The following is a 141,268-nucleotide window of genomic DNA, read 5'->3' on the forward strand; positions in this document are numbered from 1 at the left end:
GAGTCAGAAGTCAGCATCACATGCCCAGCTGGTGCTCCGCTTGAGTCACAAGGCCAAGATCTGGGTGTGGGCACTGGGCGGTGAACCTGCATTTGCGCTCTGTGTTGGCAGGATGCAGTTCCATCGAGTTGTGGGACTGAGGTTCCTGTCTCCTTGCCCGCCATGGGCCTCGGGGTTCATTCTCAGCCCCCTGTATTTCCTGACCTGTGGCCTCCTTCAAACCCATCTTATGTCTGGAGTCTCTCTTCTGCCTTCCTTGCTTTAAGGGCTCCTGTGATTACTTTGGGTTACTCAGCTAACCCAGGATCATCTCTCTGTTTTAAGGTCAGCCTGTTAGTAACCATAATTCCATCTGCAAATTCCTTAGAATTCGCTCAGTATCAGCGGCCAGGCCCAGCTCGGCTCTTCCTGCCCCACAACGGCCACTGCTCAGCAAGAGCTGAGCTGGGTCTCCAGGGAGAGTGAACCCTTGCCCGGCACCCTCCATAGTAGACCAGGGTGACAGTGACACCTGGGCGTGGTCCCAGTCAGAGCAGCTGGAAGCTGGCAGGAGTTAGGTTTCCCATGTGGCCCTCTGGCTGCAGGACACGGGATGCCCTTGCCGCATGTCCTCTGAGGGGCTGGCTGGCTTGGGGCAGGGGGATGACCTGTGCAGAAGGCCCAGAGAAATTTTCCCTTACGGCCGGATTTGTGGATTTGCTCACATCAGCTTCTTCACAAGAAAGCCACAGCCCACCTGGCCCTCGTGCCAGCCTCATTGCCTGCCATTACCCCTTGGCCCCAGTCTCTAAATGAAGAGCACGCTGTCACCTCTACAATAGGCTCTTCTCATCTCCCTGCCCCCCCCACTGCCAGCACACACACACCAGTATGGTAATGTGCCTGTGGGCAAGGACTTGAGCCACCCCGGCCCAGGTGCGAGTCCAGGCTCTGTGACCTTGACAGATGACAGCTTCTGGCCCCAATCTATGAAATGGAGATAACTTCCCAAAACTGTGATGGCAAAAGGAAACAAGGTAGGAAACCTACAATGCCTCCACTGTTCCCCCCACTGGTGGCTGTTGACTGCCTCAGCAGCAGCTCGGGTGTCCCCTCCCTCAGGTCCCACAGGGTATCATCCTGTTTGCTCATCTGACTCTCTGGACTCCCTGTGACTTTCTCAAGGACAGGGACCCATCTGTTATCTCTGTTAGCACAGGCCCGTACATGGTAAGTGAACCTGGAAAGTGCATGCGGGCAGGAAGGCAGGAGCTGATGTGACGCCTCCTGTGGGCTGAGCAGCAGAGCACGGGAACCTTCCCGAAACAAAGCAGCTTGTCTGAAGCTCGCAGGTCCCAGTGTTACAGGGAGGTGCTGCTGGGCTGGCACGAGGACCTCCTAGAGCATGACAGCCCCTCACACTCGCACGTGGCTTGTTTATTCAAAGCACCGTATCATCTGGAGCTCACTTCAGAGGCTGAGGTAGCAAAGCACTAACCTCATTTGACAGATGGGGAAACAGGCCCAAGACCACAGCCGTGGTTCTCTGCTAACTCTGCAGCTGCAGACTTTCTACAGGGCCCTGCTGTTGGCCAGGCAGGTGTCCCTGCCCCGTTTATCGGCTCAGTCTGGTGAGAATGGCTCCCTGAAGAGCCAGCCTCTGGCTGGGGCCCCTTGAGAGTTAGGCTCCTGTTTTAGCAGCTTTTTCCTTCCTTAACCCGAGTATTAATTTAACAAATACATATCAGGCATCTTCCCTGTGCCCCAGACCCTTGTCCTGGATACACATGTAGCAGTGAACTCTTCAGGTGGCTTCTGCTATGCTGGTCCCTTCTCAGTTGAGGTGTCACCTCCTTCAGGGTCACCTCCCTGACCACCCCACCCAAAGTCATTCTCTCACTTGCGTCTCCTTGTTTTATTTCTCCTTTTCTTATATGGTCACTTTAGAAAAAGCTGGAAAATGTGGACTCGTTTAAAGAAAGAAAATGCTGTAGTCTTACCACCTACAGAAAATCACTGGGAACGTTTTACTGTGTTTTTCCTTCCAGTCATTGTACTCGTCAAAGAGATGTCATCCTCCACATACCCATTTGATTCTGCTTTTTTACTTACGGTTAATTCTAAGACTCACTTCACATTGTAACATCTCTGGATCCTGCACTGTACAGTGGCTGATGTTTTACAGGTACTGCCAGTGGTGTTCACATTTAGCTCTTTCTGGAGCTTGTATTCGTTTCTGCCAGTCACCTGGGGCACTGCCAACTTGACATAACCTTAAACGTAAATTCAGTTACAGCATTTGCTTGAGGTGTTTCCAGACCATATGTTAGTGCAAATTCAGACTCAAACCAGCGTGAGTACTGGCTTGTGCACGTCCTCAGGGGCGGTTTTGTTCCCTCCCTGCATCCGGCTCCATGGTTTGGACACTGGCGCTTTCTGCCTGACGAGGCTGCTTATCATTCTTCTCACACCAAAGAAATAGCCCTTTAGGATCCCAGCTTTACTTAGACCTCCCTTATTAGATAACCATTCTAGGTATTTTTTAATTCTTTAAAGGTATGTGAAATGGTGGTGTGTTTTCTAATCGACAGTGTCTTAAATGTGATAAAATGCCATAGGTAGAAACACTTCTCAGATTTCCATCAACATGTGAGCATCTTTTCAGTGGCCCCACAATATTACATTAAGGGTAGTACAATACTTTACTCACCCATTCCGTTGTGTATTTGAGTTAGATCTGTTCTTTTTTTTTTTTTTTTTTTGAGACGGAGTCTCGCTCTGTCGCCCAGGCTGGAGTACAGTGGCCCAATCTCGACTTACTGCAACCTCCACTTCCGAGTTCAAGCAATTCTCCTGCCTCAGCCTTCTGAGTAGCTGAGTGGTACTGGTGCACCACTATGCCCTGCTAATTTTTGTATTTTTAGTAGAGATGGGGTTTCACCATCTTGGCCAGGTTGGTCTCGAACTCCTGACCTCAGGTGATCTGCTGGCCTCGGCCTCCCAAAGTGCTGGAATTACAGGCATGAGCCACTGTGCCTGGCCTTTTACTCTGTTTTCTGTGTTATCTTTGAGGAAATGGAGTCAGTGCCCCCCCGAGCTGGTGTGTGAATCTGCCTGTATTGATAGCATCTGGCAGAGCTTATTTAGAAAACTCCGCAGGGTTGAAGAATTAAAGAGGCTGAAATCAAAGGTAGACTCAAGTATAGGACTGTATAATATTAAAAGTCAACTAAAAACAGGGCCAGTTTTGACATGTTTGTGAGTGTGCACATGCAGAGATAGGGGTTTTCCAGGCCAGATCACAGCCTTCAAATGTTATGAACAACACAGTAAGCATTGGGATCATTTAATTTGAGGCCTTCAAATATAATTAAATATAATTAATTCAAACTAATTTTTTTGTGGAGTGAGTGGGAAGCTTCCTGAATTATGGAATTAGGCAATCCAGGTATCAATGTACTTAAGTTGACATTACTAAAATATTTTCAGAAGTTTTCATGTACAGTTTAAGTTTTTTCTCCAGTCTCATTTGCGCTCTTAATTTACTCAGCAAAACATCATTTTCTCGGACAAAGGTCATTCCCAGCCTGGCTGTCACCTGGCTTTGTCATAAATTCCGAGAGATTGTGATGTGGACAAATGATGTGCTTCTTGCATCAGAAACAGACATTTGTAAAATTGTAATCCCAATTTCACCCTGGGTTGCCTTTCCTTCTTCCATTGTCTGGGTGCAAAGCAGCAAAAATAAATAAATAAATAAATCTCTCTGCACGCCACCGAGAGTCAGGCCCTGGAGTTACCCCATGAACAGTGTAGGGCTCCTGACTTGAAGGGGCATCTAGCAGTACGGGAGACAGCACAGCCTGGTGACTGGAGGCCGCAGGAGCATGGCCTTCCCCTGTCAAAGCTGACTTCTCATTTCTCAGGACAGAATCCGTGCGCTTTCCCGTGCCCTTCAAGACCCTGGCTGACCGGCCATGGTCCACCTCCCTGGCCTTACTTCACTGCCTACTGGACTCCTGTGGCTGCCTCAGTTTCTCTCTGCTCCTCAGACTCCCGGACTGGAGCTGTTGCTGCCTCAGGGTGTTGCTTTGTGTGCTTTCACAGATGCGTTTAGGGGAGATAGACCTAAAAGAGTCTGGGCAACATGCACAGCCTCCAAGCGGTTCAGTCATCACTCAGCTGCTATGACCAGACTGCCTGTCTGCTAGTGCCTGGTAGGTACCAAGCCCTGGGGAAGGAAGCAATGCCCTGTGGCCCTTGTTCCCAAGGTCTGAGCACTCTTCTGTGCAGTTAAGGTACACAAACATGAGACACTGAATAACCCTGAGACAAGGAGAGGACCAGAGGTCACTGGGCTGAATATGATGACAGGTCAACTAAAAACCAGGCAAAAAAATAAATAAAATAAAATAAAAATAATTTTAAAAACATTGGAAATAAGCTATAGGGCAGCGATTGGGGAGAAGCTTGTGCTCTTGGCTGCAGCAGAACCCAGAGGAGACCACTGCTGAGAGGGTGCCCTGGTGTAGTCAAGCATTTACCAAAGAAGGGACCACCTGGGATCAAACTTGGCCTCGTCATTTCAGCAGCTGTGTGTCCTTGAACAAATGGTTCAGCCTGAGTCTAGTTTTTCTCATCTGTAAAATGGGGATAATATCTACTTCACAGGATAGAGGTGAGATAATAGAGATACAGGCCTGGCACGTTCAGTAGATGCCCGCATGGGCACGTACTCCCCTCCCACGCCCCACCCTGTGCTGCTGTAGAGGAGAGTGCCGAGGAAGATCTGTGCTCACATCAGCTGAGCATAACTAAGGACACTTCAAATTATGTAACCAGGTGACAGACATTCATTCTCCACCCTGGGACTGGTTCTGCTTCATAAATTAAGGGACTCAGGGTGGCCCAGATGCAGGTCCAAGTGCAGCACTGCTGGCTATACACAGGCAGATTCTTGGGCCTCACCCCAGACTCACCAAGTCAGAATCCTTGGGGGTGAGGCTCAGAACCCATTTTTGTAAGTCTTCCCAGGTGATTCCACGTATAGCCTGGTCTTCGCACCCACACAGCCAGACGGTCCCTGAAAAGCTTTCTCAGCCTTTGCAGTTCGTGTTTCTGGTCCCATCAAATGTGCTGAGCAGCGTGGGTCTGGTTCAGTGTTCATCCCCCACTTTCATCAGAGATGGGGGGTTCTCTTACTCCTCACTCGTGGGAGGAAGCCGCAAGCGAGACAACTAAGTGGAGAAATCAATCTCTAGCAGCTGCTTGCCGCCCTGCCCTGGAGGTTGTCTGTGAGGAGGGGAAACAGCTAACTTCCAAGACCTGGGGTGCTTTCTCCCCACCTATCAGCTGAATCGAAACTGAAAATGCGCCTCCGAGGCTGGAGATCCATGACAAGATTGCAACCTTTGACAAGCAATCCCTGCTCATGTGGCTGCTTTCCACCTAAAAAAGAAAATGAAACTCCTCGGAGTTCCTGCTGGTCTTAGATTTTTCTCTCTCATAACATAAAAATTATTTACTGTCACTGAGGTTCTTTCCAGATTGCCCCAAACAGCCATAACTTTCCCAGCTTTATCTGGCCGGTATTTAGGGTGGTGAATTGCTGTTCACATAGTGCATTCCTATTGCAGACCCAGCGTTACTAGATTTTCCCCGTGAAGACAGTTCATCTCTTGAGCTCTGAGTGCTCTTAACAGAGCAGAGGCCGGGCGCGGTGGCTCACGCCTGTAATCCCAGCACTCTGGGAGGCCGAGACAGGCGGATCACGAGGTCAGGAGATCCAGACCATCCTGGCTAACATGGTGAAACCCCGTCTGTACTAAAAAATACAAAAAACTAGCCGGGCGAGGTGGCGGGCGCCTGTAGTCCCAGCTACTCGGGAGGCTGAGGCAGGAGAATGGCGTGAACCCGGGAGGCGGAGCTTGCAGTGAGCCGAGATCCGGCGACTGCACTCCAGCCTGGGTGACAGAGCGAGACTCTGTCTCAAAAAAAAAAAAAGAAAAAGAAAAGAAAAAAAGAAAAAAAACAGAGCAGGAGAGTTAAGGAAAGAGGTTCTCCCTGATTGTTTCTTTTCTTTTTTCTTTTTTTTTTTTTGAGACAGAGTCTCACTCTGCCGCCCAGGCTGGAGTGCAGCGGCGCGATCTCGGCTCACTGCAAGCTCCGCCTCCCGGGTTCACGCCATTCTCCTGCCTCAGCCTCTACGCTGAGAACTGGGACTACAGGTGCGCGACTACGCCCAGCTAATTTTTTTTTTTTTTTTTTTTTGTATTTTTAGTAGAGACGGGGTTTCACCGTGTTGGCCAGGATGGTCTCAATCTCCTGACCTCGTGATCCACCCGTCTCGGCCTCCCAAAGTGCTGGGATTACAGGCGTGAGCCACCGCGGCCGGCCTCCCTGATTGTTTCTAAGTGGGTGCTTTAAAAACCTCAGTAAGAGCCTGGCACAGTGGCTCATGCCTGTAATCCCAGTACTTTGGGAGACCAAGGTGGGTGGATCACCTGAGGTCAGGAGTTCGAGACCAGCCTGGCTAATATAGTGAAACCTCGTCTCTACTAAAAATACAAAAATTAGTTGGGCGTGGTGGCACACGTCTGTAATGCCTGCTACTTGGGAGGCTAAGGCCGGAGAATCACTTGAACCTGGGAGGCAGAGGTTGCAGTGAGCCAAGATTGCGCCATTGCACTCCAGCATGAGCAACAAGAGCGAAACTCTGTTTAAAAAAAAAAAAAAAAAAAAAACCTCAGTAAGAGTGGAAGTGGTTTACAACTATCGGTGCCATGACAACAGATAAATCAGCAAAAGGGAACTTCAGGAACAATATGGTCGGGATGGAGGTGTTGGAGGTTGTTTTTTCTTTTAATTAACAAAAAAAACGGGAACACATTTAGAAGTAAATAGAGGGCCCAATTTTCTCGTTTTGGTCTGAAAGGGGCTTCAAAAAATTGTTTTCAGTGTTAAACAGAATAGCAATGGCAATGAAGAAAGTGAGAAGCACAACCATCTGTTTAGCATGATGTCCCCTTGGGGGTTGGGGGAGAGATTTGCTCCAGTTACAGGGGAGACTGAGGCTCAGAAGGGTCAAGTGCCTGGCCCAGGCACCTCGTCCTGTTGGAGGAGGGCACAGCTGCCTGCCGACCCTCCTTCCCCATCTCTGCCTCTCTAATCTTCCTTGAGGAAGATTCCATCAGAGGTTTTAGTTACATATTCCTACACCATGCCTGGAATATAGTAGGTACTCAATACATTCAACTTTTCCTGAGTTAGTGGTGAGGAAAAGCTGGACTCAGGATCAGGCTGCCTGTGAAGCCTGGCCTGTAGTTTGCCAGCTGTCCCAGCCTCAGGGTCCTCACACCCAGATGTGCACGCAGTAACAGAACACTTCTTGCCTGCAACAGTGCTTGGTTCACAGTGCATGCCAGTTAAATGATCCATATTATTATTTTATCTTAAGAGGACTTCCAGCCGCCAGAACTGTTGATGAATAAATGTTTGCTGTTTAAGCCACCAGGGTGTGATACTTTGGTATGGCAGCTTGAACAAACCAGGATATTTAGAAAATAATTATTTAAAAAGAACTTCTAAGCAGACATTGCTAGAGCACCGGCGTGGGTGGACATTCACCCACTGATGCCCAGGGTGGGGTGCCCTCCTGTTTAGAGAGGGGTGCTATTACAGCAGTTTGGCTGTCTTTGATCTTGACCCACTGGTTCTGCAGACTCCCCGTGAACCCTGGCAATGCTTCGGCATCCGATCTGCCCTCTTTCTTTCTTGGATTAGAAAGAAGCCCTAGGCAATACCATTCAGGACCTAGGCATGGGCAAAGACTTCATGACTAAATCACCAAAAGCAATGGCAACAAAAGCCAAAATTGACAAATAGGATCTAAACTAAAGAACTTCTGCACAGCAAAATAAACTATCATCAGAGTGAACAGGCAACCTACAGAATGGGAGAAAACTTTTGCAATCTATCCATCTGACAAAGGGCTAATATCCAGAATCTATAAGGAACTTCAACAAGTTGACATGAAAAAAGCAACCCCACTCAAAAAATGGGCAAAGGATATGAATGGACACTTCTCAAAAGAAGACATTTGTGCAGCCAACAAACATATGAAAAAAAGCTCATCTTCACTGGTCATTAGAGAAATGCAAATCAAAACCACAATGAGATACCATCTCACACTAGTTAGAATGGTGAGCATTAAAAAGTCAGGAAACAACAGATGCTGGAGAGGATGTGGAAAAATAGGAATGCTTTTACACTGTTGGTGGGAGTGTAAATTAGTTCAGCCATTGTGGAAGACAGTGTGGCAATTCCTCAAGGATCTAGAACCAGAAATACCATTTGACCTAGCAATCCCATTACTGGGTATATACCAAAAGGATTATAAATTATTCTACTATAAAGACACATGTACATGTATGTTTATTGCAGCACTGTTCACAATAGCAAAGACTGGGAACCAACCCAAATGCCCATCAATGATAGACTGGCACATATACCCCATGTGGCACATATACCCCATGGAATACTATGCAGCCATAAAAAAGGATGAGCTCCTGTCCTTCTCAGGGACATGGATGAAGTTGGAAACCATCATTCTCAGCAAACTAACACAGGAACAGAAAAGCACACACTGCATGTTCTCACTCATAAGGGGGAGGTGAACGGTAAGAACCATGGACACAGGGAGGGGAACATCACACACTGGGGCCTATCAGGGGTTGGGGGGTTAGGGGAGGGATAGCATCAGGAGAAATACCTAATGTAGATGACGGGTTGATGGGTGCAGCAAACCACCATGACACGTGTATAGCTGTGTAACAAACCTGCACATTTTGCGCCTGTATCCCAGAACTATAATAATTATAATAATTTAAAAAAAAAGAGGTCTTCTGGAAGTTGTGTTCTAACCCCCGTCAAGATCAATGTTTTGCATGTAGCTTTGGATATGGGAGTGTGAAAAGTCACTTACTGTTTGGGTCTGTGCTAAGAGCCCACCCACTTCGTGCCAGTGGAGCACCTCCTGCAGCGTTCCACAAGGAGTGCCGTCTCTAGATAACATGTGAGAGGGTGGGTAGCAGGGGTCAGGGTGGAGACCCAGGTGCCATGTCCCCACCTGCAGGACTGGATTCTAGCTTTTATTTTGTCCCAACCCCTCATTTGGACACAGCTGGATTCCTCTCTTAAGATAAAATAATAATATGGATGACTTAACTGGCATGCGCTGTGAACCAGGCACTGTTGCAGGCAAGAAGTGCTCTGTTACTGCGTGCACGTCTGGGTGTGAGGACCCCGAGGCTGGGACAGCTGGTAGGCTACAGGCCAGGCTTCACAGGCAGCCTGATCCTGAGTCCAGCTTTTCCTCACCACTAACTCAGGAAAAGTTGGATTTATTGAGTACTTACTATATTCCAGGCATGGTGTAGGTATATGTAACTAAAACCTCTGATGGAATCTTCCTCAAGGAAGATTAGAGAGGCAGAGATGGGGGGAGGAGGGGTGGTAGGCAGCTGTGCCCTCCTCTAACAGGTCGAGGGGCTGTCGGGCCAGGCTGAGGAGGACAGAGGCTGCAGAACCCCAGGGAGTCTCAGCTCTCCAGCCCAGGTGCAGCTGCCCCTTGGGCAGACAGCCTGGAACACATCCGCTCATTAGTGGCCTACCCAGGCAGCTGGCTGAGCGCCTGTCCCGGAAGGCCTCCCTGAGCTCAGAGGCTCCCCAGCCCTGGCACTGAGGGTGCAATCCCAGAGCTGCTTTCCCAGGCTCGTTGCACAGGCAGGTGCAGCCCAGATGTCTGACAACTTTGGCTCCAGCGTCATGGGCTCCACATCTAAGACCTTGTGGGACACCCAGGAGTTTTGAGCTCAGCAGTGAGCTTGGAGCCTGAGCTTGGGTTGCAGAATCCAAAAATCAATTAATGTGGGGCTTCAGGGGAAATCTGTCTGACCGGTGGTTTGGTAAAATCTTCAATCACTGTGAGACAGAAGATGTGTGCTGCGTGCTATGGCTAGGGCATGCGTGGCTGCAGTTGCTGCCAAATAGGAAGGGCCCCCGCAGTGCCTCCATCCCACAGCCCTGCCTTTCTTCCCAAGTGCAGTGGGGGTGTCTTGGGTCAAGGGGCTCTCTAGGCAGCTCTGCTTCCTCCATAGTCCTCCAGGCCCCCTTTCCTTGAAGACTAAGCAACTAGCCCTATGGCAGTCAGTTCTAAGGGAGAGGGGCCTGAAGTGTCAGCAAGAGTCAGAGCCAGGCACCCGGCAGAGCCGTGAGGGGCAGAGGCAATGGTGATGGGAGCCAGTGAGACCAGAGCATGTGTCAAATCTCCCCTCTGATTATTTTGGAACAAGTGCAGTGAGCTGGAGTTGGAAGTGTTCCCAAATTGCAATCATCTGGGGTCTTCGTCTGTCTCTTCTCTTCGGATTAGTTTGGCAGTGGATGTGAGGGAGGTGCTCTTCATCAGTCACTGGGCTCATGAATGGTCCTCATTTCCCGAATCCTTCTGCATCATTCTCTGAATTCAGCAGGGGCATGTCTCCCTGGGCTGACGGGTGGGGGTCCAGGTGCATCTGGCTGCAGCAGTCCGGGAGGGGGCCCAAGCTGCATGCAGATCTCAAGTGGGTCTCAGAGAAAGACACACAGGCCCCACATACATGTGCACACACACACACGGGCATGGACATGGGTACGAAGCATGTGTGCTCCACACACTGACTTCACTGGGAACACTGACCCCAGCTGCAGAGAGACCAGAGCAAGGGCTAAGGGAGGCCGCGTGAAGGAGCGCTCAGCCCTGGGAGGGCGCCTGGGAGGAGAAGTGAGTCATTGACCAGTGGCCACGGGGGGTTCACTTTGCTGAGCTATCTCTGGAGCCTGAGGTCACAGGGTCTCTCACGCTGGCCCCTCAAGTTCCTGGGAAGGGTTTTGACAGGGAAGTTGTCCACGAGCGCTTTCCCTCCCTGGAACACTGCCTAGCCTGCTCAGAAATGTCCCATGTCCATGGCAGGCTTGGTGTTCCTCCTGCCATTCTAGGCTTTCTGCTGCCCCTCCCCTCCCCTCCCCTCCCCTCCCCTCCCCCCCTCCCCTCCCCTCCCCTCCCCTCCTCTTCTCTTTTTTTTCTTTCTTTTCTTTTCTTTTCTTTTTAAAAATAGAGATAGGATCTCTTTATATTTTCCAAACTGGTCTCAAACTTCTGGGCTCAAGCAATCCTCCTACCTTGGCCTCCCAAAGTGCTGGGATTACAGGTGTGAGTCACCGTGCCCAGTAATTTGTGTAAATATACCTCGACTCTCTACTAAACCGCCTAGTCTTGCCAGTCACTTCCTAGGCTTTCCTGCCTCCCGGCTTTCCTTTAACTCAGTACCCGCTGCCTGGAATGCTCTAGTTCTCTCTGTCCCTCTTTTGTGTTTGTCAGAATCCTCATTGTTTTTTAAGCCCACTCAAGCTCCACCTCTCCCAGGAAACATCGGGGGCCTACTTTAGTCAAAGAAGACTCTTAGCTCTGAAGTTCTGAAGTTCTCTTCCCCTGAGGCTTCAGTTTCCTTACCTGTAAAAATGAGATAATACCATGTCATGGTTTGTTGTGAACATTCCCTGTGATGACCTTCATAACAGTGGCCAGCACACAGTAGGTGCTCAGTGAAATCCTCATTCCTTTCCTGCTCTACGCCAGGCACAAAAATACAGATGTGAGATGCAGCCCCTGGCCTTTCGGGAGGGAGCAGGGCTGAGGTGGAGGAGGCCTGGGCAAGGGGTTCCATACCTACCCAGGGAAGGGAAGGGATGGCAGGAAGCTTTTGAGAGGACCTGCCACTGGGCTGGGTTTGAAGGACAGTTAGAGGCCTTCGGGAACACCTGAGGAGCAGGAGTATGGTGAGGCAGTGGGACAGGAGGAGGACAGGCTGGGAGGATGGGAGCTGGGTGGTGGGAGAAGCTGGGTGCTGGGCACTGTTGGGGGCAGCGGCAGAGAAGACGAGAGCCTGGACTTTATGAAGAGGTGAGGAAGTCACTGAAGGAGTTGAGGGTGGGGGCAACAAGTGGGAGAGGCTGAGCCAGGAGAGGCGGCTCAGTGGCCTGCAAGGGTGGGTGGGGACCAGTGGAAGGCAGCCCTGACTCAGGCTTAGTCAGAGATCCTGGTCCCAGGTCCCCTGCCCCCTCCCCGCCGCAGCATCACAGCGCCCTTCCTGGAATAAAAGGTGGAAAATGCGAGTTTGCTGTTTGGGGCTGCCCTTGAACTTGCCCGGGCAGGGAGGGTGACGGCCCTTCCTGAAGGCCGCCCATGTCCAGGCCCTGCTCAGTCTCCATCTCCTTGCACCCACGGTGGTAACCAAGCTCCCCACCCTGACACCTGGCTTGCCTTTCCTGGGGCGGTTTCTCCCTAAGGGACTTTGCTCCTCTGTTCAGCCTCTGCTATTTGCACAGCCCCTCAGCTGAGTCAGTTTCAAGTGAGCAGAGCGCACAGGGGCTTTGAACACCAGCCATGCCGGGCCGGGGAGGAGGGCAGGGAGGAGGAGGGCGGCAAAGGCAGCCACACTCTCCACATGTTTCTCTGGATGCCCCCACTCCTCCAGGCACCTCGTGAGGGTCTGTTTTGGTCCCTGTTGTGCCCTGATCCCCAGCACCATGCCTGGGGAACGGTTAAATGGATGCTTATCGAACACCAGGGTCACTGTCTCCAAGTCCCAGGTGTATAGCGGGTGCCCAATACCTGTCTCCACCTTGGATGCCCCTCCCTCACCACAGTAGTCTAATTGCCCAGGATGTGGGGCGGGGGCAGAGCGACAAGGGTCAGGGAGATGACTCTCTCCACCTTCCCCTCCGCAAGGCCTTCTGCCGGAGTCTCACTGTGTCCTCCTCCGTGCATTCTGAGAGGTAAGCGAGACTGGGAGTGTGGGCCCAGGTGACCTGTGACTATTGGTGGGGGATGGGGCAGTCAGGAGGGGCGTGGCCTCCACTCCATGCCTCTGAAATGTGCTGGCCTGGATCTGGAAATTGCTCATTTTTCTTACCACTGAGCTTGGCAGAGATTGGGGAATTTCTGGAGGGAGGGGGATCCTGGAAGGAAACCACCACCATGGGACCTGTTGTTCCCCCAGAAGCCCAAACACAAAGAGAGGATGCAGTGGAGGTGGTGCTGCAGAGGGGGCTGTTTTTTCCCTTAAGAACAAGTTGCCTCATGTCGGAAAAAGGAAGGCCGTTATCCTTTCATCTCGTTTTTTCCCTCCAACCCCGGGTCTGTGTGTGGGATTTCAGCAGCGGGAGAGCGGGTGGCAGGAGGAGGTCTCTGCACGAAACAGCGGAAGTCAGGTGGGTTCCCTCCCTCCGTGTGGATTGCCCTTCGAAGCCCCACAGTGACCTTGTGACTTGCCTGTTGTTATCCTCATTTGCCAAATGAAGCTCAGAGAGGTAAACAGACTTGCCTGGGGTCACACAGCATGTACTCATGGAGCTGCTATTTTTCCCCCTTTTTTTTTTAATGAGACAAGGTCTCCTTCTGTCACCCAGGCTGGAGTGCAGTGGCGTGATCTTGGTTCACTGCAACCTCCACCTCCCAGATTCAAGTGGTCCTCCCACCTCAGTCTCCTGAGCAGCTGGGACTACAGGTGCATGCCACCACATCTGGCTTTTTTTGTGTGTGTTTTGTAGAGACAGGGTTTCACCATGTTGCTCAGGCTGGCTGGTCTCCAACTCCTGGGCTCAAGGATCCCCCTGTCTTGGCCTCGCAAATTGCTGGGATCACAGGTGTGAGCCACTGCACCTGGCAGGAGCTGCTATTTGAATCCATGTCTCTGTGGCACCAAAGTCATGTTGAAGCTTCCCCCTGGATGGGAAGAATGGCAGGCCTACACAGACCTGCTATCCCCAGTCTTGTTCTAGATCATTCCAGGCCTTCCCTCCATCAGAGCTTACTGTTTCCATGACTTCCTGGGTATCTTCCCTGTCGTGTCTTCTCCTGCACGTGCTGCTGAGTCAGTGTGAGGTTGGCTTCTGGGCACCTGGGTGAGTGTGTGAGGACTTCGGGAGACAGCATCTTGTGGGATTTCAGGCTGCCACCCACTCAGCCTTTGGGTGGACAGAGAGAGCTGGGTTTGGGGGGACAGGAAGCCTATTGCTAGGAACTGGGAACAGGAGCAAAGTCAGTGCCTACAGCTGGAAAGGAGGCAGCAGTCACAAGGACCCCAGATCCACTGTCACGGGGTATGCGTTTGTCCTTAGTCCTGTGGGAGCTGATGGGCAGGTTAACTTGGAGGCACCAGCAGAAAGCCACAAGGCTGAGACTGCCCGGTGGCGAGAATCATGCAACATGTGTCTGGCCCCCTGCCTCCCACTCCCCAGAAGGGCTCATCTTTGAGCCTGCCCAAGGGGAGAACAGGAGTGGCCCTGGCTGTAAATAATCCCCAAGAGCCACAAGGCGCAAGGTCCCCTGCAGGAAGAGAAACAGCCTGTTTGCCTCCTAAGAGCCAGAAGACCAGGGGAGAAAGATCAGGAGAGAATCTAGTTCACAAGGTGAACATCCATGGAGTGCCTGCTATGAGCAGGGCTCAAAGGTGTGTGGATCCAAAGAGGAAGGAAACAGTCCCTCACACCCTTAGGATGGCTGCTATTAAAAGAGCAGAGAGGGCCAGGCACGGTGGCTCATGCTTGTAATCCCAGCACTTTGGGAGGTCAAGGTGGGTGGATCACCTGAGGTCAGGAGTTTGAGACCAGCCTGGCCAACACAGCAAAACCCCACTGCTACTAAAAATATAAAAATTAGCTGGGCTTGGTGGTGTGCACCTGTAATGCCAGCTACTTGAGAGTCTGAGGCAGGAGAATCACTTGAACCTAGGAGGCGGAGGTTGCAGTGACTGAGATCATGCCATTGTACTCCGGCCTGGGCAACAAGAGCAAAACTCCAACTGGAAAAAGAAAAAAAAAAAGCAGAGAAGGGCAACTGTTGGAGGACATGGAGAAATTGGAACCTTTGTGCATTGCGGGTGGGAATGTGTAATGGTGCAGTTGCTATGGAAAACAGTATGATGGTTCCTCAAAAAATGAAGCAGAATTAACATAAGATCTGGCAGTTCCACTTCTGAGTGTATACCCGACAGAATTGAAAACAGGGTCTCAGAGATATTTGCAAACCCACATTCACAGCAACATTCTCACGATAGGCCAGAGGCGGAAGCGACCCGTGTCCATGGGCAGGTGAGTGGATAAACAGAGTATGGTACACGCGATGGAATGATTCCTCAGCTTCAACAAGGAAGGAAGGACAGGCCATGACATAGGTGAACCTTGAGGACATTATGCTAAGTGGAATAAGCCAGTCACGAAAGGACAAATACTATATGATTCCACTGTTACCCGGTACCTGGAGTAGTTAAATTCACAGAGACAGAAAGTTAATTGGTGGTTGCCAGGGGCTGGGGGCACAGGAGGGAAGGGGAGTGAGTGTTTAATGGGTGTAGAGTTTAGAGTTCTAGGGGTGGATGGTGGTGATGGCTGCACGACACTGGGAATTTTCTTCATACCACTGAACTATACACTTGACAGCTAAGATAGTGACTTTTATGTCATGTATATTTTACCACAATTAAAAATAATTTTAGGCCGGGCGCAGTGGCTCACACCTGTAATCCCAGCACTTTGGGATGCTGAGGTGGGCAGATTACAAGGTCAGGAGATCGAGACCATCCTGGCTAACATGGTGAAATGCTGTCTCTACTAAAAATACAAAAACAAAATTAGCCGGGTGTGGTGGTGGGCACCTGTTGTCCCTGCTACTTAGGAGGCTGAGGTGGGAGAATAGCATGCATGCGGGAGGCAGAGCTTGCAGTGAGCCAAGATCCCACCATTGCACTCCAGCCTGGGCAACAGAGCAAGACTCTGTCTCAAATAATAATAATAATAATTTAAAAATTAAAACAAAACAAAAAATAAAGTGGCCTGGTGTAGTGGCTCATGCCTGTAATCCCAGCACTTTGGGAGGCCGAGGTGGGAGGATCACTTGAGGTCATGAGTTTGAGACTAGCCTGGGCAACACAGCAAGACCCCATCTGTTTTTTAAAAAAGTAGATAAAACAATAAAGAAAATAGACACGGACTAACTGGCTCTCAGGGGCCAAATTGGCATGGAGCCCTTGGCATTGTATTATGTAATCTTCCCATCAACCTCTGTGAGAGAGCTCCCTTCATTCTGATGCAGAAACCGAGGCTCAGAGGCATGACTTTTTTCCCCCAAGGCTTTCACTGGCCTTTATGTCTTAGGTGAGCACTGATTCGGTGCATTGTGCTGGGTTATAACATTGGCACTCCGCCTGCCAGGGCTTCTGATTTCAGCTGGGAGCCCTCATGCACTCAAAACAACAGAAGAGGAAAGGGCCATGTAAGTGGTTGTGAACATGTGTGGACAGATCAGGGAGACCTGAGTCATCAAGAAAGCTTCTAAGAGGAGGAAGTGGGAGAAGTCCAGAGGCTATGGCTGGGCCACCAGTCTTGCCCCAGCCCTTACCAGGACTCTGCTGGGTGGGAACAGGCTGTGTGGGATTCCTCAGGAGAAGGGCACATGCCTCTGGAGCCATGGGGAGGAGCAGGGCCTGGCGAGCACCTCCTTCCATCCTCCTGGTGCAGGAGAGCTGCCACACACTGCCTCATTGGAGTCCCCAGCTGTCCTCACCGGGGGACTTTTCGTACCTGGGAAGGGAGTCCCTCTGTCTGAGAGCTGTTTCTTGGGCCTGCCACTCTGGCCTCCCCTCTCAGCAGCTGGGGGATTTGACGCTGTTGGTGGGTGTGGGCCCCTGAGATTTGCCCACCTGGAGATTCCTGGGCTTGGGTAGGGTTGTCAGATTTTGCAAATAAAAATACATGCCCAGTTACATTTGAATTTCAGATAGAATTTCAGATTTCATTCTTCATATAAGTATGGCCCCTGTATTGGGTCAGTAATTCATGTGGCAACTCTAGTCTTAGGGTTGCGTCCACTAGAGAAGGGGTAGCAGATGATGCTCTGGGTGTTCCAGGACCTGCTGACCCTAGACAGGAACAGGGCCTGCCACAGACATTGGTTGTATTAGTCTGTTCTCACACTGCTATAAAGAACTACCCGAGACTGGGTAATTTATGAAGAAAAGAGGTTTAATTGACTCGCAGTTCCACAGGCTGTACAGGAACTATGGCTGGGGAGGCCTCGGAAAGCTTACAATCATGGCAGGAGATGAAGGGGAAGCAGGCACATCTTCACATGGCAACAGGAGAGAGAGAGAAAAGGAGGAAGAGCCACACACTTGCAAACAACCAGATCTTGTGAGAACTCATTATCATGAGAACAGCAAGGGGGAAATCTGCGCCCATGATTCAATCACCTCCTGCCAGATTCCAACCCCAAACTGGAGATTGCAATTCCACGTGAGATTTGGGTGGGGACACAGAGCCAAATCATATCACTGGACATCCCCAATGGAAAACGGGGAATCGCCCTTTGATCCCCAACGCAGAGATGTGCATTTTAATGCCTTGGTAGTCTTACCTCCTGGTGGAGCTGGGGTCTGGGGCCTTCTCAGGTATGTCCTTTTACCCCCCACACCACCCCCCATTCCTCGAACCTCTGACCCTTTGGCCTTGCCCTGTTCTCTGGAGCAGATGCAGGAAAGGAATGGGGCTGTCTATAACCAAAGCCACAATTTAAAAAATGCTGCTCATAAAAATTCACCAGGGTAGGGTTTGGCATTTGTGGGTGGGACAGGGTGACAGAGGCTGCATGGGGCTTTGCTGAGGGGCCAGTCCCAGTCCTGGGGTGGCCCATGGCGCTGCCCCTCCTGAAGGCTGGAGGAGGAAGGGGGATAGGCTTGGGAGACAGAGGGGCATCCAGTTTCCCTTTGAAGTGCACCCCACCCCCCCATCCTAGAATCAGCCTCCAGCAGTAAGCGGTAACTAAAGGGCCCCGAGGCTTCTGTAACCTCTTGACTCTCTGAGACCCGGGATCTCCTCTGTGAAGTGAGGATTGCTGTGAGGGGCCAGGAGAGCGCAGCTGAACGTCTAACAGAGCCAAGCCTGCCACCAACATCCTTTCCCTCCTCCTCCCCCTTCCTAACTCAGGTCTTCATGTCCTCTTTGTCTGTCTGTCCAGCCGTCCAGAGCTGGCTGGCTGCTAGCATCATGTGCATCTGCAGATCAGGGGCCAAGGACCTGGATCCACCTGGGTGCGGTCAGCATGTAGGATGGGTGGGCTGCAGGTGTGGCTGTGGTTCTCCAGGGTGCTCTGACGTTTAAAGGGCAGCAGAGGTCACGGGGAGTCTGAAGGAGAGCCTGTGGCTGAGTGCAGTCCCCGCTGGGTCTGTTGTTGAGGCGGCATCCAGGGAAGCCTTGTGAAGCTATCAAGAGGACAGCTTAGCTGGGGAGGGAGGGAGGGGGCCAAGCAGGGTCCTGTCATGTTCTTGGATGAGGTTGGCTTCCTGGTAGGCTGCAAATCATATTTCACTTTGGAAAGAGCTCAGTGCAGAATCTAGACACTTGAATCTCATTTTCTGTCACAATGGAGTGCTTTGCAGCTGTCACCCCGTGGCGGCTTTTATCTGGTTACCTGGAAGTCGGTACCAGATCTGCAGCGGTTGTTCCTGTGCAGGTTGTGGAAAGCACAGAGCATGCGTCTGCGGGAAGAGGGAAGGGGGAGGACACGAGCGGGCATGTAGTTGGGATGAGCAATAGTGAGGAAGGCGTATGTCTCAGTTACAAGACAGATTTGATTTCATTTTTGGGAGATAACTCTGTGTAAACTATGACGGCAGAAAGACAAGCCCAGCTAATTAAATAATTTAAAATTGAAATTGAAATGCATGGGTTTTTTTCCTAATGTGTTTCCCAAGTAGACTAGTTCCTGTTGGAAGATGAAAGCTTCTTCTTTAGTGAATGACTTGGGCCTCTGACTTTCTAAGAGAGCAATTCCCAGGAACATCTGGTGAGTGCCTGCTGGTTGGCTGGGATGTAGGGACCACCTTGAGAGATGGTGATGGGGAAAGAGAAGCCCTCAATACCACGCTTAGGGAAAAGTGGTTTTTAAAGTCCCTCGTAAGTCTGTTATAGTGGCAATGACTAAACAGAGAAACAGAGTCAAGTTTTTGAATATGTTTGGGGATCAGTAAAGGGCAAGAGCTTTTTTTGGTAGCTGCCTGCAAAAGGCTGCAAGGAAAGGAAGGCTCGGGGCTACTGCTCAGGCTCTCCACCGAGGGTTCACGTGACGCATTGTCCTTACCTGGTGCTTTGCGTGAGAACTCAGGAGTCTGAGCTTTTTTTGGATGCGGGGTAGATCCCTCCATCCTAGTGATGTGAATTAAAGGTCTTAGGTCCTCCCCTGAAGACCTCCCATGGCCTAGAACTTCAGGTTTTCATCAAGTGCCCAGGAAGGAGTGGGAATGGAGCTGTAACTAGCCATTTATTCCTGCACGTGAATCAGCCTGTGCAACCTGTGCCTGAGAACAGGACTAGACAGCAGGAAGTGAGGCGAGAACATCTGGGCACTGAGGGGTGGCGAAACACAGATGGGAAAGCTGAGAAAGGACTGAGGGCGAGCTCCTCTTGCTGTGGCTGCTCGGAATAGCTTCTGTCCAGAACCATCAGCAGGTGAGAATGGCTGTTCCCCCGTCTGTAGATTGGCAGCCTTTTTTCTTTTCTAATTGATGCGGTCAACAAAGATCAAATGCCCACAGGGATGCCCACAGAAGCTTGCCGGGCCTCTTTCTAATAATACTATCTCTGTACACACGCCTGCCAGCTCATGGAAGCAAGTTTCTACTGCTGGCTGATGTTCTGGGAAATTCATACCCTCCCCCATTTCCTTCCTGGCTTCTGAGTACCCATGTCCCTGGTGTCAAAGCGCCTCTGGGGATCTAAACTTCAAACCTTGCCTCTGGTTCCTCTGGGGTTTGGAGGAAGACTGTTCTGTTTGGTTTTCAGCTCTGTTCAGCTATCTTGCTCCCTTCCTCCTGCAATCTCTCCAAATCTGTGATCTGAGAGCTGATTACCCTCTCTAGCCCTCTGGACCCCACTGTGTGTGGACCCCCGGAACAGGGTCCTAACCTTGGTTCCACATCCACCCCTCACAGCCCAATCTCCCCACCACAGCCGGAGTAATTTTGTTTTCTTTTTTTCTGACAGCTTCTTGCTCTGTTGTCCAGGCTAGAGTGCAGTGGCATGATTTCAGCTCATTGCAACCTCTGCCTCCTGGGCTCAGCCTCCACCTCCTGGACTCACTCAACCTCCTACCTCAGCCTCCCTGGTAGCTGGCACCACAGGTGTGCACCACTGTCTGCCTAATTTTAAAATTTTTTATAGAAATGGGGTCTCGCCATGTTGCCCAGGCTGGTCTTGAACTCCTGACCCCGAGATTCGCCCTCCTTGGCCTCTCAGAGTGCTGGGATTATAGGCATAATCCATGCCTGACCCAGAGTGATCTTTTTAAAACCAAAATCAAAGGATGTCAGCCTCCTGGCTTGAACCTCATGTTAGTCCTTTTTTTTTTTTTTTTTTTGAGATGGAGTCTCGCTCTGTCGCCCAGGCTGGAGTGCAGTGGTATGATCTTGGCTCACTGCAACCTCTGCCTCCTGGGTTCAAGCAATTCTCTGTCTCAGCCTCACGAGTAGCTGGGATTACAGGCATCCGCCACCACGCTTGCCTAATTTTTTTGTATTTTTAGTGGAGATGGGGTTTCACCACGTTGGCCAGGCTGGTCTCGGACTCCTGACCTCATGATCCACCTACCTCGGCCTCCCAAAGTGCTGTGATTACAGGCCTGAGCCACCTCGCCCATCCGTGTTAGTCCATTTTGTGTCGCTATAAAGAAATACCTGAGACTGGGTAATTGATAAAAGAGGCTTAATTATTAACTAACTCATGTTTCTGCAGGCTGTACAGGAGGCATAGCACTGGCATCTGCTCCTGGGGAGGCTTCAGGAAGCTTCCAGTCATGGTGGAAGGCATAGTGGGAGCAGGTGCATCACATACTGTGAGCGGGGATAAGAATAGGCGGGGAGGTGCCACGCACTATTAAACAACAGCCCTCATGTGAGCTCAGAGCAAGAATTCACTCACTGCCAAGGGGCTAGCACTAAGCCGTTCATGAGGGATCTGCCCCCGTGATCAAAACACACCCCCACCAGGCCCTGCCTCCAACAGTGGGAATTACATTTCAACATGAGATTTGGAGGGGACACATGTCCAAACCATATCAAACCTCTTCAACAGTTTCCACCGCACTAGGAGTAAATTTCAAACTCCTCCATATAAGTGAGAAGCCCCTGCATCATCTGGCTCTTGCCCTGTGTGACTCACTTTCCCCTGCTCACGGTTCCAGGCCTCCTGGCCATTCTCAGCAGTACCAAGCTTTCTTCTGCCTCAGAACTTTGCACAGGCCTATGCCTCTGCCTGAAATACTCTCCTGACCTTCCTCCCACCCCCAACTTTTGCCAAGATTGATTTTTCTCATCCTTGAGGTCCTAGCTTAAATGTCACCTCCCAAGAGAGATCTTTTTTGACCACCCAGTCTAAAATAATTTGTAATGACGTAATTTGTAATTATCGGGGTGCTTGTCTGTTTACTGGCCTCTTCTCAGTCCTTTTGTCCGAGTTGTTCACCTTGCATCAGTCAGAGCAGGCTAAGCTACGTGCAGTAACAAACAATTCCCACATCGTAGTGTCTTCAAACCATAAGGGCTTATTTCTCAGTCATTCTAAATGTCCATCGCAGGTTGGCAGGGGGCCTGTGCTCATTGTAGAAACCCTGGCTGATGGAGCAGTCACGTTTCCTAACATTCTCAGTAGCCATACCAAGGACAAGAGCGCTCTGGAGGGTCTTATACTGGCAATTAACTTCTCCAGCCTATAAATGATTTATGTGTCATTTCTGCTCACAAGTGATCAGTTAGAGCTAGTCACATGGCTCCACCCAACTACAGGGTTAGGAAGTTCCCAGTGCTCAGAAGAGAGGAGTAGAAATGTTTGTCACACAGCACTAAAGACTCCCACAGTAATCAGTAAGTAGAAGGATGGAGTGTCTAGAATGCTTTTTCTATGGCTGCAGTTATTTAGAGCATCCTTAAGGAGTCCTGCTCGGGATCTTGTATTCCTGCTGCTCAAGCCCCTGGCTCTGCTGGGAGTCAGAGTTCTGGCAGGAAAACTCAGCCGACAAGAGGTCCCCTGAGACCTGGAATGAGCCATCTTAGAGGCAGCCGAGGCTGGTGGCCTCTTGGTGCCCCTCTCCTGTTGGGACACGTTTCCCCTATTGGTGTCCTGTATGATAGTGCCCCACCAAAAGGGTCCTGCCACTCCTGTCTGACTCTACCACACAGCTCAGGGTCTGGCATATCCAGGGTCTGAACAGATGATCCTGCTGGAGGAGTCCCAGTTGGACCCCTCCGAATTCTAGGCAGGCAGAGAATGAATGCAGCATTTCTCAGAAAGCCCCGTGCATCCTGTTACCAATGCAAAGGAATGGCACTTCAGCACCCCAGGAAAGGTGGGGAAACCTCCTGCAGCTGCTGTGGGTCCTGGGGGCTGGGGGCAGGTGGGAACAGGAGAATCCTGGCCTGTGACCTGATTTCTGACCCTGTTCCCTCAACTACAGTACCCTTTTCACTTGGGTAGGCCGCCGCAGCTGCTCTCCTCTCTATACTTGCGTTTGACAAAGGGTACCGCCACAGCAGGCCCTTTCCACCAGGCTGCACACGGTCACACTTGATACAGATGGGTTTTGGGAGATAAGGCTGTGCCAGGTTGGTGATCATGCACTTGACTGTACATCGTGGCCTCTGGTGGCAATCACTGTGTAAGCTCACATTCGTGAGTCACTCACCAAGTTCCTACCACTGTGCTGAGAGCTCTACGCGGACTTTCACGTACATCTTCATACCTATAGCGTGGAGGTGCTGCTATTGGGCAGTTGGTGAAACTAAAGCCCACAGAAGTAGTTTCCTAATTAAGTAACTGCTAGTCATAAGGTAGAGCCCTCCTTTAATCCTATGCTTCCAGACTCCAAACCTGTGCACTTAATTGTTACTCCGTAAGAAAAGGTTTGGGTCTGATTCCTCTTCTAGGCTATAAAAACTAGGGAGCTTCCTCTTTGAGAAGCCTCCTACCCCATCTCCTTACTGTACCTAGCAAAGTGTCTGTCATACAGTTAGCACTCAATAAAAGTTTTAAATGTGAATGAGAATGGTAAAAACAGAATACTTAAAATAGTAGGCTAACACTAGGATATTCTTCTGATTGCACTTTTTTTTGTTAAGTTGGTCGCTTAAGACTAAGGTAAAGCTTCTGTGCTTTTTGATATAGATGCTGATGGAGGGACTGGATCTGGTAGATACATAGCAATCTAATCATGGCCCAAAGTCTCCAGTATAGTACATACACATGCGTCCTAACTTATCATGATCAACAATGAAATAATTAATTACACTGTGCTAGCAGCCATGGATATCATATTGCATAAGACATAGTTCTCTTCCTTAGAGATAAGAGAGGCGGACATTTAAACTGTTAGTTGCGATGCCTTGTGACTCGCATGAGGTCGCAAAACCTGTGTAGGCGGAGGTGGTTAGGGAGGAAAAATCCACCAAGATGAAGCTGTATTGGATACGAAATCACACGTTCCCGGGTTTTGGCAGGAGAAAACCTGTTGGCCGGGAGCTTGACCACTGCATTTCCAGACTCGAGGCTGTGGCTGAGGGTGGGATTCTGGCCTTTGTAGGCGGCCTGGGTCCTGTCACCGCGATGCACTCAGTAACCCCATTACTGCTAATGGGATGTCATCAGCGAAGCGAGTGGTGGCGGCAGGTGGAGTCCCGCCCCAGGACCCTCTGGCGGCGTCCCCATCGCCGCGCTCAAGCACTCTTCGCCGCCTAGTAATTTTCTTCTGTTTCTGTATAATCAGGTCTGTCCTTCGCTTTTGCTTTCTATTACTTCGTCCTGCCCCTGGCCTGAATCCCACAACTGGCGCCCCCACCTTTCCCGCCCGCACCCGCCCTCAGTACCGGCGGGCAGCTCCTCCACTGCCGCAGGGTTACGAGCTCCGTGTCGGCGGGGGCAAAGAGGGAAACAGAGGGGGGCGGGGCAGGCGCGCCGGGTCCGCCCCCCCTGCCTGAGGCAGCTTCTCATTGGCGAAACCTCATCCCCGGCCGCCCGCTGCTTGGAAAACCCGCCTCGGATTGGCTGACAGCCCCTCGACGGGCGTGGCTTCCGAGGAGAGGGCAAGAACGGAAGCGAAGGAGCGCTCTCGAGAGGAGGGGTTGCCTAGGCGACGCCGGGGGCGCGCTCGGGGGGTGGGAAAGCGAGCCGGGTTACTCAATGACAAATCGGCGTAGGACCGCTGGGGTCCGGCCCCGGGAGGGGGCGGGGCGCGTTTAAGAGCGGCTGGCCGGGTGCGGACGGCGGAGGCGGCTGGACTGGTCCCTGGTAAGGGCGCGGCGCCCGCGGGCTTCGGGCGGGGTTGGGCGCGGGCTGGGGAGTGGGGTACGCCGCGCGCCCGCAGCGTCTTGCTCCCTCCGTGCCGGGCTGTGACCGGGCAGCGGCAGGACACGTCGCGTCCCGAGGCCGGCGGAGGGCGACGCCCCGGCAGCGGCCCCACTCCGCTCCAGGGGGCTCCCTGGGGGTGTCTCGGCCTCCCGGGCTGCCTGGGGCTGAGGAAGCGGGGGCGGCCTCCGCCTCTCCCTTGTCGCCGCGGTTCCTTCACTATCCCGCAGATGGCTCTGCTTACACTTCCTGCCGCGGGCCTCCAGCCCGAGACCGTCCACTTCCTCAGTCCTCCGGCTGCAGCTTGGGCAGGGTCAGGGCTGGGAAGTGTTGCAAAAACTTACTGCCCTCGGAACTTGCGCGCGCCGTGAACTGGGCGGTGTTCCTGAAGGGCTTGGGTTTGCTGGTTTTGTTTTGGTCCTGTCTAGCAAATGAGCATAAAGTTATTTCTCCCCCAGCCTCCTCCCCTTTCCTTTCTGATAGGGGCCAGCGGCGAAGGGGCTTCTAAGGAGAAGCGCCTGGACGGGGCATCGCCGCCCGGGTTTTCGCCACCTGTGGGGGTGTGAGGTTATCCGCGCTGGGTGCAGGGTTACGGGGCGCGGAGCTTGTTGCGTCCACACTGCTTGCGTGAGCAGTGTCCTCTCTGTGCTCGTTTCCAACGAGAAACGTTGGAACTTCGGTGGGTGTTCTTATCAGGTGAGTCTTCTGGAGAGAAGTGCTTGTGCCTGGTGGACTGAGTGAATTGGCCGTGGAAGAGACTTGGCTGATTGCTCATCTGGGTTAACTGTGACTCGTCTTCAGCTCTTGTAGAACAGTGCACTCTCTGCTCTGTCCTGGTTTTCTAACCTCATTTCTTCTGAAGTTTTGGGGATGGATGGTGGGCACGGAGTATCAGAGGGGATAGTGAATCTTTTAGAGGTGTCAGTGACTGATGTTCAAAGCAGAGCCATAAGATGGTTGGATGTCAAAGCTCAGAACAGGTCAAGGCTCAGAAATGGGGCGACCATGAAAGGTAGCACTGCATATTGGGAAAAACAGGAGGGGTGAGTTTGAAGACCTAGGTTTGATGCAGATTCTGAGAGTTTACCAGTGTTGTGATGTGGAGCACGGTCTTTCCGCCTGTGAGCTCCAGAGTCAACAACTGTAGAAGGGTGATGATAGTTATCCTAATTGTTAGGATTAAACGAAATGGGAACGGGGGAGAAGAAGGCCAGGGAGACATATTTTTGGTGCGTGGTTTTAGGTGTCAGCCGGTCTGCTTTATTCTGACCATATCTGGGGCTTTCCTTCCTTGCCCATTCACATTGCTTCCCGTTGGAAACAGCGCTCTTTTCGGAGATCTCAGCCAGATTTCCCTCTGCCCGAGGAGTAGAACATTTTCCCAGGATTGTCTGTGGAAAATAGTGTAAGTTATTAGCTATCTTTTGGGAACTTGGGACCTAGACCATAAGGATAGAGAAACATGATTTAGAGTCTTTCACGGCATATGAAAAGATTTTGGTAGAAAATGAGAGTAGGAAAGTTCTAAATTCTTGCCTTGGCTGAAGATGGCTCGAGATTCCATGAAAAATTTTAAGCCTGAGAATTGAGATAATTTTTTTTTTTTTTGGAGGGGGGTGGAGGCGGGATCTTGCGCTCTTTCCCAGGCTGGTGTGGAGTGGTGCGATCACTGCTCACTGCAGCCGGGACCTCCCAGGCTCAGGTGATTCTCCCACCTCAGCCTCCCGAGTAGCCGGTACTACAGGCTTGCGCCACCATACCAAGCTAATTTTTATAGTTTTTGTAGAAATGGGGTTTCACCGTGTTGCCCAGGCTGGTCTCGGACTCCTGGGCTCAAGCCATCCTCCCACCTTGGCCTCCCAAAGTGCTGGGGATCACAGGCGTGAGCCACCCCGTCTGGCAGGGATAATCCTTTGTTCCAAATCACATAACCTACTATACCTCTTTGCATTTAGTTACTAAATTCTTACCCCCCTCATGTAATTTATGGAAGTTAGAAACATCATTAGACACCTTTCTTGAAAGTTAAATTTGGAGACAACATAACAACTAGAGTGGGAAGAGATCTAGGTGAACTCTGTAGTTTTCCAGTGTAACTTGTCTCCAGATGGTATACCGGAGTCCCACTTTTCATTGGCTCTAGTTACTGCTAACCAGCCCCTGCTCTAGACATGCAAGACGCTTTTTTGTTTGTTTTTTTAAATGAATGCATGTTGTTCTGAATGTTAGCGCAAAGAGAGCCGAGCACAGAGGAAAAGGAACTCTTCCCTCATCACAGGGTGGAGTACATAAGGAGGAGAGAAACTTACACTTACTGAGTGTCAGCTGTCTGTTTGGCACAGATCCACTGATCCAAGCCATACCAGTTAAATATATGGTTTTGGAGATTTGACCATGGGCTGTCTTCTTTAGCTCTTCAGTTCTTTTGGTAGCTAGGAATATAAATATTGGTGTATGTGTACACATATTCTTAGATATTCCAAAAAGCAGAGGGGCCAGTAGGCAAGAGGGTTAATGAGCCTTGGATGGGTGACAGTGGAAAGAAAGATGAAGAAGATGTGGAAGTGAGTGTCAAAGAGGGACGGTATTGCTTACTACAGCAATTGAAAAATTCTAACCAGGTCTCAATTTCAAGTTTGTCACTTTAAAAAAAGTCACTGCTTATAATTTTCTTTAGTGTTCTCTTAGCTGTTTTTGTTTTTGTTGTTTTTGCTGGTGGTGGTGGCTAGCTGTTTTTTAGTCGAAATCTAAATGCGGAAAAAGGTGCCATTAATTGATAATTGCCAATATATTGTTTTCATTGTTGCTTTTGTCAGTGCTTTGTGGGCATTTTATATATAGCGTTGTTCCAAGCTATGTAATTTTACTGAGTATACGGCATGAGTTGAAGGAAATTTAGTAGTTTGGTCCTGTGCGCCTGGCTGCCTGTAGTTTGCCCACATTTTGAATGAGTTTTCTGGGCTGCATAACAAATTTCCCCCAACTTAGCAGCTTAAAACAACAGACATTTATGATCTCACACAGTTTCTCAAGTTCTGGAATCTGGGGACAGCTTGACTGGGTGCTTCTGGCTCCCTCCTGAGGTTGCAGTCATCTGAAGCTCGACCGGGACCAGAGGATCTGTTTCCAAAATGGCAGACTCACATGGCTGTTGGCTGGAGGTCTCAGTTCTACACCTTGTGGGCCTCTCCACAGGGCTTTTCACAACATGGCTTTTCTCCCCAGAGAAAGTGATCTGAGGGTGTTAGGGAGAGGGGGAGAGAGGGAGAGAGGGAGAGAATGAATATGATAATGATCAAGATGGAAGCAGCAGTATATCGGTGTCTGATGTGGTTTTGCTGTGTCCCCACCCAAATCTCACCTTGATTGTAATCCCCATAATCCCCTCATGTTGTGGGAGGGACTCAGTGGGAGGTAATTGAATCATGGGGGCAGTTTCCCCCATTCTCTTCTCCTGATAGTGAGCTCTCACATCATCTGATGGTTTTACAAGCATCTGGCATTTCCCCTGCTGGCACTCATTCTCTCCCCTGCTGCCCTGTGAAGTGGTGCCTTCTGCCATGGTTGTAAGTTTTCTGAGGCCTCCCCAGTCCTGTGGAACTGTGAGTCAATTGAACCCCTTTCCTTTATAAATTACCCAGTCTCGGATATTTCTTCATAGCAGCGTGAGAACAGACCAATCCAGTGTCTAATCTTGGAGATGGCATACTATCCCTTCTACCAGCATTCAGACCAGACCAGGTACAATGTGGGAAAGGACTACAAGAGGGGAGGTCAGGGCTCATCAGTATTCTTGGAGGCTAGCCACCACAGCTTTTTAAAGGTTTAGTCCAACATCATTGAGAAAATCTTTCTTTCAGATGTTTACTGAAGTATACTTTAGGAGATGGAAACACAGCTGGGGTCTTTACTATTCTAGAAGCTTTAATATTATATGTGAAACTTTTGTGTTCTTTCTTCTGGTTCTTTGTCAGATGCTGGAATTAGCCAAGTATGCAGTAGCTTTGGAAATTAGAAATTCAGATCTTGCTGGTTCCTAAACAAAAAGGAACGTCTGACGTTTTTTCTTTTACCCCAAAACAAGTTGGTAAAAAAATATTGACAGAGTGATCTCCTTTGATGAATGGCTTAAAGTTAGTCATTCATTATCTGTGCGTTCTTAAAAATAAAACTCATTGGCAAAGTAGCTGAAAAATTTTGGAGAAACTAAACCCTCTTACTCTTCCCCATTATTTGAAAACTTTGGATACTGCTTGTTTGCCTAGCAGTTCTTCAGCCCTCTTTTGAGACCCTCGTACATTTTCATTATCCATCTGGATAGAAGGGCGCTATTCTTTTAGCTCCCGATGAAATCTTCCTGAAGTGCCTACAGGTAGAGAGAAGAGTTTCTGAATCCTGAGCCTGAGCCTGGCTAAATGACCTCTAAGTCCCTTTCATCTCTAAAAATTTTATGATCCTGATATTTTTTATAATGAATATCCTTTGAGTTGTGCATATTTATAACAAAAGATTTCATTAATCATGTTAAATTTCAACCTCAGAAGACAAGCTTTTCTGAGAATGGCTTTTGTTCTTCCCAATCCAGTTGAAGGTTGTTAGAGTCACTGTTAGGCAGAGTTGAAAAGTCAGCACTATTTGCACTTCCTCTGCTTCCTATTTTTGGCCCCTTTCCCATCCTCTGCCCTAATTTATGAGCCAGTATCTTTCTTTTCTTTCATTCTACTTTCCTTGTAATCTTCCTCCTTCCTCCCACAGGAAGGATTGGTGGTCAGTCCTTTACTGCTGATAGCTGATCCTATTGTGAGGAATGAATTTTAGCAATGTGATACGTCTAGTAATACTTGCATGGCAAGCCTTTTAAACATCTCAAATTATATGTGTTCACTTAGTAAACACTGTCATTTTTTAACATCTTAAGTAGGTCTAAAATTTAGTCACTTTCCTCACGGGCATTATCATCTTCTTAGTCCCCACCATGTTGCCGGCCTGGCCTGGTGCATACCCACATCTGCTCTTGACCCCTCTGTTTTTCTACTCTGTAGCCACAATTACCTTTTCAACGTTCAAGCCTAATTATGTTACCCATTTACTTGAAATACTTCAGTGGCTTTCCAGTGCTTTCAAAGGTCCCAGATCCCAAAGCTTGGCCTACACTAGGGTCTTGAATGATCCCGCCCTTCCTTTCCTCCTCAGTGTCATCTTGTACTGGGCTCTGCTTTTCTCTCTGATGCAGATGGCTGTGAAGGTCTTTCTCCAGTTTCTTGACTAGACTTTGCTTCCTCTTGCTTCAGGCCTTCCTGAATACAGTGTGTGTGTGTGTACGTACGTATGTGTGCATCAGGGTGGGGGGGATATGGGAGGAGTCCTAGGTAGGAAAGCACTTGGCACGTTCACAGGGCTGGAAGAAGGCAAGGAAAAGGCCACGGAGGCCATGGCCAGTGGAGGGTTTAGCTGCTGCTCATGGTGAGCCTTTAAGGAGTGTTAAGCACAGTGTCATGTGCAGTGTTAGAAGCTTCATTGGAAGGGCTGTGTGGAGAACAGATTGAAGAGGGGCTGGAGTGGCGGTGAGGGGTCACTTAGGAAGCTGGGGCTGTTGAGTGGATGGTGGCAGAGAAGATGGAAGAAGTGCATGGATTTGAAATGTATGTTGGAGATGGAATCCGTAGAATTGGTGATGAATTGAGCTGGGGAGAGGCAATGGGAGTTAAGAATGACTTCCAGGTCATTGGTAACGATAGGGATACTAGTAGTGACTTTGGTAGCTACTAAACGGGGGATAGTGAAGGAGCAGATGTTAAGGGGGAAGAATGAAGAATTCTATTTTGGGAATAAGTTGAGAATCTTGTGGCAGCGCAGTGGGCAGGGGCAGCAGCAAGGCTGTGAGCATGGGGGCCAGGAGAGTGGGCAGGGCTGCATCCTCAGGTTTGTAAGTTGTCTGTATAGCCACTGGGCTGTATGTGGTCACCTGGGAAGAGAGTGCAGATGAGGAGGGAGCAAGACTGAACTCTGAGAAATGCTGCCATCTAGAGGGGGAGGAGGAATGCCTGGCAAGTGGCGCCGAGAAAGGGCCCAGAGAGCCACCTGGGAAGCGCTCAGCCTGTGGGAGAATGTGGGCTGTGGAAGCCAGGAGGGATGGCTTCGGGAGGGGGACGCTGGGAGGGGCCCTATACCGGCCTGCTGCGGGCCTTCCCTTTCCAGGCAGCATTTTATCACTCTTGCTACCTGCTCATTTTAAAGAGGAGGAGGGCATGGGAAGGAAGAAAGAAGAGTTTTTATTGGAGCTAGCTACGTGGAGTTTGTGGGTGATCTTGATCTCACAAGTTTCTGTGAGCTTATGTTGGAAGGAAGTTGGATTGGAATGGTTTCCATAAATAGTGAGGGAAGGAAACACAGACTTTTGCTACCCAGAGTGGCCTGTGGGTCGGGAGCATGATGAGAGACTAGGTTAGTGGTGCCGAATCTTGGGTTCCACTCCAGACCTACTGAATCAAAATATGCATTTTCACAAGATTCCCAGGTAAACTATGCGTTAAAGTTTGAGAAGTGTTAGCATAGATAATTCGGATAGAGGAATTGTGTCATTAGCTAGAAGGATATATGGGGGTCAAAGGCATGCACGCATGTGCGAGTCTTTAGGGTGAAGATTCAATAGAATGTGTCTACACGCTGTTGGGGATGATCCTGTAGCAAAGTAAAGACTGATGGATGCTGCCGAAAAAGGGTAGTGGTAGGAATTAAGTTCTTGGGTGTGGTGTTGGTGGAGGGCTTGGCCTTTGCTAAGAGCAGGATTGTGCACTCCATGAGGCTGGAGACAAGGAGAAGAAGGGCGTGGAAGGTTTGTAGATTTGGTGAAGGAGCTCTGAGGGAGTTTGGGCTTGATGGCTTGGTGTTCTCTGGGACAAATGAGGTTTGGTTATCTGTCAAGAGTGAGCAGAGGGAGGGCACAGAGGTGAGTCACAGCGAGATTACTAGGAATTGTGGGGGAGTGCCCATTCGTGGTTTGTGATCATAAGTGCATTGAAAGTGGAGTGCTGGGAGGCTGCTTTCTTGAGTTTCTTTCCCTCGACAGCAGCATTTGCATGCCGGGTGCAGGTGCTGAAAACAGTGAGTGAGATGGAGGGGAAGGGAGCAGGGAGATGAGGTATCTGCAAGAGGGCTTTTCTCATGTCAGGCTTTGGGATCTAAGCTGGTGAGGGAGGCAGTGCAGCCCAGAGGGGCTTGTTATGCAGAGAGAGAGTGCTGGAGGCCAATGCTTGCAGGTTTTAAGAGGGCAGAGAATTGTGTGCGGGGGTGGTATTTGAACAAGTGAGCAAGAAGGATGGAGGCTGAGGCTAGAGGATTAGAGGAGATAACTGTTTCTGGTGACGGTGAAGTTCAGGTTTTGACCATGACAATGTTAAATAGAATGAAGGAAAGGGTTTTCAGAGAAGAGAGGATCAAGGACTTGAGAGGGGCCAAGCTTGGCTGGGACATCCATATACACAGGTGTCGCTGGGGAGGACGACAGGACTTGGGGTAGAACAGAAGTCTGCAGACCAGAAGCAGATGTCCTCAATAAATGAGAGAAGTGACCAGAAGGTCCGTAGTGGATAGTAACGAGGTGAGGGACAGGCTATTATGGCTGGAAAGCCCAGGTCTCAAACGTGTGGGGACTTTTGTAAGAGGGAGGGGGCTAACGGAGGTACTGAAGTGCAGGCGACATTGGGGAGGGAGGAAGGACACATATCTGGTCTGTCTGGCCCTGAAGCGCATGGCATGGAGGAGAAATAGCATCTGCTTGATATGGTGTCCCCAGGGCACACCCAGGTCTCAGACAGAGCTAGAAGGTAGAGGAACATTCTTCGAAGAGGTGGAGGCTCTCGAAGGGTTTGCTGGGGTGCCTGAGGTTGCAGGGACTAGGTGGGTTAGCCATTTCAGGAAATGGATGCAGTTCTGTTGGGTTGAGAGCCCGAGTCATAGGGAAGGGTGGGGATGCCTGCACTTCTGGTGGTGACTGTTCAGGACAGATGTTCAGCAGGGTGCTTCCCCTAAGAGGAGGGTGGTCCTGTTCTAGCACCGTAGTTCCCAAACGTGGCTGGGGAGGTGGCAGCTTCCTTGTGTGATCCTCTCAGGCTTCACACACTGACACAGCAGGGAAGAGAAGGCAAGACTGTTTCTGTTAGAGCCGTTTCAGGAGTTGCTGGGGAGATTTAGGACAGGGACATCCTGAAATGCCCATTGGTTATACCTCTAAGGGAAATTACATTGTGTTCTGAGTAGTGAAGAAAGAAGGGGATGAAGGGCTTCCGTGGATGAGAATATGCCTGTGCTTGTTACCCGGTTGAGTATGCCTTTGGTACACGTTTTCCACGTGTCCCTCCCCACTGCCCTGAGACATAGGCAGGGCAGATATTGTCAGTGAGCGGGAATGACTTGCCTAATCCTCTAGTGAGTCAGTGGCTGAAGGAGGACTTGAAGCCAGGCCCCTTCTTTCCTCGGGACAAGGGGAACTGCATCTGAGTAACAAGTCTTTTGCCTTACCTCTTTCTTATGGACTGGCAGCTTTTCCTGCCTTAGCATATATTTGGCTCTGAGGCCAATTGCTTTTTCAAGACTTTCTAAAGTATTAGAGTGATACCTATTTATTTATTTTGAGATAAGTTCTCACTGTGGCCCAGGCTGGAGTGCAGTGGTGAGATCACAGCTCACTGGAGCCTGGACCTCCCTAGGGTCAGTGATCCTCCCGCCTCAGGCTCCTGAGTAGCTGGGACTACAGGTACATGCCACCACACCCAGCTAATTTTTGTATTTTTTTGTAGAGATGGGTTTCACCACGTTGCCCAGGCTGGTCTTAAACTCCTGGGCTCAAGCAATCTGCTTCTTTGGCCTCCCGAAATGTGGGGATTACAGGCATGAGCCACCATGCCCAGCTGAGAGTGATGTTTAAAAAGCAGCTAAGTGCTTACTGAGAACTTCTTTTAATAGGTATTCCTTTGTTTAATCTTCATAACAGTCCTGAGGATATAGCCCTCCTGTATTTCATTTTATTTTTGAGACAGAATCTCACTCTGTTACCCAGGCTGGAGTGCAGTGGCGCAATCTTGGCTCACTGCAGACTCTGCTTCCCAGGCTCAAGCGATCCTCCCACCTCAGCCTCCGAGCCCAGCTAACGTTTTGTATTTTTGGTAGAGATGGGTTTCACCATGTTGCTCAGGATGGCCTCAAACTACTGAGCTCAAGCAATCCACCTACCTCAGCCTCCTAAAGTGCTGGGATTATAGGCACGAGCCACTGCGCCTGTCCTGTACTGTGTTTTATTTATTTGTTTGTTTGTTTGTTTATTTGAGTCTTGCTCTGTCGCCCAGAGTGGAGTGCAGTGGTGTGATCTCAGCTCACTGCAACCTCTGCCTCCTGGGTTCAAACAATTCTCCTGCCTCAGCCTCCCTAGGAGCTGGGATTACAGGCGCCCGCCACCACGCCCGGCTACTTTTGTATTTTAGTGGAGGTGGGGTTTCACCATGTTGGCTAGGTTGGGCTCAGACTCCTGACCTCAGGTGATCTGCCTGCCTCAGCCTTCCAAAGTGCTGGGATTACAAGCATGAGCCACTGAGGCCAGCCTATCTATCTATCTATCTATCTATCTATCTATCTATCTATCTGTCTATCTATCTGTCTATCTATTTGAGATGGAGTCTCACTCTGTTGCTCAGGCTGGAGTGCAGTGGCGAGATCTCGGCTTACTGCAACCTCCGCCCCCTGGGTTCAAGCCATTCTTCCTGCCTCAGCTTCCCGAATAGCTTGGATTACAGGCGCCCACCATCATACCTGGCTAACTTTTCTGTTTTTAGTAGAAACGGGGTTTCACCATGTTGGCCAGGCTGGTCATGAACTCTCGCCTCAAGTGATCGGCCCACATCGGCCCCCCAGTGTTGGGATTACAGGTGTGAACCACCGCGCCTGGCTTTGTCCTGTGTTTTATAGATCAGACGGAGGACAAAAAATGTTAACCAAAACCGTTGGCTTCCTAACGGCAGACTTCAAGTCAAGGGTTTGTTTTCCTGTCCCACACTGTAGTTGGTATATAACTACTTTTTAAAAATTCTGGTAAAATGTACGTAACATAAAATTCAACATTTTACTTATTTTCGGGGGTACAGTTCAGTGACATTAAGCACATTTACTTTGTTGTGCAGGGATCACCACCATCCATCTCCAGAACTTCTTCATCCCAAACTGAACCTCTGCACCCATTAAACACCAACTCCCCACTCCGCTCTTCCCCCAGCCCCTGGCAGCCGCCATTCTGTCCTGCTTTCTGTCTCCCGGTGTAATTGTTTTGGGTACCTCATATCAGTGGAATCATAGTATTTGTCCTTTTGTGTCTTGCTGATTTCACTTAGTATAATGTCTTCAAGGGTGATCCATGTTGTAGCATGTGTCAGTTCCCTTCTTTTTTAAGGCTGAATATTCTATTGTACATTTATACCACATCTGATTTGTTTATCTACTGATGGACATTTGGGTTGTTTCAACCTCTTGGTTATTGTGTGCTGATGTGAACATGGGTGTATAAATATCTGTTGAAGTACTTGCTTTCAGTTCTTTTGTATATACAGCCACACATCACTTAATGACACATACGTTCTGAGAAATGCTTTTAAGCAATGTCATTGTTTTGCAAACGTCATGGTATACTTACACAAGCCTAGGTGGCGTAGCCTACTACACACCTAGCCCGTATGGTACAGCCTTTTGCTCAACATGCTACCTGCACGTCATGTTACTGTACTGAATACTGTGGGCAATTGTAACACAATGGGGAAGTATTTGTGTAAACATATCTAAACGTAGGAAAGGCCCAGTAACAGTACAGGACTGTAATCTTATGTGACCACTGTTGTATACGTGGTCTGTCATTGACTGAAACGTCTTTATTGGACGCATGACTGTATACTATTTTTTGTTGTATTTTCTCCCTCTTTAGTGAACTTTCTGAGCCATAGATCTGTGTCCTTGAAATAAGTTTCAACATTTCACGTCATACTTGAAGCTCTTCCCCACCCCACTCTAATCCACTCATAGAGCACAGACCATGTAGTGGCTCAGAGTGTGGACTGCTAGGGCTCCAGTCCTAGCCCTGCCATCCACTAGTTAAGTGACCCTGGACAAATCATACAAATTCTGAGAGTATGCAATATACTAGAGATGCTATAGCAGTAGAAGTAGTAGTAGAATCTGTTTAAGTCTCTAAATAGGATTTTATTTGAATAAGTAATTCAGAATAGGGACATGTATGCTAATTCCAAATTTGCCTTCAGCTGTTAGGAGTCCCGTAACTCTAATGTGTCCGCAGCTGCCTCTTCAGATAGCAGGAACTTCAGAGTGAATCTGTATAAATTGGTAACCATCTGTAAGGCTAGCAAAATCCCAGATTCCATGGGTGGGTAGAGGGGAACTTTATTTCAGAAATAATTATATTAAAATCAGCTTGCAAATTGCTCCCACTGTTTATCATTGCTTTATAGTTCAGGAAAGTCATGAGATAAATGAATTAATGTTTCAGAGGTGTACTAGGCCGCACAGTGGCTCATGCCTGTAATCCCAGCACTTTGGGAGGCTGAGGCAGGAGAGTCACTTGAGGCTAGGAGTTTGAGACCAGCCTGGGCAACATAGTCTCTACCACGTTTTTTTTTTTTTTTTTTTTTAAGACGGAGTCTCGCTCTATGTCACCCAGGCTGGAGTGCAGTGGTGCAATCTTGGCTCACTGCAAGCTCCGCCTCCTGGGTTCAAGAGATTATCCTGCCTCAGCCTCCCAAGTAGCTGGGACTACAGGTGTGTGCCACTACGCCTAGCTAATTTTTGTATTTTTAGTAGAGATGGGGTTTCACCATGTTGGTTGGCCGGGATGGTCTCAATCTCTTGACCTCATGATCCGCCCACCTTGGCCTCCCAAAGTGCTAGGATTACAGGCTTGAGCCACTGCGCCCGGCCAAAAATTTTTTAAAATTAGCCGGGCGTGGTGGCATGTGCCTGTAGTCCCAGTTACTCGGGAACTGAGGTGGAAGGATTGGTAGAGTCCCAAAAGTTGAGGCTGTAGTGAGTCATGATCATGCCACTGTACTCCAGCCTGGGCGACAGAGTGAGACCTTGTCTCAAAAAAGTAAATAAGTAAAAAGCTTACCAGCTACCACTTATCTTTTTGAGGCCTCACAACCCAGGTGGAGACCACCAGCTCTGGTGTTTTATCTACCAAATGTTGATCGTCCCCTAAGTACCAGGCACGCTGGGCACACAAAGATGAATGGGCTTGAAGTGTGGTGGGAGAAACAGACCTCATCTTGGGGGAAATCACCACTTTCCCTAAGTGAAATGGTAGACAGTATTGACAGGCATGGGGGCTCTCTGAGACTGGGAGGATGAGCTGGCTGGGGGATATCTAGGAAGGTGAGGAGAAAATATTCCAGGTGAGTCTGTAATTATAGGCGATCCTCCTCCATCAGGAGGAAGGGAAGTCCTGGCAGAAGGAATAGCATGTGCACAGAGGTACAGACCAGAAGCAGCCTCCTGCTTACAAGAAGGGACTCCAAAGTCTTCTAGTTTTTGTTTTAATTTCATTTGTTTTTGTTAATTTATTTTTTCTTTTTTTGGGGGTGGTGGGTAGGGAGGGACAGGTAAAAAGATATCTGTTAGGTAACAGAAATACCTAAAACAAATTTCCTTAGGCAAACAGGAGGGCTAATTAGAGTTGTTTTGCATATCTAATGTCAGAAAAAAACAGTCAAAAATTGAAAGATAATTTAGATCACTTAATTCAACTTTCTGATTTTTATAGACATGGAAAGTGAGTCGTAATGTGTATGAGCATATAAACATATTCCATTTCCTGGTGCTAATTAGAATAGCAGCTACACAAGGGAAGGGGAACTTGACCGAGGAGGTCACTTGACTCAGGCCAGGGTCTGGGTATGAGATTGGGAGGACTGGGTCCATCATGTCTGAAGCTGGGTCAGGGAGCCAGGCAAACGAGTGAGGCAGGTGGAAGTAAGAGTGTAGCAGGCTTTCGCTGGCTTTCAGATAGTGTATGACCCTTCCAAAAGCGGCAGCTGCTCCGCAGCACGAGCCGAGTCGTACTTAGGAATGTCAGACTTGTTGATTTTTTAAGAGATGCCAAAAATTTGGACTTTATGTGAAATCGTTCTTTAAAAAATGTAAGTAACTAAATGAATTTTTTTTTTTTTTTCAGACGGAGTCTTGCTTGGTTGCCAGGTTGGAGTGCAGTGGCACGATCTGGGGTCACTGCAACTTCTACCTCCTGGGTTCAGGCGATTCTCCTGCCTCAGCCTCCCGAGTAGCTGGGATTACAGGCACAAGCCACCATGCCCAGCTAATTTTTGTATTTTTAGTAGGGATGGGATTTCACCATGTGGGCCAGGATGGTCTTGATCTCCTGACCTCATGATCCACCCTCCTTAGCCTCCCAAAGTGCTGGGATTACAGGCATGAGCCACCGCACCCGGCCTAAATGAATTCTTAAAAGCACTGTATGAGCAAACAAAGCATGTCTGCAGGCCACCAAATTTTACAAATTGGCATCTCTGCTTTTGCCAAGTGGTGAAAGCTGATCCACAGCAAGGAAGAGAGACAGAGCCAGCACGTGGCGAGAATGACAGGGATGGTCTGGCAGCTCTCAGGGCCCTGTGTCCAGTTACTCCTGAGTTCCAGCCCTATCCTCGGCCTCCTTCCTGTAGCCTAGTTTTTCGTTTTGAGTCAGTGACATACACTAGTAGTCTGCTAGTAAATCCCCCTTTGTGGTATAAGTTAATTTACCTTATGTTTCTTTTTAGTGGAAATTTTCAAACATATACGAAAGTACAGAGAATAGTACATAATGCACTACCGTGTTACCAAACAGTCAGTGAATGACTAATCCGACCAGATGCCATGGCTTACGCCTGTAATCCCAGCTACTCTGGAGTTGGGGGCAGAGGGCCCAGGACGGGAGTGTGTGTGTGGGGTGTTGCTTGAGCCCAAGAGGTCAAGACTGTAGTGACTTATGATTGCACCACTGCACTGCAGCCTGGGTGACGCAGCAAGAACCTGTCCTAAAATAAATAAATGAAATCCAATCAGTGTTCAGATTTCCTCAGTTTACTTTGTTCAAATTAGGCAAAATAAGGAGTATGTGTTTTTTAAATTTTTTTATTTTTAAAGCAGAAGAAGAGACCAAGGCAAGCTTCAGATCAGGAGTGAAAGTCTATCAGAAAGCTTTAGAACAGGAAGGAAAGGAAAGAATAGAAGGAAAGTCCAACTTCATTGTTGCCAGTATTAACTGTGTATCCTACAATAATTCTTTGTTTATATATAAACAAACAATTTTTTTAAACAAATAACATTGTATTATATGTTTTCTGCACATTTCTGATAGAATTTGGATTTTGCCATTTTGTACCTCCTCCTAAATGGATACATCTGGACATTGTTCCCTGTCAGTACATATAGCACTTCCCCATTCTTTTCAATAGCTGTCTAATCTAAAATTTGGTTCTAATTTGATTTGTTCCTTCTGTGGGTTCATGGTCTTGCTGACTTCAAGAATGAAGCTGCGGACCTTTGTGGTGAGTGTTACAGCTCTTAAAGGTGGTGTGTCTGGAGTTTGTTCCCAAGATGTGTTCGGAGTTTGCTCCTTCTGGTGGGTTCGTGGTCTCACTGACTTCAAGAATGAAGCGGCTGGGCGCGGTGGCTCAAGCCTGTAATCCCAGCACTTTGGGAGGCCGAGACGGGCGGATCACGAGGTCAGGAGATTGAGACCATCCTGGCTAACACGGTGAAACCCTGTCTCTATTAAAAAATACAAAAAACGAGCCGGGCGAGGTGGCGGGCGCCTGTAGTCCCAGCTACTCGGGAGGCTGAGGCGGGAGAATGGCGTGAACCTGGGAGGCGGAGCTTGCAGTGAGCTGAGATCCGGCCACTGCACTCCAGCCTGGGCCACAGAGCGAGTCTCAAAAAAAAAAAAAAGAGAGAATGAAGCTGCGGACCTTCGCAGTGAGGGTTACAGCTCCAGAGGTGGGACGGACCCAGAGAGTGAATAGCAGCAAGATTTCTTATGAAGAGTGAAAGAACAAAGCTCCCACAGCATGGAAGGGGACCCAAGCAGGTTGCAGCTGCTGGTTGGGGTGGCCAGCTTTTAGCTTTTATTCCCTTATTTGGACCCACCCATGTCCTGCTGATTGGTCCATTTTACAGAGTGCTGATTGGTCCATTTTGCAGTGTGCTGATTGGCACATTTTACAAACCTCTAGCTAGCCACAGAGTGCTGATTGGTGCGTTTTATGATCCCCTTGTAAGACAGAAGAGGTCTCCAAGTCTCCACTTGACCCAGGAAGTCCAGCTGGCTTCACCTCTCACTATCATAATTTATGCAAGAATTCCCCATTGATGGAAATTTTAAAGATTATTGTAGCATTCTTTGTAGTAACAAAAAATAATTCTTGTAATGTTATCCTTATACTTTTATAGAATAAATTCCTAGAAGAGTTTTACAAACAATTCTTTTAGTTGTTGCTTATTTTTTCCCAAAAGGTTGTGACAGTTAATATTATTATCAGTAGTATTCATTTCCCCAGACTCTTGATGAACCCAGTCTAATGTTTTATTTACATTTCCTTGACTACTAGAGAAACTGGGTTTACCTTCATATGTTTGTTATCTGTGCCCACTTTTACTTCTTCATTTTTTGCCCATTAAAAATGTTAGGTTGTTTGACTTACTGCTTTGCAGGGGCTTTTTATATATTAGGGATATTACTTTGTTTTGTGTTGCAAATATTTTCTCCTAATCTGTTTGTCTTTCAGTTCTTCTTATAATTCTCTCTTGCTTTTCAAATTCTTTTCCCCCTTTTTAGCTGTTGAGTTAAATATTTCTTACCATATTTTGATTCCCTGCATTTTTCCATTACTGCTTCCTGTTGGGAACACTTGTTTGAAAAAAAAACAGGAAGTTGAATTTTAACTCTACTGTTGAGTTTGAGCTTTTGTAAAGTCAAAAGACAAAATTATCACAAATGTAGTTTAAAGATCTTAACTGGCTTTATTTGCAGTTCTGGTATCGGGTAGCACTTGATTCCATAAGATTGTATTTGAGCTGAGGAGAGGAGGTTGGCTTTGTGGACAGAAAAGGGCTGAAGAATGCAGAAACTAAGAACCCAAAATAGGCCATTTCAAAGTTACTTTCTTTGAAACAGGGATTCAGAACAGGGAGACAGAACAATGGAAAATAACTGGTTAAAATTGGGTTAGTTTTTGTTGTAAGGATTAAAACAAAGGAAAGGTCATTTCTGTGATTATAGGAAAATGAATTTTCTGACTCAGGTGTGCCCTCCACCTTGACCAGTCTCCCCTTGGTGTTCTACTGAAACGGAGCCCTCCCTTCTCTCTTGTTTATTTAATATTTGTTATAGGTATGGATTTCTGGATCCCTAATTTTTCAGGGGTCTATTTTTAATACCGTTCTTGTTTTTGTCCCTACATCGTCCCAGCTTTAGGATTGCCAGACTGAAATATTATTATGGCCAATATATTAGGTTACCTTCAGTTCATACTGTCTGAAGGAGTGCTGAATGCAGTTATTTGCAGGTATATAATGTTTGACTCTTTTGCTGAGTGCTTCTGTTGCCGTATTACTCAGGACACAGAATTTTAGGAGGGGGACTGAGAGTTTAGTTTTCCGTAGGTTTTCAGATTCTCATTTGTGATTTTCATGACAACCCTATGATACTGCAGGATGGTATTTGGACTCGACTTGCCAACGCATTTCCTCTTTGCTCAAGCTTAACGAAAGACTGACTATATTAGCCTATGGGACTAAGCTAGTAGAAACCACCTCTTCATCCTACCATGTATGGTTTTATATACTGTGATTTGCTTTCAAAATACATTTTACTTCTCAAGTAAATATATGTTCTGGTATTTGGTTTTATGCTAAGTGGTAGAGAGTCCTATCTAATATTAGTGTTTCATATAACATAACATAGAAAAACCATTTCCCAGCGCTCTTGCCTCCCCTCCCCAACAAGTCATCTAAGTGGACATCCTTAGTTTGGAGTGTCTTGTTATTCTGTATCCTTGTTGATTCGGTGCCTCACAAGCTAAGATGGGCTGGAGGACCTGCCTAGCAATGGCTCCCTGTTTTCTCTAGAATCAAAGTTTCTTAAGATGGCACTTTAGGCCCATTTGTAGACAGACAGAGCTATCTTTGGAGACTCATTACCCAGGCACTTCCCCATCCCATACCTTATGCTTCAATATTATGTGATGCCTAAACCCACTGTGATGTTTCATGCCTTTGTTGCTTTGCACGTGCTGTGTGTTAAGCTGAAACATGCTTTCACTCTCATCTGCTGAATGGACTGTTACTCACCTTTGGAGCCTTCCTGATTCCCTTCTCCTGGAGTTCATTATGCTTTCTATTATGTCTTGTACCATCTTTATGATTGCATGTGAGAAATTACGTTAAAATGCTTTACTTATAGAAGTCTTTCATTGGGAAGACTGAATTTTCTAAGGGGAGAAGCCCAAAACTTGGCATAAAGTAGAGCCCAAATATTTTTTGAACAAACTTGAGTCAAACAACAGAGCTTTTGTGCAAGTAGATAGAAACATGTTGAAGGGTGCCGTCTTAACTCAGGCTGCCATAACAAAATGCCGTAGACTGGGTGGCTTAAACAACAGGAGTTGATTTTCCCACAGTTCTGAGGCTGGAAGTCTGAGATAGGGCACCAGCATGGTGGGTTCTGGTGAGGGCTCTCTTCCTGCCTTAGAAGAAGAGGAAGAGATACCTGAGCTGCCTTCTCACTGTGTCCTCACATGGTGGGAAGCACCCAAGTATCGCTTCCTCTTCTTATAAGTGCACCCATCCAATAGGATCAGGGCCCTACTCGTATTACCTTATGGTTTGCAAGTGGTCCCCACCCCACAGATGTAGTTCTGAAATTGTTAGTGAATTCAGTGGGCGAAGTCTAATTGCTTTGGGGAAAATGAATGTCTGTGCTTCATGTTAGGGATGAAGTATATGGATACCTGCAACTTGTACTGAAATACATCAGAAAGTGAGATGCGTTGATGGGTAGAGAGAGAGATGACAGATGAATGGATTTATGATAAAGCAAATGGAGCAAAATGTTGATTGTGAAGTCCAGGCGGTGAGTGTATGGATTTACAGGACAGTTCTTTCAATTTTTCTTGGTGTTTGAAACTTTTTGGGATAAAATGTTGGGGAAGATACCTGTATTTTTTTCAGAACACATTTATTGGGTAGGTATTTCCATTCTAGCCATTAAATCATTACCATGAGCTTCTTAAACTTCGCTGATTTTTTTTTCCTTCCTGTTCTTTCTCCTCCTGTCTTTATCTAGTCAGTTCCCTCAGATCTCAGTTCATATGATGTCCCTCCAGGAAACTTCCTCGACCTTCCAGCCTGATATAGATGTGCCTTTCCATGTTCCCAGGGCACCACTTGCATACTTCTGCCATAGAATTTATCATCTTGTACTGTAATCATTTACTTACTAATCTGTCTGAACCACTAGTCTTTTGAGTTTTTTGAGGGCAAAGACTATGTTCTGGAATGTTTTTGGTATAAGAAAAAGCAAACACAACAATAGACTCTCTGTGGCTTAAACAGTTAGAAGTTTCTTACCTCTAATACCCTGTGTCATCGCCCGATGGGTCTTCCTGCCCACTGCAGAGACAAAACCAATTCACTGAGACCACGGTATTGCAGTAAAGAGAGTTCAGTGGACTTGAGGCTGGCCACATGGGAGAACTGGAATTATCAGTCAAGTCAGTCTCCCTAAAGGCTCAGAGGTTAGAGTTTTTCAAGGATATTTTGGTAGGCAGGGGGTTAGGGAAAGGGCGCTGCTGGTTGGTTGGGGATGCAATTATAGGGTTGTGGAAAATGGTGCTTGTGCACTGAGTCTACCTCTGGATAGTGGTGAGGAACCACAGGACTGGTTGAGTCATGAGTCCAGGTGGGGTCAGTCTGAAAAACCTCTCAAAAGACCAATGTTAGGCTTTACAATACTGATGTTGTCTATAGGAGCAACTGGGGTAGTCCGAATCTTGTGACCTCTGATCATATGACTCCTGAGCAATAAGGGATTATAGAAAGGAGGCCTATATTTTAGCAGAACTCGGGCCCCTCCAATAATCCTAATCTCATGGCCTTTTACTAGTTTTATAAAGGCAGTTTCAGTCCCTGAACAAGGAAAGGATCAATTTTAGGGAGGGACTATTATCCTTGTTAAACTAGAAATTCCTCTCATGGTGGGTGTGGTCTATGCCCAGGAATAAGAGAAGATGCCAGCCTGTGAGACCAGAGGCACGATGGAGTCAGCATGTTGGGCTTCTCTCACTGTCAGAATCTTTGCAAAGCAGTTTCACTCAAAGTCTGCAGGTTGCTGTTTCCAGGATTGGTTCAGTGAGGGGCATGTGGTCAGCACCTCTACCTTCCCTGTTCTTCCCTTAATCGTGCCAAGTTGACTGAAGCAGTGATATAGGCTGGAAATATCCACCATGGTTATTTCAGTTTTTGAACTTTAAGGACAGATATTTTGGGAAGTATCTGGGTGTGCTGAATAGTTTTCAATTCATTTATTATTTCTTCTACATAGATTGACTTTGTTTTGGAAAATAGCAGTTCAGAATTAGATAACTACACCTGTTTGAAAGTATCCCCCCACCCCCAAGCCTGGAAAAATATCCGTTTCAGACGGCCATAATAATTCATAGGACCACGACTGCTTCTGAGAAATTGTGTGACAGGTTGATGGTCTGGAGGTTCCAACCTCATTCAGAAACCTCAGCTCTGTAGGAAACGGTGTGGACCAGAAATGAGGCCAGAAGTAGTTTCACCTTCTAAACTCAAGCCTTTTGGGGAGGTCTGCTTCTTATCCCATTTATTCTATTTTAGCCACATTTCAGTGTGCATAATTATCTAGTTAATTGCTTAGCTCACTTATTTAAAAAAAAAAAAAAAGCACGTAATTCGCAAAGGGGAAGTGGAAAGAACGCCTGGTGTAGGCAGGTAAATGGTCAAGTGTAGCGGGGAGAACAGCAAATGTGATCTGGACTCCTGGCAGCCAAGGCCCTTCACTCACTGATGAGTGCCGTGAGGTCGTCAGGAGAAAGCTTGATTATATTCAGTCTTTGCTGTTTCAGAAGACAGAGAAATCTAATACATGAAAAGTAACTTGCAACACTATGTAAATATGGCCTCAAACAGGTTTTAAATATAGGAAGGTATAGATAAAATTCTGGTATACACAGGTAATAGTGAGTATCTCTGGGTGATAGAATCATAGGTGCTTTTTATGTGTATTCTGTAAATTTGCTATGAGCATCATTACTTTTCATTTAAAATACTTAAAAAGTATTTTAAGCATTCATAATGGTTGTTTTTCAACTCTATCTGGTCTTTCAATGATGTCATTTTTTTTTCTTCACATTTTGCTTTTGTCTTTGTTAAAATTGATCAACGAATACTTTTTATAACACTTGCCTGAAGAGTCCTGCTTGTTACTGCTATTGACTCTCATGAATTGCGATTTGCTTGTGTTTTGTGAGTTGGAATTGTAGGCTTTAGCTGTGAAACTCACGAACTCTCTTCATTGCTCCTTGTTCCTCCAGAGAGGTTTCGTTTAGCATTCTCTGGGGTTCCAGCACTATGGGCATCCTGGGACCACTTTTCATGTTACTTTATTGGCTTTGGAGGAGTGTTGTGGGTATAGGTTTTCAGGGGAGAATTCCCTACAGCCAGAGCCCAGGCAGACAAGCTTCCTTGTCATTTTCCTCTGTTGGCGCACAGATAGTATGCTCCTTCAAGGGTCTTGACTTCTCAGTTCTCAGTTGAAAAGGTGTCTCAATTCTAACTCCTACCTTGTGTGTGTGTCTGGTCTCCCAGCCATGTGAATGTGTGTGTGTGCATGCACACACATGCACTTGTACGTTAAATCCTAAATTACCAAGAACAGCAACCGTCCAGAACTGCAGGAACTGCTGCTCTTACTGCTCTGATTCTCTCCTGTTTGGGGATCCTTACTTTCTTTTGAGCTCAGCTGTGCATTTAAGAGCAATTCTAAGCCTTGGCTGCTCATGAGGATCACCTGGGAATCTTTTAGAATTTCCTGTGCCCAGGTCACATCTCAGACCAATTCTTTCAGAATCTAGGGTAGGACCCAGACATAAGGATGTTTCTGAAGCTCCCTGCATGATTCTGTTGTGTAGCTAAGAATGGGAACCACTAATTTAAAATGATGTTGTTTTATTTCACCCAATGATGTGTGTGTGTGTGTTGTGTGTGTTTATTTTTCTAGTGGGGATGTTTTCAGGCTATCTTGTCAACAGTAATGGAAATAGGAGTCCACCATGTTGTAGTTAGAATGAACACCGTCTTAAAGTGGCCTCATTGTCTGGGGTGACACCCAGAGTTCTTGGTCTCATGGCCAGGGAAATCAAGGATGCAGACACACCAAGGGTGAGATTTAGAGCAGAAATTGAATAGGAGAAAGAAAGAGAATGGTTTTCTGCTACAGAGAGGGGTCCTGGAAAAAGGGTTGCCATCCTGCAGTGAAATGCAGGGTTTTTTTTAATAGATGAGCTAGTGGGGAGGCAGTATCTGATCTACATAGGGTGTGGAAAACCGGTTAGGACCAAGTGTGCCATCTGCATAAGGCATGAATCTCTGGCAGCCCCCATCACAGTCTTTCATTATGCAGGTGGGTCCTCAGCCTGAGCTACTCCATGTTGCTTATTTCTTTCCTATTGTGCATGTGCTAAAAACGGGGGAGGTGGAACCCCCATGGTGGACGTGCCTGGCTCCAGGTAGCCCTTCTATTGGTGCATCTGCTGGCATGCAGCTGTGCAAGCTTCTGGCTTCCTTATCTATGTTTGCAGCCTGATCTTCCAGGCTGCTCTTTTTTAGAAAAGAAGTGATTTCTTGGGCTGCTTTTTGTTAGAAGGGAAGTTCTGGCCAGGTGCAGTGGCTCACACCTGTAGTTTCAGCATTTTGGGAGGCTGAGCCAGGGGGTGGATCACTTGAGGTCAGGAGTTTGAGACCAGCCTGGCCAACATGGTGAAACCCCATCTCTACTAAAAATACAAAAATTAGCCAGGCAGGGTGGTGCATGCCTGTAATCCCAGCTACTCAGGAGGCTGAGGCAGGAGAATTGCTTGAATTGGGAGGCAGAGGTTGCAGTGAGCCAAGATCGTGCCATTGCACTCCAGCCCGGGCAACAGAGTAAGACTCTGTCTCAAAAAAGAAAAAAAAAAAAAAGTTCTGCCGAGGACTCTTTGCCCTCACTACCTGCCTAAATGGTTTCTTTCTACCTCCTGTATCACTCTTACAATTAGATGGGATGGAAACCAACATTGATTCATTCCTACTGTGTGGTTGATGCTGTGCCTTGGTCTTTCCCATGTGTATCCCATTTAGTCCTCAGAACATTCCTGCAAGGTAGGTGGGTGGTTGGTTTTATGCACGTAAGAAAACTGTCTTAGAGAAACTGAACTAGTTCTAGGGTCACACAGCTCACGAATGGCAGAACCAAACTCAGGCCTGCCAGATGCCCAAGCCCTGCCCTTTCTCCTTGTGTTTTGGTGTATGTGAAATAGGTTTTTCCATCAAAATTGGTTAAAGATTGGCACTTCGGTTACAGTAGATTACAAGTCCCTGTTAAATATACTTACTTGGGATGCTTTGCCGTCTCACAGTACTGGAGTTGCTGTATTCATTTTATCTTCCTTCTGATGAGGGCAAACTGATTTTGAGATTTCTCCTTTTAATTCTCATGTGTCATGAAGGGATATTTATTCTTGAACTCACTTTAATCAACCAGAGGGATGTGTGAGGCTAAGAGTGTGAGAGCATATGTGTTTGTGAGAATATGTGTGTATGAGAGCATGAGAGTGCATGGGAGCATGTGTGAGTGTGTTGTGTGAACATGTGAACATGTATTTGTTAGAGCATGAGAGCATGCATGGCATGAGCATGTGAGCATGTATGTGTTAAAGCCTATGAGATCGTGTGTGAGCATGTGAACATGTATGTGTGAGAGCATGTGTGTGGTGCGAGCACAAACATGTATGTTAGCATGTGAGAGCATGTATGAACATGTGAACACGTATGTGTGTTTGAGCATGTGTGGTATGAGCATGTGAACATGTATGTGTTAGAGCATGGGAGTGTGATGTGAGCATGAACATGTATGTGTGTGTAGTATGAGCATGTGAACATGTATGTGTTAAAATATGTGAGATCATGTGTGTGAGCGTGTGAATGTGAGCATGTGTGTGGTGTGAGCATGAACATGTATGTGAGAGCATGTCTGAGCATGTGAACACGTGAGAGCCTGTGAGGTATGAACATGTGAACATGTATGTGTTAGGGCATGTGAGAGTGATGTGAGCATGAACGTGTGTGTGGTATGAGCATGTAAACATGTATGTGTGTTAGAGCATGTGTGAGTGTAGTGCATGTGTTGTGTGAGAGCATGAGTGTACCTGTGAAAGGATAAGTGTGTGCGTTAGTGTATGGAGAGTGTTGAGAGCATGTGAGCTTGTGAATGTACATATGAGAGCCCAAGTTTGAGAGTGTGTTGCGAGAGCATTGTGAACGTGTTATGAGTGAAAGTGTGTATATATGAGTGTGTGATAGTGCGTGTGTGATGAGTGTGAGAGCTTGTGTGTGAATGTGAGCATGAATGACAGCATGTGTGTGAGCATGTGATAGTGTGTGAGAGCAAGTGTGTGAATGTGTGTGAATGTGAGAACATGTGAGAGCGTGTGTGAATGTGAGAACGTGTGAGCCTGAGAATGAGTGATAGTGTGTGAGAATGTGTGTGTATGTGAATGTGTGAGTTAATGTGAGCCTGTGTGTGAATGTATGTGTGAACGTGTGTGAATGTGAGTGAATGTGAATGAGGGCATGCGTGAGTGAATGTGTGTGCGGGGATGTGTGTGAATGTGAGTTAATGTGAGCGTGTGTGAATGTGTGAGCGTGTGTGTGAATGTGAGTGCATGTGTGTGAATGAGAGCATGCGTGTGTGTGAGCGTGTGTGTGAATGTGAGTAATGTGTTAATGTGAGCATGTGTGTGAATGTGTGTGAGCGTGAGAGAATGTGAATGAGAGCATGTGTGAGTGAATGTGTGTGCGAGCATGTGTGAGTGAGCATGTGTGAATGTAAATGTGAGAGAGTGTGTGAATGTGAGCATGGTGTGTGTGGGTGTGAGCGGGTGTGTGTGAATGTGGGCATGTGTGAGCATGTTAGTGACCGTGTGTGAGTGTGAATGTGAGAGTGTGTGTGAGCGTGTTGTGAGTGTGTGCACATTATGGGGTAGAGGGCACGAGGGCAAAGCGAGGAGTGAAGCTAAAGAGCTGGGGATTGAGGTCCCGAGTTGTTCTCCGTGGCAGCCGAGGACCAGGCAGAGAGGTAGGAAACTGAGGCCAAGAGCAGTTTGGTCTCTGCCTCAGTGAGGCCCTGCTGAGGGTCTGATGATTTTTGGTGACTGGGTGTCCTCTCTATCCTGCCCCATGAGGCGGGTGCGGGGTGTGCGCTCCCGTTTCTCCCCTCTAGCCTTGGCTTCGCCCCAGCTCTGCTGGGGTAAGTGACTTCCAGAGTTGTTGGAGGGTCTGCGTCTTTGCCCTGAGCCTGGAAGGAGTACTTTCCTGTTGGAATGTCTGGGTTAGTTAGGCTTTAATGGAGGATGTGAATGACGTTTGGTTTCAGCTAGGTTGAAAGCAAATTGCCTCTAAGTTTTTGTCTTTGTCATCAGCAGCTCTTCACTGGGTCATCTGTCTGTGTGTCACAGCCTCAGAAGACCAGCGAGATGGCTGCCAACAAGAGTAAGGGCCAGAGCTCCTTGGCCCTCCACAAGGTGATCATGGTTGGCAGTGGAGGCGTTGGCAAGTCGGCCCTGACGCTTCAGTTCATGTATGACGAGGTAAGCCCTGCTAGGCACAGGCCACCTTCCGATGGCATTGGCTGTAGCAGTGTCCCTGCTCCCACTGTTTCTGTGCCAGTCCTCCTGTGCACAGGGGTTCACGGAGCAAGTCTGTGTTGAGGTGGCTTCTGAATAGCTTCCTAGGAAGGTCTAATCAGCATAAGATCTGGATTGCCGATTCTAGGTAAATAATTTCAACTCTGGTAGGGGTGTGAGAGATCTCCGCAGGCATCGTTTCTGTTGTTACACTGCGAGCTTTCTTTCTGACCGAAGCAAGGGAGGAGAGAGGAGCCTTTGTATAGATTTTCCAGACAACACAAGCATTTAGCCTTGTGTTTGTCAGTCATGGGAGAGAGTGAAAGGGGAGCTGAGTTGTCATACAACTTAATCCTTTCCCAAGTGATAGACATCAGATCCAGGTCTCCCGTGCGGCAAGGTAAAGCTTGCACTATCCTTGCCCAAAATTTCTGTCACCTACTTAATGTGGGTAACATGACTGGTGTTGAGTTTAGTATGACAACACAGCGTTGATCCCCAGAGCCACAAAAGTCCCTGCTTGAGCTGTTTCCTAGGATACTAGGCCTACTGTGGACTGTACGTCTGCAGATTCAAGCAATGTAGAATGAAACGTGCGGAATGAAAATATTCGGGGAAAAAAACCCCAATGAAAAATAACAATACGACAATAAAAACAATACAAATTGAAACATGCGGTGTAACAACTATTTGTGTAGCCTTTACATTGTATTATGTATTATAAGTAATCTAGAGGTGATGTAAAGTGTACGGGAGGATGTTATATGTAAATGCTGTACCATTTTAAGTGAGGGACTTGAGCATCTGTAGATTTTGGTATCTGATGGGGGTCCTGGAACCATTTCTCTAAGGATACCGAGGGATGACTGTAGTACAGGCAGGCAGAGCGTTCCCAGCAGAGCTTAAACCTCAGGGCCTCTCACTTGCATTGCAGCCGAATTGGCTTTGGGAGATTTGCAAAAGAAAGCTGTCGCAACCACGTCAGTTAAATCACTATCTCTTTTCACTAGACTTTCCCATTGTCCTGCTTCCTCTTATGCGGGGTGCCGTTGGTGTGGCCATGGGCATTTTCGGCCTCTAGCTGAGGGAAGTTGAATTGGGCTGGGTTAGGTGGGAATAGTGGTATGTGTTGGTGTGGTTTGGAGTCATGCGGCGATTATCGCTGTCTGCAGGAGTACTCCCACCGCCCACTGTGCTGACGTGAGAGCATCGTGATGTGAGGTGCAGGGCCAGGGGTGGATCCCGATGTGAACCTGTCCTGTGGCACCGTCTGACACAACAGTGTGAAAGCTAGAAGCTAGAAACTGGGCCAGAAAAGTCTTTCAGATCTTACAGCTTCTTATAGTGAAACTCAATAGAGATTTCCTAAATTTGGCAATAATCCCAAAACTTTCATTGCTAGAAATGCCATGTAGTCACATGCACATGTATGTTTATTGCAGCACTATTTACAATAGCAAAGACGTAGAACCAACCCAAATGCCCATCAAAGAGAGACTGGATAAAGAAAAGGTGGCACATATACACCATGGAATACCATGCAGCCATAAAAAAGAATGAGTTCATGTGCTTTGCAGGGACGTCGATTAAGCTGGAAGCCATCACCCTCAGCAAACACAGGAACAGAAAACCAAACACCACATGTTCTCATAAGTGGGAGTTGAACAGTGAGAACACATGGACACAGGGAGGGGAACATCACATACTGGGGCCTTTCAGGGGGCGGGGGGCAAGGGGAGGGAGAGCATTAGGACAAATACCTAATGCATGCAGGGCTTAAAACCTAGATGATGGGTTGATAGCTGCAGCAAACCACCAAGGCACATGTATACCTATGTAACCTGCACGTTCTGCACATGTATCCCAGAACTTAAAAAAAAAAAAAAGTCATGTAATTGTAAAGCTGAAAGAACCTCTTCTAAACTGTCAGTACAAAAGAAATTTTCATTAACCATGCTAAAGGAAAGACTAAATTATTTTTCTCTATAGGAATATTTCAAAATCATTGGCATATGACAAGAAAAAATATACAGCAAACAAAAAAGTAGAAGGTATTCTAGAGGTATGTCAGGCAGTTTAATTAATTAATAAAAATGCTGTTATTTTGCTGGATTTAGTGATGTCAGTGCTATTTGTATTAGTTTTTTTTTATTACTGTGTAATCACAAAGTTAGCAGGTTAAAACAACATACATTTATCATTCCATAGTTTCTGTGGGTCCAGAATTAGAGCCTCAGCTGGGTCCTCTGCTCAGGGTCCCACAAAGCTCCAGTCAAGGTGTCAGCTGGGGCTCTGACCTCTTCTGAGGCTTGAGGATCCTCTTCCAGGCTCCCTAATTGTTGGTAGAATTTAGTTCCTTGTGGGTGTAGGACACAGGTGCTCAGATTCTACAAGTCACCTGCAGGCCCCTGCCATGCGCCCTCTCCATAGGCAGCTCATACCATGGTGGCTTGCTTCTCCAAGGCCAGCAGGACAGTCTCCAGTCTCCAGCCAGCCAAGACGGTCTTATATCATAGGGGTATTCCCTTCACCTCACTGAGTGTCACCAGGGAGTGAGATTGCTGGAGTACTCATCTTTAAAACTTTATAATGGATTATGATTTCTCATTCTAGGTTAACATTTACTTTATGTCCAGTATTACATGTGTAATTTTGTATCTTAAGGAAGGGCTCCCATAATGAATAAGCTTCAAACCAAACCTGGATATCCTCCTGGATTGTGCTCCCCATGTCTTATAATGAGCCACTTTTGTGTTTGATACCTGCTTTTCCTTATCTTATTCTGGAGGTCAAACTGGATAAATCTAATGTAATCTGCTGAATTTCACCAAAACATTTTTGTACAAGAGAAGCAGGTTGGGAGATCTGCACCTGCTTTGGAGGTCTTTCGTTTGTTTTTGCTCAAAAACTTGTAATTTGCTTACTAAAGCTTTTTTTCCCTCTATAACAGAAGTTGGGGAAGAGGGGGGTGAGTAGGGGAATTAGGATTAGAGAGATAGGATTAGAGAAGTAGTTGTTAACAGAGGCGAGAGAGGGGGATTTTGCTTCCCCAGGGAATATTCGTAAGTGCTTGGAGACATTTTTGGTCGTCACAGCTTGGGGGAAAATGCTACCAGCGTCTAGTGCATGGAGGCCAAGGATGCACTCAACATCCTACATCACACAGGACAGCCCCCAGCAAAGAATTAACCAGCGCAAAATATCCACAGTGCCACTGTTGAAAAACCTGCATTAGAGGCAGAACCGAGGCAGATCCGAGGAGTGATTCCCCTATAGTGTTAGTGATTGAGACTCCCTGGTTGCCAGTTCCAAGAGCAAGTTCAGACACAGAGCTGGGACCGGGTGCCGTGGCTCATGCCAGTAATCCCAGCACTTTGGGAGGCCAAGGTGGGTGGATCACCTGAGGTCAGGAGTTCGAGACCAGCTTGACCAACATGGAGAAACCCCATCTCTACTAAAGATACAAAATTAGCCGAGTGTGGTGGCACATGCCTGTAAACTCAGCTACTCGGGAGGCTGAGGCAGGAGAATTGCTTGAACCTGGGTGACGGAGGTTATGGTGAGCCGAGATCGCACCATTGCATTCCAGCCTGGGGAACAAGAGCGAAACTCCATCTTGAAAAAAAAAATTAGAGTACAGAGCTAGCACTGCTGAGGGGAGACTAGGAGAGCCTGGTCTGGAGGTGTTGGGGGGTGTGTGTGTGTGTGTGGTAGCAGGTGGGGTAAGATGAGGGGGAAGATGCATGCAGAAGATTCAGGAGTTTTTTCTCTTCTTTCTGTTCTCTTCACAGAGACCAGAGAAATCTGTGCCTGGCCTTAGTCTGTTTTTCTCATGGGCTAACATACTTGAGAACTGGAAAGTGGCAGTTATTGAAGAAATTGTAAAATAAAATCGGGGCAAGGAAGGAATAGAAATGAAGTGGTGTATGTTTGGGGGAGGAGTTCTAACTGATTTTCTAAAATGGTGCTAATAGAACCTTCCATGATGATGAAAACGTTCTGTATCTATACCGTCTGATACATGTGGCTATTGTGCATTTGAAATGTGGTTGGTGGCTACTATATTGGACAGAATGATTCTAGAATCATAATTTTTTAGCTCGAAGAGACCTTAGCAGTAATTCTCAAACCTAGCTGATTATAGAATTTCCTGGGAGACTTAAAAAAAAGCCTCCTGAATAACGTTGGTGGAGCTGGAGAACTGGGACTCTGTTTCAGTGGTGCTCTCCTGGTGATTCTGACACGTGGCCAGGTGTGGCAGCTCCTGCCTGAGAGATCATCTAGTCAAGCCTGATTTCACCAAAGGAAATTGAGCTCTATGTTCAGGGAGGTCAGCTGTCTAAATCAAGCTTGTCCAACCTGTGGCCCAGGGTGACTTTGAATGCAGCCCGACAAAAATTTGTAAACTTTCTTAAAACATTCTGAGATTCTTCTCGCGATATATATATATATATATATATATATATTTAGCTCATCAGCTATTGTTAGTGTATTTTATCTGTGGCCCAAGACAATTCTTCTTCCAGTGTGGCCCAGGGAAGCCTAAAGATCGGATACTCCTGATCTAAAGTCTCCTGCACCATTCAGACTCTTTGTTCATAGTGCATGCTTAACTCTCATTTAAAGTTTTTTAGTTTATATGATGGAATTTTCATGAGGATTAGATTATGGAAGGAGCCATAGTCCCAGAGTCTTTATTCTTGTCTAAGTTCTGACTTTGAGAAAAATTGGAGGGAGATGCCAGGGTGGCAGCAGTCAGATTTTAACCTCCTTATGCTCGGCCTAACATACTCGTTTTCGCCTTTTTTGGGAGAGTAAGGTTGGGTGGGGATGGAGAGGCTTTGGCAGCAGCCGTTTCAGACTTTTCAGTCTCTGGAGAAGTCAGCTTAGAGGAAAGTCAGCTTAGAAAGAAGGGGTCTGCATGAAGTTTGTCTTAGACTCGTGTGTCTTGGTCATCTGAAACTGAGCCACGCAGAGCTCTGCAAGGCCAGTAGGGGATACGTATGGATCATGCTAATAGGATACAAAGACTTTGTGATTTTCTGTTTCCAGCTGAGCAGTGTAAACATCAGAGTTGTTTTGGAATGTTGGGGTAATCAACATACTTTTCATTGAGTACAGAGGTATGTAGGTACGTAAGGCAGGACATTCTGACTTCTGTGTCAAAGGAGCCAGTGGAACTCTGGCTGACTTTATTCTTGGAAACTCAGAAATGTACAGTTGAGATAATTTATGGTAGAATTCAGAGATCTTCAGGGGGCAGTGGTGTTTTGGATTTTTTGTCATATATTTTTCTTTTTGGAAAGGAGTTAAAAGAAGGACACTTGAAAGCATAGGCAAGTTTTCACATCTCTATTTGCAGATAATTTATTAGTACACATTGAAGAGAACCTAATTCTAAACATGTCTTAATATTTTTATTTTTGAATAGCTGTTAACTGACAATACTTTTTTTAACAGTCTTCTTCAAATAACCCTGAATTCACTTTGACATTTTCAGTTCCATTTTTAAGTAAAAAAAATTTTAAAATCACAGCCTCATTAAGATGTAATGCACATATGATGAAATTCACTCTTTTATTTTTTTTATTTATTTATTTTTTTTAGTAGAGACGGGGTTTCACCGTGTTAGCCAGGATGGTTTCGATCTCCTGACCTCGTGATCCGCCCGTCTCGGCCTCCCAAAGTGCTGGGATTACAGGCTTGAGCCACTGCGCCCGGCCTGAAATTCACTCTTTTAAAGTGTACTTATTTTATTTTATTTTTTTTTGAGATGGAGTTTTTCTCTTGTTGCCTAGGCTGGAGTGCAATGGCACGATCTTAGCTCCCTACAACCTCCACTTCCCAGGTTCAAGTGATTCTCTGCCTCAGCCTCCTGAGTAGCGGGGATGACAGGCGCCCACCACCATGCCCAGCTAATTTTTTGTAATTTTAATAGAGATGCGGTTTCACCATGTTAGCCAGGCTGGTCTCAAACTCCTGACCTCAGGTGATCCGCCCGCCCCGGCCTCAAGTGTACAATTTAATAGTTTTTTTTTTTTTTGTATATTCATACAGATGTGCAGCCATCACCACTGTCTAATTTTAGATCATTTTCATCACTCCAGAAAAAAACAACCTACTTATTAGTAGTCATTCCCCGTTACTGCTTCCCCGTCCCACCCCTGACCTCTGGCAACCACTTTCTGTTTCGATGGATTTGCCTGTTCTGGACATTTCATATAGATGGAATCATACAATATGTGGCCTTTATGTCTAAATTCTTTCACTCAGCATCATGTCTTGAAAATTCTTCCATGTTGCAGTGTGCGTTGGTACTTCATTCCTTTCTCAAAAACCCACACCACTAAAAAGCCTCTTGGTACACTGTGTTAGTTTGTTCTCTTGCTGCTGTGAAGAAATACCCAAGACTGGGTAGTTTATAAAGAAGAGAGGTTTATAGCCTCTTTTCTTCCACTGGCCTGGGAGGCCTCAGGAAACTTACAATCATGGCAAAAGGGGGAGCCAACATGTCCTTCTTCACAAGGCGCCAGGAAGAAGTGCCGAGCGAAGTGGGGGAAGAGTCCCTTATGGAACCATCAGGTCCTGTGAGAACTCACTCACTGTCACAAGAATAGAATAGGGGTACCGCCCCTGTGATCTCATTGTCTCCCGTAAGGTCACTCCCCCAACACACTGGGATTATAATTCGGATTACAACCTACATGATGAGAGTTGGGTGGGGATGCAGAACCAGACCATATCATACATCTTGCCAAATTACTTTTCTGATGAGTTTTATACTTCTGTTATGAATAAGAACTCCAGTTTCTCACCCTTGCAGGTATTTGCATTATAATTTTATATTGACAATAATATTACCAAGTGTTCTGCTTTGTGCCTGGTTTCCTCATCTGTAAACTGGGATATCTGTCCTTATTGTTTAAAAACAAAAAAATGGCAAAACAGATCTATAAAGAACAGAAGTGTTATGTGAAATGTTACTTCTATAGTGTCCTGTTCATAGTGTGTAGTGCCCATATGTGGAATTTTGTTTTTTGGCAAATTTTATTCCCCTTAAGACTTTGTTAATTACCGATAATGTTTATTTCCTCAGTTTGTAGAAGACTATGAGCCTACCAAAGCTGACAGTTATAGAAAGAAAGTGGTTCTTGATGGGGAAGAAGTTCAGATAGATATTCTGGACACCGCTGGGCAAGAGGACTACGCAGCCATTCGAGATAACTACTTTCGGAGTGGGGAAGGGTTTCTTCTTGTGTTCTCAATCACAGAACATGAATCCTTTACAGCAACTGCCGAATTCAGGTATGTCTGAAATGAAATAGCAGAAGCCCCCGGGAGGCTTTTTGCCTTTTTTTTTTTTTTATATGTCTTAGGCTTATAAGGAATTTGGGGCTGAGCATACTAGGAGAGGGCTGAGCTTGTTCTCAGGAATAATTCTGTCTAAAGGATCTTCTAGGGCCGGGCACAGTGGCTCATGCCTGTAATCCCAGCACTTTGGGAGGCCAAGGTGGGCGGATCACGAGGTCAGGAGATTGGGACCATCCTGGCTAACATGGTGAAACCCCGTCTCTACTAAAAATACAGAAAAAAATAGCTGGGTGTGGTGGCAGGTACCTGTAGTCCCAGCTACTCGGGAGGCTGAGACAGGAGAATGGTGTGAACCCGGGAGGCGGAGGTTGCTGTGAGCCCGTGAGCCGAGATGGCGTCACTGCACTCCAGCCTGGGCGACAGAGCCAGACTCCATCTCAAAAAAAAAAAAAAAAAAGGGAGAATCTTCTGGGGCTTTCTGAATCTAATCTTGGCACATTATAGACTATGACGATTATAATCTCTTTGGGCTTTCCTGATCTGTGATTTCTGAATGAAATAATTTTAAGAGTCTTATTGTCCCTGAAAAAGAATGAAGCTATTCCATATACTCAAGAACTTATAATTTTGTTCCTATAAATCCTGAGAGATTTTCATTGATAAATTAACCATCTATCTTTTTAATAATATTTTGCTTAAAAAAGTAGCAGATTCAGTTTGTTTTGAAGGTTATGAAATAATGACCGGAGAGTGAAAGATGTGAGTCAAAATGACCATTTGCTGCTACTTAAGGACTTCTAGCATAGTGGAGGGGTGAGAACATGGCTTTAGAGTCAGGTGACTGGGTTTGAATCCCTGCCTTGCCACTCACTGACCATGGGCAAGTTTACTTAGTGTCAGGATTTTGTTTCTTTCTCTGGAAATGCACTTGTGAGTTGAGAAATGAAATGAAAGGATGCATTAGACTGTGCATTTCATGGGCAGGAACCTGGCTACCCTCCATTGTCCCCAGGCCCTGTCACAGTGTAGACACGCGGCACTTCCATAGTGAGTAGAATATCCATTGTTATTTATTTTAAAATGTGGCAGTTATTCTCCATGAAGGTGTTAGAGAAGAAAGAAAAAAATATGGCAATGAAAAATACCTGAAGTTAATTTTGTTGTAAAGAAATAGCCTTTTGGGCATAATTATTACACTCTGTAAATGTCTCTTTACCCCATGCCCTTCCTGTTTCTTCTACATAATTGTATTTAAAAAGATCTGTTCTCATAAATATATCTATCTGGATGACTTTTTTTTTTTTTTTTTTTGAGGCAAAGTCTTGATCTGTCGCCCAGGCTGGAGTGCAGTGGCGCAATCTCGGCTCACTGCAAGCTCCGCCTCCAGGTTCACGCCATTCTCCTGCCTCAGCCTCCCGAGTAGCTGGGACTACAGGCGCCCGCCACCTCGCCCGGCTAGTTTTTTGTATTTTTAGTTTCACCGTGTTAGCCAGGATGGTCTCGATCTCCTGACCTCGTGATCCGCCTGTCTCGGCCTCCCAAAGTGCTGGGATTACAGGCTTGAGCCACCGCACCCGGCCCTGGATGACTTTTTAAGAAGGAGATCTAGAGTTTAGTAGGGAACTGAAGAGAAAAAACCCCAAATCAATCAGTTTTTAAAATTCTTGAGCAAGTTCTGGTCTGACAGTAAGGTGGTCAGGCAGAGGTGAAAAGGAGAAAGCTAACTATCCTTCCAGGACTTGGACGGAAGCATCGCTGAGCCAGGTGAGCACAGGTCACCCAGCAGGGCGAGTGGAAGATAATAGGGAGGTGCCTCAGTGATGCTTCATAGCTGCAGGCTTCAGAGTCGAAGACCTACTTTGCTGGAAGCAGAGTGCGTGTGTTGCAGTGACCAGTTAAATGACTGTGACTCATTATGAGAAGTCCTGTTACTTTTTAGACATTTCAGACCTTCCTAAGGTTTGAATGTAGCCCATGTATTTATAATTGTTTGCATCTACATAGTTGTGTTTTTAATGCCTCCTAGAAGGTAAAACAGGACAGATGCACACACTCTCTTCTTCTTCCCTGCCCCAAGCCTTTTGATTTCCTGTTGTTCTGTGACTTACCTAGAAGGGAAGTGGGCAGGAGAGTCCTTTGCAGAGGATATGAAGAAATACAGATATTTAAAGTGTCCCTTATCCTCTCCTCAGTCACCACACGCACAGATAGTACTCAGGTGTTCTCACAGAATGGGAGCAGGGCTCCCCTCATCATGGAAAAGGGTTTTGGTTGTTAGGTGGAAAGAGAGATCCTTAGAAGGAAAAGGATAGATGAATACCTAAAACCAGAAAGAAGGGGAAGTTAGTTCTTCTGACTTGAACTTTGCTTGGGTTTCTCACGTTGTTGCGAACGGAAGAATGCAGGTCGATTATCTGAGCCCTGTGGCTAAACTTAGTCACTTTACTTCATGCCTGTTAGCAGTTTTAAAACAGCATTTCTGTATTATCTTCCGAATAGAAAGGCCCCAATATAAAATGACATGTGAATATGCTGTCTTCCTTGAAACTTTTCCTGGAAAATATTTTATGAAGTAAGATAAATAGGCTTGTCGTTAAGAGACCAGAACTTGGTACTCCCATTTTTGGATTGATATGTTTATCAATGAGTTAATTTTGTGTTCCCCTGCAAGGCTAATGAGCCAGAAAGCTGTCAGTTTTTATTGTTCATAGTTTATATTGATCACATGACTTTTAAATGTATCTTGTTCTTTGACCGAGTTCAAATGTAGGGTATAACAAGGCTACACAAAGCCAGTTTCAAGCATCTTTTCATCTTTTTAGTTTGTCTTAAAATATTTGCTATCTGGCACTTAAATTGACTACATGGAAATTTTATTATTATTATTATTATTTTTGTAGATACAAGGTCTCCCTATGTTGCCCAGACTGGTCTTGAACTCCTGGGCTCAAGTGATCCTCCCTCCTCAGGCTCCTGAAGTGCTGGGATTACAGATGTGAGCCACCACGCCTGGCCTAGAAAATAATTTTATTATTGTGGAATGTTACCCTATACCATATAAAAATCAGTGCAGATCTCTAAAAAATACATTCTGAAGAGGACTCTTTTTAGAATGTATTGGAATATAAGAATAGAAATATTCTCACTGGACCAAAATAATGGGAATGGGATGTTTAATTTTTTAAAAAAATATTTGGTTTTGATTAGTACTTTCAGATAGCTGATACTTTTTAGTAGATGTAAAATTTAATGTGCTATGGGTAATGGTATTTTTATAGAAGACACTTTTGAAGAACTTTTCCATAGGGCTTGTAGTATTTCCTTTCGTTTTTTTCGCTTTGTAGTAGAAAAATGGTATGTATTAGAATGTGATTACTGCCTAACATATCTGTCCCAATTCTGTGGCCTCTAACATTACTGTGTCTGCATAGAAACTGGTGGTAGGATGACATACTTGTCATGTACACATGCAGATCTAATCAAAGCTGAAGTTTCAAAACAAAACAGTATTCACCTTTCCTACTTGAAATTCCCTTGGGCATTTCTGATCTGTTCAGTTCTGTTCTATAATCTATTTCATTGAGGGAGAGGGGGGAAACTGCTGGTTGTGACCCACTAGATTGGTTTTGTGATCCACTAACAAGCTGCCACCTTCCGTATAGAAAACACTGGATTTCACAGCTTTTATGTTACAAAGAAATATTTTCAGGGGAATTAGCATTTTATGGAGATAGTTCCTTTAGCTTGTTTTTATTGCAGAGATTGACCATTTTTCTTCTTTTTCTTTTTTTTTTTTTTGTGCGTAAGTTGGGGACCCTGTTGTGATGCAAAATCCTGGGCTCCTATCCAGACACCTACTTCTGTAAGACTGGGCCCAGAAATCTGCATTTGTAATGAGTGTCCTAGGAGATTCTGATGCAGGCACTGAGAACCAGACTTGGAAGACACTTGTCTCGCTCATGACTGCCTCTAGGGAGTGCTTTCTCAGAACATGCCCTAAATCTGATTATTTTTTTTCCCCTTCTGCCTTAGGAAAGGCTTTTATTTTAGATGGGTTCACAAAAGTGGGGTTGTTACTTTGGTTTTTTTAGCTGCTGTATTTTTGGTGTAACACCTTAGGGAGCAGATTCTCCGTGTGAAGGCTGAAGAAGATAAAATTCCATTGCTTGTCGTGGGAAACAAGTCTGACTTAGAGGAGCGGAGGCAGGTGCCTGTGGAGGAGGCCAGGAGTAAAGCCGAAGAGTGGGGCGTGCAGTACGTGGAGACCTCGGCGAAGACGCGGGCCAATGTGGACAAGGTAGGTGTGCGCTCTGTGTGTTTCTCAGGAACAGACCTGAGAAACAGCAGAATGGAGGCATCTCACTTGCTGGGTTTTATGGAACCATTTATGAAAACTAGGTGAAGGTTCTGATTTATATGAATGTCTAAGCCATTATTGTGATTATAATGAGAAACATTGAGAGGATGTCACCCTGTATTTCAAACAGCTCACAGAACCTTTCACTTTGTCAGAGGTTTCATTAGAGTGTGCTTAATGTGTTTTTTGGTTTTTTTTTTTTTTTTTTTTGAGACAAAGTCTCACTGTGACACCAGGCTGGAGTGGTGTGATCTCAGTTCACTGAAACCTCTGCCTTCAGAGCTCAAGCAATCCTCTTACCTCACCGTCCCAAGTAGCTGGGACCACAGATGTGCACCACCTGTAGCACCACCACACTGGCTGTTTTTTGTGGAGATGGGGTTTCACCATGTTGTCCGGGGTGGTCTCAAAGTCCTGGGCTCAAGTGATCTGCCTGCCTCATCCTCCCAAAGTGCTGGGATTACAGGTGTGAGCCACCACACCCGGCCAACTATGCTTACTGTTGGTGTGGTCCTGGGAAGGATGGTGGGACAAGGCCATTGGTTTGTGAAGGCTGGGCTGGAGGGATGGACGTCATTAGTTTGTGTGTGTGCTCTTACCTCCCACAGCCTTGCTCTTCAGGAGCAAGGTGGGCGGGCCTGGCTGCTTCTAGGAGGTTCCCCCGTAGGTGCCCTTAAAATATATGTGGAACTTCTTGATTTTGCTCTCATTGAGTTATTGGTTAGATTTGTTCTTTTCACCTTACTGTTCACTGACAGAGCCACAGTGTTCTGTCTTTATAGTGTAGTCTGTAAATAGTATTTGCTCTCAGAAATCAACTCTCTGGGATCTTTTTTTTTTTTCTCTTATCCCATCCCAGCATACTTTCTCAATCAAATCTCTGAAGCTAATAAAAGGGTGACCTTGAGTGACAATGATGAATGCTGACAATTTGAAAATCCACCTGTCAGGGGTTGCTATTGTCAGGCCTTTTTTCTTTTTAAAATTAAGGTTCACGGTGGGTGCCACACAGCTCAAATCTTAACGCTGTACCTTAAAGATGAGGCTTTCCTTCTGCCTTGAGCTCATTCACTAGCTCTCATTGCATCCGTGTGCTTGTACAATCTAAGCACATAGCACTTTGGCGGCCTCACAGTGGACACGTCTGCTTTTTGTTCTGCAGCATCAACATCTGAATTCCCCATATCCCACCTTCTGTTTCTCTTTCTTGTGCAGAAACATTACCATATGCTTCATTACCTGACAAGGGAGAGATTTTTTTTTTTTTTTTTTTGAGATGGAGTCTGACTCTGATGCCCAGGCTGGAGTGGTACAGTGGCCGGATCTCGGCTCACTGCAAGTTCCGCCTCCCGGGTTTACGCCATTCTCCTGCCTCAGCCTCCCGAGTAGCTGGGACTACAGGCGCCCGCCACCTCGCCCGGCTAGTTTTTTTGTATTTTTTTTTTTTTTTTTTTAGTAGAGATGGGGTTTCACCGTGTTAGCCAGGATGGTCTGGATCTCCTGACCTCGTGATCCGCCCGTCTCGGCCTCCCAAAGTGCTGGGATTACAGGCTTGAGCCACCGCGCCCGGCTGACAAGGGAGAGATTTTTATCCAAGCTTTATTTTCACTTGAAATGGTGCTAGAAGAACATTGGTATTTAGAATGTTGGTATGAGAAGGGATTTGCTTTAGACACACTTTGGCAAGATGCATCTATTTGTATGTATCGTACATAAAAATATATATCTTAGGAGACTTATACATGTAGGATAGATATACATATAGGATACGTATATCCTACAACCTAAGTCCATTTAGTTGTAATCTGCAATGGGAAGCGCATGTTCCTTCTTTATATTGTCATCTCTCAACTCTTACACTCTTATATTCTTGTGCTACTTAAAATATTTTTATTAAAATATTTTCCAGCTGTGGAAACTACACAGGAAATCCAGAAATATGCCTCATTTAAAAAAAATCAGGGAGACTCTCTCAGCTTGGAGCTGTGGATGTGTATTTCCTGGATGGGTTGTCGTGTAGGGGGTCTGCGTTGTCATCTCCCCTCATCTGCTGGACCAGCTTGACCTGCCAAACAGGAACCAGCAGAGATTTATGACTGGCAGCATTGTATTCACTTGTAAAGAATTTATATGAAAGATGTGATAAGATCAGCCCATGAACAACTTTGTCATCATTTTAAGTTGGATGCACTCCATTCCCCTCCTCTTGTCTTTTGCTGTTAGGACAAAAAGACAAACCTGTAGCATTCGAAGCTGTTCACTGTTGCTGTCTCGGGTAGTGCCTTCCTGAGAAGCTGGCAAGAAGGGGTGTTTGGGTTGGCCTGATCTAGCTGGGGGCTGGGGTTGGGGGTGCTTTTCTGTGCCTGGAGCTGGTGGTAAATGCATGTGGAGCCCCACACTCCAGAGGCTTGATCTTGCTTTTCACCAGGAAGAAGGTGTGGCCATGAAGGAGCTTGTGGTTTTGTGTGAATGTCCAAAGATAAGGACTATGCTCAGTCCCACACTTGTAGTCTCCGTCATTCTCTGTGAGAAATCTCAAATGTCTCTTCGTAGGATTCATATTTTGTCTGCTTGGGTATAATCAGTCCTCTGGCATGATTGCTGGTAGCAGAGGGCAAAACCCAAACTACTATGACAAAAGGATAATCCGTATCTAAATAACACCCTGACCTTCAAAGGACAAGTGTCATCAGTTCTTGATAAAGTTCCTCTCGGCTGACATCACAAAGGTCGGAGGAGTGGTTGTTCCTGAGATTGAGGGTGGGGGAGTGTGCGTGGGGAGGGATAGGGTGGCCAGAAGGACATCCCTCCTCCTCTGTCTTCTCAGTTCCCTAGTGCAGGAGCTTTAGTTGTTGATACTTTACGCCCTCCTCCTCCCACCCTACTGCCTCCCCAGGGCTGCTCTTGTGGAGTTAGCTGGGCAAACTGTCATGCATAATGATGTTCCAATCTCTGTGGGGTCCTTGTAAGGATTAAATCAGATGCAGGGGTATCAAGAGCACCTGGGAGCAGGGACTCATCATGGCGAGACCCTGGGGAGACCCTGTCTGAATTTAAAAAAAAAAAAAACAGCCGCTGTTGCATGGCAGTGACAGTACCATGATTCTGTCCTTGGCTTGAGCAGTTGTGTGATAATGAGCAGTTGCATGAGAGATGTTTGCTTTGTATAAATAGAATTTTTTAAGGTTAACTTTTCTTATTTGCCCCATATCTATTGTTTCTGTTGACATATGGTTTATAAAAATCAGTTTGACTGTATGCTTTAAAATATAACTACATATCCTGCTTAGTCAAATTATTTCATTGAATCCTTAAATGCTGTGTTCACAGTGTCAGGTTAATAAAAGAAAAAAATCATTAAATGGCTCTATCTTCACTATTCTTTTTACTCCTTCCTCCTCACCCCCCAGGTGTTCTTTGACCTAATGAGAGAAATCAGAACAAAGAAGATGTCAGAAAACAAAGACAAGAATGGCAAGAAAAGCGGCAAGAACAAGAAAAGTTTTAAAGAAAGATGTTGCTTACTATGAATGTCAAGGTGACGGATGAAGCCAGCTGCCCATAAGGACACAGGGCTGGGTTGGTAAAGAGAAGGCTGTGGTTGACTTCTCGCTTGTGCTTCCTGCTCTTCCCAACTTCATTCACTCAGACTTCTTTAAATGGGGAAAAATATTTTTGTGACTCAGTGGCTGGCAGAAGAAATAAGCCCATGCAAGTGGAAGGGCTGCTTTGTCAGGAGGTTGTGGAGTTTCTCTCTTCTCCCCTTCTTCTGTCCCAAAAGCTTAACTATGTATAAAGTGCCACAGATAGGAGACAGCTGTAAATTAGAGAATTGTCATAGCATCTTATTTTGTTCCTAGTTTTATAACATTACCATCCTTTGTTTTGAACTACAAATATTGTAGTGGGTTTTGGAGGAGGAAGTGGAGTAAGATGCCCTCCCACTTTTATCAGGTTAGTAGTAGTACTGAGAAAAATCCCTTCAGCTCTAAGCACACGGAAAAATCCACCGATTTTTGGGGTAAGTTTCTTGGCAATACCCTATGGATCTGAAACAGCTAAAAAAATAAATTTGAATTGCGCCAAATAGGTCAATACTAAGCTTCCGAATCCTCCTCACATATGAAAAGTGAAAGTTGTGAGTTGTTTTCCTCTTATTTAAATACTGGCCAATTATAGTCTGTGTTGGTTATTTTTCTCCTGTAAGCATCCTGATTTTTATGTAGGAAATTTTTCTTGGCAGACCAAGCGAAGACTCAAGAATGGTGTACATTATAAATGACACACGTTTCCACTCATGTAGATATTTTTAAGTTCTTTGGCTAAGTCCTCTCCTAACTGCTCGTCCTCTGGTTAGGCCCCTCCCTCTCCACTAGTGGCGAATGCATGTGTCTTTCTGATCAGCGTCACTGCACACAGAGGTCTATTGAGCCTCTTGCTAAGTGTCTCACACACACTCTTCCCAAAGACGCGATGAATTAAAGTTGTATTCTGAAATCGTGAAGCCAGAGCCTGTGCCAGACCTTCTGCTACCTCTCATAGAATTGCTCTGTAATTCTAAATTTAAAATTAGGAGTGGAAGAGATAAGCCATTGCCCCATTGCCTCTGAGAATTGGCTGCTGTTTCTAATCTAATTATTTTCTAAGATAGCCAGATAGTTAGAAAAAGATGTTCATTGATGAGATATTTTTAAACTTGCTTGCATCAGTATTTTAAATTGAGCAAACTGTAAGATTTTCATCAGGAAAGGAGCACTGTGGTAAAAAGCCCAGTATTCACATTTTTTTTCCCATTTTTCAGAAGTGACATTTCATATATAGGTGCCAAAAGTGAATTGGGGTGTGGAGAGCGGGAACCTTTTGAATTTACGATTATCACAGAGATTGTAGAAATTATGATCTGACTGGAAAATGATCCTGTATCCCCTCCCAAAGAATCATGGGCTTTTTTTTTTAAATAAAAAAGCAGACAAATAGACTTTCTTGGGATTTCAGCCTTTTCATTTTATCCTTTTGTCATCCATGTGAAATGCAAGTACTCCAGGAATGGCCAGTTATTCATTATTGTTCTTGTCAGGCGTTCTTCAATATCTGACAAACTGTTTCAATTAATACTTGAGTTGGGGGAAATAAAATGATAAGTATCAACAGTCATTTTAACTTCATGTTTCCTCCATCTCTTCTTAAAATTTAAAAAGTTGAGGGTAATGACACTCTTGAATTTTTGAAACAAGCTTTTTGTTTTCATCCTTGTTTGCCATCCATTTGATATCAGTTCTATTCAAGAATGGGTAAATTTGGGCTGGTCACAGTGGCTCACGCCTGTAATCCCCAGCACTTGAGAGGCTGAGGTGGGCAGATCACGTGAGATCAGGAGTTCATGACCAGCCTGGGGGAAACCCCATCTCTACTAAAAATATGCACAAATAAGCCAAGCGTGGTGGCAGGTGCCTGTAATCCCACCTACTTGGGAGGCTGAAGCAGGAGAATCGCTTGAACCCTGGAGATGGGGGTTCCAGTGAGCCGAGATCATGCCACTGCGCTGCAGCCTGGGCAACAGAGCAAGACTCCATCTCAAAAAAAAAAAAAGTAAATTTGGAATATGTACAAGTGAATTAAAGATGTCATGACTTGTTTCATGCTATAGAAATTATACTTGATATATTCTATTAGTATATTTCTACAATTATATTTAATTGGATAGCCATTAGAAATGGATCTTCTAACAAAATAACTTATACATATGAGATTCTTAGCTATTGAAAAATAATGAAGCCATGCTGCTTATAAATTTGAAACGCACTCACTAAATGTTTAGATATGTCCATAGCTTAGCGCTATTTTTAAAAGTATTTATTTTAGAACTATTTGAGCACCTACTTGGTGTTGAGCTCTATTCTAGATGCTGGGGATGTGGTGTTGAACAAGATAGGCAAGATCTCCACTCCCCTGGAGCTTAAGCTTTAGTAAGGAAAGAGAAATGAAAACATCAGGATAACTGCTTTAATGAAAATTGAGCAATATGACAGAAAATGTCTCTAAGGCATAGAGCTGATTGAGATTGGGTAGCAAACAGGCTTCTCCAAGGGAGTGATGCGTAAACTGAGACTTGGTGACCAGAAGGAGCCAGCGCTGTGAGGAACGGGTGGGCTGGGTGCAGAAGCTTTCCAGGCTAGAATACAGCTAGTCCCAGGATCCTAAAGTGTTCAGGAAGAAACCCAACAACCAGTATACAGCTGGAGTACAAGGGAGCAGGAGCAGAGTATTAGAAATAGATGTAACAGTCTATGATTTCATCAAGTAATGTGGGGAAAAGTATGTTGACATAATTTTCTACAAGTGCCCTATTAAATCTAAGGCACCCTGATTACAAGACAACATAAACAATTTATGTACCACTAGGACCCCTACCAATTAAATGAATTCATCCTGATTCCAATGACATAAAAATGTAGGAGAAAATGGGTCTTTTAGATTAGGTCAATTGTGGCATATAATATTAAATGACAACTGAAATACAAAACTCACCTCTGTTGGTCTATGAGCTACTTTCTAATAAAGCACCATAGAAGCTTAATAGTGTTTGAAAAGTACTAATATGTTAATGTTATAGCAGTAAACTTGACCTTGATTTTTCATTTTAAAAGTTTATTATTATTATTATCATTATTTGAGACGGAGTCTTGCTCTGTCACCCAGGCTGGAGTGTAGTGGCATGATCTTGGCTCCCTGCAAGCTCCGCCTCCTGGGTTCACGCCATTCTCCCGCCTCAGCCTCCCAAGTAGCTGGGACTACAGGCGCCCGCCACCATGCCTGGCTAATTTTGTTTTTGTATTTTTTTTTAGTAGGGACGGGGTTTCACCGTGTTAGCCAGGATGATCTTGATCTCCTGACCTCATGATCCACCTGCCTTGGCCTCCGAAAGTGCTGGGATTATAGGCGTGAGCCACGGCGTCCGCCCAAAATTATTATTATTATTTTATGTTTGTTTGAGATGGAGTTTCGCTTTTGTTGCCCAGGCTGGAGTGCAATGGCACGATCTTGGCTCACTGCAGCCTCCACCTCCCGGGTTCAAGTGACTCTCCTGCCACAGCCTCCCAAGTAGCTGGGATTACAGGCATGTGCCACTACACCTGGCTAATTTTTGTATTTTTGGTAGAGGCAGGGTTTCACCATGTTGGTCAGGCTGGTCTCAAACTCCTGACCTCAGGTGATCTGCCCACCTTGGCCTCCCAAAGTGCTGGGATTACAGGCATGAGCCACCACGCCTGGCCTAAAATTATTTTATCAAAATTCTAACTGCATGGGCTTTAAAGTCCAGTGGCCTGGAAGTTCTTGTGATGGAAGGTCTTCAGTTTCACTCTTCCCTGCTCCAGCTTCAAAGCTCACTTCTAACCCTTTCTACTCTCAGCTCATTCATTGGGTCCTCTTGTATTTCTAAATAATCATCTTATGCCATTATGTCTTGATTTTCAACCTCAGACCTTTCCAGTAAGGACTTGACATGACAGACAAGAATTTAGCTCACCTGTTCCCCTCACCCCCAGTTACCACTGTCAGCAGTAATTTCAGTTTTAATTCCTTTCTGGGTGACTGCCATACCTTTAAAATCATATATTTAAACTTCCGTTTTCTTATTTGGTCAACTCTCGAAAGTGCTGCGTGGTTCCCCACTTGGAAAGGTGAGGGTGTGAGCAGTCCTGCCGCCATCTCTTGACCCCGTCCCCTTCCCAGCTCTTGTCAGTTCTTTCTTCTTTGTTTACATTATCAGGATGGATGACATGGACATTCCATTCTGTGACCATAATTCAGGCGTTGGTGCTTCTCTGTAGATTAATTCTGAAAGTTAAACATCAGTCACAGATGATGTGGTTCTTCTCACTTACGTGAACCTGGCTCATTGCCGAGCTGAGCACTGTGCAGCAGTTGCACATCCTTCACCGTGCCATGCAGGCCCCCACTTGAAGGAGTATTCCTAGTGTCTGGTCCAGCGGGCTGTTGTTGGCTGCCTGGATCACGCCATGTGTGGGCTTCAGCTTTGGTTGTTTCCTATGCAGTGCCCCTTCACCCCCTCGCCATTTTTCCTGATGTTGGGCTGCTTTTTTTCTTGAGAGAACACTTATGTGCTCTCTTTCCCCTCATGCCAGTGTTCTTTCTTTATTGCTTGAAATCTGCTTCCATTCTTCTGAAGATATTCTGCTTAGAGTTCGTGGGTTGTCCGATCTAATTCGGACTGGTTACTTTGTAGGTGGTGAGATTTGTATCGGACATCTGGGTCAGTTCCACACTATTCTGAATTTCACGTCTTCCTTTCCTGGTTTTCATCCTCGTTTTGCTGGAGTGCATTTTCGGGAAGGACGTGCTGGAGGAGAGCTTTCAGAGTCCCTCGGCATGTGTGAGAGTGTTGGTACTTTCGCCCTTTATTAGATTGCTAGTTTAGCTTGGAGTAAAATTCTGGGTTCAAAATCGTTTTCCCTGGGAATGTGGAAGGCTTGGCTCAGAGTCTTGGAGGGTGCATCATCGGTGATCAAACTGGTGTAGCCCTCCCTGGTCGTCCCTTTGCAGTGGGGGCCCTGGCTTTCCCTCTCTCCCGTTATCAGGGCCTTCTCCTTATCTGCAGGGTCTGAAATGGACATGGCTGTGGATCGAAGTGTGGCTGTTTTGTGACTCATCCTGCTCGGCAGTCGGCAGAGGCTTCCAGTGAAGACTCCTGCCTCTTCAGCTCTAGAAAAAGTAGTTTTGAAATTATTTGATCACTTCTGTTTTCTCCTTCCAGAGCTCCTGTTACCACCTTTGGAACCTAGATTCATATCTGCTCCATCTGCTTCCTATATTTTCCATCTTTATTTTCTCAAATTTATCCTCCCTCCCTGTGTTTTTCTAAGCACTTTACCAAGCGCGGTTGTAAGTTCTTGAGATGGAGCAGTGAGCGAAACAGACAAATTCCTTGCCCTTTGAAAGCTTACACTAGTGGAATCAACTTGATCTTCTCACTTGTTCACCGTGGGTATGCGTGAACGAAAGCTTTCTTTGTCTTTATTTGTTCCTTTTTCACAGCAACTGTTCTTGGCAGCCTTGTGGATTCAATATCTTGACTTTCGAAGGATATTAGATCTTTTGAAAGTTGTGTTTGTATTCACTTTTTCTTCTTTATTTTTTAAGCTGCAGTTTTCCTCATGTATCTGATGATTACTGGTTGTCCAGCCATATCCTGGATGCCCGGGCTTGACTTCGAGGTGAATGGGTAGAAAACGAGTCATAGTGCTGGGAATCTCTAATGCCTCATCAAGGGAAGGTGTACTCTGGGGGCCAACGGCCAGGCTGGATGCCTTGGTTCACTCCAGACAGTTTCTTCTAAGAGAAGAGCGCTGGTTATGGACAGAGCTGCCTGCAGGGGTGGGGTGGTCCCACACAGACCTCTACTTAGGCTGTCTCTAGTTATGCACCGTGGTTCTGCTGCTCCATCTGTCAGTTCAGACTGAGCCGGTCCTGGTGGGCAAGCAGCCCTCCTCTCAACAGCTCCTTCCTCATCGAACGGCTCACTTCTGGGTTTCGGCTTTTGTAAATTTGTCAGATTCACACATCAGCTAGTGAGCCTTCCATTCTCTGTGCCCTTTGGGCTTTTTAAAATACTATTGTTTGAAGAGAGGCTTCAGGAGAGACTAACTTTTGGGCTCAGCTTTCCATTTTGCCCTGGTTTCATTGTCACAAATATTTAGGATTTCCTTTTTCTGCAGATCAATGTTGAATAAAAGTTAGAGTGAACACATTGATCTGACTTCATGCAGGGGTCATTTTAAACTTCATGCAGGGGTCGGCCTCCCAACCCAGGCGGGGGGCCTATGGCAATCTCTGTTCTCCAGGAGTATGGACCTCAGCATTCAATGTAATTTTTCAGACAGGGTCCTGCTTGGCTACCCACAGTGGAATGCAGTAGTGCAATCATGGCTCACTGCAGTCGTGAACTCCTGGGCTCAAGCAATCCTCCCACCTCAGTCTCCAGAGTAGCTGGGAATGCAGATGCACGCCCCCATGCCTGGCTAATTTTTAAATGTTTTTTGCAGAGATGGGGTCTTGCTGTGTTGCCCAGATTGGTCTTGAACTCCTGGGCTCAGACGTTCCGCCTGCCGTGGCCTCCCAAAGTGCTGGGATTACAGGTATGAGCCACCGTGACTGGCCTGGCCAGTTGTCTTCTGATACCAACTTTCAAGTGAGGGAATTGCAAATTTTCCTTAAGCCTGTGTTGATTTCACTTACGTGTTTTGCTTTTACCTCTTGGATGATCAGTTTACCTGTGTAGGTACAACCTGAACTGCCTGTGTGGAGTAGTACATCCTTTGTCTTTCTTTTTTGAAATGGAGCTGACTTGGGATGTTCTCGTTTTTATATGGTCAACAAATCTAAGCTAATTTACCTGTGCTGTTAGCGTTTTTGTAGATTTTTTGTTCTCAGACTCGGGACGATCCTGCTTGCCAGCTGCAGTTGGTGAGTTACCTGCTCCTTGGTGATGCTGTTTTTTAAAATGCATATTGCCAGTGCAGACTTCCTGATTTCCTTTTGTAAGTTGCTACACAAGGCCCACTTTGAGGACTTTTTAGAAAGGATGTAGTAAAAGTTTTAACACTAATTTGGGCCCTTGGGTTTAAGGCTGGCCTTCTCTATTTGAGTAGATGTGAATGAAGAAAGAGACTTCCTGCAACATCCCTCTGCCCCAGCCTGTGTCTAATTCACACACTAGAGCTTGTCCTGACACACTGCAGCTTGCTGTTCATTTCTACTTATTTAGTTGTGTGCCACCAAGCTAGACGCGTTCCGTCACACTGAACAGTACTGTCAGGATGATTCACTGCCGCACACGTAGCTCAAGTCGGAATGGGGCCTCTGGTTGTGTCTGAGAAGCACAGAAACCTGGCTGGGCTGAGGATTCGGCCTCCCGCCCGGGTTGGTGAAGGCGCTGTGGCCCGGGAGCAGGAACAGAGCCCCCTGCTGCCGGGAGGGTGAAGCTGCTGCTTCGCACTGCAGCCTCCACAAGCCTTCTCAGGTGGCAGTGATGAAGGACCAGATACCTGGATGGTTTTCAAGTTCTGGAATCCTTAGGAAAGTTAGCGTCCATCAACTTCACATATTAAAACAAGCTTATGGCCGGGTGCAGTTGCTCACGTCTGTAATCCCAGCACTTTGGGAGGCCGAGGCGGGCACATCACGAGGTCAGGAGATCGAGACCATCCTGGCTAACACGGTGAAACCCCGTCTCTACTAAAAATACAAAAAATTAGCTGGGCCTGGTGGCGGGCGCTTGTAGTCCCAGCTACATGGGAGGCTGAGGCAGGAGAATGGCATGAACCCGAGAGGCAGAAGTTGCAGGGAGCTGAGATCACACCACTGCACTCCAGCCTGGGCAACAGAGCGAGACTCCATCTCAAAAAAAAAAAAAAAAGAAAGAAAGAAAAAACCAAGCTTACTTATTTCTAGTAGTTAAAAACATCTCAAGGTGAGTGTTGCACAGGAGTCAAAGGGATGAGCTGGTTAACTTCTTACGGGCTAAGTCATCAGTTACTTCTTGTGTATTTTCAGTAGTTACAGCTGGGAAAGCTTTCCTAAAATCTGATTTATGCAGTGAAAACACATGTGTGATATTATTTGAATCCTGTGGTAAAACTCTGTGAGTCTAGACTGCCTTCATTAGCCACACATTGGTTTGAGTGAGAATCTAAGACAAGAAGATGTCCTGACCCGTGAAGTTTCTTCATCCCCGCGCAGCTGGAAACGGAGCCCCAGGCCAGGGTTTCTCAGCCTGGGGGAGGCTGCGGCATTCTGCAGGGGCTGGCACTCAGTGAAGTGGGGAAAGTGCTGGGGACTCGATTCTGGCTGCGGAGACAGCAGTGGAGTGTGGCTTCCTTAAAGGCCCTGACTTCCTGGGTCAAGATAACTAAGATACCTGCGTAACTTTAAGTCCGCACTTTTCCATGTGCGATTGGCCAACTTATCAACTCATCTGTGCAAATTATGTTCTTTATTAGGGAAAAATTGCTTTTGGTATGTGTATGGATTTTTTTTTTTTTTTTTTTTTTTTTTTTGCTGCAGAGATTCTTGGATTGTATGGGCATGGGAAATATCCCTTTCTTCTTTTTGTCTTTTCATTGCTAAGCCGTATTCCTTACCTCAGGCACAGGGAGGGGGTACATGTTCCAGAAACACACATCAGTCCCCATTGCGGTCCGCTTCCACTACTGCCAGGCTGGTTGGGGCAGCCTGCAGACTCCAGGGACCTCCCCCTACACAGTCAGAGGCTGTTTCCAATATTTACAGCATTGCCAGTTCTCCCATGCCTGAGCTTTCTCCTGCTTCTCCTTTCACCCCTCTCCCTACTCGAGGTCTCACTCCTTTATTGCCCACTATGGTGGCGCATGGCTGTAGTCCCAGCTACTTGGGAGGCTGAGGCAGGGGAACCGCTTGAACTGGACAGGCAGAGGTTGCAGTGAGCCGAGATTGCACCACTGCACTCCAGCCTGGGTGAGAGAGCGAGACTTGAAAAAAAAAAAAAAAAGAAAGCTTCTTGATGTATAACATACAAATAATAAAATGTCTTCATGAAGCCCTGTTCTGACCGTCTCCTCAGTCTTAAGTACTGTGTAGCTGCTCTGCAGCCTTTCTGGACGCGCCGAGGGCTTTCCCTGATGCTCCTCATGAGCCCCTCCCGGCTCCTTCTGCTGCTTTGTGGTCCTCTCAGTCCCCGTTGTCACGTAAGCCCTGTGAGCACAGAGACCATGCACTGTTCACTCTGTATCCCCGGCCCTCTATTGATGTGGACTCATTGCAGGATCTTAGGTGTTGGCTAAACGGAATGAGTTAGCTTAAATGTAAGATCATGTCGCCTTGAGGAAGCGTTTCAAGTTTCTCTCTAAAGCAGGAGCTCTCTTTTGAGGACTGGTACCAAGAGGCAGAGTGAAATAAGAGACAGCACAGTGATCTTAGAAGTCTGGCCAGGTTCTATTTCTCTAAAACCAGATTGGAGGACTGATTGTTTTCTCAGTGAGAAAGTTTTCTGCTAAGTTGAAAGTAGACACTTGCCGTCTGCCTTGCCGCTCCCCACCCTTGGCTCCAGTGGTGGTGAGCTCGCCGTCACGTTCTTTTCTGCCCTGTTTTTCTTCCAAATATTTGCTGGCCAGCATGCCTTCTCCCTGATAGTCCCCAGAATGTAGTTTTCCATTTCTACTTTTCAGCCTCTTCTGCTTTCCTCCTTGTTTTCCTGACCTCACACGCTTTGGAGATGTGGTCTGGTGGTCGTGGTGGTCTTCCCACTCAGGTCTCTCCCTGTTTCTGTCCACTGTAGGAACCCCTGCCTTGGCAGCTGGCGTAAGTACTACCCAGATTGCACTCCTGCTCGTCACCTGCAGAAGTAAGTACAACTGATACAGCCAGCGTTAGAGCAAATGATGGAACTGCCTCAAATGACAACACACCTAAGTGAGCCATGGCGCACTAATGCTATGGAAATGCAGCTTTGGATAAGCCGCCTCCATCCCCCGGCCCCAGTTGTTTCTCCAAACCCCTCCTCCACAGGGATTCTAGAGCACTCCATCAAAGCACCCGGGGACCTCACCCCATCGGGATGCCTGCCATCCCTCCACCTGCGCCCATGCTGTTCAGCACTCCTTCTCCCTGAGCGGTGCCTGTGCTTGGCATAGAGAGGTTGCTCTGGCTGAGGAATCACACACAGCTCTGTGAATTTCAGCTCTGCCCCATGTGGGCTTTGTGAGCCGGCATGTCTGTAGAACGAAGGTGGTTAGAGTGGCCTCACAGGTGCTTGTAAAGATGGATGCTATGCAAAGCCCCTTCGATTCCCCTCATCACTCTGTGCCTTTTCTCATGCAGTTCATTCTGCTGGGACTCCTACTCTCCTCCAATTTCTGACACAGTTCTACCCATCCTTTCAGGGCCACTGCCCTGCAAAGGTGCTCCTCCTTCCACACAGATCTCGAGCTCCACACCATGCACAGCAGCCTGAACCCCTCCTGATCATCCTTCCTGGTCACCCTATTGAACTCTTTGCAGATATCCCTGCTCTTTTCCTAGAACCCCTGGCGTGCCTTCTTCGGCTCCCCGTGGTCATCTCCCTCCACTCTCTGTGATCTGATTGTCATCTGACCATTCTCTTTGGCAGGGTTAGGGTCTGTCCCACGTGTCCATCCCTGTCGCACCTGACTCCTTCAACAGAGGGATCTGTCAGCGTCAACTACAGGTACTTTCACAAGAAGTTGACTAAACCTGTGACAGAGGGAGTCTTGCATTCCATATTCTGACTGTCTTGCATAAAAGTCTTCTAGCAATCTTTCCATGTTATGGGCTGTGAAGAAACTTTATATTTCAAAGAGGCAAGAGACCACTCACCTGTGACTAGAAAGCAACTTTAAAAGTTGAAATTTCTTTCCAAGTCCCTTGGAATATGTGTGAAATGTACACGTCTAGCTGTGAGAAACCAGCTGAGTGTCTGCACACACAAAGTGTGCAAGGAAGATGTGTTAAGTGTGTGAAACGTCCTGTGTGAACCTGAAACAGGAATTCTTTCTGGATGAAATAATTACTTCATTGCCTTCGATATTGATTATATCGGCTTTGTGGGTGTCTAATTCAGAGGGTGGGCTTGGTCTGCCAGCCTGTGATCAAAGGCTTAGAGTGCTTTCCTAAGGTTTCATGGATGCTAGGTCCAGGATTTAAACTGAGGCTGAGCTTGCGGCGGAGGAGCTTGGCCCAGGTGGCGCTGAGTGGGTGGTTAGCGGAAGGGAGTGCCCTAGGTCGGCGAAGAGGATATGTCAGTATATTTCAGAGGCCCTGGGTTTATAAGCAAGCAGTTTATAAGCACCTCCAGGAGGTGAACTTTGATTGTTACCACGAAGGTAGTTATGAACTTTAGTTCAGAGCTAAATCAGGGAGAAAGTAATCCTAGAGAACTTCTGTTTAACAAAAGAAATTAAACTTTTTGTACTGTACCTGTTCATTAGAAAAACAAAGTGCTATCCTCCTTCCTCCAAAGAAAACAAGAATAATCAAATCAGAAAATGAGTCTATGACAACTGATTTGATCAACTTTGAATTTACATGGTAACAAACTGCCTTTGGGGGGACTGGTTTGATGGGATAAGGTAAACTTTTCCATTTAAAGAGAGTGTGTGCTGGTAGAAACAGATCCTTTGTGTGGTTTTGGAAGAACTGAAGCCCTGGTTTTAATAGACTGTTTTTCCAAAATCTCTTACTGCAAAATCATAGTAATTCTTGCTGGGTAGGTGGTGGGGGGCAGAGGTTTTTTTTTTTTTTTTTTTTTTTTTTTAAGATGGGTTATTTAAAAATATGCCTTTGAAGAACTGTACAGTGTGATGTATCTGTTGTCTGTATTATTTGGAATGTTCATGAGAGCTTTTCTTAAAGCATTTTAAGGTTGAAAATTGCATAGGCTTTAAAAGATTTATAACATATTTTATTTACTGCTATATTACATGGGTTATTACCAGTAATAAAGAGGTATATTTAATATTTACTCTGTGGTTCTACAGCTACTTATTCTGTTGCGATTGCCAGAATTCTTGTGTATTGATAAGCGCTCTTTCTAGACAGTTGTCTTTGAATTACTGTACCTTTTTTGAAAACACCCCTCCCAATTCCAGTGCTTCATGGACGAACAAAGCCAGCGAGGACCACTAGGGGTCATTCTTCTGCCTCATCAGGTGTGCAGAAGCTCCCCAGGGCACCGGAGTGTGTATCCAGAGGCTGCTCAGTGTCCACCAGGCAGTCCAGCCAACAGGAAAGCATGCGTAGAGGGTGAACGAGACGGTCAGAGACGCTTGTGGATTCTCTTTTCCCGGAAGGAGGGTGAGCCTAGCAAGCTCCTGGGTAGATCTGTAGTCAGTTATGCAAAGAATATGTGTCCAGTGGTTATCTGTGGAAACTCCTGTGCCAGGTGACTGCTAATGTGGGTGATAGTAGGGCTTCAAGAATAAGTAAACATGAGCCTTGCCTTTAATTACTTTCCAAACTTCTAGTGCTGCTGGTCGTTTCATGGGCAGGAGCATCCCATCTACCAACATCCTACTGTGTCTCATGCTTTGGGCTAAGCACTGGGATACGAAATGAAATACACACAACCCTGACTTCAGGAGTCTCCACCTTGTTGGAGAAGATGAACATGCATGCTGATAAAAGTAATACCATGAAGTAATGCATTAGCTAGCACAACCGTCATCGTGTGCAATAATACTCGATGCTAGCAGCATGCATTTGTGTTAGGAATAAGTAACCCAGGCTAGAAAGGGAAGGAAGGAGGGTTTCTTAGAGGACTTGACAAGATGAGTCTTGAAGGGTGGGAAAGTAGAGAGGAAGGCAAAGAAAAGAAGTTTGTTCAAGACAGAAGGAGACTGTGAGCAAAATAGAAGCGGCGAAGCAGCCAGCTGTGTCTGGGGAGCTGCCACCCGCAGACTCCATCTTTAAGGGAAGACTCAGAGCTGGCAGGCCAGGTTGTAAGGATTGTTTATATCAGGGTCGGGGGCGGCCTGTGGAAAGAACTTCGTCTTGAAATAGAGCGGCCTGAGTCTTAGTAATGAAGTCTATTTCCATTTATGAGTTCCTCAGTCTCTCTGAGCATCATTTTCTCATAGGTTTTCATAAGTGGGGATGATGGCATTTTACTTTTTTGTCTTTGGAAAGATGTAATGAGTGTGTATATACATTTACATACAAGATTTAACTATGGTAGATGCTGAGTAAAACAGTACATGATGATACTCATCTCACTAGCTATACACACACACACACACACACACACGTATATTGAGACAGGATCTCACTCTGTCACCAGGCTGGAGTGCAGTGGTGCGATATTGGCTCACTACAGCCTCAACCTCTTTTTTTTTTGAGACGGAATTTCGCTCTTGTTGCCCAGGCTGGAGTGCAATGGCCCCATCTCGGCTCACCACAACCTCCACCTCCCGTGTTCAAGCGATTCTCCTGCCTCAGCCTTCCAAGTAGCTGGGATTACAGGCTCCCGCCACCACGCCTGGCTAGTTTTTGTATTTTTAGTAGAGATGGGGTTTCACCATGTTGGCCAGGCTGGTCTCAAACTCCTGACCTCGGGTGATCCACCCGCCTCAGCCTCCCAAAGTGCTGGGATTACAGGCGTGAGCCGCCATGCCTGGCTGCCCAGTGACTTCCGTGTTCCCCTGGCAGATGATTGGAAGGCTCCTGGTATGCTCTCTGACCCAGAGGCCGCAGAGAGATGAGCAGGTTTCTGGAGAAGGAAGGAGTGAATCATGGGAGGGTGCATGTGAGAGCCAGCCCTGTGTAGAACTGGAACGTGGAGCAGGATGCTTCAGGTCTGTGGTGAACAGGCTGTCCCCTGCCCCCGCAGGGCCAGGCACCCCTGGCTCCCCTCCCTGCCAGCAGCTCCTCTGCGACTCAGCACCTCCTCCTGCATTTGCCACATCTGCTTTGCTGCTGTGGCCGCTGACTGATTCCCTGTACATGTCAAGTGTAATCTCTGACATTGGACACCCTTGTTTGGTCGATGTATTAGTTACCTCTTGCTGAACAAATTTAGTGGCTCAGAAAACACACATTTATTATTATAGCTTACAGTTTCTGTGGGTCAGGAATGTGGGTACTGCTTGGCTGGGTCCTCTGCTTAAGGTCTCACAAGGCTGCAGCCAAGGTGTCAGCTGGGATTGTCTCCTCTGGAGGCTCGGCAGGGGAAGGACACACTTCCAAGCTCCCAGAATTCAATTCCTTGCAGCTACTATAAAAGTGAGTTTTAGGCTGGGCGCGGTAGCTCATGCCTGTAATCCCAGCACTTTGGGCAGCCGAGAAGGGAGGATCATGAGGTCAGGAGTTTGAGACCAGCCTGGCCAACACGGTGAAACCCCGTCTCTACTAAAAATACAAAAAAATTAGCCAGGCGTGGTGGCGGACGCCAGCTACTCAGGAGGCTGATGCAGGAGAATCGCTTCAACCCGGGAGACGGAGGTTGCAGTGAGCTGAGACCATGCCACTGTACTCCAGCCTGAGCGACAGAGCAAGACTGTCTTAAAAAACAAACAGAAAGTGAGTTTCAGTTTTTTGTTGGCTGTTAGAGGAGGCTGCCTTCAGTTCCTAGGGCCTTCCATGGTTCCCTGTGCTGTGGCCCTCCCCACGGGTCATTCATGACATGGCAATTGGCTTCTTCATGGCCAGCAAATTGTAACATAATGTAGTTAACATGGAGTGTCATCCATCACACTGGCCGTATTCCATTGGTTACAAGTGAGTCACAGGTCCCGCCCACACTAGAGGGGAGAGAATTGCACAACCGCAGGGGTAAGTACCAGGAGGTGGGGCTCAGGGGGCTGCCTCAGGCTCTGTTGCCACAGTGGGCTAGTCACCCTCCCATGCAAAACAGACCCCGAAGGCCAGGGTGACTCCTTTTGGGTCGGGACTCAGTTCTGGGGCTAGACTGCTGTGGCTAGAAGTGGGTTAGTTTGCCCAGCCTGGTGCATGGCAGCCTCTTCATGCTACCTGCCTCTGGGCACCTGTGCCAAGGGTCCCTGGCATTGCAGGCCCAGGGCCTCATGTGCTGTTCTCTGGGACCCAGAGGTGACAGGAATTTGCTTGAGTCCACACAGCAGTAAACATTGTACTGGTAAAAACCTGTGAGCTACTCATGAGATTTGCTTTTTTTAGGTAAGTGGGTGGTTTGGGTAGTCTAAGGATTGACATTGGCATTCTTTCGATGCTGTCTCAGCTTTTCTCATGTTCCATCACCTCAGAATGGGTAGTAACACATGCATTGATTTTGTTTGTTTGTTTGTTTGTTTTTGAGATGGAGTTTCGCCTTTGTTGCCCAGGTTGGAATGCTATGGCACAATCTCTGCCCACTGCAACCTCCGCCTCCTGGGTTCAAGCGATTCTCCTGCCTCAGTCTCCCAGGTAGCTGGCATTACAGATATGCGCTACCACGCCCAGCTAATTTTGTATTTTTAGTAGAGATGGGGTTTCTCCATGCTGGTCAGGATGGTCTCAAACTCCTGACCTCAAGTGATCTACCCTTCTTGGCCTCCTAAAGTGCTGGGATTACAGGTATGAACCACCACGCCTGGCCAATTTTTCTATACTGATTTTCAACACTTATAATAAATCAACTTTTCAGTAGCTGTTTTCTCATCTCTTTTTAAAATACTCAGCATTCCCCATTTTCTGAAGCTACAAATAGTTTTGACATAAATAATTAACAGTGGTTTAACAAAAATCTTTAACACTGCATATGAGAACTTTGTCTTTCTAATTTAAAGAAAAAAAGTCCCTTGGCCTTTTTTTTTTGTTTTTGAGACAGGCTGTCTCTAGTCTCTGTCTTCTTTGAAATAGGATGTCACTTGTCATCCAGGCTGGAATGTTGTGGTGCCATCAGAGCTCACTGCAGCCTCAATCTCCTGGGCTCAAGCAATCTTCCTGGCTCTGTCTCCCGAGTAGCTGGGACTACAGGTGTGGCCAGCTAATTGCTTGATTTTTTTTTGTAGAGATGGGGTCTTGCTATGTTGCTTAGGCTGCTCTCAAACTTCTGGGCTCAAGTGATCCATCTGCCTCAGCTTCCCAAAGCACTGGGATTATGGGCTGGGGCATGGTGGTTCATGCCTATGATTCTATCACTTTGGGAGGACAAGGTGGGCGGATCACCTGCGGTCAGGAGTTCGAGACTAGCCTGGCCAACATGGTGAAACCCCATCTCTGCTAAAAATACAAAAACTAGCCAGGTGTGGTGGCGGGGGGTGGGGGCACCTGTAATCCCAGCTACTCCGGAGGCTGAGGCAGGAGAATCGCTTGAACCCAGGAGGCAGAGGCTGCAGTTAGCCGAGATTACGCCACTGCACTCCAGTCTGGGCAACAGAGTGAGACTCCGTTTCAAAAAAAAAAAAAAAAGAGAAAAGAAAAGAAAAACACAAAACTACCCAGAAAGCATTGGGATTACAGGCACGAGCCACCGTGCACGGCTTCACTTGACTTTTCTGTGCTTCACTTTCCTCATCTGTAAAATCGGGGGTGGGGGGGGTGGGTGGGGGCAGTAAGCCATTCTCTGTTTCTGAGGTGCAGAACTTCTGGGGCTTCCCTCTCCCAGGCTTGTGGTCAGGATCAAAGGAGAACAAAGCACAGATGTTGGCTGCTGAAACACACACCAGGGGTGTAATCACACCACAAAGAGTTCCATTGTGATGCTGCAGCTATTTTAAATAGAGTTGCTTCTCTTATGTCTCAGACTTATTTGCTTATAATGCTTCATTTGTATATGACTTTTCAGAAACCTGTTGTATAGACTGAGATTCCCACACTGATTTCTAAGCCCTAGCACAGAGGCCTAGCTAGGTCACCGAAAAGGTTTAATGACAAATTTGCGGTCTTTGCATTCCTGATTGTAGATTTTTGATGGAATCTCCTCTCCATCATGTCTTTGACTTGTTGGCTTGTTGCTACTGTTTCAACCAAACTCTGCTGGCTGGTTCGTTTGTTTGTTTGTCTGTCTGTTTTAGACGAAGTCTCGCTCTGTCGCCTAGGCAGGAGCGCAGTGGCATGATCCTGGCTCACTGCAACCTCCACCTCCCGGGTTCAAGCGATTCTCCTGCCTCAGCCCCCGACTAGCTGGGATTACGGGTGCGCACCACCATGCCCAGCTAATTTTTGTACTTTTGGTATAGACAGAGTTTCACCATGTTGGCCAGGCTGGTTTCGAACTCCTGACCTCAAGTAATCCACTCGCCTCAGCCTCCCAAAGTGCTGGGATTACAGACGTGAGCCACTGCACCCAGCCTCTCCCGAATGTTTTTACCCAAATGCCAGGAAGTCATTGGTGCCACAATCTGACTACCCATCAGCACTGGGCTGCACGTCCCATTGAATTGGGATAGTGTTCTTCAAAAAATATGGCACAAAATACTCGTTCTTAGAAATGCAAGTTGGTGTTTCAGGAAATAAGGGTTTTATGACCGAATGTGCTCTTGGAACATTGCATGTTCATATTAGAGTCCTCCTTTCTGGAGGTTCAAAGCCCTCATTAGGACACTTTATTTTTAATCCAGTATTTTCTGGGCTTATTTGAATAGGAAACACTTTTTTTTTTAATTAAAAAAGTTGAGAACAAAACACTTATTCATATACTATAGGTCAAAACAATCTTTGGCAAATGCTACACATATGCACAGAAATGGTTTCTTTTGAAAGTTCACGTTAGCTCTGCAAGACCCCAGAGCTCCATGCTGCTGCCTGAACCCTGTGACCTGATTCCTTTAAAATTACACTTTTTGGCTGGGCGTGGTGGCTCATGCCTGTAATCTCAGCACTTTGGGAGGCAGAGGTGGGAGGATCACTTGAGCTCAGGAGTTTGAGATCAGCCTAGGCAAGATGATGAGACCCAGTCTCTATTAAAAAAGAATAACTAGAAAAATTAAACTTCTTTTTAAAAAGCATGCTGCTTTAATAAACTTCTCATTCGTTATGTTTTTTCGTGGATTGTTTGGAAATTAGCAACTAGTTTTCCTCTTCTAGTTCATCATTGATTAGCCGTAAACTGAGCCAGAGAGTCCTATAATTGGAAGCCGTTTGGGGGCCTTTAGCTCTTCCTCTGCCCACCTACAGGGAGAAGCCTCACAGGTGACTCCGCTGTGGCCTGGCAGACCCTGGCCCTAATTCACTATCCCTGATGCTGGGACGGGGCTGCTCTGAGCTCTGGTTATCTTGTATACTTGATTACCATGTGCAAACTTATGCCACCTGCCATGATTTCTTTCTAAAGTTATCTGAGAAAGAAATTCTTTTTTTTTTTTTTTAGAAGGAGTTTCATTCTTGTCACCCAGGCTGGAGTGCAGTGGTGCGATGTCAGCTCACTGCAACCTCTGCCTCGCGAGTTCCAGCAGTTCTCCCTCCTCAGCCTCCCGAGTAGCTGGGATTACAGGGATGTGTCACCACACCTGGCTAAGTTTTTTGCATTTTTAGTAGAGACAGGATTTCACTATGTTAGTCAGGCGGGTCTCAAACTCCTGACCTCAGGTGATCCACCCACCTTGGCCTCCCAAAGTGCTGGCATTACAGGCGTGAGCCACCATGCCCGGCTGAAAAAGAAATTCTATCAACGAGGATGTGTGTTAAAAAGTGTCAGAAAACATGAGTTTGAAAAAGCTATCACACAGCCAATGCTTTATGTCTCCCTCTTCAGTTTACGTCTGTTTTCTGATAATAAATAACAAAACAATCCTAACAACGTCTGAAGATTGCATTATCTTTGCAGAATCCTTTCACATCCCCTGGCAACCCTAGCTGCTGGGCAGGGCGGGCGTCAGCATTGCTTCTTGGTACGTGGGTCCATGGGCACAGTGACCTAGCACAGCAGGCGGTGAAGTAAGTTGTGCAGTGAATGGTGCTGGTCTCCCTATTCCCAGGACTGATCAGGTTGGGAGATGGATTAAGGCGAACCAGGACCACGTAGCGCCTCAGGTTCTGAAGGGTTCCTCTACTCCTCCTTTCCTCCCCTTCTCTTCACTTAAAGTGAGACACGGATTCCTTCCTGATCACATATGGGGGGCTTCCCCCAGTATGAAACTTGCAGGTGCTTCGTATAGCTCCCTCCCATTTCATTTGTATGTGTAAAGGGTAGTTGCATATAAAAATGACATTTTAATATAAGTCCCCAGCGGCACCAAAGCTCAAGCTGCCCTTTTTGGTAAGCACCTAGCTCCACCTAGTGGCCACGAGAAAGTCCGTTTTCCCAGAAAACGCTGCGTGGCTGGCCTGCTCCCCTCTCGGCCGAGGTAGCTCCGATAATGCTTTGTAAACTGATTCTGCGAGGACAGCGCCTGCCTGAATCACTCCCTTGAAAAAGGCCCAAGTGCAGTTGTTTCGTTTAATGACCTGCGCTATTACAGGCTTTGGATTGTGTGTGTGTGTGTGCCAAGAAGAAGGGTGAACAATACACAAACTCTTGAAGGGAAGGTTTCCTGCGGAGAGCGGGGCAGACAACATAAGCCGCACTGTTTGTGCGGACCGGTGGTTTCAGTCGCGTTTTTATGACATTAATCAGTTTGTATTGTAACTGATAGGAATTCTGTTCCCACACTGAGTTTTGTTTACTAAGAAAAGGTTTGGAGAGTAAAAGGAGGCCCCAGCCCTTAGCCGGAATCCCAGCAAACTCTTCCTCCAGGTGAAACAGAAGCAGGACGACCCCACAGCCAGGCGGAGCCATGCCCGCCCAGAGAAGCCCCAGGCTCCACTGCATTCGCCCAGAGAGCAGCAGACCTTGATTTCAAAAACCATTCCCGCCGTGTCAACAGCAGCCCTGTGCAGTGGCCGCCACGGGCCCTACCCGCTGTGATCCGATGCAATGGCCTTTACTTCAAGGACTGCTCTCTCGAACCCAAACAAGCTGACCTCAGAGGTCTGGGGCAGCCGGGCGGGGGACCATCACTCCCACCCGCAGGCAGTCCTCTGGCTGGGTTCTGACCATGACCTGTGAGCTGGACCACGGGCACTTTTGGCATATCCTGCTTGGGTGGTGGAAGACCATCTTGTCTTATGTCATTTTGTCCTTCTACATTGTTCCAGCCATGTGTATCTGACCTAGAGCTGTGGTATGGGGAGACTCCCTGACTGTGGGGGCTGGGGGGTCTGGGAAATGGGCTCACCTTCCAGACCCTGCAGTTCAGCCTTCGCCTCCAGGAGCTCCGGGTGGAGCTGGCAGCGGAAAGCCACTTGCACCTAATGAAACGGTGACCATATGCTGCCTAAATCTCCACGCAGGCTTGTCATAGCAGCTCCTTGTCACCCAGCTAACAGTAGCTGGACTCGCCTTGCCATAGATGTTCACACCTCTCCCCTCCTGTCCTGCGCCTTTCCTTCTGCGCTCCCGAAATCACAGATCCTTGGGCTGTGCATGGAAAGACGTCTTTGGGCTTCTGCTCTTCACAGATGGGGGTGCTGTGTCAGCCTCCCCGGGCCCTCCCTCCTTCCCTCCCCAGCCTCCTCCTTCCCTACCTGTATGCGATGGATCCCTGGACGAGCTCCAAAGCACTTTCTTTCATCCCTCCACTGGGGTTTTATTTAATTAGAAAGCCAAGCACACTTTTAAAGCCACAGCCAGACTGAGCAAGCTCTTCCGAAGCGGCGCAAAGGTGGAGGCCTGTGCCGCTGATGTGACTGGGCTCAGGGAAGATGTGGGCTTCCTGCCAGCTTGCACTAGCCTTGGAGGAAACCTTTGTTGTGTAGGAGGCAAATCACCCAGGGCAGTGTTTTCCTGACTTCTTCCGTCCTTAAACAACTGACCACAATCTGTGCCTTCCTCACCCCGAGGCTTTCCCATCTCTGTCTTGAACACTCTTCACTCCATGGGCTTCAAGGTAATTTTTTCTCCCTGGTGACATCGTCAGTGCCACCTCCTGCCCCCGGCACACTCGTCCACACAAAGAACAGCAGCTTGTTTTTCCATCACTGTGTCACTCCTTTGAGCCATAATCCTTTCCTTCCTACCCTCCAGTGGCTTCTGGGATGGATTCTCTCTCACCCGCTGGCAGAGGGCGGCCTCCCACCCGAAAGCACCGCAGGAGCTGGGCTGCCCGCAGGGTGACACCACAGGTGTCCTCACTCTTCCCATGGCCTGGCCCCTGGTGATGGTCACCGAATCGTGCTGTCCTTTTTCATGGTCTAAGTGTGCTCTGTCTGGGTGGCCCCCACTGCCCCTCGGCGCCACAGTCTGGCTTGTACAGCATGACGTCTCGGCCACTGTGACCGTCTTTTCCCTGACCTCTCATGCTGATGCTCTGGTCTCCGGTGTCTAGGATAGTCTTTAATGCCAGTGTGAGCTCGCTGCTGCACAGGCCTGGCCATGTCACTCCTCAGCTGACGATCCCTGGAGGGTGTGGGACACCACCGTGACCACACAACCACTGACGAGTGGGTGTGAGGCTGAGGGGGCTGCCAGCCCCTTCTCCAGAGGACACCTCCTCTGGGTCCCTGGCTGCCATCCTCAGAGCATCATTTTGTCTGTGCTCCTGCCTGTCATCTGCACATGCTGTCGTCCCATGATGTGCCTGTCGCCCTTTTCTGCGTGCCCAACACTGTGCCTTCGGCCCTGGCTGCACCCTTCCCCACCCTGCCCGCCACAGCGCACAGCACACTTCACCCAACTGTGCCCTTCTGTTTCTCCAGGCAAAGCCAGACACTGGTTCCTGGCGCAGTGCTGAAATGCCCTGGCGCAGTGCTGAAATGCCCGCAGCAGCACTGGGGCCCTAGCCAGACACTGGTTCCCGCCCTGGCGCAGTGCTGAAATGCCGCAGCGGCACTGGGGCCCTAGCCAGACACTGGTTCCCGCCCTGGCACAGTGCTGAAATGCCTGCAGCAGCACTGGGGCCCTAGCCAGACACTGGTTCCTGCCCTGGCGCAGTGCTGAAATGCCCGCAGCAGCACTGTGGCCCTTGTAACGCGATGGTCAGCTCCAGCTCACTCCCCTCCCTGAGTTCCTGGGCAGCCCATGCCTTTTTGCTCAGTGAATGGTAATGGAATGGCGCAGAAGCGAGTACAGAGGCACGAGTAGGGAGGGAAATCGCAGCAATGTGAAGAACAGCCTTTTGCATCCTCACAGTGGCCTTGGACCCAGCTGGTTCTGTCGTCATTTTAGAGGTAAGGAAACTGAGGCCCTGTGAGGTGGGCTAAGTTGTCTGAGTTCCCACAGCTGCTGTGTGGCCCCAAAAACCTCTGCTTGGAACATTCTGCAGGAAGTGGAGACAGGGCCTGACTGTGCTGGGGTGGGGGCCTGGCAAAGGCCAGAGGGGCGGCCTGAATGCCAGGGCCCAGGAAACCGGCTGGCGAGGAAGCCTCCGAGAGCTGCCGCTGGCTGAGCAGATGCACAGGGCTACGAGTGAGTGCAGAGGAGGGCTGCTCTGGCTGGGAGACAGGGCAGGGTGGCCAGAGCCAGGGGGGGTATCCAGACGGATTTCAGAAGCACACCTGGAGGTTTGGAGGGACTTGGAGATGACTCAATATAAGGTGGGGGAGGAGAAAGAGGCCTCGGGACGTCTGGTGCTTCTGACTTGCGGGGTCGGGTGGTGGAGTCCCCCTAACAGACATTGGGAAACAGGAGAGAGAAGTCCTGCTGGGGTGGCGTGGGGAGGGGAGGAGCCAGCCGCGAGGGGACCACTGGTTTCCTGATGGAGGGATCCGACAGCCGCCGGAGCTGCAACTCGTGGCAGGTCCCCAGTATAGCAGTACAGTAAGGGCAGTAGGGAAGCCACAGAGGGGTGGGGTTTGCTGGGCAGGGGTGGGGTTTGTGGGTCACGCAGGTCCCAAGGAGCCCAAGCTCAAGGTCTGTGCCTGCCTGCTGTCCCCACTCACCCTCACCCATGGGAACTCTGTCCTTTTCTCTGAAAAAGCCTAAATGCATTGACCTTCCTCTTTAGCGAAGCCTTTACTGCCTCAGCTGAGTCTGTGAGGGACAGCCCAGTGTCCCCTCTGTGCCAGCTGTCTTCTCCCTATTCTTGGCCCATCCTTTCCAGGCACAGGCCTCAGCTCCCTCCCCACTCCTAAGCCCCCCTTTCTACATCCCCACAGAGGCCTTCCTCAGCCCTCCCAGCCTGATGCAGGGCTGCCCTGGTTCTTACTGCCAAGAACCTGCTCTTTGCCACCAGCTCCTCCCCACTCACCAAGGGAAGCAGGTGGGAAGCACCCTCCTTTCTCCTTCTGTAAACCTGGGTTGGCAAACCTTTTCTGTGAAGGACCAGATGGCAAATCATTTCGGTGTCACAGGCCGCACTGTCTCTGCTGCAACTGCTCCAAGTGAGAAAGCAGCCCCAGATGATATGTAAAGGAACAAGTGTGACTGTTTCAATAAAACTTTATTTAGAAAAACAAGGGGTGGGCCAGCTTTGGCCCACAGGTTGTAGTTTAATGGCTCTACTCCAAACCATTCATCATCCTCCTGCTGGATAACAACCAAATTTTCCAGAACCCACAGGGCTGGGGTTTGGAAGCAGCAGGTGGAGGTGGGATGTTGGGGAAGGAAGTGGGAGGGGAGGCCTCCACAGAGAGATGGAGAACTGTCTGCCCAGTCCTTCTTCTCTTCTCTGGGAGAACCGGGCACGGTGCCCCCTCCAGGTTTAGTTGCCCATGACACAGAACCCCATTAGTTCCACATCGGGCCCCCCACTTACCTGTGAACTGAATATCAGTTTCTCTGGCTCCATGATTCCTGCCCCCTTCCATATATATATGTATTTATTTATTTTTATACACACACACACACACACACACACACACATATATATATATATATATATATAATTTTTTTTTTTTTTGAGAAGGAGTTTCATTCTTGTTGCCCAGACTGGAGTGCAATGGCACGATTTCGGCTCACTGCAACCTCCACCTCCTGGGTTCAAGCAAGTCTTCTGCCTCAGCTTCCCTAGTAGCTGGGATTATAGGTTCCCACCACCATGCCCGGCTAATTTTTGTATGTTTTGTAGAGACAGGGTTTCACCATGTTGGCCAGGCTGGTCTTGAACTCCTGACCTCAGCTGATCTGCCCGCCTCAGCCTCCCAAAGTGCTGGGATTACAGGCATGAGCCACTGCGCCTGGCTCCCCTTCCCTTCGTATTAGTTCAACAAAGCATGAGACAGGAGGTCCCTCATCCTCTTCCTGCACTGGAAAATTAGTCTTCAGTTACCACAGTGGGCTGGAGAGACTTGATGGAACTCCACAGTTCAGTTGTCAGGTGGGGAGTGTCCCTGTGTGTGGGCACTGGTGGCTCCAAGGGAACTGTCTCCGGCCCCTGTCCCCAGGTGTGCAGTGGAGGTCAAGGCCTGGGGTCCCTCCTTTCCTGGGCCTTTGAGCCCCAAACCTGGTGACCCCATGAGCTGCTTGCATTTCTTCACCTTTCCTCAGTTTTACATCAAATGTGCATAGTCCCTGTTCATTCTTCTCCAGGCTACAACTGTGCCACCTGCCACCAGGCTCGGCCCTTGGAGGTGACCCCTTCCTCTGGGGGTAAAGGACCCCTCCCGACCCATCACCAAAACCGTCTTCCCCATTTACCCCAAGTCTCTCCCCAGTTTACCCTAACATGGGAGTTGAAGTTTTCCCTCCTGTGTGGTGGAGGCAAAGCTTATTTACCTCTGATCCTGTGGGAAATGCCGGGAGAAGGGACCATTCTGAAAATCCCCACTCAGCACCAGCCACGGAAGGAGCAGCACACACTTATTCTCTGTGCAGTTGGAAGATGCAAAATGGAAGCTCAGTGTTCAATGATTCGTCCAAGGAGAGGCAAAGGGATGGGATTTGAGTCCAGGTCCGGGTGACTCGGGTCCTCTCAGAGGCCTGCCTTCTGGGGTTCCACAGCTCTGTCCCTCTGAAGCAGAGAACAAGATGCAGAGGTGGGGCAGGTAAAGTGTTCTGTGCAAAAGACAGGCTTGACAGGCCTGGGGGTTCTGCTGAAGGGGACCCCTGGAGCAGCCCAGGGTGACTTGAGGCCCTTGGGGATGGGGAGGAGGTTCATTACCAGTGGGAGAGGCAAGGTGGGGAGGCGCAGGCCCCTTCTCGGTTCCTGTGTCTGCTGTATCTCCACCCTCTCGCCCTGTGACCAGGCCTGGAAGGGATGGGCCCTGGGCCAAGCCCCACTCTTGGCACAAACCCTCCACTCCACCCTGGAGGTGCTTGTTAGTGCTGTGTTTAAAAGTAGGCTGAGAAGTCCGAGCAACGATGAGAAGCTTTGTTTTCAAATATAATGGGAGGAGTGTGTGGAAACAGACACAGCAAAACAAAGGCAGATTGATGTTTCTGTTTGTGATACCAGTGGAGAGGAGGGCACAAGCAGGTATGTGGGGGCTATGGAGGCCAGGGCATTTTTTTTTTTTTTTAAGAGGGGGAGAGGGGAGTGTCTGCAGGAGCCGTTCAAGCATCTACACTGGTTCTGCTGTGAGGGTGGCTCCTGCTGCGTGGCTGTGGGACTGCACTTAGCCTCCTCAGAGCCGGGAGGCCAGCAATGGCCCTGCTCACATCTGTATTCCGGCCCTGGAGACTGGGCGTGGTGGGGAGAGGGTGCTGTGTTGGAGTGCCTAGGGCAGCAGAGGAGGATGGAACAGGCTCTGAACCACAGCGATGACCTGGTTTTCAGGGGAGTCACCATGGTGTCTGGCCCTGGCCTGTCAGTCCTTTACCTACGTTATCCCTCCACTGGGGCCCACACAACTCCTCCAGGTGGGCCCTATTTATTATTTTCAATTTATAGATAAAGAAACAGAGTTGCCCAGAGTCACAGAGGCAGCACAAGGTGAGGCTGGCTGGTGTCTGTCTGAGCGTCGGGCATTGGGTGGGCGACCATGCAGCCCAGGAGGACCCCCGCCTCCTCTGGCCTGTGATATCCTCAGTGCTCAGCAAATGATCATCAAATTTGGTAACACCAGCGGGACCCGAAGCCATTCCTTCAGCCTTTATTGATCCCATAAGAAAGAGGCGTTCGTGTTTCAGACCAATGTGACTGCTTCCGAGCAAGTCTGTGGAGTTCAAAGCCGATAGGATGTTTAGCCATTTCCTGCACTTCCCTGCCCTGTTATTTCCAGCCTCATTAGCGCCCCTGGCCTGCCGAAACACCTCTGTCTGATGCTGCAGCTCCGACCGAACGCCTCGATTTTCCCTTTGCGAGCTTTTGCTTGGGCTGCAGGAATAGTGGGCGGTGGATGTTTTTGGTGGCACTTTGTGGGCCAGCATCAGACACGGCCAAAATGTGGCAGAAAGGGAGGGGCATGTCGGGGAGGTGTCTCTAGAATCTCATCTTTTCTGTTACGGGGCAATGGTGCCTACACCGCACGGGCTCTGTGCTGGAACCCCCCAGGCCTGGGTCCTTGTGGGGTAGTAGTTGTTCACTCCAAGTAACTAAAGGAGAAGGGTTAGGCTTTGGGGCAAATAGGGAATGAATGAGCTTCTGTTCTCTAACCTGACCACATGAGTTGGAGGCTTTGCGCCCATAAACACACCTTGTGCAGGTAGACGCCTGTCTGCTCACCACGCTCGCATGGGAGAGATGCCCTTCTCATGCCCTGGCATCTCTGGATCTTTGCTGCTCGAAGGACACTGCAACTTTGAAGCAGCTCCCCAGTTGCTTCCAGCAGGGATGAAACGAGCCATCAGCAGAGCCTGCGCCTTTACCACACCTTGGCAAGGCCCCTGGGAAGGCAGGTCACCGTTGAGCAACACCCAGACAGAGTCTAGCATTCATTTCCAGATGCCTCTGGGGCTCGATTGTTTTCTCCCCCTCTCCCCACCCCTCTCTCCACAGAGTTACAGATTTTGCAAGATCCACACAACACGTGTGTGTGGATTTGCCTCTCCTAAGTCATTCCGATCTATCAGCCCAGTGTTTCTTTTGCTCTCTCCAGCGCTGATGGTTTTCAACAACTGTGTATAAGAAAACTACTGGAGGCCAGGCGCGGTGGCTCAAGCCTGTAATCCCAGCACTTTGGGAGGCCGAGGCGGGCGGATCACGAGGTCAGGAGATCGAGACCATCCTGGCTAACACTGTGAAACCCCGTCTCTACTAAAAAATACAAAAAACTAGCCGGGCGAGGTGGCGGGCGCATGTAGTCCCAGCTACTCGGAGGCTGAGGCAGGAGAATGGTGGGAACCCGGGAGGCGGAGCTTGCAGTGAGCTGAGATCCGGCCACTGCACTCCAGCCTGGCGACAGAGTGAGACTCCGTCTCAAAAAAAAAAAAAAAAAAAAAAAAAAAAAAAAAAAAAAGAAAGCTACTGGATTAGAGCAACAGGCTATCAACAGCACTCACAGGGCTTCCCTGTGCGACGACAAGCACCTATGCTTTCTTTGTGTGGGCAGGATGGCCAGCACAGCTTTCACGAACAGGCCTGGGAAAGTTTGGGGTTTTTTTTCAACAGAGGTTAATATCCTTGTTTGTGATAAATGGAAAGTTGGGAAACTTAAGGTACCTATTGGGAAAGCCGATTCCTAGAACCAGAGTCAAGGGAAAAATATCCTTGAGATATAATAGATCTTCATAAGGCCTTCTTCCTCTTCTTCTTCCTCTTCTCCCTCTTCCCTCCTCCTCCTCCTTCTTCTTCCTTCTTTCTTTCTTCTTTCCTTCCTTCCTTCCTTCCTTCCTTCCTTCCTTCCTTCCTTTCCTCCTCCTCCTCCTCCTCCTTCTTCTTCCTCTTCTTCTTCCTCTTCCTCTTCTTCATTTTTAAAAGAGTTTAAAAATAGACACAGGGTGTCGCTCTGTTACTCAGGCTGGAGTGCACTGTTGTGACTGTAGCTCACTGCAGCCTAGAACTCCTGGGCCCAAGGAATCCTCCCTCCTCAGCCTTCCAAGTAACCGGGACTATACAGGCTTGTGCCACCATGCCCAGCTAATTTTTATTTTTTGTAGAGATGGTGGGGAATCTCACTATGTTGCCCAGCCTGGTCTCGAACTCCTGGCTTCAAGCGATCCTCCTTCCTTGGGCTCCCAAGGTGTTGGGATTATAGGCATGAGCCACTGTGCTCAGCCACAGAAGACCTTCTTTATATACTGTTCTTTCTGAGCTATTTTGGCTGAGGTGGACTGGCAGGACACCCTCCATCTACCTAGGGGGGCTGAAGGTGGGCTGATGCCCAGCAATGACTGTGAACTCTAAGTGGAATGTCTGCAATGCCAGTGTTGGGGCTTCATGCCTTTGAATCATGGAAGGCATTTTGCTGCAAATACTGTACATCTAAGGTGCCGAGCAACGACAAACCTGAGCTGGGGGCCTTCCTGGGGCAGGGATGCATGGCAAGCTCTCTGTGTCACACATTGGATGCACAGGGTGGGCCAGGGAGAATGATAGATTCAGTGTCTGCAGAGTTTTTGCAAAAGGTTTGCGGCAAGGACCCAGGTGTAAGGGGGTGGTTCATTTCCTGTCACCTCTGGGGGTGGCTGCAGCAACGACTCATGAACTCACACTGCTGGAATCTTCTCTTCGTCATCTGAGCCCTTACCTGGTGGCAGAAATGGCTGTGTTTCCATCAAAATCTGTTTCCTTTTCCTCCTGGGCACCCAGTGGAACTCCTTTTTCTAGCCTCTTGCCCAGTGTGGCTGTGGCACCCAGGCCTGCCCAGGGAAATGTGGGCAGAAGTGTGTGCTGTTTCCGTGCCTGCCTGGAAAGCTTCTCACACAATTCTCCACGTGCTCGCTTCTCTCCAGGGATGGCATGGACACCGGGGGAAGTGTCCCTGAATGACGATGTGGAAGGCTGCCACTGCCCTGCGACCTTGGCATTGGACTTTGAATGAGAAACAGACTGTCATTGGGTCAAGTCCCTGAGGCTTGGGCGTTTGTTTGTTGCGGCGGCTAGCATTGCGTGCCCTGACTAATGCAGACCCAGCAGCCCCCTGGTGTGTTCTGCTGTTGTGCCTCCTGCTTTTCTGGGTTGCTCAGTGTCATCTATGACACCGAGCCCCTCCACCTGAGCACTTCTCATTTCCAGCTCCCTTTCTCTCGTCCTTCTCTTCTGTCCTAAGAGGATAGAGCGTCTCTTCCCTTCAAATCTAAACTTATCTGCTTGTGGCTGGGTGTGGGGGTTCATGCCTGTAATCCCAGTGCTTAGAGAGGTCGAGGTGGGAGGGTTGCTTGAAGCCAGAATTCGAGACCAGCCTGGGCAACACAGGGAGACCCCCATCTCTGCAAAAAATAAAAAATTAGCCAGGCATGGTGGGTACGCACTTGAGGTCCCAGCTACTCAGGAGGCTGAGATGGGAGGATCTCTTGAGACCAGGAGGTCGAGGCTGCAGTGAGCTATGATCATTCCACTGCATTCCAGCCTGGGTGACAGAGAGAGAGAGACCCTGTCTCTAAAAAAACAAAAAGCAAACAAAAACCCGTATCTGCTTGTGTCCTTGGTTCTGGCCGCTTCCCCCGTCCCCGCCCAGCCCACCCCCAACTCCTCGCCAGCTCTGCCCTGTGCACCCTTTCTGTCTTGGACAGTTTAAATCTTTATCTCCCTGGCTCCATTCCTTCTTGTCTGAAAATATGTCCCAACAGTCCCTATCTTAAAAAAAAAACAACAAAAAAACCCCTCACCCTCGTTACTCATGTATCCACTTCTCCTCAATGTCAGATTTTTTGAAAAGCCTCTCCCTTGCTGCTTCCTCCCTCCTCCTCCTCCTCCCTCTGTTGCAATTGGCCTTGGCTCCACTGCCTTGGGCTCGGCTTGGTGACCAGCCCAGAGCTACTTCGGTCACAGCAGCCCCAGCATCTGCAGTTCCCACGCCTCGGCCTTTTGGTCAGGCTTGAGCTGAGCTAGACTGTGTCATGCTGCCCTTTCCCGGGTCTCTGAGGAGCTCTGCCCTTTCCAGCATGGGCCGGCCTCCGTGGCACGGTAGAGGGGAAAGGTATTCCCCAGGCTCCTGCCTGGGCCTCCCCTCCTCCTCCACGGCCTCTTCTTCTGGAATATGTAGCAGCTGCCACCTTCATGCCAGACAACAGCAACATTGCCTTGTCTGCTGGGTCTGTTCCTTGTGGCCCTGTCCCCACAGCCTACTATATTTTGGGGTGCCAAGGAGGACAGGTAGAAGTCAGCCAGCTGCCCCGTCCCTGTTAGTTATGTCTCCTTGAGGTCTCCCAAGCCCACCTCCCCATGCGTATGGAGTTTCTGCCATGGGGCGAGCCCTCCTTGTCTCTGCTTAATTAAGGCTTCTGAGCAGCTGACCGGCTGCCTCCCTGCTCCTCACCTTCCTCCACCCCACCTCTCTCTCCTGACTGACCTGGGTGCTGAGTGCTTGCAGGGGCACCGTATTCCTGGACGTAGTGCCCAGAAAGGGAAGGGTGTGGGCTGTGGGCTTGGGCAGACCTGGATTCCTGTCCTGGCCCTGCCACCCAGGAGCTGTTGACTTTGGCAATTACTAAACCTTCTGGAGGCTCAGGGTTCACTTATAAAATGTGATAGCGCCAACTTTAACAGGGTGGTGAAAGTCAAACACGAGAAGTCCGTCAGCCCTGAAGGCACACAGCAGGTGTCCAGTGCCCAGAGCTCTCTCCCTCCTTTCTCCTGCAGAGCTCTTGCAACCTGCTGGAGGGAAGCCTGGTGTGATAAATCCAGGGCCTGTGGCCACGAGGAATGCAGGAAGCCACTGCAGCTTTATCAATCCTTCAGGTCAGTTGTGGTTTTCTGCTCTAGGGCCTCGCTAATCTGATGAGGAACCCCAAGATACTGAACCATGTTTTCATCCCTCATTTTTAAGCTCTTTTATTCCTAGGACGTTTATAAACAGTGAGCTCTTCTTCCAGACGTTAAGTTTTACTCCCTGGGATAAAATTAGGATGTTGGAAACTCTTCATCCACTGCAGAGGTACAGGGTGCAAAAGCCTCAGTGAGCGAGACCCCCTCCCCAGGAGGTGCCGCTAAGTCGCCCACTGGGCCAGGTCATGGTGACGTTGCCTTAGGAAGGGTGACCCTGGAGCTGTGTCCAGACTGAGGCTGTGATGGGAGAATATTCCACACCGTTTTTAGGTCTTCTGCCTGAGGGCTGGAAGGTGGCCCTCAGGTGTCGCTGGAGGCCCAGTTGTTACTTTGCTACCAGTGTGGACAGGGTGAGGAGGTCAGGGCCCTGTGTTTCCAATGCACTTCCACTGCTTAATAAAAGCCTGAAACTCCTGGACCCAGACCATTGAGAAGATTAAAAAAAAAAACAAAAATAAGAAAATGTTGAGGCACTCTCAGAAGAAGAGCACCCATAGGTTTGCAGAAAGTCTTGCATCTGCCCAAGGGCCATCACCTGCCCTGTCTCCAGCTGACTAACCTCCAACTGGCTGTCAAGGATGGTCTGGCCCCGGGGTCACAGATACCAGAGTATTATTTTGGGCATTGCCACTCACTTGCTGGGGTGACCCAGGGCAACTTGACCACTGGATCCCATAGAATCTCCACTTTAAGCGTGGACCATTGTGGCTGGTGCTGGGGAACGCTTGGTGTGCCCTGCTGTCTCAGCCTCACAACAGCTATTGTGCAGGGAGAAGGACAGGTGCAGCCCGCCTTGAGCAGATGAACAAGCTGAGGCCTGGGAGGGGCCCAGTGTCAGCTGCTCTCATGGGGCCAGGCCCCTTATACTGAATGCCTTGGCTCCTAATCCCAGCCATCTTTTCAAGGGTAAGTGAGACATGAAGATATGATTAATGTCATTCTCCGAGTTACGAGGCTTGGAGGACAGCCCTGAGACACCCCTTTTTACTCCTTACTTTGGGTCTCTCTTTCTTTCCTTCCTTCCCCTCCTTCCCTTCCTTCCTTCCCCTCCTTCCTTCCTTCCTTCCTTCCTTCCTTCCTTCCTTCCTTCCCCTTCTCTCTTTTTTCTTTCTTTCTCTTTCTTTCTTTCTTTCTTTTTCCTTCCTTCCTTCTTCCTTCCTTCCTTCCTTTCTTTCTTTCTTTCTTTCTTTTTCCTTCCTTCCTTCTTCCTTCCTTCCTTCTTCCTTCCTTCCTTCCTTTCTTTCTTTCTTTCTTTCTTTTTCCTTCCTTCCTTCCTTTCTTTCTTTCTTTTTTTTTTTGAGACTGAATCTTGCTCTGTTGCCCAGGCTGGATGCTATGGCACAATCTCAGCTCAGTGCAACCTCTGCCTCCCGGGCTCAAGCAATTCTTCTGCCTCAGTCTCTCGAGCAGCTGGGATTATAGGTATGTGCCACTGCGCCCGGCTAATTTTTGTATTTTTAGTAGAGACAGGGCTTTACCATGTTGCCCAGGCTGGTCTTGAACTCCTGACCTCAGGTGATCCACCTGCCTCGGCCTCCCAAAGTGCTGGGATTATAGGTGTGAGCCACCGCACCTGGCCCCCACTTTGGATTTCTATGAAGAGCTTAGAAAGACAAAAACTGAAAAACCCATGGATGGAAAGTTGAGTGGCCATGGATCAGGCAATGTTGACTACTCATTGGGTTGTTATCCCTTCTTCACGCAGCACAAATTTCCTCTGCATCTAAACCCAACTTCTTTAAGACTCTGGCTTATGAAGATCTGCTCTCTCTCAGATTCATGCCAGGCTCAGAGCCTGTCCCAGTGACAGACACCCAAGAACGTTGATGGCCAAGGAAAAGTGGAGCGAGGAGGGCTTGCTGAAAATGGGAGTGTGTGGGTGGGACAAGTAACAGGCAGCAGTGAAGATGAATTCACTTGGGATGGATCCCAAGGTTGTCTACACCTGGAGCAGTCACAGGCTTCAACAAATCTTTAAGTGTGGTGCCACCAGTAGCTGGGTTCAGGCCACTCCCTGCCCAGCCACTGTTTCTGTTCAGGCTGAGGAAGCTGATGCGGGAACTCGCCAGCATCGTGGGAAGCAGCTGTTCATTGTCCTTCGTTGCTTCTGAAACGTTCAGCACCAGCACAGAAGAGACATTACCCCTTAATGCTTTATTTACGTGAGCTCTTTTGAGAAACTTTTTTTTCTTGAGACAGAGTTTCACTCTTGTTGCCCAGGCTGGAGTGCAATGAGCTCACAGCAACCTCTGCCTCCCAGGTTCAAGCAATTCTCCTGCCTCAGCCTCCCTAGGAGCTGGGATTACAGGCGCACACCACCACGCCTGGCTAATTTTTTGTATTTTTAATAGAGACAGGATTTCACCATGTTGGCCAGGCTGGTTTCGAACTCCTGACCTCAGGTGATCCACCCACCTCCGCCTCCCAAAGTGCTGGGATTACAGGCGTGAGCCACCGCACCTGAACGAGAAACATTTTACAAACAGGTGCATTGTGGGAGTGGGTGTGGTTAGTGTCACATCAGGGACGAGTCTGAACACAGACCTTGGCCGTGGCTGTGGGTCCTGCTCCTCATTTTTCTGTGAGGACATGACACAATCAGGGACTCTTGTGAAACTGCCTGGAAAGGAGCTTGGCTGGGTTGGTGTCATCCCGGGAACGCCTGTCAGCCACCCTCCCGCTTTGGGTTCCCTGAGGCGCAACCACAGGCTTATGTGTGGGGGCCTTGGGGTACTCGAGGCTTCCTTGCGACCGTCTCCCGAGGCTGCCACACCCTCTGTCCCTTTGTCACTGGGAGCCCCTGGGCTTCGGGTCTGTAGCTGGGTACTCGGGTGCCGGCAGATCTTGTTCGTTTAGGGAGAAGACAAGAAGGCAGGCCTTCTGGGTAGGAGGAGGGTTTGTGTTGTTTTGTCTTGTTTGTGGTGGTTATTATAGAAAACTCAAACATGTAGAAGGTCATGTGCTCACTGCCCAGCTCCAACAGCCGCCAGTGTAGACAGGAGTCTTCAGGCGTGAGTGCTGGGGCCAGATGTGTGCTTTAGGAAGCTGCCTGCTGGCGCCTGCAGCCGCCGTGCCAGAGGCTGGGTTGGAGGCTAGGAGAGAGGGTTGGGTCTGTAGCCTTGTTGAGGTGAGTGAGGGTGAGGACCCAGACCAAGGCAGGGGAAAAGAACAGGGCGGAGAGTTGGGAGAGAGTCTGAAATAGAATCAGTGGGATTTGGTGGCCAGCTGAATGTGGGAGGGGAGGGAGGGGAAGGGCTCCGGGTGATTCCATTGATCTTGGGGGATTATAGGGGAAGGAAAGGGTTTAGGACAGGGCAGAAGTCCAACCACGGCCCTCAAAACCCCATGCGACCTCATTTTGGGACCTTGCCCACCATGCTCCAGCCCCCTTGACCATCTCCTGATGCCTTCACTGTACCTGGCACTGTGCTGCAGGGACGCTGCACATGCGGTCCCCGCTGCCTGGACCACCGCAGGCCTCACACCTCACTTCCGTAAGCCCCGTCACCTTGGGTCTCGGCTCCAGCAGTACTTCCATCAGGAGAGCCACCGACTCTTGCTCTGTCTGTTTCCTTATTAACTAATCACAACATGCAATTGTTTTGCCTATTTGATTATTTTCATGTTTGTTTTCAGTTTGCCTCAACAGAATGTAAGCACCACGCAGGCCCATACCGAGAACTCAGTAGACACAGGCATGGGAGGAATGAGGGACTCCGGAGGCAAACGTTGGTGGAGGGGGTTGGACAAGTCACTGCAGCCAGCAGCGAGCCAGGGAAGGTTCCGAGCGTAAGAGGGGCCTGAGGGAAGGCATGCAGGGGCGCTCAGAGGGGCCCAGAGTCGGACACCGGAAAAAACCAGCTCAACCCCGGCTTCTGTTATTCAACCCCTCCATGCTCTGCGGGAAGAGGGTACACAGAATCCCTGAATTCAGCAATTAATAGCAGATGCAGAGACCTTTCTAACTTGGAGGCTTAGATGTCAAATACATGTTTTTAATGGAAGTGGAGTCAATTAGTATATTCTTGTGTCACACTCAACTTGTGTGCGCGCAAGCGTGTGTTAACCTGTTGAGAAAGCCACAGGCGCTAAATAGCCAGAGAGGTGCTGGGGCTCCCGGGGGCTCTGTTTGGAGCCCTCAGTGCCCTGGACAGTGAAACAGTCTCCATCTCTTTCACAGTTGGTGCTGTGCTAGGCGGTTCAACAGTGTGCACATCCATTGAAGGACTCCTCCATGCTGGAAAATGATGCACATCTATGTGCAGCAGTCGCTTTAGAAATGCTTTCAGGAAGTCCCGCTTTGTGCAGAAACCTTCCCTAGCTCCCAAGCTGTCATGGCATCTGGTGGCAGCTCCCCTCTTTAACCTAGGAGGCCTGCCCCATCCACCTCCTCTGGCCCATGCCTGCTCTGTGCTTGTGTCTCCACCATACCCTTGCTGGTGGTCTAGAATGTCATTAATCTCTAGCAACTTCTTCCAAACTGCCCTCCAGGCATTGCATGTGCCCTGGCTGTTCCCTGGGCCCCCCTGCCTGCCCCACAGGCCTCTGACTCCTCTGGACGCCCAAGTTGCCTGGGTCCTTCATCATGTGAGTCTCGCCTTGGCTACCATTGTTTCTCTTGTATCTGTCTTGAGTTCCCAACATAAAACTCTATGAAAGAAGGTATCATTGTTTTCACCACATCTTCTGAGTTCTAGCTCAAGTGTAGACCTTCAACAAGGTGTGTAGTTTAGCTGATTGACTGATAAGGTTAATGGGTGATTGACACAGTGCTATTCTGTACCAGGCTTTAAAAAAAAATGTCAATCTAATTCCAGAGGTGGCTAGAACCAAAAGGTGACTAGAAAGGCCTGGCGACCACAGCTGTAGGTGCAAATGCACTGCGTTCTGGGCAACTGTGATATGGCCTTAACCATCTCTTAGTCTTTCTTGTCTCCCATCCATGAAACTGAGGGGGCCCCCATGCTCTCTGCCCCTTAGAGCATATGGTGAGGGAAAATGAAGTGCTGTAACCATGTACAGGTCTTGCTTGGAAGCTGTGATTCTTATCAGGCTTGTTAGCATCTGAGAGGAGAGGCTTCCCAAGGAGGCCTCCCACCCCCTTCACACAGATACCGTCTGTGTGCCTGCATCTCATGATGCTGGCAGGGACACACACCACGCCAGGCAGTCAGGGATCCTGCTCCTGTTTCCTCAGAGGGTGAGCAGTTCCATCCACCGCTTCTTGCTTTGTCAAATGGGTAATCCTGGCAGACTCGTTGCTATTTGCAACTCTACCTGTTGGTTAGCTCCAGGTGGATTGCCCAGACCGGGCCGCCCTGTTACTGCTGGCTTCGGGCCACTGGGATCTCTCAGCTACTGTCACTCCTCAGATGTTAATGTCTGCCTGAAATCCCAGGGCAGTAAGGGACCCAAAAGGCCATCTAGTTCTCCCTCCTGCCTTGAAGTGAGACCACACCTAAACTGATCCAGACAGCTGAGGGTCGGGCCTGGTGGTAAAACCTGCAGTGAAGCCTCCCCCGGGTAACTTGTTCCAAGCCCCTCCATCGGGAGGCACTGACACTTTCTCGCTTCAGATCTGGCTGCTGCTCGTCCCCGGAGGGGTTTTGGATGCCCCTCTTGAACATCTGCTGGTGTGTTGGGGGAAATACAAGACTGCCATCCTCGCTGCAAGGGTGGAGTGAGCCAAGAATGGAGAGTGTGTGTGCGTGCGTGGGGCTTTCGGGAGGTCTCGCTCCCTGTCTGTGAGGGGCCTGACACTCCAGGGGCAGCCCCAACTGGGAAGTGCGCCATCCCTGCTGGTGGACGGTGAGTCTGGTCCAGAATCCTACTGAGCCCAGCCTCTTGTTCTGGAAGAAATGAAGTTTCGTCAGGAAAGAAATGAGGGCAGAGCGGGAGGAGTGAATCCACCAGAACTTACATCTCTTCACTCAATCAATAAATTCTTACTGACCCCCGCTACGTGCTGCGTGGGGATAGGGGACAAATGAGAACTGGAAGGGGTCCAGGTTGCTTTAGCCATCGGAGAGAGGTCCAGCCCAAGGTTGTAGGGCACTGGGAGGGCCTGCACAGTCTTGTGCTGTCGGCGGCGGGGGTGTGGGGGGTTGAACGTATTTGCAGAGCCCCACCTGCCTGCTCTGGCTCTCTGGAATGGCTCCACTGTGTTGGGAATAGCTGGTCTTCGCTGCACTTTCCTATCCAGGCCATCCCACAGCCACCATGGCCTGATGTGGAGCAGGCACCCAGTAAAGACAGGTGATGGTTCTTAGAACCTGCTGTGCACCATCCCAAGTGAGGCTGCTGGGGCACACACAGCTCCAGGCACTCAGCCTACATCATCTCCCTTGACCCTGTCGGCACCTCTGCTGTGAGCCATGTCCCCTCAAAACTCGTATGTCCAAGCCTTAACTCCCAGCGCTTCAGAAGGTGACTGTATTTGGAGATAGGGCTTCTAAAGAGATAATCAAGGTGAAAAGAGGTCATGTGGTTGGGCCCTAATCCAGTATGACTGGTGTCCTTATAAGAAGAGAAGATTAAGACACAGACACAGACAAAGGGAAGACCGTGTGAAGACACAGAGAGAGGACGGCCACTTGCAAGCCCAAGAGAGAGGCTGCAGGAGAAATCAACCGTGCCAACACCTTGATCTTGGACCTCCAGCCTCCAGAACTGTGAGAAAATACATTTTGTTGTTTAAGCCATCTCGTCCGTGCTACTTTGTTAGGGCAGCCCCAGCAAACTAACTCAGCTTCCACGGAGCGGGCTGTCATTCCCGTCTTACAGATGAGGTCTGTAGCGCTGCCAGACGCCACACACGGAATCCCGGGCCAGTTTCTAAACCTCCCTGAGCCTCTGTTTCCTCATCGGCAAAGAGGGATTAATGATAATTTTGTGGTAAGGATTCAATGAGAAAGGACACAATGAATGTTCGTCCCCATGCATGCCTCAGCCCGATTTGATTAAGAAGCCCATGGGCCTGGAGCGGAGGCTAGCTGTGAGTTCTGCATGTGGTTGACAGTTGGTGTTGATGAATGATACGTTAAAAAAAAAAAACCCAAACCAAAAAGCCTTTTGCACTCTATGGAGAACCTGAAATCGGAAGCGCCCAGTTTCATTAGTTGGCAGATGTCTCTGACTTGTGAACTTGACTGGGCACCCTGGGACTCCCTATGTCAAAGTCTTCCTATGGCAGCCTCCAGCGAGTTGGGAGGGACCCAAGAGGTAGGGCAGGTAGGGGCCCTTCTTTGGGTTGGTCCAGAAACCTACTCTGTACCCCTCAATTATATTTTAATATCTATCTGTACACTTTCACACCACAAGTCCTAAAGCATCGTTAATTAGGTCCCACACACAGATATACACACCCAGCTCAACAATGATAGAAAACACCAAATTCAAATTGACAAGGAGCCAGAAGCCCAGCCTTTCCTCTGGCTAAACAGAGGGACCCATTATGCTGGAATATTATTTTCTCATGGTTTGGAACCATTACATCAGCCTTGATGTAATAACATTGTTTAACTTCAGAGGTGTATTTATTTTGGTTTGGAGTTCAGATAGTTTAGCCTTTAGCTGGGGATTGAGCAAAACCCAGACAAAGGCCACTAAAGTTTGAAATGAACCATTCTGCCGTTCCCCTTCTCCCCTCCCCAGAATAAATATTCTTCAGATGTAGTTTCATCTCACAGCAAAGGTGGTGACCAGGGTGCTGATACATTTTGGAGGTGATTTTTTTTTCCCCTCTGGTGGTTGGCCAACATGATGATGACCAGCTGGGCACTGAGTGGGTAATCAAGCCCCAAACCCAGTAAAGACTTGGGAATTCCACCAGCAGCTTCTCTGAAGATAGCCTATGATCTTTCCACGGTTCCTCCATAAGCCCAGCTCTTCTCCTTAAATAACTCACTACAGGTAGCGCTTTGATCGGTCACCGTGGGGACACACAGGGGAGGGCTCTTGTTAACGGCTGAGCCCAGAGGGCCAGGTCTCCAGACAGGAGCTCTTAGAGCCCCAGAGAGTAACTGGAGGCTTCTAATTGGTTCCTCTGAGCCCAATCCTTGGAGTGGGTGGAAAAAACTCTGGTACCCGGGCTGTGATGTCCTCTGTGCTGGAGTGCAAGTGACAGGAACTGTGAAATGACTACTGCAGCCGGGTGGCGGAGGCATGGGAGCCCCAGGGCATGTTGGTGGGGGAGCCCTCCCGACTGCACGTTCCCTCTAGCTCCATGCATTTCTCTCCCGCCCTACACAGCGACACCACCATTGAGAGGAATTTCCTGGCAGGTCCACTTGCTCATCAGCCATTCTTTCTGAGGCCTTCCTCCCCAACTCGACTTCAACAGTTCTTGGCTCTTATCAGGGTCCCTACCAATCTCCATGTGGCCAAGTCCCGGGTGCATTCTTGTTCTCATCATACTCCATGCTCGCAGCGTCTGCGCTCAGCCCTCGTTCCCTCTCCACCATGCTGGCCTGTTTTCCTCCTCCTCTGCTGGCTCTCTGGCCTTCAAAGGCCAAAGTGCCCCAGGGTTCCTCCTTGGCCCTCTTTTCTTCACCAACACCCTCTCACTGAGTGAACTCATCTGGCCACTGGGTTTCAATACCAGCCATTTACTGGTGGCTCCCAACATGGTATGACCTCTGCCCCGAATCCCAAACTTCCCCATCCAACTACCTCTTCAGCAGTTGCACTCGGTACCTAACAGGCCTCTCAAAAGCAATATACCCAAGCAGAACTTTCACTGTAATGGGTCTCTCCCCATCCCTTCCTGCCCGATGAATGGCATCTTCCTCCTGGCTCAGCCCCTTAACCTTGGATCCATCTTCTTGTGTCTGTCTTTCCTTCATACCCACACCCAATCTTTCAGCCAGGTCTGTCAGCACTAGCCCCCAAGCAGAGGCAAATCCAGCCACTTCTCACCACCTCCACGCTGAAGCGCTAGACCAGCCACCCTCATCTCTCACCTGATTATTGCAACAGCACCTAACTCATCTCCCTGCTTCCACTCCTCCCCGCTATAGTTCCCCCTCCACCCATAGCCAGAGCAATCTTCTCACCTGATAAATCAAATCATAGCAGCACTTTTTAAATCCTTCTCATTGTAGTTAGAATGCAGCCCAAGCTCCTTTCCATACCCTTGGGCACACCCAGTACTTATTCTTTTTAATATTTATTTATTTATTTATTTGAGACGGACTCTCACTCGGTCACACAGGCTGGAGTGCAATGGCGCGACCTCCGCCTCCCGGGTTCAAGCGATTCTCCTGCCTCAGCCTCCTGAGTAGCTGGGACTACAGGTGCACATCACCACGCCTGGCTAATTTTTGTATTTTTAGTAGAGATTGGGTTTACACCCAGTATTTATTCTGTGTATCTTACTATCTGATTGAACCCTTCTTTTATTTGGAGCAGCACAGTACCCAGTTAAATGCCTGTATTTCCCAGCCTCCTTTCTAACCTAGGGGTGGCGAGTGAGATGAAAGCCGAGCTGTTGAGTGGGGCTTCTGGTATTGTCCTTTCGAGGGAGCTGGCTCGGCTGGGAGAATGCAGAATTGTTCCTATTCCATGCTTTCCTCCTTTCTACTGCTTAGAATAGAGATGTGATGGATGGTGCTCCAGCAGCCATCTTGTGGTATAAAGCAACCTTGACGATAAAAACATCATGAGAGAGAGAGAAGGAGCAGGGCTGCCAGGTGACCACAGAGTCATCATACCAGGCTTGTAATTAATTCTGAGCTTCTCTGATGTAAGAAATATCTTGTGTTAGCCACTGATTGAGGCTGATTGAATCTAATCATAAAAAGTAAAACTTGCAAAGCTTGATGTAATCTGGCCTCGACATCTCTAATTTCCTTCAACCGCTCTATTCTAACTTTGCCATGTATTGTGCATGCTGGTTTTCTCTCAATGCTCCTTGAACGTTCTAAGCTTAGTCCCATCTTGAAGCCCTTCCCCCAGATCTCTGTGACTTCTTCTTTTGTATCTTTTGACTTCTTCAGAGAGGCCTTTCCTGACTTATGTAGCCCCTAACCAGTCTGCTTCTCCTTAAGCTCCTTTAAACATTTTCATAGCACTTTTCACTCTTTAAGATTACTTTGTAAAACATGCTTATTGCCTGTTTCCCCCCTTAGATTGTAAGTTTCATGAGGACAGAGGTTTTGACTGTCTTGTTCACTGCTTTATCTCCTAGGCTTTGCATATGATAGGTGTTTAGTAAGTTATGTGTTAAATGAATGTGTGGAATGAGATGACTTTTCAGAAGTTTCTGAAAAAAATTCATCTTGGGTGTCACCATACATCACAGAATCCCTTCTGCTGTATTTGAAAATAGCCCAGCAAACACTTGTGGCTCACCCATGACTTGCTGGGCCTGCTGCAGCATTGGGATGTAAAGACAGCGTAGCTCCTTGTCCTCTGGAAGCTCAGAGTGGACAAGAGTGTGTGTAGATAGAAGACTGAGCTACCAAAATACAGGAACACCGCGGCCAGCCTCAGGAGGCTTTGGGACAGACTTAGAAGGCAGAGTCCTAGGGGCTTGTGATTGTTTGGATGAGGAAGAGAGGGAGAAGGGAGAATGGAGAGTGGCAGGTGTCGGGCATCAGGGCCACATTTCACCAGGCATGTGTGACATTAGAGGGTATGACAGAGAATGCAGCGCATCTAGACAGTAAAGCTTTTTTTTTTTTTTGAGACAGAGTATTGCTCTGTCGCCCAGGCTGGGGTGCAGTGGTACAATCTTGGCTCACTGCAACCTTCACCTCCCAGGTTCAAGCTATTCTCCTGCCTCAGCCTCCTGAGTAGCTGGGATTACAGGCGTGTGCCACCACGCCTGGCTAATTTTTGTATTTTTAGTAGAGGCGATGTTTCCCCATGTTGGTCAGGCTGGTCTCCAACTCCTGACCTCAAGTGATCTGCCTGCCTCAGCCTCCCAAAGTGTTGGGATTACAGGGGTGAGCCACCGCGCCGGCCTAGACAGTAAAGTATTGAAATACTGTGCTGGAGTTCTATGCAGGCTACCTAAAAGGCACAGAGGACCACGTGGTAGGTTCTGTGGTTTTAACAGAGTCGGGCTGATTAGGAGAAGCTTCGGGGAGGCAGTGATGCTGGAGGCAAGCTTGGATGGAGTCGAGTGTTCTCCTCACAGACAAGGTCCAGGGGAAGGAGCTGCAGGCTGAGCAAATTGTAGATGTAAAGATATGAAGGGGCGAGGTATGTAGTACAACCTGGTTTGTCTGGGACTGTCCTGGTTTTACCACAGAAAGTCCTGTGGCCCAGGAAAACCCTTCATCCCAGGCAAGCTGGGAAGATTGGTCATTTTAGAGATCCAGGGTCTGTTAGGGCCATTGGAGTAGCTTTCAGTGGCTGGAGAAGAGTCAGTGAGTGAGTTGCAGGGGAGGAGGAAGGGGCTACTTCATGGGAAGCTGGAGGTGGCAGGGGCTGGATTAAAAGCCTCCTAGGCAGCAGAAGGAATCGGATCTTTTTCCTGGATTGGGGAGAACCACTGAAAAATACTGAAAGATAGGAGTGAGGCAGTAAAGAAATGAAGTTCTTTCTACTGTAACGTACATGGAGCTGCAACTCATCAGTCTGCGTGTTTTATGGACCAGGCTTGGCTGCCACCACTTTTCTCCTAAAGCAGCACACCCCGTACCCAGGGCAGACTGGGTGCAGGCAGCACCTGCTTGAGGAAATAGCCCCAGTGTTTGCCCGGCTCCGGCATCGTCAGTCAGAAGCCAGTTGCATCAGCCATCCCTTAGCACTCACTTTTGGGGGCTTCCCAGCTGAAGAGCCTCGCAGCTCCGGGCTCCCTGTGGACCTGAATCAGGAGGGCAGAACACGCCCTTACGCATCCCCAGCGTCTTCCCTGTTCTGGTCACTTCTTACATTCAGAGACCACCCACCTCCTGCCCTCTCTTGCATATTGTCACCTGCAGCGCCCTCTCCTGCCTCCTTCAGAGCCCATCCTGCTGTGCCTGGCCTTCCTGGCCACACCCTGGCTGTAGGACACCCCCTGTCCTGGTTTCCTTCCACCTCCCTGACTGCCCCTTTCTGTTTCTCATCTTCATTTTTCTCCTGCTCCCCAGCTCCCCTCTCAACCCTATGCCTCTTGACTCAGTTACATTAGGTCTGGCCTCACATAGCGGAAAACCCCAAATAGCGGCAGCTTAAGTGCCCAAGGTTCTTTTCTGTCCCATGAAAGCAGAGCACAGGAAGCAGCTCAGGGCTGGTATGGCGGCACGGCAAAGTCACCGCGACCCCAGTCTGGCCTTTAGGAATCTGCTGTCTGGAAGGCCCTGGCCAGATCCTGTTCCCTGACCCTGATCGGCTGGGCCCTACTTCCTCCAGCGTGGCTTCAGCCCCAGCGCGGGTCCAGGCAGCTCTCTGGCAAGCTCCCGTTGGCCCTCCATCCCCTGCAAGCTCCACTGTGCCAGGGCCTGTCCTGCTCATTTGCTCCCTCCGTACTGCCTTTTGCGGGGCTTGGTGCTTGCTGCCAAGGTGTCCGCCCTCCCTGCTAAGTGATCTGAAGTCAGGACAGTGCCGTAGCCCAGTCATTGCCTGGCACAGTGTTCTGTTCCTACTAGGTCCTCTTCAGACATGTGGAATGAATACAAGAACCTTTTTGAACAATAGTTGGAGGCATCAGGAAGGGCTAAAGACCATCCTGAGAGGCCCCGAACTCAGAATATGTTCTGTGGTTGGAGGCTGGGTGTGGTGGCTCATGCCTGTAATCCCAGCACTTTGGGAGGCCAAGGCAGGTGGATCACCTGAGGTCAGGCGTTTGAGACCAGCTTGACCAATATGGTGAAACCCTGTCTCTTCTAAAAATACAATAATTAGCCAGGCGTGGTGGCGGGTGCCTGTACTCCCAGCTATTCGGAAGGCTGAGGCATGAGAATCTCTTAACCCGGGAGGTAGAGGTTGCAGTGAGCCGAGATCATGCCACTGCAGTCTAGTCTGGGCAACAGAGCAAGACTGTGTCTCAAAAAAATATATATATATGTGTTCTGTGGCTGGAGAGGAGGGCTAGTTATCACCAATGTGTACAAGATCAGTGAGTGTGTCTGACAGTGTTCATAGATTTAATTACAAGAAGATTCATGGTTAGCTGAGCTCAGGTAAATAACAGTTTGCCTACATTATGTACAGATACAAATGATGTCCTAAAGGGATTGTGTAATAATGCGTGTGACACCTCTTTTGACCAGTGTTACTTAATGTCAGTTGATGAGTGTTTCAGTATTTCTATGCCTGGCAGGTTCTTCTTTTTATTTCTAATTAAGTTTCTTGCTCTGTGCTGTTATTTCTAGATCAGTAGGAAGTTGTAGGGGTATGAGAAACATTAGACACCCTAAGGGAGATGAAGGTCAAATGAAATTTTAATGTTTTGTATTTCTTCATCCTAAAGATGCTATCTATTTATCTGGTCTATCTTTACATCTTTCTTTTTCTTCTTCTTTTCTTTGGAAAGGTGTTGAAGGGCACATCCTCCAGTCCCTGGCTTGAGATCAATTTGCGTGACAGGCCCTGCTGACAGGTGGAGGGTTGAGGACAGTGCCTGGTGGCTTGGGCTCTGTTCACGGTTCTATTGGCATCATGAATGCATGTGGCTCGACTCTGGGAATCTTGGAGCAATGCAGACAGCAAGTTCACGATAGGTGTTTGCCCTTCAATAGGCCAGAGCTAAAACTTTATCCCCTTCACAGTGGGGCCTCCTAATTAGATATAAATAAATCCATCAAGCAAAGATCAAACCCTTCCCTTTTCATGCATTTGTTTTTTTCCCTCTGGCATTTCAACCCGCAATCTAATATATGGGAAAGAGAAGACACTGTAGAGGTTCAATGACCTGGGCTAGGGAGGTAGGTGAGAAATGCCTCCTTTCTCAGACCAGCACCTGACTCGCAGTTTGGGGGCCTGGGTGGGGAAGGAGGAGGAAAGACAGGGAGCATGGTATGAACCAGGAGCCTACCCAGCGCCCAGACCAAAAGGGAAAGGTCTGAACACTGAGAGGACTTGAAATTGTAACAGAGTTTTATCAGCCAGTCAATAGGTCCTGGCTGCAGGAAGATGAACCTGCTAATGGCTGTTTTGTTCTCCTTCTGCAGCCACAGTGGTTCTCCCAGCGGAGTTCCCTTCAGTGCGAGACAGAGACCATTTTACTGACTGCGAAAATTCAATTAGAGTCTTATGTCAGGGTGGGGAAAACTTATGCGAAGCCCAACATTTTGGTGGCTCTCTTTTTGAGCTGCTTTACCGTGGTAGCTTCCTAGGAAGTGAGCTCCATCAATATGGAGCATAGGGTTGCAGCTGAGGGGGTGTGGGCTGTTGGAGACAGAGGTCCTCAGTGTTCATATACATGACATAATTGATGAGTTTCTTGGTTCTGTTTAAAAAACAAAAAAGGGGAGGCTGAGGCGGGCAGATCACAAGGTCAGAGGATCAAGACCATCCTGTCCAACATGGTGAAACCTTGTCAATACTGAAAATACAAAAATTAGCCGGGCATGGTGGCATGTGCCTATAGTCCCAGCTACTTGGGAGGCTGAGGTAGGAGAATCGCTTGAACCCGGGAGGCAGAGGTTGCAGTGTGCTGAGATCATGCCACTGCACTCCAGCCTGGTGACACAGCAAGACTCCGTCTTACCAACAACAACAAAAAAGCAAAAAAGATGTCTTATCTGTAGACAAGCATAATTTCTTTGGTTTCTGTGTTGTCTCTGTCACCCATCAGAACCTCAGAAATGCTGTCTTGGGTCAGCTGTGCATTTTTCTTTGCTGGTGGCCCATTGGACAGGCAGGTCACTTCTTTTTTTTTTTTTTTTGAGACGGAATCTCGCTCTGTCGCTCAGGCTGGAGTGCAGTGGCGCGATCTCGGCTCACTGCAAGCTCCGCCTCCCGGGTTCCCGCCATTCTCCTGCCTCAGCCTCCCGAGTAGCTGGGACTACAGGCACCCGCCACCACGCCCGGCTAATTTTTTGTATTTTTAGTAGAGATGGGGTTTTACCGTGTTAGCCAGGATGGTCTTGATCTCCTGACCTCGTGATCCGCCCACCTCGGCCTCCCAAAGTGCTGGGATTATAGGCGTGAGCCACCGCACCCGACCTCTGGGCAGGTCACTTCTTGTCCTCTGAGGGGTAGATGGAAAAAAGGTCAGTTCGAAGTTCAAGAACAGCTGAGAACTGAGGCATGCCATTTAAGGGGAGTTTGGTACTTGAACCCAAGTGTTCCCAGAGTGGACGCAGTTGGGCTTGGAGACCCTACACAAAGAAACCTTAGAAATGCTCTACTTTTCCTTTGTTAGTAGCAACATAGCCAGCTGGCTGGGTTCTCGGCCACACATGGGCACCCGGAAGCCACCTACAGGAGCTCCCATGGCAGGAATGGGAGGAGGGGCCTCCTCAGCTCTTCTTGCTCTCGCTCAGCCCCTCCTCCCATGAGCTGCCCAGGCCTGTGTCCTGACAGAAGGACTTCAGTCCCTCCCCTTCCTCCCTTTTGGTTCTCACGCCAGCCCTCCTTGCCTCCCCGATAGGCTGGGTCTCTCAGGCACTAGAGCACTGCCACTGTCCTAAAACACCCCTGCAAGGGGTCACACGTCCTCCTGGCCTTACCACCTCTTTCTGGGCTGACAAACCCAGGCCGAGCTACACTGGACTTGACCTGGTTCCTCCCCTAGACCTACAGTCACACAATTGATCCCAGGGACCTCCGTTTTTGCCCACCTCGTCTCTCTCATGTCCACCTGGAGGCCACCTGGAAAATGCCTCTTCGTGCTTCATGGCTCAGTTCGAATCCTGCCTCCCCTGAGACACCTCTGGTAGACTTACGTGTCTTTCCCCCTCAGCCCTATCCCTGTGGTCTCTCTGGGAGAGGAAGGGTCTTCCTGCTCATGTATTGGTCTTTCCAGTAGACTTGGGTGGGGGGTGTCAGGCCCTGACTTATGCATTGCTGGATCTCCAGCAGCTAGTTCAGTGCATTTACTGAATGAAGGGGAAGGAATTCTGTGCTAGGAATAGTTTGTGGTTAGCAATTTTAAGTGGGCCACTAACCAACTGCTGTATTTAGCACCTCTATTTTTTTTTCTAGAAAATATACCAACTTGGACAGCCATCCTCACGGGGCCTGCTGTTGAAATATTTCCTGAATGTTCACAAATTTCCTGGACGTTCAAAACATGTTGAATTCTACTATCACAGAGTCTCCAGTACCCCCATGAAGTGGTCTGAAGGCCCTTGCTGGATGAACCGGAAGTGGGTCCTCTCTAGCTAGCTGCATCAAGGCTCCCCAGTCTTCCTGAGAATGAGGCCCAGAACACAAGAGTTTGTATGGTTCTTGCTGACGTACCATAGGTATCAGGAGTTGGGGAACTGAGGACATCATCTCAAAAGTACCACAACTGATGAGCAGCCCTATGAAATGCTTTTGCGTTAAAGCCTGTTTAGGAAATAGAAAGGGGGCATGAGCAGGTGTGATGCGCCTGTGTTGACCTGCTTACACCTGCCGGGAGGGGACACACCTGGGAGCACGGAGTGGCTTGCCATCCGAGCTGACCAGAACACAGGGCCTGTGCTGGAGTCCTGGGCCTGCTGCTGAACTACAGGGTCTTGGCCCAGCCACGCTGGGCACCTCAGCTCCTCCGTCTGCCCCATGTGATGCCCCTACTTCATTCAGTTCATAAACAGTCACCGAGGCAGGTGCTGTGCGGGACACTGGGCAGTGACAGATGAGTAACATAGGTCTTGGGCCCCCGAGCCCATGAGCTACTAGAGATAATAAGCATCCTCACTGAGCCCACTGCTGGGTTTACGGATGTAGATGGCTGCCAGGGCCCTCCTGAGGTAGGAGGCACCCAGCTGCTCTGGTAAGAAATACAGGACTGTTTTATCAAAATACCCCTCCTATGCCCACTCTTTCATCAAGGACTTGAGTCTGTGACCTCAAAGGCATGAGGTGGCCTTGGGGGCATTCTATGGGGCTCTGTGTTGGTCTCTGAGCTCTTACAAAGGCCAGCTTGACCCCCAACCCTGGGAGGCACTCTTGGCTGGGTTCTCCTTCCCACCTGCCTCCAGGCTGAGGCTGTCCATCACGAGAGTCCAGGGCTGCTGGCTGAGCAGGCACTGCTGCATTGGGCCTGGCACGAACCTCCTCTGTGCAGAGATCGAGTTGCTCTGGAGAGGTGTGACATATGATGGTGAAACTTGGCAACAGTGGCTTCAGTGACAGAAAAATAAATGCCAGGTCCCTAAGCCCAACTCTGCCAGAGGCCTTCTTCCAGCCAGAACGCTAGCGCCCACTGGTGCAAAGACCTTCTCTCCACTCCACAACTTGCAGGAGCTGCAGGGCCAAGAACTGCACCTGGGTTCTCAATTCGTTTTGCAAATGAGCCCTAAGGCTCACTTTTATGGTTTGCCTTGTCACTTTTGGACATTTTCATCGTTCTCAACAGATAGTGATGGGTTATGCAAAAAAAAAAAAAAAAAAAAAAAGGCATGAGAGGAAGTGCTCCATACTCTTCCATCTTCTGCAAGCCCGATCTATAGTGTCGCTATGTTTCCTTCCCGCCTTCTCCAAGGAGTTCCTTGAAGGCAGCAGGGAGCCAGCATCCTGCATTAGGGCGGCCTGGTCTTGCAGCTGCTTGGAGGGTGTTGGCTACAGCACTGATGTGCATTATTGTATTCAAAACTGACAGATGCAGTCACATCCTTAGCGGAGATGGAAGGCTGAGTTTACCAGTACAAGGAGAACCAAGCTCGGTGCTAAATGAGGCTCTGAAGCAACAGGAACAGGTCCTTGCCCCTCAGGAGGGGATGGGGAGCCCCCCCCACAAGAAACACAAGGTGATTTGGAAGAACTCAATTTACACCCTTGGCTCCTGTGGGCTGGGGGATCAGCAGAGGGCGGGATAATCCCAGCTTCTCGAGCAGATGGTTTCTGACTACCGCTTGACCCAGTTCCCTCCCAGCAGATGACTGGCAGCGGGGCTGACAGCTCCTCCACCAGGGGAGCAAAGTGTCGACCCTCCTCCCAACCTCCTCTTCCCTCCTCCCACCAGCAAGCACACGGTGGCTTTTGCCCCTCCCTGGTGCCAGGTCAGTGGGCAGGATGCTGCACCTTCTTGAAGGCTTGAAGGCAGGGAACCCTCAGCCATATTCTCTCCCTTTCCACAGCCCTGTCCAGCCCAGGTGGGGCTAGCAATGAGAAAGGCTGACCAGGAACACTCCTGCAAGCGCTTGTGTTGGGGAGTGGGGGCTTCAAACTCCTTCATTGGCTCTATGGCTTCTCTCATTCATTCATTCATTCAATCATTACTTCAATAAGTTCTCCCTGATCATCTGCCAGGTCTGCAGGTCTGGCACCAGATAGGGCCCTGGAGGCCCTGCTTCCCAGGCAGGAAACAGACAAGGGAGGAGATAACAGCCAGGCACTAGGCTGAGAGGCTCACTCAGGTAAAAAAAACTACACAGGGCACAAACGGGCAGGGAAGGCTTCGCCAAGGAGGAGAGACTGGGCTGGCTCTGAGAGCCTGAGAATGAGTTTGTCAAGTGGCTGGTGGCTGTGGTGATGGAGGCAGCCGGGTGGGCAGATGCAAGCAAAACCAGGAGATGGCCAGCCTGGCTCAAGGCCACCATGCAGGAGGTGCTTCCCAGGAGGCAGAGGCTCCCGGGCCACAGGCTCCCAGGCAGGGCAAGGGCAACCTGATGGGAGAGCAGAGACTCTGGTCCTGGTGGAGGTTCTAAGGAGGTAGAAGGGCTGCCATCTCGGGGATCCTCCTGGATCCCTGCTTCTGACTTGGGTCGGCAAATTCACACCCGCCCTAGTTTTGCCCGCCAGCTTTGGGTCGGTTCCTCCGATTGGGAGGGAGGGGGCGCTCGGCCTCCAGACTTGCTGGCCGCCGCGGGCCTGCGGTCCCGGCCGAGCTCCACGGTGGCAGGGCTGGCCCAAGAGGCTGGCGGTGGGAAGCGGGGGCAGGAGGCCACGCTCCGCCTCCGACGTCCCCGATTCCCCAATATCCTAGGAAAGCCAGGATAACCTCCCATCGTGCTTCTGCCTTGAGTCTAGCCCGTTGTGAGGGAACGGGGCACGGCTCCGTGTCCTGTGGGCATTGTCATGCGGCCCCAGACCCGGGTGGGGGCGTGAAAAAGGCCAGAGGAGCGCACTGCACTTGGGGCCCTGGACGCGTCTGAAAGTCAGGTTTCCACTGACAGTGTCCCATGTCGGGTGGCCTGAGAACGGTGACCCTAGAACCATCCTTTATCGGGTTGTGTGAAGAGCGTAGCGCAGTTGCCTTGCTGGGCCTCCCACCCAGCCCGTGTGATACAGGTGTTACTGTCCCTTCACAGAAGAGGAGGTAGGGGCTAGGAAAGGTGAGGACTCTATCCAAGGTCACTCTTGCAAAGCTGGCAGTTGCTGAGCCTGAGTGGAACCCGGGTCTGAGTGAAGCCAAAGTTTGTCAGCTGGCGAAAGTGGGTATTGCCGGGGAGTGGGGGTGGGGTACTGTAGACCCTGCCAGCCCCGCAAGCCCTGAGGCTCAGTGGCCTCCGGGCCGCGCGCCTGGGATACCGCACAATCGGGGAGTTCCTCCTCGCCCAGCAGAGGCAGCTGCTGGCCAGGCCTCCAGCGGCTACTGCCTTCCCGCCCTCCAGCCCGCAGGGCCCACTCCTGGGCCAGTGCGACGGCGGCCCGGGGCGCTGGGTGAGGGCACTGCAGCCCGGGAGCGGCAGCCGCTGGCGGAGCCTGCCTCTAGCGTCCCAGGCCGCGCCGCACCACCCTCGCCTCGCCAGGCTCGGCCGCGAGGGAGCGCCCCGGGAGGGCCGGGGGCGGCCACAGCGGCGGGAGTCGCCTCTGCCGGCTGGGGAGGGCGGCGGCTGGGACAGGCGCAGGGCCTGCGCGGCCGCGGGGAGGGGGCGGTAGGCCGGGAGGAGCGCCCGGATCCAGCGCCCGGAGCCCGTCGGTGCCGCCGGCCGCCCAGCTGGGCAAGGGTCCGGGGCGCCCACGTGGTGGGAAAGTTTCGAGGTAGCAAAAGTAGCCCGGCATTGCGGGGGGTGGGAGGGGAGGGGAGGGGAGAGGGCCGGCTCGCCCCTCCTTCTCGCGAAGGCAGAAAGGAAAAAAGCGGTGGGAAGCGGGGGTGAGCGCGGGGAGCGAGCAGCCCCAACCTGCACAGATTCCGCCTTCCCCTCCTCCCCCCACCCCGGGAAGCCCGAGCGGGGAGGCACGGACCGTCTCCTCTCGCACGGGCAGGACGACACCCTCCCTCCCCCCCTTTTTTCTGCCAACGTCTATCTCAACGCGCGCGCACATACGGAGATTGTGCGGCTTTTTTCCCCCCTTGGGAGAAAAAACGGGGAGAGTAAAAGAAGAGAGGGCAAAGAGAAGAACTCCTCCTCGGCGAGCTCCGCACTCCGTACCGCGGCTCGGCGCGGGGACGCCGCCGCCGCCCGCCCGCTCTCTCCCGGCCCTGCGGCGGGTGCCAGTGCGAGCGCGAGCGAGGGCACCGCACCCGGGGAAGCTGCGAGACTTTTCGGCGCTCAAGCCGACCTCGCTGCCGCCGCGGCAGGCAGAAGAGACAGGGGCGAGAAGGGCCCTGCCTCCCCCTCGCCTTCCTCGCCCGGAGCCCCGCGCCCAGCCGGGCCGCGCAGGCAGGCAGAGGGAAGCAAGGAGGGAGACTGCGAGGAGGCGGGCGGAGCAGAGGCCCCGGCGAAGCGCGCTGCGGCCGCCCGCCCGTGGATGCGGCGCCCAGGGAGCCTGGAGACAACTTTGCCGTGTGACGCGCCGGGAGGACTGCAGGGCCCGCGGCCGAGGGCTCGGCGCCGCCTGTGAGCGGGCCCGCGCGGCCGGCTCTCCCGGGCACCGCGCTTGCTCCGCGCCACTGCCCGCCGGCCCGCGGCGAGGACGACCTGCCCGTCTCCGCCGCCGGCAGCCCTTCCTGGCGCGAGGCAGTGAGGGCGAGGCGCTCAGGTGCGAGCGCGGGGCCCCGCCGCAGCGCCCGCCGCAGCGCCGCGCCAAGCCGCGCCCGGCTCCGCTCCGGGGGTCTCCAGCGCCTTCGCTTCCGTCTCGGCCAAGTTGCTTGGACCCGCTCTTTCGCCACCTTCCCCGGCCGCCGGCAGAACCGCCGCTACCACTGCCGCTGCTTTCGCTTCACCCGAGCCGGGGCTGCGGGGCCCCCGACGCGGAGAGGATGGGGAGAAGGCTGCAGATGCCGAGGCGCCCCGAGACGCCCGTGCAGCAGTGACCCGCGACCTCCGCCCCGTCCGGCGCGCCCCTCGGGCCCCCGGGGCCCTCGGCGCCCCTTCCCAGCCGCGCGGGAACCCCCGCGGCCCGGCCGGCCCCCTCCCCCTGTGAGCCGGCGGCGGCCCTCCCGGCGGGCGAGCGGGCGGAGGCCCGGGCGGGGGCGGGGCGGGGCGGCGCGCCCGGAGCCCGGAGCCCGGCCCTGCGCTCGGCTCTGCTCGCCTCGCCTCGCGGCGGGCGCCCTCGTCGCCAGCGGCGCACCATGGACGGGCTGCCCGGTCGGGCGCTGGGGGCCGCCTGCCTTTTGCTGCTGCTGGCGGCCGGCTGGCTGGGGCCTGAGGCCTGGGGCTCACCCACGCCCCCGCCGTCGCCTGCCGCGCCGCCGCCACCCCCGCCACCGGGAGCTCCGGGCGGCTCGCAGGACACCTGTACGTCGTGCGGCGGCTTCCGGCGGCCGGAGGAGCTCGGCCGAGTGGACGGCGACTTCCTGGAGGCGGTGAAGCGGCACATCTTGAGCCGCCTGCAGATGCGGGGCCGGCCCAACATCACGCACGCCGTGCCCAAGGCCGCCATGGTCACGGCCCTGCGCAAACTGCACGCGGGCAAGGTGCGCGAGGACGGCCGCGTGGAGATCCCGCACCTCGACGGCCACGCCAGCCCGGGCGCCGACGGCCAGGAGCGCGTTTCCGAAATCATCAGCTTCGCCGAGACAGGTGGGTCCGGTCCTCCGGCTGTCTGCCGCGGTCCCCGCTCGCTCCCGCTTTCCCTCTCCTTGCCAGCTCCGGCTGCTGCCGCCGCCGCAGCCTGCGCGCCCTCCCGGCAGGGCTCCTTCGGCCGTGGCCCTGCGCGCTCCGCCCAGGTTGCAGTCCTCTTCCCCCAGGCCGCAGACCCCCTTCCTGGTGCCTCAACCCCCCGCCGCCGAGCGCCTGGCCCTCCACCCCTGCTCTCCGGAATCGGGCCCCAGCGCCTCTGGGCGCGCGTCCCCCTCCCGGCAGATGCGCGCGGCCCTGGCTCTGCGGGCACTCTTGGTTGGTGATTGCTTAATGTTTTTGTTTCCCACGATCGGAGTGTAGGCTTAGCAGTGTGGATGGAGATGTGTGTGCTTGTTGATATACGTGGGCCGGAGGAGAGAGAGAGTGTGTGTGTGTCTGTGTGTGTGTGTGTGTGTGTGTGTGTGTGTGTGGCTGCGTGAGAGGCCCCTGGGGCCGCTTCCATCACCGGCGGCGTGGGCTTGCCAGGATTGCTGAAGCCTCGCTGGGGAGAGCTAGGCAACCTCTCTTCCGATTGTGTGGGCACTGGAATCGGGCGGAAGGCAGGCTTCTCAACAGGTCCATCATTTACACAGAGAAAGCCGTGGCTCGGGGACAGCCCCGTGCCTTTCGGCTTGCCTGGCAGCTGCAGCAGACCCCTCGCCCGAGAGGCACAGAGTCGTAGTTAACAAAGGGTATGGCTCCTTTCTGGAATCCACCCCCCCCCCACTCGGCCCCAGATTGCAAATCTCTAACACTGTCTAAATATAAAAATCAGGGAGAGAAAAATCTTTCGGAACTTTAAAAGAAGAAGAAAAATGTGCCCGCGCCAAAATGCTGCAAGTGCTTTCGACTCCGCTGTCCTTTTCAGGACTTGAATGAGCCAGGCTGGCTTTTGTGCCTGGAGCTCGGCCCCATTTGTGCCGAGGGGACTGCGGAGAAGGTCGCAGAGGGGGAAGCCCCGGTGCAGTCAGGGCGGGGGCAAGCGGGGAGCCTGGGTGGGGGGAGCGGTTGTGCCCCTGGCTGCAAATGCCCCCCACCCCCCCAGGCAGCAGGCAGCCTGGGGATGAAAAGGGATGAAAAGTTTTGCATGGCCGGGTGTGGAGAAAAGCAGAGACAATCGGGGCTGGTTTGTGCTTAGAAAGAAATGCATTGCCGTTTTAGCTGTCCACTAAAGTGAGTCAGGGAAAGCTCGCCATGCAATTAGAGGGCTCGGATTAAAAGGTGCTTTGGGGCCCAGAGTTAGAAATGTGATTCTGGAAGGTCGAGGAGGCCTTTTGGTCCCGGTGGCACAAAATGACAGCGGGGGCTGTTATATTTCTGGTCCGTTTCACGGAGCCAGCTCTTTGACTTATAAATAACAGATTCAGGTCACAGGCAGCTCGTCCAAGACCAGCTTTTAAGGCTGCAGTTTCCCCCATTTCAAAGTCAGATGTCAGTGTTATTAGAGGAGCCAGGCGAGGCCTGAGGTGTAGGGGCTTGGGAGGGGCATGGTAGGAGGTTTGATAAAACCAGCCCTGACCACAGAGTTTCGTTATTTGTTCTTCCTGAAAAAAAAAAAAAAAAAGGAAAGAAAAACGTAGGTTGTCAGAGGGAAGGGTCACTGAAATGTAGGATGAGAGGGGAGTCATCTCTTGATTGGCACAGCCTCCTTCTTGTTGAGCTGAATTATTGAGAAGATTAACAAGCCAGTTCCCCTACTCCTTGAAGATTTTGAACGTGCCATTAACAGGGAGCCAGAGTCTTGTCAAAGGATTGGACCTCAAGTTTTAAGGCTGAATGCCCTGTCCCTTGAAACTACTCGGAAATAAGGGCTAGGCTCTGCAGCCTGCAAAGCATGCGTTCCTATGTCAGAAACCTGAGCAGAGCCTGCTTGTTTGCAGTGGAGGTTCCACTGGGGGTTGGATCAGATCATACTTAGGTAAACACTGGAAAGAGGCGGTAGGTGGCTCAGCTTGATTTTGCAATGCGCTAAGTTAACCAAAAAAAAAAAAAAGAAAAGAAGAAAAAAAGAAAAAGCCCCACTAAAACCACCCACCCCAAAATCCTCCCTGCGATCCTGGTTTTGTTTTTCAGATTTCACAGATACCCATAACAACTTGTTAAGATCTTGGCCCCCTGACAAGTTCTTCTGTTGTGCTTTGAGGCCTGACAGCCTGTCTCCAGGGAGCCCTGGCCTGGGAGAGGTGAGGCAGGATTTTATAGGCCCGGACCCTCCAGCCCTAACCTGGTCCGGGTTTCTCAATGGGAAATGATTTTCTCTGCCTCTCCCAGGTTACAGTCAGAGGCCCTGGCCCCAAGAACGGTATTTCTGGTCAATAACGTTTTCCAGCTGTGTGGCGAGTTGCATTCCAGCATCCTGCAGCAGAGAGTGCGTTTCCCCCATTGCCTCGTGTTCCCCTTGAATTAACTTGGCTCACTCTTCCCCTTTTCCGCAGATGGCCTCGCCTCCTCCCGGGTCCGCCTATACTTCTTCATCTCCAATGAAGGCAACCAGAACCTGTTTGTGGTCCAGGCCAGCTTATGGCTTTACCTGAAACTCCTGCCCTACGTCCTGGAGAAGGGCAGCCGGCGGAAGGTGCGCGTCAAAGTGTACTTCCAGGAGCAGGGCCACGGTGACAGGTGGAACATGGTGGAGAAGAGGGTGGACCTCAAGCGCAGCGGCTGGCATACCTTCCCACTCACCGAGGCCATCCAGGCCTTGTTTGAGCGGGGCGAGCGGCGGCTCAACCTAGACGTGCAGTGTGACAGCTGCCAGGAGCTGGCCGTGGTGCCGGTGTTCGTGGACCCAGGCGAAGAGGCGCACCGGCCCTTCGTGGTGGTGCAGGCTCGGCTGGGTGACAGCAGGCACCGCATTCGCAAGCGAGGCCTGGAGTGCGATGGCCGGACCAACCTCTGTTGCAGGCAACAGTTCTTCATTGACTTCCGCCTCATCGGCTGGAATGACTGGATCATCGCACCCACCGGCTACTACGGGAACTACTGTGAGGGCAGCTGCCCAGCCTACCTGGCAGGGGTCCCCGGCTCCGCCTCCTCCTTCCACACAGCTGTGGTGAACCAGTACCGCATGCGGGGCCTGAACCCCGGCACGGTGAACTCCTGCTGCATCCCCACCAAGCTGAGTACCATGTCCATGCTGTACTTTGATGACGAGTACAACATCGTCAAGCGGGATGTGCCCAACATGATTGTGGAGGAGTGCGGCTGCGCCTGACAGTGCAAGGCAGGGGCACGGTGGTGGGGCACGGAGGACAGTCCCTGGTGGGCTTCCTCCAGTCCCCGCGGGAACGGGGGTACACGGTGGGTTGAGCACAGTCATTCTGTTGGGCTGTGGAGATAGTGCCAGGGTGCAGCCTGAGATATTTTTCTACAACTTCATAGAGCAACCAGTCAAAACCAGAGCAAGAACCCTCAACTGACATGAAATACTTTAAAATGCACACGTAGCCACGCACAGCCAGACGCATCCTGCCACCCACACAGCAGCCTTCGGGATACCAGCAAATGGATGCGGTGACAAATGGCAGCTTAGCTACAAATGCCTGTCAGTCGGAGAGAATGGGGTGAGCAGCCACCATTCCCACCAGCTGGCCCGGCCACTCTGAATTGCGCCTTCCGAGCACACATAAAAGCACAAAGACAGAGACACAGAGAGAGAGAGCGAGCCACGGGGAGGAAAAGCAGATGCAGGGGTGGGGAGTGCAGCCAGGCGGAGGCTGCGTGTGCCCCGTGGCTTTTACCAGGCCTGCTCTGCCTGGCTTGGTGTCTGCTGCTTCCCCAGCCTGGGATCCTTCGTGCTTCAAGGCCCGGGGAGCCTGTCCTTCCATGCCCTTGTCGAGGGAAGGAGACCCAGAAAGGACACAACCCGTCAGAGACCTGGGAGCAGGGACAGTGATCGTTTGACTGTTTGTCGCTTGGGCCTCTGACATGACTTATGTGTGTGTTTGTTTTTGGGGTGGGGAGGGAGGGAGAGAAGAAGGGGGCTAAATTTGATGCTTTAACTGATCTCCAACAGTCAACAGGTCATCCTTGCCAGTTGTATAACTGAAAAAGGACTTTTCTACCAGGTATGACCTTTTGAGTGAAAATCTGAATTGTTCAAAATGGAAAGAAAAAAGGTTGCAATCTGTGCCCTTCACTGGGGACATTCCTCTAGGACTGGTTTGGGGAGGGGTGGGAATGACCCTTATCCTAGGCAAGGGGGTGAGACCGCGGGAGGAAATGATGGGAAGGAGGCACTCTTGAACTGCTGAAGGTGAGGGGTGTCCCCTCAGCGGAGGCCAAGGGAGGGGAGCAGCCTAGTTGGTCTTGGAGAGATGGGGAAGGCTTTCAGCTAATTTGCAGAAGTTGCCCATGTGGGCCCCAGCCATCAGGGCCCACCATGGACGTGGCCCTTGCCCACTCACCTGCCCGCCCGCCCGCCCGCATAGCACTTGCAGACCTGCCTGAACGCACATGACATAGCACTTGCTGATCTGCGTGTGTCCAGAAGTGGCCCTTGGCCGAGCACCGAACTCGCTCGCCCTCTAGACGTCCAAGTGCCACGTGAACTATGCAATTTAAAGGGTTGACCCACACTAGATGAAACTGGACTCGTACGACTCTTTTTATATTTTTTATACTTGAAATGAAATCCTTTGCTTCTTTTTTAAGCGAATGATTGCTTTTAATGTTTGCACTGATTTAGTTGCATGATTAGTCAGAAACTGCCATTTGAAAAAAGAAGTTATTTTTATAGCAGCAAAAAAAAAAAAAGTGAATACAGTTAAATGTATTATACATAATTTTGGAACCAAAGAGGCCAACAGATCAGTTTTAATTTTATTAGACGGTGAGGCCATCTGAGATGAGGCAGACGTTTTGAACAGTCCCTTGAGTGGCCTGCCAATGTTTCAGGGTATGAATGGATTTTGTTTATTCGGTCTGATGTGTCTTTTCCATCCTTACGCACCCAGAAGGTAGAGTAAAAATGACTATGGTAGAATGCAGGTGTGTATCCTTAAATCCCATCTTTATGTTTATTTAATAAAGCTCCCCTTAGGTTCTGTTTCATAATAATTTAAAACCAAACAATTTTCCCATAGACTTGCTGTTAAAGTATTTTACGTTTGTGTACAGTTTAAGAAAATAAAAGATTGAGTGCCATGGGCCTCCTGCCTTGAGTGATGTCTGGGGTAGGGAGGCCTGGGCTGGAGGTGGGCAGCTGGGAGGAAGGCCAGTCCAGGTGTCCAGGTTGGATGCCAGCAGCCTCCACGGCCTGCTCCTGGCATCTCTGTGCCCTTGCCATGAAATGTATGTCGGAAAAAGAGATACCAGGAAAAATGGCAGAAGATCAAAATGAAGGACAATTCGCAAATTCATGAATTACACATTTAAAATGTTTACCCTTCTAGTCCCAAGATCGCTTATGTTTCACCAAGCCACATCCATTACCATTTGAAGGTGCTGGATAAGCCCGCATTGAAGATGGAAATAGAAAACCCTGAAGGCTGAAGTCCAGCTAACCTCTGCTCACCTCTATTTAGAGGTGACTGGGGTCCAGAAGAGGCTTGGTACCTTGGGATAGAAGGGTAAGCAGAGTCAGGCCGTGAGTGTGTGAATGAACCCGTCCTGAGGGGTTTTCCCAGTGGAGAGTGGTAGTAGGGACGGTGTAGTAATAATGGCCCACCGCGCAGGTATCACCGGGATACTTGCCGAGTCCTGCTGTTACCGTGCAGCATCGCGTCTTTGTGGAAAGTGGCTTTGTCTGCATTTTCCAGAGTTTGAAAACCTGAGGCTTAGAGAGTTCAGAGCCTGCCTGAGGTCACACAGCCCGGACAGGGACCCTGGGTGTTTGAGCCCACCCGTTTCCTTGGAGGACTGCCCTTGCCTCCATCTGAGGCCCTGCAGGGGTGCTGGGGCTCTACCCTGGGGTTCAGGTAGCATATGGTCTTCCCAGACAATCTCAGGACATTCGAGCACATGGCACTTTAGACATCATCTAACCTCCTCAAATTAGTGGGAAACTGAGGGAGGCCCAGACAGCTAGAGGGGCATAGCTCAATCGGCACAGCCAGCTGGTGGCAAGAGGCAGCCTTCTAGCCTTTTCTTTTTCTATTCTTTGCCCAGCCAAGGGAGCTACTGCCCTGCCAGGCTTTCAGCCGGAGGGGAAGACTGGTCATCTGTGAAGTTGTGAGACAATATTACTGTAATTCATAGGGAAAAAGAAGAAAGTGTCATAAAGACAGGTCTGGCCTGTGCATTTCAAGCAGTGAGTCACGACGTCTCTACCCTCTGCTCTGCGGGGGGGCTGGGCCTAGCTGCTGGTGGCACTAGGCCCTCAGCCCAGCCCTGCCTTCCCCCTGCCCCGGGACTTTTTACAGGTAGTGGCCAGGAGATGCAATGTGAGTCACTGAGGTGCTTCTGCTGTTTGGACGTTGAGCACCTACCAAAGCCCTTCTGGGCTGAGCATCACAGGATGGCCCCGTGAGTCTCGAAGTAGCCCCAGGAAGGGCCTGGGGACCCCAGGGGCACAAGGCTTTGGGGCTGGCTGACCTGGTCCCTGAGTGACTCTGCTGCCCTATGGGGTCTGGCCCCTGGGGGCACTGGTGGGCAGCAGTTCCTGTTGCTGAGAGAGGCAGTGAGGACAGGCACTGGTCCCTTGTCCCAGCTGGGCGTCCCCACTCCAGCAGGGCTCTGCAGCCTCCTGTGCTGCTGTGGTCACCACTCCCCTTGCCCTGCTTCCCCCTACTCGATGCTCCAGCCTCTCTCGTCTGCTCCTCTTATTTCCCCAGTGGCCTGGCCCAAGGGCTCTGCATTTCTCTGAAAATGTCCCTGGAGCCCAGCTCTGTCCCCAGGTCCAGTGCCTCTGGCTGGACTCCCTGCTGCTGGACTTCAAGGTCCCCAGCCCTCCTTCCCTCCAGCCCTCCCTGCCTCTTCCGGCTTCCAGGCTGCTGGCTTCTCATACTCATCCCCAGCCCAACCTGGGACCAGTGGGACAGGAAGGGCCTGCCTGAGCCAGAAGGCTGCCATCCCCACCCACCTCAAATGTCTCCCCCACCCATCTGCCACCATGCCTGGGATCCCACCATGTGGGGGTCACCCTGACCTTCAAACTTGCCTCAAGCCTTCAGTGACTCAGTGGAGCCCATGGTCTGGGCTGGGGCACTGGGGTCAGGACAGCACCTGTACCTACCTCACCTCTGCTCCCGCTGTTTCCCAGACAGACAGCTAAAGGGCTCAGTATGCAGAGACTCTAGGCGTATGCTCAGTCTATATTTTCTCTCCCAGCCCTCCCTCCCAGGGTCTGGCTTAGAGTGGGGCACACAGAGGGTACCCTGTGGCGCAGCCCAGGCTTGGGGCCAGCATTTAGGAGAGGCTACTAGATGTCTGAGCTTTATACCTGTTACCTGTGACATGGTGTGATACTATTGCCTTGGGCTGTACTACAGCTGCAGGCCATGGTGTCCCTGCAGCCTCTTGCACTGTGGCCGGGCTCCTGACTCACCTGGAGCTCAGGCCAGCCCAGCATCACGCCTGCCCAGGCCCGCTGCAAGGCCGGGTGGGAACTACCACTGCAGATGCCCCAGGGACTGGTAGGCCATCACAACTTGGAGAATCCTGCAGCTGCCTAGAGCTCCCTTGAGGACCAACAGCAAGGATAGGAATGGGGGCAGGAGGTCACAGGTGGCCACCAAGCCATGAAAACTGCTGAGGGCTTAAGAAAGTGTGACTTTGCAGGCAAAAAGTAGAAACCAAACACCGTTCTGTGGGGAGAGGCCCTGGGAGCGCCCCCAGCCCTGTTTCTAGGCTTTCAATGGGAGCAAGTGACAAGTTATGGGGTGGGCTTTGAAATAGCTGCTGGTGGTGGTTGGCTGTAGTTGAGGCGTGGGGTGTGAGCATGGCGGCTGTGGGGGCTCTGTGTCGTGTGGGGACTGTGGGCGGACAGTCACACGTGTGTGAGACTGTGCGTGTGTGAGGCGGGCATTGCTGCTCATGGGCGTGGCCAGGGTATCGTGGGTGGGCGAGGGTTGGTGATGCACTGTTTTGTGATTGTAGGTGTTACTGTGTATGTTGAGCCGTGTGGGGCTTGAGACTGTGATTGTGGGCGTGTGTGGTTGGCTGTGAATTTGTAGTGTGTGGTTGGCTGGCCTTGAGGTTGTGAGGCTGTGTGGGTGAGTGTGTGAGACTGTGTGTGGGGTTTGAGACTGTGATTGTAGGGGTGTGGTTGCATGGTTGGCTGTGTGCATGTCTTGCCATTTTTGTTTTCTTCCTTATGGAGAGGTGATGCACCTAACCAGTTATATGTGTTGTGACTGGGGTAGTTGTCATCTTGCAGTTAGAATCTGTGATCACCCTCATATCCAGCAGATGCTGAGCAGGTCTGGCGCAGACACTATTTCTGTGGTCTGTGAAACCTTGGTATGGTTTCATAGCCCCTGATACTCTGCTCTGGCTACACAGTATGCTAGGAGTCACCTCAAAGCCAGAGCACTTTAAAGGGAGAAAGATACCATCTGATCAGTCATTCAGTCACTCAACAAACATTCCCACAGTGCCTCCTGTTATGTGCAGGGGTTCATCCCTCATCTCAGTGTAGTCCTCACAACAACCTGGAGGTGAGGGGAGCAGGTATCATTATCCCCGTTGTGTAGATGAGAAAACAAAGGCTGAGAGCAAGGCAGCCATTCACTGAAAGTTGCCCACCTCTAGGACTTGTCTCAGCCAGCTGTTTCCAGAGTCACTCACAGTCCCTGGGCTGCCCAGGAGGAGGGATGAGGGGAGGAGCAACTGTTCTGGGGTCTGCCTGGAGGAGAGGGGAGGCTGGGGTCTAGGGGAGGGCGTGCTCCCCAACTCCTGCCCTGGCTCTGGCCTGAGGCATCAGTGGCAACTATGCACTGAGCTGTTCTTCTCTGTGACTGAGGGGAAACCAAACACCCAGCCATCCACGCACCATCTCTGGCCAGGTGGGTGAGATGGCTGCTGCGCCCAGGATTCAGGGGTAGGGGTGGAACAGTTGTCACTGTGACTAGTCACTGGGCTACGGGTCGGCCTACCTGGCTTTGCGATCGCAGCCTGGCCCAGCCTCTCAGAGTCGTCCTCTGTAAAATGGAGCAATGACAGTGCCTACCTTAAGGGGGTGGTGAGCATTCACCTGGTTAGAAGGGCCATGCGCTTGAGTTGTTTTGCTGTTTTCCGGCACATTCTCTGTGTCAGGAATAGTGCTGGGTGCCCAGCCAGAGCCCTGCCCTTCCTCTGAGAGGCCCTCTTTCGTTCTTGGTTATTCATTCAATGAATATTCACAGAGGCGTGGTGATGATGATGTTGACTACCATTTATTGTTTACTGCGGTTTGCAACAGCTTTGTAGTTAATCTTTATAATCTCCCTCTTGGGCAGGTGAGATGTGCCCATTTTACTGATGAGGAAGTTGAGGCTCGGGGAAGTTGAGTTTCTTGCTTGAGGCCTTATTGCTATTCAAGGGGAAGACCCGGGCCTGGCTCTTCTTGAGCTCACAACCCAGTTTTGAGGCCACTGGGAAAGTCACGTACCCAGGGTGGAACCACCCCAGGCCCTAGGGAGCAGGCCCTCCAGACACTGCCTTCTCTCCCTTCAATGTTTCCAAGAGACCTGTGGGTCCCTGAGCCCTGGGGGGCTTGAGTAGGAGAGAGAGCTGCTGTCATGGCAGAGGGGACCTGGGAGCTGCTGGGGATGCCCTGGGGAGGCCTTTCAGAGCCCCTCAGCTGCCCCGCAGCTCTCCTCCTGCCCCATGCCCACAGGGAGCCCTGAGGGTCTAGCTACCTTCAGAATCAGGTGTGCACACACCTGCAGGTCCCACCAGGTGAGAATGGCCATTCTGCCAGCAGGAATAGGGATGTGTCTGAGGTCATGGCAGACCTGCAGAGAATCTGATGAGGGTGAGGACCCTCTGAGTGTCTGAGAAAGTGCACACTGACCACATTTTCAAGTGAGATTTCAGGGCAGGGTTTTTTGGACTACGTGGGCTACATAACCGTGTGTGGGGAGGGTTGGGGAGTGGGTCAGAGAGAGACATTTTGGAATGACCCAACTACTCCCTCCCAGGGAGGAGTTTCTCGTGACCTTCTCTCCTGTGGGGGAGGGGCTGCCAGGGTGGGGACAGCGGTCTTTGCTCAGGATGCAGAGGCAGATGGGCAGCTGGACGTGCCAGGCTGCCTGTGCCTCTCCTCCTGTGCAGAGCAGCTCTTGTTCCGCTCTCTTTTCTTCTCCTGGCGTCTCACCTCCCTCTTTCCTTGTGCTTCCACCCCACCTCTGCTCCCGGGGTCTGCTCGGTCCAGCCCCAGGGACAGGGGTGAGGGATGGGGTGGGGTGAGTTTCCTGGTGCCAGTTCCAGCCCTTGCCCAGGGGGCTGGATTTGCCATGCTCAGCCCCTCCCCACCTCTTTCTTTGGGGTCTGTGGGTGGAGCACAAGTCAGGCCCCAGGGTCGCCAGGGGCTGGGGTCAGGCAGGGGAGGACGACTCTTCCTGGCCACCCTGGGCACCTGCGTGTGTGTGTGTGTGTGTGTCGGTGGGTGTGTGGATCTGGAGGATTCTCCCAGGCAGCTCTGGGTCTCATGGAAAAAGCTCTGGCTCTTGCTGAGCTCACAACCCAGTTTGGAGGCCACTGGGAAAGTCACGTACCCAGCGGGGAACCACCCCAGGCCCTCAGGAGAGCATTGTGAGCTTATCCAGCCTTTGATGGGTTTTCTGGGTGTCCTCTCATTCCTCACAGGAACCCTAGAAGGGAGGTAAGTTAGAACTATTATCCACATTTGCATGAGAAGCTCCTGACCGGCGACTCTCCTGGCAGGGCCGCAGAGCTTAGCCCCGCTCTGCAACAGCTCTCTCTGCCTGGGAGGGGCCCTGAGTGGCCTTGTTCTTCTAGGGAGGACCCTCTCAGCACAAATAGGCTGACCCCCAGCCCTCAACTGATGGCCCGAAGTTGTAGAAACTGGTTCCTTTGGGAACCTTACTCCTTCACTTGCTGTATTTGCTTTACTCCTGGGAAGGGTGACGCCTCAGACGCATTTTAGGCAAGTCGTGCCTATTAGAATGGCTGGGAATGGGAGCGTGGAAGGGGCACAGCCCAGGTCCTGCTGTTAGCTGGCACTGCAGCTGAGTGATCGCAGAAGATCCTTTTCTAAAACATGCCTGTGGCATTCTCCTGCCCCTTCCAGGTCATGCTCTCAGGGACCCTGTCCCTCTCATCCATGTGCCCAGGATGAAGGAGTCTGATGTCCCGTGGGCTGCCCAGGGCCCCTGTCCCTACTTACCTCCCCGCTTGGAGCTGGTGGGTCCCTCCTCCTGAAGACCAGGCTTGGGCATCGGGTCCCACCCACAGCTCACTACCCTCCACCTCTGCACCTTCCAAATGCCCTTCCTTTCCCTGAACTCCTTTCCCCCACCTTTGCTTGGCTGATTGTGATTTATCCTTCAGGGATCTGGGCTAGAAGCCCTGACTCCCACAGCTCGTGGAACCCCTCTACTGTCTCGCCTGCAAGATCACTCGCGGTGTGCGCACCCGCCTCACCTGAGAGTCTACAGGCCTGGATTTTAGGGGAGCTAGAGTCTGTGTTGCTCACCACACCAGTCTCCTGAGGCTGGGGCAGATGAAGTGGTCAATACAAATTTCAAAAATTTGTTTCTGCTTTTATAATTTTAAAGTCTTAGATCTTTTTGTATTATTTTCGATGTGGGGGCTGGGGGCGGGACACGTGCAGATTTGTTCCATGGGCGTTTGCAGGTAGTGAGTGTAGTCACCAATAGGCAGCTTTTCAGCTCACTCCCCAGCACCGCCCCCCTCTCCCCGCGCTGGTCGTCCTCAGTGTGTGTTGTTCTGTGTTTATTCCATGTCAGTACACACTTGTTCAGTGAACGAAGGCACAGCCATCTCAGGGTGAGAAGTTAACACCACTCACCCATTTTCCTGCTGGAGCAACTGAGGCTGAGGGGGTCAGCAGGACCCAGGGAGAGGCTCAGCCCTGGCTAAGACCAAAGCCAGCCCTCTTGACTACGCCTTTGCTATTTTTCTTGCTTTTAGGAGCACCTCATGCCCCACAGGTGATTCATGTCATAGCATTTTCAAAAGCCTATAATTTGCGCCAGTGTTTGGGCTTCATGGTGAAGCTCAGCCTCATCCATGCCGCAGGCAAAGGCAATGCCAATCCAAACGAGTGGCAAGCTGGGCCCGGGCGCCTTCCCGTTTCCTCCCTGCACCCCAAGGAAGGCAGCCTTTCCCGCTGGCATCTTCCACTCTCAGGAGAGTGTGGTTTGTCACCCGAGGGTGTCTCATAAAAGCTCAGCTTAATTAATCAATCGCCGAGTGATGCATTGGTTAATGCGGGGCCCCACTCCCCCATGATGATGGGCGCATTAATGAGTGCCAATTATTACGGCATTAATAATTAATCTCCAACCGTGCCGGAGAAGGAGTGGAAAGTACACAAGCCTCGAGTCATCTCCACGAGCCAGCCTGCCACCCCGTGCAGCTCACCGCCTTGCCCAGAGCATCTGAGCGGGGCCTCTTTGCTACTGCAGTGCGAAAAAGCACCTTGGACTGGGTGTCCAGTGCCTGGACTCTGGTTAGGAGCAACGCTGGAATCTCCATGGGGGCAGGGGCTAGGCCTGCTTGTGCACTGCTCTATGCCAGCACTGGGATCAGTAGCTGGCACACAGCAGGTGAGCAAGAGATGCTTGCTGGTGGCTTGCTGTACCCAGGCCCTGCCCCTCAGTGGCTGTGTGATCTCAGGCAAGTTTTTCACCCTCTCTAGCCTATAGTTTTCTCGTTTGAAAAGTGAGTGGGTTGGACTAGATGGTTATTTGTTCATTCATTTCTCTAGTAGGCGCAGAGTCTGTTCCCTACACAGAAGCCAGCATCCTTTTCCCTCTGAAGCCCACAAGGATTTGTGCTGCGGCTGCTGGTCGTTCCCGTAGGAGAGGCCGGGTTTCTGCAGGCCTGGGAGGGCATTAGGAGTGGCCAGTTGTCCTGAGCTGGCATCATGTCAACTTCAGGTTCCAGACGAGAACTCGGTGCGCTCACTGGCCTGCACCTACAGGATTATGCTGTGGGCCTTGGTGGCCGGGGTGGTGACTCCAGCCATGGTGGCGGGACAGTGTTGGCTTGCACACAGCATTTCTCCTCTTCCGAGCTCCAGTCCAGGATGGTCCCTCACTGCCCAGGGCCTGGCACCTGTCCCGAGTAGGTGGGGGTGGTGGCTGGCACAGCGAGTATTGGAAAGGGTGGTGGTCTCCCCACCAGGGGGACTCTTCTGGGTAAAAGTCTAAAAAGAAAGCTTCTGTCCTGTCATTCATGAGTTGTGGGAAGGCAGATACTTCAAGCTTTAGTGGTTTTGGGGGTGGGGTGAAAGTGGAAGACCTTTCACAGGCTGGTTAGATCTGAGGACTATGGAGAAGCCCATCTCGCCTCTTTTCTCCAGGTGGAGAAACTGAGGCCCAGAGAGAGGACTTGCCTGAGGGCCCACAGCTAACGGGCACAGGACTACGGGGCCCCTCCTAAGCAGAGGCGGAACCCCCAGGTGTCATCCTCACCTGGTGTGTGGTCCACACGAGTGTGAACTTGGCTCTAGAGGATGACAGGTGGTCACCAGGAGGGCTTCCTGGAGGAAACAGGCCTCTGCTGGGTGACCTTCAGGCACCTTCCTGCAGGGCCTGTCCTGGGCCCAGGCTCCCTGCTCCTGGGCCTGCTCTGTGGCTTCCCAAGTGGGTGCACAGGCTAGGGGCTAAGAGGGCGGGTCTGCCCGTGAACCAGGCATGGCTCTCCCGGCCCCACCCTGTCCTAGCAGTGTGCCTTAAGGCTAGTGACTTAACTTTTCTGTGCCTGAGTTCCCTCATCATACAATGGGGCTAAAAATAGTATTCACCTCCTGGGCTTGTTGTTCAGATTAAATGAGTTAATAATACCAACAGCTACTACTGAGTCAGTGCTCATCATGTGCCAAGAATCTTTCTAAGCCCTTTATGTGTTTTAATCCACCTGACCCACACAGCTCTGGGAGCTACTGGCATTTCTGTTCCACAGATGAAGACACTCAGGTGCACACACAGCAAGCTACTTGCCCAAGGTCACACAGCATGGCAGAGAAGGGCTAGAATTAAATCCCCTGCGTCCTGGGTCATGCGCTCTGAGTCCCCAGCCCTGGTCTTTGGGGGCTGCACCCTGCTGACCTTGTGAGGTGGGCTCGTCCCAGGGAGGAGGGTGTACCGTCTCTCTCCTCCCGCCTGTCCTCTCAGGGTCACCAGAGTGACTGTGACCCTCCTTCCAGGACAAAGCTGAGACAGGGCTCCGGAGTTGCTTTAGGAAATAGTGAAGCAAGCCGACAGCACTGATTCCTCCAGAGTTCATGTCATCTTATTCCCTATCTTTGGCCCCAGTCCTTCTACATCAGCAGGTGCCTGTGGATTCCGTCTGCCGACACCGGAGCTGCAGAGCCAGACACAGATTGGTGAGCAGTGCTTATGCATTGACGGCACTCAGGTTCCATCGCGGAACCGGGTCGCCTGAGGATGCCTGACCCCGTGGAGGCAATCAGGCTGCAGAGAGCTCGGGGAACGCCTGTCCCGCGAGCTGCTCAGGGCCCTATGCTTTCACAGTGTCACTGCCGTTGATTCTAGAACAGGGTTTGCGGGCCAAGTCCACAAGCTAAGAATAGTATTTTACATTTTTAAATGGTTAAAAACAAATCAAAAGAAGAAGAACATTACATGACGTGAAGATGATATGACATTCAAACCCAAAGCCTTTAAATATACTTTTATTGGGATACAGTGACCTCATTCATTTATACATTAGTTAAGACAGAGACCCATATGGTCTGCAAAGCCTAAATATTTACTGGCTGACCCTTTACAGAGAAAGTTTGTTGGTCACTGATCCAGAGGCTTTGTTGGCTGGCAGATGTCCCAGCAGGCCACCACAGCTTCCCCTCCATCCTCCTCCTGGGAATCTCTTCTGGGTGGCCATGCTGCTTTCATGACCCTCCTCAGCTGGTGGGTTCACCTGTGGCCCTGGCCAAGACCATCACAGCTGCCTGAACATCAAAATGCACTATCAGTGAATCTGTTGAAGACATTTAGAGAGTGAGGACCTGGAAGGCCAAGGGTGGCACTCTGTGATTCTTCAGAGCCCTTCTCATGCCCAGCACAGGGCAGGGCTAAATAAATAAGGGAAACAGATTGGCATTAAGACCAGCAATACCACCTCACACCCCTTAGGTTGGCTACTGTCAAAAACATAGACAGTAACAACCGTTGGTGAGGATGTGGAGAAATTGGAGCCCTCCTGCATTGCTGGTGGGAGTGCAAAATGGTACAGTCCTTGTGGAAAACAGTATGGAAGTTCCTAAAACAATTAAAAATGGAATTACTATATGATCCGGCAATTTCACTTCTAGGTATATATATCCCCCCAAAATTGAAAGAAGAGTCTTGGAGAGGTATCTATACACTGGTATGCATAGCTGCGTTCTTCACAGTAGCCAAAAGGTAGAAGCAACATCTTTGAACATAGTGGAAATAGTGAAGCAATTTCCACTGTGAAGCAACAGTGTCCCTCAGCAGGTGAACGAATAAACAAACGTGGCACCTCCATACAACGGAATAGGATTCCGCGTTCAAGTGGAAGGCCTTCTGGCACCTGCTACCACGTGCGTGACCCCTGAGGACATTACATTGAGTGAAACAAGCCAGTCACAAAAAGACAAACTGCATGATTACGCTTGCGTAAGGAAGTCAATATGGAGTAGTGAAATTCACAGAGATGCAAAGTAGAATGACGGTTGCCGGGGGTGCGGGCAGGGGAATGTGGAGTTCATTTTAATGAACAGAATTTAAACAGAAATTAAACAGAATTTCAGTTTTGGGAAGATGAAAAAGTTCTGAAGCGAGACGGTGGTGATGGTTGCACAACGATGTAAATGTATTTAATGCAACTGAAGAAATACACTCAGAAATGGTTAAGATGGTAAATTTTATGTTAGGTATGTTTTAGCACAATTAAACATCTTAAAAACACCATAAAACGGAGCAGCAGAAGTGCCTTCCCCTGCGGGCAGCGCTGTCTCCAGCCTCGCTCGTAGCCGCCATCCGTGTCCCCTAGTCCCACAGCCCTCACTCGCTCTCCAGGGCGGGGTCTTCAGAACTCCCTCAGCTTCCCCAGCCTGTAAGGTTCCTCTGTGAGTGAGTGGGTGTGTGTGGCCTGCTCCCTCAGATGCCAGGCACCTGGGGCAGAGCCAGAGGCAGGTGTCACAACCACCCCAGGAACCTTTAAAAGGGTGCCCAGGAGGGTCCCTGAGAGATCAGGCTGCCTCAGGAGCTTCCCCGGAAAAGGTCGACATGCTCAGTTATGATGTTAGACCCTGGCCTAAGGCTGGGCCCCCTCAAAGAGAGGTCTAGCCAGCTCACCTGCTTGGATACAGTCCTCGGGACTCAGACTCACGTGGGCCACATCGAGAATGTTTTCCTTACAGGTTTCCCTCACAGGTCCTTTCCCTTACAGGTCCTTTCGCTTACAGGTCCACAGTGAGTGTGAAACAGGGCTTTGAGCATGTTCTCTTGGTCAGGCATGGAACAGGCACTCTCGCATTTCATTCTTACATAGCTGTTCAGTGAGACCTGGGCACCACGAGTGCCTGCCCAGCCTTGGATTGCCGCCAGGCTTCAGACCGAGGGGCTTGCGAGGATCTGGAAAGGTCTGGAGCCTGGGGCCTTGCCAAGTGGGGCTCTGAGACCCAAGGGCTGAGGTGGGGGTCAGGAGGGCACCAGGGCCTGCCAGGAATGCTTGACTTCTGTCCCTAAATGTTTTTCTGAGACTGCCCTGCTTGGGCCTTGCATGTAGGCCCTTTGTAACTGACAGGTAGAACCTGGAGGAGAGGGTAGTGCCCAGGCCAGAGCTGGTAGCTGCAGAAACATCAGTGGACACACATGGCAGGGGTGAGCAGGTGAGCCGGGAATAGGACGAGAACCGTGGTCCTCTCAGGGACTGGTGCCTGAGGGGTCCTGTGTGCTAGACAAAGCATGACACGTGTCTGAAACATCTTCCATCACATGTTCACAGTTCTTTGTAGGGGGCCCAAGAGGCTATTGTGGGAGCCCAGCAGCCTGGGGGTGGGGGTATCTGAGAGGTCTTCCTGGAAGAGGTGGTCCCTGAGCAAAATCTTGCAGGACAGATGGGAGTTGGTCAGAAAAGAAGGGCAGAGGGAAAGGTATTTTTGGAAGTTGATGCAGCAGTGGCAAAGGCCCAGAGCAGGCGGCCTTGACCTGTAGTGCCCCCCACTCCCCAAGCCAGGCCTTTGGGAGGTGCCTGTGCTGCCCGCCTCTCATACCCGCTTCACTCTGGGAGGTGCCCGTGCTGCCCCTGCCTCTCATACCCGGTTCATGACACATGCCCTCCTCCCACTCTCCCGCCTCAAGGCCTTGGGAAGTGTCCGAAACCTCATCTGCAAAGCCCTTTAGCAGATGAATTATATATGAGCCTCTGTTTAAAGGGACACTCACATTTTCATTTTTTAAAAAGAATATCATTCATTGGTGGCTTCATTATCATGATTGTAAGGCATATCCACGGAGAGAGTTAGGACAATCCAGGAAAGTAAAAGGAAACAAAAAATCACCCATAATGCCAGCAACTATACGGTGCCCACAGTTAACATGTTGGTGAGTTTGCACACATGTGGTTCTGCCGTACATGACTGTGTGTGCACTGCTACACTTGTTTTCTCCAGATCATATTACAGTATGAACGCTGCCCCCATGCCATCATTCTTCAAAAACAGCATTTTGGTGGCTGCCTTTTAATTTAGGACCCTTTCTCCTTACTGTTGGATGTTTAGGATATTTCCAGTTTTTGTCCTTGATAAATAACGTTGCAGTGAACATCTTTGTCAATCGCATTGTTGATGGGTGTGCTTGCTGACCGCCAGGAATGGTACTGTAATGGCGAGGAGAGGTGCCTGGGCAAGCAGGCTGGAGAGTTTCAAGCCTGACTGTGACACAGAGCCCCTAGGCATCTCACTAAAGCAGATTAAGGCTTTGTGGGTCTGGGTGGGGCTGGAGAGAACGTTTCTAACAAGCTCCCAGGGGAAGCAGATGCTGGGAGAACCATACTGTGAGCAGTGTGATCTCTCTGAAAAGTCTTCCCTAAGGTGACCACCAACCAGGGCACGGGCTCTGAGGAGTGACTTGCTGGTCAGGACTTCTCTGCCCCGGGCACTTGGAAAGTGCAAGCCATTGGGGCTTACCTGAGGGCACCAGGCAGTTTGCAGCCAGTGGTCTCCGCCCTGACCCCCGCAATGGCTCTCTCAGGGCTGCGTGGAGGTCCCTGACTCTCAGTCGTCCTTGGGGGCCCCTGAGACTTCTGTGTGGCCAGCCTCACTCTGGCTTCAAGCCGTAGTCTACAACACTCTGAGGTTGGCCAGCCAGCGTCACTCTTCTCCAGCCCCTTGGTCCCCCCTGTGCCTCTGTACGGCCTGTTGTGTGGCTGCCAGGGACTACGGGAACTCCTTCCTCAGATAAGCGTTGCTCTTCCATGACAGAGGTGCCTCTTTTTTCCCATCCGCAAAGTGGGCTAATAATAGCTCCCACGCCACAGGAACAGTGTAGAGATTGACAAGGCGATCTGAGGATGGCGGGTGGCCCGTGGCAGCACTCAGCACGGTGGACTCTTATTCTCATGAGCAGTGAGCAGGTGGCCAAGGGGACTGGGACAGGCAGAGCTGACTCCAGTGCTGGCTTCCCATTTGTGACTTCGTGTCTGTGTTCATCTGTGAGACCCTCTGTTCATTCCACAGCTCCTTACTGAGTGTCTACAAGGTGTCTGTTCTGTGGTAGGGACCGGGGCCATAGTGGCTGATGAAGCAGACATGGTTCCTGTTCTTACAGAGCTCATTATCTAGCGAGAGTGACAGATATGGACAAGTACATCGATGCTGCAGTCAGGGAGGCCTGCTTCAGATGGGGTAGTGGGGAACGCGAGCTTCAGAGGGGACAATTCAGCTGAGTGCTAAAGAAGGGGCTAATTATAGAAGCGCTGTGTCAGGGTGGACTGAGTCAGGCATTCCAGACAGAGGGGATGGCGTGTGCAAAGGCCCTGAGGTAGAAAGGGCTTCTCTAGTGGAGAAACTGCAGAAGCCCAGTGGAGTCAAGCTGGGGTGATCCAGGAGAGGACATCATCGTCAGAGGTCACAGGAGCAGCGGCCATTGAGGGGAGGAGCACTGAGGGGACTTTGGCAAGGGCGTGGGGATCTGACTTATTCTTTCAAGGGATCCCCTGGCTGCTGTGTAGGGAGTGGACCTTGACACGGGGGAGAGAGGGGCAGTGAGCCCAGCCAGAGGCTCCTGCAATGTCCAGGTGATGTGAAGGTGTGCAGGCTCAGGCCCACATAGCTGCAGGCCCTGCTGTGGACGGGAGACAGGGAGGTCCAAGCAGGAGGCTGACCAGGGTCTCTGGGGCAGGCCAGGACTGAATGGCTAATCTCCAAGGGCTGAATGTGGGAAGCCGTGTTGCTGCCCTCCAGGGTGACATGTGGGACCTGCCTGCACAGCCCTGACCCCTCCCTGCCCAGGCCGCCCTGGAGCCATGCCACAGAATCAGCTGGGGCTCTTTGTCTTTGCTGCCCTAGGCCTCTTGTCCTTGGGGCTGGGAGATGGGGGACAGTCTCCATTAGGTCATGAAGTGGGCTCACAGGCCTTGTCCCATTGCTTCCTCCCCATGGCCTCGTTTCTCATGAAAGAGGATACAGAGCCGTCTATGGGCCAGAACTCCAGGGCACCCGCGGGGCTGGTTCCCATGACTGGAGGCTGGCATGTGTGCGTGTACATGCCTGTGTGTGTATGTGTGTGTGCATGTGTATGTGTGTGTGTGTGTGTGTGTGTGTGTAGGAGGATGCTCTGGGGGATGCTGCATGGGGTGGGGCAAGCCGCATGCTGGGAGTGAGCTGGCTAAAGCTCATCCTTCCCAGATGAGGGCCCCACAGGCATCAGCGCAGCCTCCAAACTCACACAGTGATGAAAGCGATGGGATTTCCCATGCTCAGGATATGGTTAAGGGGCTGAGGTCTGCTTGCCAGCAGCCTGGGTCTCAAGGGAACGGGATGGGCGTGGGGAGCCATGAGTTAGTGAAGTGGGGAATTTGTAGAAACTGTGCATGGGGGTCGGGGGAAGGTTCTAGATGCAAACAGGCTAGGAAACTGGCAGTTCCGGCCAAGTGTCCCGAATGTCTGAAGGGCAGGGAGTCCCCATGCCCTACCTGAGCAAATGGGCCCAGTCCCATGGGTTGCCTGGGGAGTGGTGTTCTCCGAGCCGCTCTCTTGCATCCTGTGGGCTGCCAGGCAAGAATGTCGGCAGGTGGTGATGGGTGGGGAGGGAGGTGGCTGTCAAGAGGAGGTCCACCGAGCTGGCTCCCAGATTCTCAGAAGGCTTTGCAAATGCCCCTGTTTCTAGGATCACATCACTGAAGTCTCAGGAGGTATGCAAGGGCCGAATCTTACTCTAACCTTTTCACTGGCTGGTGGTGAAAGGAGGCCCAGAGACACTGCTTACTTCCCCAAGGTCACACAGTGACTAGGAGACAAGCAAGAGTAAACTCAGCCAACAAATGCAAGGACACTCAATAAACCAGGGGCCTCTGGAATCTCTCCTCCCTCCTTCCCTCCCTCTCTTCCTTCCTCTCTCCTTCCTTCCTTGTCACTCAAGAAAAATTTATTTGAATATCACCCAAGGCCGGCTGTGCCCTCAGAAATTCCTAGCCCACGATAGTCTCTTCCTGGGGGTGGGGGCCCTCCGCCCTCAGAAGGGCTTGTGGGTTAACTGTTGCAATGAGCTATTTCCAAGGTAGGAAAAGAGAAACTAGATCATGGAGCCCTGGGGAAGGGCTGTGGCTGGCACAGAAAATGACGGATCCCGTCAGCAGGCAGGCGGGGCCAGGGGCTCCTCCCCACGGCTGGGATTGGGGGCTGGTCCTGGGGGGTTTGTCGGGTCCCAGGGACAGGAGCAGGGCTTGTCCTCAGAACCTAATTCCTGAGCGTGTGAGCTCAGACAGGTCCTGCGTAGGACCCAAGGCATCTGCGGTCTGAGGACCATGCACTCCAGCTTTCATGTTTTGTCTGTCTGTCTGTCTGTGTGTCTGTCTGTCAGGCTGCATGTCTGCCTTACTCATCTGGGCCCTGAGTCACCTCATATCAAAATGCTGCCCTATTCCTAGAACAGAGCTGGGCATCAGGGGGTGGGCCTGAGTCATTTCTGCTGTGTGCACCTGCCTGCACTGTGAACCCAGCAGGCACTGAAGGCCTGAATGGTGCAGCCCTGTGGCCACCTAGAAGCCTGAAGGGATTCAGGGTCTGTTTCAGCCTCAAAAGAGGCTAGATAAGGTCCCCGAGGGCTTTAGGGTGAGGGAGGAGTTGGGGAGGAACAGCCAGGGTGGACACTCGGGAGGAGAACCCATGCCAGGCAGTGGCTGGGTGAGGGGAAGAGGGAGAAGGGTGGAGGGAGGCCGGAGGGGTGACCAAGGGGATGAGTTTAGTGTTGGAGTGTGAGAACCCAGCATGGCTTTTAAAGGTGTGGGCCCCAGTGCCGGCTGCCTGGGTTTCAATCCCATCTCCTCCATTTCCCAGGCTGTGTGTTTTTGGGCAAATGACTCCCCCTCTTTTAGTCTCAGTTTCCTTATCTGTGAAATGGGATAAAAGTAGCAGTGTTGGCCCCATCAGGTTGTGGTGAGAATTCAATGAGATAATACATATAAAGGGCTTGGTGCATAATAAATGCCCAATAAATGTTAGCAAACTTCACCATCACCATCATCATAGTCATGTCTCCATCACTGTCATTGTCCTTGTCATTGTGATCAGGAGAGATGGAAACGGGCCTGGCACCCAGACACTCAGGAGAGAGGTCCTGGATGGAAGGAGGGAATTGGAAGTTTTCTGCACGCTGGGAGCATATAGGCGGGAGTGCAGGCGAGGAGTGCGGAAAACTTACAACTTCCTTCCCTACTCCTCCCCCTGAAGCCCTCAGGGCCCTGAAGTCACCCGGGGTGACTGTGTGCAGAGGAGCAGGAGCAGGGACTGAGGAAGGGACTCCCCAGAAGGTGAACATGTAAGGGTCCGTTGGATTGATAGGAGGCCAGAAAGGGTGGTGTACAACTGAGGAGTCTCGTGCCCACCTCCCCAGCCCCAGTGCCAGGCTTTACGAGTCCACAGCTGCTTTGTTTTTCAATTACAACAGGGAAATTGAAATATAATTCACATCCCATCCAATTCACTTATCTAAGTGTACAATTCAGTGGTTTTGAATATATTCAGAGTTGTGCAATCATCACCACAATTTCAGAACATTTTTGTCACCCACGTTCCCCAGCAGCCACTCCCTTCTCCCGACCCCCCAGCAACCTCCACACCCCCAGGCAACCACTCACTTACTTTCTGTCTCTTCTGGACATTTTATGAAAATGCAATCATACAATGTGTGGCCTTTTGTGTCTGGCTTCTTTCACTTGGCATGGCATTTTCAAGGTTCATCCACGTTGCAGCAGGTATTAGGCCTTCGTTTCTTTTTATAGCTAAATCATATTCCCTTGTGTGGATAGATCATGTTTTGTGTATCCACTCATTCATTGCTGGGCATTTAGGTTGTTTCTACTTTTTTTTGCTGTTTTGAAGAATGCTGTTGTGAGTATTCATGCATAAGTTTTTGCGTGAACGTTTGTTTTCTGTTCTTTTGGACACACACCTAAGAGTGGAATTGCCAGGTCATATGGTGACTCTATGTTTAACTTTTTGAGGAGCCACCAAACTGGTTTCCAAAGTGGCCGTACCATTTTACATCCCCACCAGCAAAGCACAAGGATCCCAATTTCTCCACATTGTCTTCAACACACTCATTATAATCTCTGTTTCTGATGACAGTCATCCCAGTGGGTGTGCAGTGGTTCCTTACTGTGTTTTTGATTTGCATCCTTCTGGAGGCTGGCGATGTTGATCATTCTTCCTGTGCTTATTGGCCATTTGTATATTTTCTTTGGAAAAATGTCTATTCAGATCTTTGCCCATTTTTAAATTAGATTATTTGTCTTTTTATTATCAAGATGTAAGAGGTCTTTGTATAGTCTGACTACAAGTCCCTTATCAGAGGTATAATTTGCAAATATTTTCTCCCCTTCTGTTTTTTTCCTGCTTTTTTGATAATGTTCTTTGATGCATGAACATTTTAAATTTGTATAAAATCCAATGTATCTGTTTTCTTTTGTTGCTTGTGCTATTGGTGTCATACCTAAGAACACATTGCCTAATCGAAAGTCATGAATATTTATATGTATGTTTTCTTTTTTCTTTCTTTCTTATTTTTGTTTTTTTTTGAGATGGAGTCTCGCTCTTGTCACCCAGGCTGGAGTGCAGTGGTGCGATCTCGGCTCACTGCAACCTCTGCCTCACAGGTTCAAGCGATCCTCCTGCCTCAGCCTCCTGAGAGGCATGTACCACCTCGCCCGGCTAATTTTTTGTATTTTTAGTAGAGATGGGGTTTCACGGTGGTAGCCAGGATGGTCTTGATCTCCTGACCTTGTGATCCACCCTCCTTGGCCTCCCAAAGTGCTGGGATTACGGGGGTGAGCCACCGTGCCAGGCCTATATGTATGTTTTCTTATAAGAGTTTTATAGTTTAGTTCTTACATTTAGGTCTTCAGCTTGATTTTTTTATATTGTGGGAGGAAAGGGTCCAACGTCATTCTTTTGCATGTGGATAGTCACTTGCCCCAGTACCATTTGTTCAAAAGACAATTCTTTCTCCGTTGAATTATCTTGGCATCCTTTAAAAAAATGAGTTGACTGGAAATGCGAAGGTTTATTTCTGTACTTCCAACTTGATTCCATTGCTCTATATGTCTATCCTTGTGCTGGTAACAAACTCTCTTAATTAC

General features: G+C 49.8%; 2 protein-coding genes and 2 long non-coding RNA genes across 8 annotated transcripts; 3 read left to right on the forward strand and 1 right to left on the reverse strand.

Annotated features, from left to right (window-relative positions):
- Positions 1-3,020: 3,020 nt before the first annotated feature.
- LOC117095132 lies at positions 3,021-5,312 on the reverse strand. The gene is made up of 3 exons (XR_004441829.1): positions 4,959-5,312; positions 3,980-4,305; positions 3,021-3,703 (listed from the first exon to the last, which is right to left on the reverse strand). It is a non-coding gene; the product is annotated as an uncharacterized LOC117095132 (long non-coding RNA).
- Positions 5,313-13,230: 7,918 nt separating this feature from the next.
- RALB (RAS like proto-oncogene B) lies at positions 13,231-66,112 on the forward strand. 5 transcript variants are annotated; one of them, XM_033231784.1, is made up of 5 exons: positions 13,231-13,287; positions 49,266-49,430; positions 56,563-56,771; positions 60,897-61,074; positions 64,545-66,112. In XM_033231784.1, the coding sequence occupies exons 2-5, from the start codon at positions 49,317-49,319 to the stop codon at positions 64,662-64,664; spliced, it is 621 nt and encodes a 206-aa protein (XP_033087675.1). In that variant the 5' UTR covers positions 13,231-13,287; positions 49,266-49,316; the 3' UTR covers positions 64,665-66,112. The 5 variants fall into 5 exon arrangements, with proteins under 5 accessions (XP_033087675.1, XP_033087671.1, XP_033087672.1 ...); XM_033231780.1 differs by lacking the exon at positions 13,231-13,287 and adding an exon at positions 24,176-24,402; XM_033231781.1 differs by lacking the exon at positions 13,231-13,287 and adding an exon at positions 24,232-24,402 and having other exon boundaries at positions 49,263-49,430.
- Positions 66,113-71,232: 5,120 nt separating this feature from the next.
- LOC117095134 lies at positions 71,233-76,669 on the forward strand. Its single transcript, XR_004441830.1, has 2 exons — positions 71,233-71,291; positions 74,468-76,669. It is a non-coding gene; the product is annotated as an uncharacterized LOC117095134 (long non-coding RNA).
- A 40,067-nt stretch (positions 76,670-116,736) lies between these two features.
- Positions 116,737-122,498, forward strand: INHBB (inhibin subunit beta B). Its single transcript, XM_033231785.1, has 2 exons — positions 116,737-117,313; positions 119,788-122,498. The coding sequence occupies exons 1-2, from the start codon at positions 116,863-116,865 to the stop codon at positions 120,561-120,563; spliced, it is 1,227 nt and encodes a 408-aa protein (XP_033087676.1). The 5' UTR covers positions 116,737-116,862; the 3' UTR covers positions 120,564-122,498.
- The last annotated feature ends 18,770 nt before the right edge of the window (positions 122,499-141,268 follow it).

Source organism: Trachypithecus francoisi, unplaced genomic scaffold (genome assembly GCF_009764315.1).
Source record: "Trachypithecus francoisi isolate TF-2019V2 unplaced genomic scaffold, Tfra_2.0 Lachesis_group13, whole genome shotgun sequence".
Classification (NCBI taxonomy): Eukaryota; Metazoa; Chordata; class Mammalia; order Primates; family Cercopithecidae; genus Trachypithecus; species Trachypithecus francoisi.

Coding starts and splice junctions, on each gene's coding strand:
- INHBB (XM_033231785.1), top strand. CDS start 116,863: ATGGACGGGCTGCCCGGTCGGGCGCTGGGGGCCGCCTGCCTTTTGCTG. Junction 117,314..119,787: donor CATCAGCTTCGCCGAGACAG/GTGGGTCCGGTC, acceptor CCTTTTCCGCAG/ATGGCCTCGCCTCCTCCCGG.
- RALB (XM_033231784.1), top strand. CDS start 49,317: ATGGCTGCCAACAAGAGTAAGGGCCAGAGCTCCTTGGCCCTCCACAAG. Junction 49,431..56,562: donor TTCAGTTCATGTATGACGAG/GTAAGCCCTGCT, acceptor TTATTTCCTCAG/TTTGTAGAAGACTATGAGCC. Junction 61,075..64,544: donor CGCGGGCCAATGTGGACAAG/GTAGGTGTGCGC, acceptor CTCACCCCCCAG/GTGTTCTTTGACCTAATGAG.